This window comes from Oryctolagus cuniculus, chromosome 3 (assembly GCF_051225735.1).
Source record: "Oryctolagus cuniculus isolate XC-2025 breed Fujian yellow rabbit chromosome 3, ASM5122573v1, whole genome shotgun sequence".
NCBI classification, from domain to species: Eukaryota; Metazoa; Chordata; class Mammalia; order Lagomorpha; family Leporidae; genus Oryctolagus; species Oryctolagus cuniculus.
The window spans coordinates 79,377,708-79,521,886 of NC_142869.1; the positions used below are offsets into that span (position 1 = coordinate 79,377,708).

A 144,179-nucleotide genomic window follows, 5' to 3' on the forward strand; every position below is an offset into this window, starting at 1 on the left:
TTTTCCAATTCTGTGGCCTTCTCTTGCACTCATTCTATAATAAACTTTTCCCTCTGCTTGTTTAACTTTTATTCCTTGAATTTCTTGAGTTTATATTCTATGATTCTTATAGTTCTCATATTACGTCCATCTTCAATTTTCTTTCCTGAGACAATTCCTCAAATTGTTTTCAAAAATTTTTGGCAAGCATATTTTCAACATATTAGAATATATTAGGCTGGCGCCACAGCTCACTAGGCTAATCTTCCACCTTGCGGCGCCAGCACACCGGATTCTAGTCCCGCTCGGGGCGCTGGATTCTGCCCCGGTTGCCCCTCTTCCAGGCAAGCTCTCTGCTGTGGCCAGGGAAGTGCAGTGGAGGATGGCCCAAGTCCTTGGGCCCTGCACCCCATGGGAGACCAGGAGAAGCACCTGGCTCCTGCCATAGGATCAGCGCGGTGCGCCGGCCGCAGCACGCCGGCCGCGCCGGCCATTGGAGGGTGAGCCAATGGCAAAGGAAGACCTTTCTCTCTGTCTCTCTCTCTCACTGTCCACTCTGCCTGTCAAAAATAAAAATAAAAATAAAAGAAAAAAAAAAGAATATATTAGTCAGGGTTCTCCAAAGAAATAAGAGCAACAGGATAAATCATAGATAAACGGGAACTTTATTGGTTGATGTTCTGAAAACCAGGATCCTAAGGCAGGAGAAGATAGCTATCCCAGTTCAAGAAGAAGGAAACAATTCAGCCTTCTCTATCTTTTTATTCTTTTCAGCCCTCAACAGATTGGGTTATGCCCACCTAGACTGGTAAGGACTAATTTTTGTTGCTTAATTTACTGATTCAAGTACTGATTCAAGTACTTAATTTACTGATTCAAGTGTTCCAGAAACACCCTCACAGATAGAACCAGAAATAATGTTTTCTTGGCTATCTGGGCATCCCTTAATCCAAGCAAGTTGTAACATAAAATTACCAATTATGAAGAGGTTGTTTGGAAAGTACTTTTTTACAACTTGGTGTCTACATTATGGTAATATCCCATTGAACCTCACTGAAGAAATTCAACAAGCTCCTGAAAAAGTCAAGCTTTTAAAAATATCTTTTGTTCCCAGAATTATTCCCATGGCCATTTTTTTAATTTTTGATTCGTTTCATTGAGTGATTTGTTGCCCTATTCATTCATCTAAGTTTAAATTTTTTTCTTTCATGTTTTAGAGTTTTGATCTTTCTTTTCTAAAAAAAAATTATTCTTGCCTACTGATTATTGTTCTTAGTAGCAAATGTAACAATGAAGCCAGAATGTGGAAACCTTGACTTAAAGCTGGTGGGTTTTAGGATAAAAAAGGAAGAAACCATTAAAATGCAGGATTAGATTTGACTCTGGTGCATTGATGCCTGTACTTGTTCCTTTAGTTCTCTTCAGTAACAGTTAATGTCTTCTAAATTCAATATCCTGTTTTGGAGGGAGTAGAAGGAGGGTGGTGTCTGGAATGATGGCCCAGCTGCAGATTGCTTTGCACCCAGAGGCTGGGTGACCAACAACTTCTCTGTGCCTCTGTGTTCAATCCTCTCTCTCCCACTTTGAGTGGCAAATGCCAATTCATTTCTGGAACCATCCCATATTTCTTGCAGGAAAATTGGTTTCTTTCTAGGGATGGCCCAGGGAATTGTTATCTCTATTCTGCTTTATCCACTAGTATTATCCTTGCTGTTCTCTACATTGTTTTATGTCTGTATCCTTTTTTTTTCTTTTACAATCAGTTTAATGGAGTTTCAAAAGGCAAAGAGATGAGTGTACGTGTCCAGCTTGCATCTTGACCTGAAACTGTTTCCAACTCTTTTTTATAAAGTCTATAGAATATGATTCAGGGTATTTCATCCTCGTCTTCTAATATTGTCATAATTTGTGCTGATTTAACTTTTCACACAAACATCTCAAGTGGCAGCTTGGACTCATTGTTGTGCCAACTCTTCTCCAGGGATCTCTACGTCTTTCCTCTATCTCAGCCACCCACTTCTGTAACCATACCGTAGGCTTTGTCAGGACTCAAATCTGAAATCTTAAAGTTGAACCTGCTCTTACCTGGTAAAAACTTTGTGTACTTCTCACTCTATTACTCTTTTACTACAAAGACCTATACTTTTGGACTCATCATGATGTCCAGGTTTTTAGATCATCTAATTTCTTTCTTTTTTTCCACCTCCTCCTGGTTCCAACCTGGATTACACATTCCAATCACTGTACCCACAAATACCACCCAGTCAGAACTGTAAATGTGGATCAGATTGTGTTAAAGTAAGACTAGCTAGGTTTACATTTTATGTCTACCACATATAAGCTGTGTGACTTCAGAAACTAACTTATGTTTTCTGTACTCCGTGTTCTTAGTATCTTGTAAAATGAGGATAATCATAGTACAGATGTTCAGAGGATGATATGAGATAATGCAGGTAAAGTATAATACATTCAAGGTAAAATGTCAGTTTCTATAAAAGAGTTCAATAAATGTTAACTGCAAGTTGAAATATTCTTTAAACAAAAATTCTAGTGAAATAGCAGTATGCTATAACAAGTTATATTTAAGTATATAAGATGCTTATGCATTCAATTTACACTATTTAATCTTCTTCCTATTCTCTAGCCGTTACTAGGGAAATGTACTATTCACGTTTTAAAGCTACAGAAAATCATTGGTTTATCTTCTGTGTACTAAGCATGCAAAGGAATGGCCTGTTTCTCTGTTTCTTTTCTAGTATAACTTTGATAGTTAACTCTCTTGTCCTCCAAAAAGAACTTGTCTAAATTCGGATAGGGTGATGAACCACTGACATCTAATTAGGACATTTATGAAAGTAGTAGGTACCAATTACAAACTGGGAAGCATGTTGATTCATATTCTTATTATGTAACCAATGTGGTTTTGGAAATTATATCAAATTCAAAGGGTAGTTGAAACTATATTATTTCTCCCTGGTTCTAGGTATGCCATTTCTTCTGTGTCTGCAACTCTATGATATTCTCTTTCAACTCCAGGAACTATACAAAATATTTCTGCGATTATTAGGCCCCAATTCTAACAACATTCTTAACAAATTAGTATTTTACACACAATCTTTATCAAGTTGGTATGTGTCCTTTTGAGATATGTATAACAAGCACTTTGAGGATGTAAGTATCCTGCATATTAAAGATCTAATGGTTTTTTATTACATATTCTAGGAATCTCTTAATAGAAAATCAGTGATATGTCAATCAAAAATTTCCAGGAAGTATCACAAAAAATAATGTAATGTAGTAACACTGGATCCCCTTATGATTTGGGGCAGGTTACTGACTACTCAAGCTCTGTGTCCTAAGCAGTTAACTGATGAGTTAACTGGGATGAGTTAAATGAAATAATCTGTAAAATCAATTTATACAGAACAGAAAAAGAAATGTTTATTGAATCTGAAGGCACAAAATGTGTAAGAGTTTAGTCTTTTGGGGAGCAAATTCTTATTTTAAAGAGTATAAAACTACTGCCAAAGTTGATCCTACTTGTACTGCTATACTTCTTACTGATAATTTGTCCTTAAATAATTTGTCATAGTTTTTGCATCTCTCTTTATCTCCTCACTGCAAAATAAAAATACCCAAGTGTGGTCTTGTGTTCACACTCTGGGCATATGTAGCTTAAAGTATTTTCTGGGAAAATATAAATCAAAACCATTTTGGCTGTCATATCATGGACATATAATGGATTTCTTTGAATTTATGATAAGGCTCACTTACCCAGTGAACTTATCAGAATGTAGTCATATTCCAAATGGTCTCTCTCTGGGAAAAGCTCCATTGATTTGCCTCAACTACTCTGATTCTTGTCCTTAATTTTTGCAGATCAGAGTAATTTTTTTCATTTTTGTAAAATTTGAATACATACAGAATTGCTTTCTGAGAAAATCCCAGTCATGACTGCGGATAGACTTGAATTAAGGATTACATACCTGCCACATGTGTGCCCATCCTGTTCCTCTTCCCAAGTGCATGTGGAAATAACCAATAACCAGGATACTCTCTACTAAGCATAAACACAGCTCAGGATTATTCTCAGCAAGAGCTCCAGGAGGCAAAAAGAAGGAAAGATGTAAGAACGTAACTGCCACATTTATACTAGAATGCAAGATCTTGAAGGTCATGGAATGTATGACTTATTTTTGTTTTCCCAACAAAATTGTTGAGTGAATGTTGACACACTGTATAAAATAAGAACAGGAGTTCATCACCTCAACACTTAAACTTAGCAAAAGCATTTTCAACTCCAAAAGGAGAAAAAAGCAATCAAAATGTTATATTTTTAACCCTAATTTTTGTGAAAGTTCTTGTTTGGGTGAAAATGCAAACACAAATTTATTTTATTTTGAAAGGATGGACATGCATAGGTCTATTATAAACAACATCTCTCGCGGAGGAAATCAGGAACAAAATGTCCCAACATCTTTATTCTGTAGTCAGTCTCAGGTTTCTTAAACTATTAGAACCAATAAGAATTTTCCAGAAGCTACAATTTGAATCACCCAACTTTCCAAGGAAAAAACTAAACTTAAACAAACATGTTTCAGTCTCATAGTTTATCCTGCTTACTAACAGTTTCGACTTCAATGTGGCCCTCTAAAACCAGTCCAGTATTTCCATACAGCTCATTTAACGAGTCTCTTGTAGACACCCACACTCAGCAGCAGAGTCCTAAGTGGTATTCAAGCCAGTCACATGTCAGTGCATTTTTAATTGCTAATGCTAATAATACGCATTTTAATTATACCCTAATCATTTATTATGGGCAGTTTCTTTCCAGAACATACTGTCTTTGAAATTACCCACAGAAAATTACCTGTGGACTTTGGCAGACTAGGACAAAACTTCTGAGAACACACTGTGTGAATGTTCCAAAGAAGGCAATCAATCTGAAAAGACCCACATGGGAGCAGTTTATTTGGGCACTGGTCGGTGATTTTATCTTGGACTTAAATATTTCAGTCACATGGAGATACTGGCAAGTGTCTAGCATGCCTTGGACATTACTCTTCCTGGTCCGGTCAGTTTGTAAGGTGGCCTACCTGATTGCTGATGAGGGGGTCGCATACAGAAGCTGCTGTCTGTGGCTACATCTCTCTGCCAGTAAGTACTTCATGACTCATTTTCCTCAACAGACTCTTCATGAGACTGGAATTCAGGAAAGCATGTCTGGAGAATGTCTGAGAGGAAGTTCACAAACCACTGTTCGGCTTATTGCTAGAGAAAGCATCTTAGGGTATCTAGAACAGTTGACTAAAGCAAACAGCAACAGATTTCCATAACATTTTCTCATGGCCTTTCATGAATAATCCAAGAAAGATCACCAGGAAGTTTGCTTCAATCAGGTTGAGATCATAAACTTCCAAAGAAGAAAACTATTAGAAGAAAAACTAAAGACAGTAGCTCAACAATTGTACTTAGGTAGAACTAGAGAATCTAAGCAAGAGAATTGCATTCAACCAGCCAGAAAACTTCCAGAAAGTGTTGTACGTGTGTGTGTGTATGTGTGTGTGTGAAGTCAGTCAACCGTTTTACTCAAATGCCAAGTTGATCGATCACTTGGGAATTATGTAGTCTTAGCCAAAATAAGATTATACATAAGACTTACTTCTCTTTTCAAGTGTTTTTTTTTTATTTATTTTAAAGTCTTTATAATTACTAAATGTTCTCCTCTTTTAGAAGATATTCTGAGAGGAAAGCAAAATAACACTCTTGCAAAGCCTTTTCCATTCTTCCAAAGGCCTGCTGGTAAATTATTCTCACTGATCTTTCCATCTCTCTAGCCTGTGCGTACACACCTAACCCATACTAAATTTCACCAGATGGCATTTTATTTCTTTAAAGTAAAGCAGCCGTGGGTTTAGACAGTTGAATTTTTAAACTTCTGTATTTACTGAAAGTGCATATGGTGCTATATGGACAAAGAAATTGTGCTGGAAGAAAAACATTTCTGTCTGAAGTACCTCTTAATCCCCCAGAGGAGGAAAAAAGTGCAGTTATAAGGTTGCATTTCTCACAAAATCTTATGTCACTTCAATGTTCTTTCTCTGCTAAAAATTAGATAAATGTCTAAAGCACATACCTGGAAGTTTAATTTGTTAAATTCACCGTTGGGTTGCAAATAGAAAGTTTATAGAAGACTCAGTGATTTGCCAAGGCAACTCATTTCTTAAAGAAAACGAGACCTGAACTTGTAAAAAAAAAAATTAAGAAAACCTCTGTATGTCAACGTAAGCAGATGTTGGTGTAGAGTTTACAAGGATGAGAAGGCTATAAAACCTCCCTTGAGCCACTCATAGTTCATTTCAAGGCCAAGAACGCCCCCAAAAATCTGTTTCTAATTTTACAGAAATCTTTTGAAATTTGGCACGGTATTCAGAAGTCCTTGGAAAGAAAAAAAAAAAAAAAGCTTGTCCTGGCTTCGGCTTCCAACTACGAAGACAGACTTGCTTCTTTTCAACGGTTTTCACAGATCTGGTGACCCACGCTCTGAAGCCAGAATTAGCTAACTTTCACAAACATCTGGAAAAATGAAGGTTAGTATATGCAGTCTCAGGTATTGCTAACGTATAAGAGTTGGCTGGGATGAGGATGATTCGAGTTTTCTATTGTTTAGAAGGTGAGGATTTGTACATAAGTTTTTACTTCCTGGAGTGGGTTGGGATTGGGAAATTGTTCTAAATATACTATAGAAACATTTGTGCTTGCAGAGCTGGAAGAATTCCAGCAATTATCACCAGATCAGTGGAAGACAATCAAAAGCTTTGTGGGGAGGGAGAAATAGGATTTAGATGTAAACAAAATCTTGTCATTTCAACTATTTAGCAGGAACTGTACATATGCCTGATTTTTTTTTTTTAATTTTATGTAGACATGGTTAAAAATTGTATTTGGAGTTGCCACTTCTGCCGTGCTTGCTTTATTGGTGATGTGCATTGTCTTACGTCCTTCAAGAGGTAAGAACTTTTCTCCAATTTGTTCCATCTAGCTAGAATAGCTTGGGAAATTAACTAATGTGTGGCCACAAGTGGTCAAACGCTTCCTAAGTGCTGATTTTCCAAAGTTATTTCTGCTAGTTCTAAGGAGACATAGAAGCTCAAAGATATATGCTGTTGTGCCAAGACCGGAAATACTGAGGAACTTCAGACAAGGGTAGGAAGAGGTTCATGGTTATTTAAGAAACAGAAAAACCTAAAAACTTTTCTGCATCACCCTCACAACCCCGGAGAATATATGCTAAATGCAACCTTCAAGCCTTGAAGCTTTAAAGCCTTGAAATGCAGGATTTTTAAACTAACATAGTTTTTCATTATTATGTTTATCTTGTGGAAAGGAAAAATGATTCAAATGGAAAAGTTAAAACAGAGCCTCTTTCCAAAAATTTAAGAAGGAAGTTGAGTATAGAGATTTCAGAAATAGCTACATAGAAAAAGTGAACTCATTGTTCTAGATGCAGTAGTAACGACAATCAAGCTAGAAAATTAAATACTGTTAAACAAGCATTATGATTAGTGATAAATTAGACTCATTTTGAAAGTGCTTAGTTTAACATTGATCTCACTTCCCTGAAAATTGGAAGAAACTATGGGCTGATATGGAGGCTAATTTAAATTTAGATTGACTTTCTACAGGCAATCCAGTGATATTTGGGGAATCTTTTTCATAAAAGTATTTATGAAAAAAAGATCAGGCTTGTAAAACAGGGGGAAACCCCACAACAATAATAGGTTTGTGGCTAGGAGACTAAGGAAAAGGGGAAACATTTTTCCCAACAATCATTAAACATTTATGATGGTTAAAATGGGAAACATGTTTGTTTAGAAGTTAAGTGACAGCAAAGGAAAACCAATGACACATCTTCAACTAAAGCATGTGGGAATTCAGAACAATCTCTTACTTTAAAACAAAATAAAACATTCAAAAATATTTTGAAAATTTCAGAATATTCATGGGATTTTCATAGAATTACAAAATTAATAAGAGAACTGATAAATTAAGGCAACGTCCTTGTTAATTTTTGGTATCTATTCCTGCTTTCTGTTAGCACATGATGCTTCTTAGAATATTGAGGTGTGTGTATATTTTTCATAAATTTTCAAGTTAAAAATGTTTTCTGATAAATCTCTCATCTCAGTCATCATTGGGGCCACAACTCCCTCATACTAGCACTTGTCAGGTAGTATATTGGGTCTTATTGACCCTTCGCATGCTAATCCATTAAAAATTAGCTCCTGGCTTTTATGAAAAATGTAAATAGTAGTTAAAAGAGACAATCTATTCCCTCAGAAATAAAGGTTCTTAGAACAGAAATATGTATTATCTTGGAAACCTGCCTCCATAGTCACAGGGAATTTCACTTTGGAATATGGGGCCCTAAATTCTAATAACAAGTATTTTTATACATTTATAAATATTATGCAAGGACACACCCATATAGCCATTGCATAATTACATATAACCCCATCCTTGTCCTCTTGGCAAGTTTAATTGTATATGGCAGATACATGAATGTATGCTGTAAACTATGCATGCTACAAAAGTTCTATGTCACTTATAATGTAGCTTTCTATTTTTAGTCAACAGGATAATTACTCGAGTAGGTGAATTCTCTGATAGGGTGAAATACTCAAATTAAACTTGAGGTAAATTTTAATATTCATTCAGGAATACAAAGATTGAGAATTATTGTTTTCTTCTGTAATGTCATTCTCTTTCTATTCTGAATTTGCTAAAGAATTTCATGGAATTTCACTTATATGACTTGTAAGGGCACTAGTCAGCTCCGTATTTTCTTAGCTGGACTAAGGAAAGTAACCTTACCTTCCAAGAGTCAGTGCCGTAGATACCACTGACTTTAGGTGCAGTGGCCTCTGACTTTGGATGTCCTTCCTTTCTCTTTTCTTCTCACACCCCACTAACTCCTCAATCAATCTCCATCTTGAGTACTAGGTGCAATCCTCACACTCACATCTGCCCTCTGCCTGGTGAGAATTTTAGATGGCAAGGCAGGAAAGGGAAAGGGGAAGGGGAAAAAACAGAATTCAAAGCCAAGTAAGCTGCCACTTGGACTTCAACTCACACGTCATCAGAACTTGCATTACTTCAACATTTTCCTTAGATGACCTTGAATTCTTGGCCCAGACTTAGGCAGCAGGGTAAGAACAGGTTTCTCTTGAGAAACTGAGACCTACTTAGGAAACATTCATTTATTTAGTTATGTAGAAACGTAGTAAGTGTCAATAACCATGTGCCGATCATTCTGGTTGTTGGAGATAGAACTGTAAGAAGTAGAGATTTCTGTTGAATGGCAGGGGGAGTAGGAATCCAGTCCTTTGTGCACCCAAAGACGCATGATCAGCAGGAGCAGTACTGGAGAAGGATTTCGATAATTCCTCACCACATCTAAGTGAAAGTTTAAAAAAGGGGGGGGGGACTTTTTAACAGAGGGAAAATGTCAGGACACCAGCCTCAGGATTCAAAGAGCTTTGGAGGAATTTAGCAGGATCTGAGGAACAAATAACAAAAAGTAATCGTGAAACAAAAAAGGTCCATTTAGGTCACCAGCGTAATAATAAATACATAGAACACACTTTTTCAAAACTTCCAAAATTTCTTACTTTTACTTTTTTTCACATTGGTAAGTAAACATGGGTTTTTATCCCTTGGTCCCAGGATTTCCTGCTCGCCTTCATCCCATTCCCCTCACACTGCTCCTGTTCTTTTCTCCTACCTCCATTTGCTTTCTCTTGGGGCTCTTTCCAAGCATCACCCCTCTTCCTGTGTGAAGATGCAACCAGGCCAAGAGCTTTCCCTTACTTTCGTTGACCACAAATATCAACACACGGATCTTCTCGTTTCAAGAGATTTATGAGGGATCTTCAATAAATACATGGAAAATGTATAGCATGAAAACAATACATGTATTTCAAATTTTTTTCACCAAAATAAACATCATTTAGTTCAACTTTTACAAATGTTTAAAAATCCTTTTTTATAAAACTGACAAAAATCAAAGAAACTACAATTGGAAAGTTGCAGAAGTTCCATAAATTCACAAGTAAATTCTATATGACTTTACTTCAAGATTTATAGCTCCTGAATTTCTACACTTTGGTTCTTGGTTTTCTTTTGTATTGTTTTAAAGATTATTTGAAAGGCAACATTACAGAGAGAGAGAGGAGAAGAAGAAGAAAAAGAAGAAGAAGAGAGAGATCTTCCATCCCTTAGCTCATTCCCTAAATGGCCTCAGTAGCCAGGGCTGAGCCAGGTGGAATCCAACAGCCAGGAGCCTCCTCTGGGTTTCCCAAGTGGGCACAGGTGCCCAAACACTTGGGCCGTCTTCCACTGCTTGCTTTCCTAGGCACATTAGCAGGAGCTAGATCAGAAGTGGAGCAGCAAGGACACAAATTGGTGCCCATAGCAATGTCGGCTTTGCAGGCAGTAATGTTACCCACTATGCCACAACACTGGCCCCTCTATATCTGTATGAAAGGATTTATAGGAACTATCCGCCCTCTTTTTTCATTCTATTGCTAATAAATTCACATATGATTTTGAGTAAATATTCAAGTTTTAGCTATTATTTTTCTAAAACTTTTAATATGTAACGGATACATAATGAATGACAATTATCATTTATTGTGTTCTCCACCCTAATATACACATAATAGTACATGTACACTTAAAGATAATCACTAGGCCCTTCAAAATTATGTGTTGCAATTTTTAAAGGTCGGAGTTGTAGTGTAGCTGGTTAAGCCACCTACTGTAGTGCTGGCGTCTGATATGGTTGCCAGTTCAAATTCCAGCTGCTCCACTTCCAATCCAGCTCTCTGTTAATGGCCTGGGAAAGCAGTGGAGGATGGCCCAAGTCCTTGGGCCCCTGTATCCACGTGGAATACCTGAGTGTCACTCCTGGCTCCTGGCTTTGGATCGGTTCAGCTATACCTGTTGTGGGCATTTTGGGAGTGAACCAGTCAATGAAAGACCTTTCTCTCTCTCTCTCTGTAACTGCCTTCCAAATAACTAAATAAATCTTTTTTTTTTTTTTTTTTTTTTTTTTTTTTTTTTTTTGGACAGGCAGAGTTAGACAGTGAGAGAGAGAGAAACAGAGAGAAAGGTCTTCCTTTTCCTTTGGTTCACCCCTCAAATGGCCATCACGGCCGGCATTCTGCAGCCGGTGCGCTCCGCCCATCTGAAGCCAGGAGCCAGGTGCCTCCTCCTGGTCTCCCATGCGGGTGCAGGGCCCAAACACTTGGGCCATCCTCCACTGCCTTCCTGGGCCACAGCAGAGAGCTGGACTGGAAGAGAATCAACCAGAACAGAATCTGGCGCCCCAACTGGGACTAGAACCCGGGGTGCCGGTGCCACAGGCGGAGGATTAGCCACGTGAGCTGCGGAGCTGGCCAATAAATCTTTTTCTAAAATAATGTTCTTCTTCTTTCTGGAAGTAGGGAGTCTATCCTTAAGTGTCATCCCTGTTTCTATCTTCTGCTTTTTTTTTTTAATTTTTTTTTTAACTTTTATTTAATGAATATAAATTTCCAAAGTACAGCTTATGGGTTACAATGGCTTCCCCCCCTCATAACTTCCCTCCCACCCGCAACCCTCCCCTTTCCTGCTCCCTCTCCCCTTCCATTCACATCAAGATTCATTTTCAATTCTCTTTATATACAGAAGATCAGTTTAGCATATATTAAGTAAAGATTTCAACAGTTTGCACCCACATAGAAACACAAAGTGAACAATACTGTTTGAGTACTAGTTATAGTATTAAATCACAATGTACAGCACATTAAGGACAGAGATCCCACATGAGGAGTAAGTGCACAGTGACTCCTGTTGTTGACTTAACAAATTGACACTCTTGTTTATGGCATTAGTAATCACCCTAGGCTCTTGTCATGAGTTGCCAAGGCTATGGAAGCCTTTTGAGTTCACCGACTCTGATCTGACTGTTGATGAGAAACTTAATACTTTATCCCTCCTAGTGTTTTTTTTGTTTGTTCTACTTAATACTATTGGTTGAATTCTGTAATTAAAACACAGTTATTCTTAAGTGTTGAAACTTAACTGAAAAGTGATCCCTGTTAAATATAAGAGTGGGAATAAGGGAAGGAAGAGATGTACAATTTGGGACATGCTCAAGCTGACTTGCCCCAAACGGTAGAGTTAGAAACATGCCAGGGGATTCCAGTTCAACCCCATCAATGTGGCATGTACCAATGCCATCTCACTAGTCCAAGTGATCAATTTCTGTTCACAATTGATCATAATGATAGCACTAAGAGTCAAAGGGATCACATAAACAAGACTAGTGTCTGAAAATACTAACTGATGGAGTAAAAAAGGGAGAGAACGATCCAACATGAGAAGCGGGATACACAGCAGACTCATAGAATGGCAGATGTCCTAAACAGCACTCTGGCCTCAGAATCAGCCCTTAAGGTATTCGGATTCAGCTGAAAAGCCCATGAGAGTATTTCAGGCATGGAAAGCCAAGATACTCTGTCAAAAAAAAAAATGACCTAAATGAAAGATCTCCACGAGTGAGATCCCAGTGGAAAGAACAGGTCATCAAAGAAGGAGGTATCTTTCTCTGAAGGGAGGAGAGAACTTCCACTTTGACTATGACCTTGTCTGAATATCTTCTGCCTCTTTAGGCATACATGGAACATTTGCAGCTCTAGAGCAAGAGCAAAACAGAAAGTTGGAAGGAACAAAGGAAGGAAACAAAAAGAATAGAAGGAAGATAAAGGAAGTTGAATGCAGAGAAGTGGAATACAACTGAGTGGGAGCAAAAAGAGAGAGGTTATTCAGTGTGAAGAATTTGCAGGTTCTCCTGGGTGGGGCCTCTGGGGCCTCTCAGTGAAGACAGTCCTTGCCAGTCCAGTCCCAGACGTCTCTGAAGTCATCCTGTCCACCTTTACATGCTTTCACTTCTCTTATGGCTGTTTTCATTGTTACCTTTGGCTGGCAGTGTTTTGTACAAGTTCATATTATCGCCAATTTTTAAAATCAAAGATTTCACGTAAAATGTTAGATTTTCAGCTTCTCTTTAATGGTTGGGTATTTGTTTTAGTAGCGTCCCATTTGGCAGTAGCACAGTTTGTGTTAGTCTGCTCATATCACCAGAACTAAGTACTCTAGACTGCAAGACTTAAACAAGTGATTTTCCAATAGTTTGAAGCTCAAAAAGCAGGCATTAACAGGTTCGGTTTTTCCAGAGACTTCCCTCCTTGGTTTGTAGACAGGGATGTCGTCCCGAGGCCCTTTCTCTGTGCGTGCACATCCTGGTGTCTCTTCTCATCAGTCCTATCACACTGGGGCTCCAACCTGACACCCTCACGTAACCTTAAGGACTTCCTAAGAGGTCTTGTCTCCAAATACTGTCACATTAGGGCTTGAGGCCCCATTCAATTAATTTGGGCAGGACATAATTCTGCCCATAACAAGGGAAGTCAATGAAGATTTTAACAAAGTGATCTTTGAGCTGAGAGTTTGAGGACAGACATGAGCTTGGAGGTAGAAAAGTACTATGGAAATTCAAAGAACTGAAAGGAAACTGGTAGAGCTGCAAGAAGAGGCCAAAATTACTTAAGCCAATTAACAAGGAAAACAGATATAAACATATTTGTATGTTCATGATCATACTTTCAAACACACATATTTACAGTGTCTGTATAAAATTTTAGTAGCCGGCGCCGCGGCTCACTAGGCTAATCCTCTGACTTGCGGTGCCGGCACACCGGGTTCTAGTCCCGGTTGGGGCGCCGGATTCTGTCCCAGTTGGCCCTCTTCCAGGCCAGCCCTCTGCTGTGGCCCGGGAGTGCAGTGGAGGATGGCCCAGGTGCTTGGGCCCTGCACCCCATGGGAGACCAGGAAAAAGCACCTGGCTCCTGCCATCGGATCAGCGCAGTGCGCCGGCCGCAGCACGCCGGCCGCGGCGGCCATTGGAGGGTGAACCAACGGCAAAGGAAGACCTTTCTCTCTGTCTCTCTCTCTCTCACTGTCCACTCTGCCTGTCAAAAAAAAAAAAAAATTTAGTGACATTATATAGCTAGGCAATAGATAGGTCAATATTTTGTAAGAAGAAAAATCATTTGGAATATCCATATTTTTGGAAAAAATTCCCTGTTGCTATTATTACCATCACTATTACTACTTAATTTCAACAATCACTTTTGAAAAATAAAACACCTCTGAAATGAAATCACCTTCAAAGGAGATGTGTAAGTTTTTAAGGTTTGAAAACTTCCCTCTAGAACTGTGAAACAGACTTCCTCAAATATCTTAAGAGCTTCAAGTTTATATATTCACTGTTCTTTTGGAGGAAGTACAAGCAAGTCTGGAAGTTTGAGGGAAAAGTTCAGAAGGTTCATGAACACAAAAGAGCTTTTGAGTTTAGTATAAATAATTTTTTTTTTCTCTAATTGGCACTGGGACTTTAAAATCACAGACGACAAACTTTGACAAACTTTCTGTGAGTTTTGGCAAATTCCAAATAATTAGAAAAATAATCCAAATCTTTGGATGATTCCTACAACACTGAAAAGTTTACCTGTCTTGTATTTCCAAAGCAATTTAATTGTGTTACAACTTACGTAAGAAAAAAAAAAAAAAAAAAAAAAAAAAAAAAAAAAACATGTTCCAAAGCTCAAATCAGAGATGTGGAACCAGGCTAAAAAATTTTTTAAAACCTGAGACAGTCGAACTGAGCCTTAAGATATAGCAACAATTAAAATGTAAAAAACAAATCAAAATAAGCTTTTCATAGAACAGTTCATAAACTGTCAATCTTTTTTTTTTTTAAAAAAATGTATTTATTTATTTATTTGAAAGGCAGAGTTACAGAAAGGCAGAAGCAGAGAGAAAGAAAGGTCTTCCATCAGTTGGTTCACTCCCCAGATAGCCACAACAGCTGGAGCTGCACCGATCCGAAGCCTGGAGCCAGGAGCTTCTTTCGGATCTCCCATGTGGGTGCAGGGGCCCAAGGACTTGGGCCATCTTCTACTGCTTTCTCAGGCAATAGCTGAGAGCCTGATCAAAAGTGGAGCAGCCTGGACTCAAACCGGCTCTCATATGGGATGCCAGCACTGCAGGCGGTGGCTTTACCTGCTATGCCACACTGTCAGCCCCAATCAATAACTTGCTTTTTCATTTATTGCCAATTACAAGCAGAAAAAAACCGTATTTTTCATTTCTAGTATTCTTGTGAACTTTTGAATATTCTTGTGAACTACACCGTAAAACCAGACTGACTTACCAGGTATATTCACCTCAATTTCTCTTAATAATAAAAATAATGGTATAGTTTACCATTTAAATTAAAATTTTATATAATTATATTTTTACACTTGGTAGAAAAATTGTTAGGACTCATTTGAGGAACAGTTTATTACAACCATATGCCAAAATAACTCATATAACTTAGATGAGATAGACAAATTTCTAGAAAGATACCAACTACCAGAATTTACTCAAAGTAAAATAGAAAACATAAATAGAACTATAAAACCAAAAGAGATTGAATTAGTCATTTATAAACTTCCCACCAGAAAATCTTAGAACCTGATGATCCCACTGATACATTCTATCAAACATTTAAAGTTGAATTATTTCTGATCCTTCACAAATTCTTCGAAAAAAATAGATGAGAACAATCCTCAAGCCATTCTATAAGGCCGGGGTTACCCTGGTATAAAAACCAGACAAAGACATCACAAAAAGAGAAAACTATGACTATCTATATGTCTTATAAATATAGATGAAAAATCCTCAAAAGAATAATAGCAAACCAAATTCAGAAATATAAAAAAAGATTATATAAAAACAAAGGATTTCTACCAAGAATACAAAATTGGTTTAACAACTGAAAATGAACTAATTCAATAAGCATTATGAATAAAAAAGGACAAAAGCAACAAGATTATTACAATATAGGCAGAAAAAGAATTTGACAAAATTAAATGCTTTCCATGATAAAAACATTCAACAGATTACAAGTACTAGGATCTTCTGCAAGCTGATACATGACACTTACAATAAAAAAATCACATTTAATGGTAAAAGATTCAATGCCTTTGCTGATAAGATAAAAAACAGGACAGTATGTCTGCTCTCACCACTTTTATTTAATGTTTTGTGGTGGCTCTAGACAGGCCAAGCAGGCAAGGAAATGAAATAAAAAATGTCCAGATTTGAAAGGAAGAAGTAAAACAACCTGTTATTGCAGAGGATACAATCTTATATAAAATACTAAGGAATTCACTAAAACTAGTAGAAATAACACATAAAAAAGGTTGCAGGATACAAGATGAATGTATAAAATCAGTTCTTTTTCTTTTCACTAGCATCAACAATCCAAATATCCAAATAAATATCCTGTGCAGGGACCAGAAAATGTAATATTTTTAAGACAGCAATACTTCCCAAATTTATCTACAGATTAAATGAAATATCAATCCAAATACTATAAAAATTTCTCTGCAGAAATCAACAAGAAGATCCTACAATTCATGGGAGAATGAAAGGAATCCAGACTAGCTGAGCAATCTGGAAAAAGAAGAACAAATTTAGAGAAATCATACTTCCTTACTTCAAAACTTACTACAAATCTCTGTAACTCAGATAGTGTGGTACCTGCATAAGAATCAATTTACAGAGGACTAGGATAGACTTCAGAGTCCAGTCTAACTCATTGACTTTTGATAAGAGTGCCATGACATTTAATGGCGAAAACCTTTTCCACAAATGGTGCTGAAAAAACTGTATATCCATGTGAAAAGAATGGCATTTGATTCCCCTCCCCTCCTTATATCATATACAGAAATTACCTTAAAATAGATCAAAGACCTGAAAGTAAAAGCCAATACTTTAAAACTCACAGATCTTCATGTACTTGTATTAGGTGATGGTTGACAAAAATCACAAGCAACAGAAGTGCAAATTATGTAAGTTGGATTTTCTCAAATTTTAGCACTTTGGGTTACCTAAGCAGACAACAAAGCAGTGAAAAGACTACACAAAATGGAGCAAATTTTTGCAAATCATACAAAGGGTCTTCAAAAAATTCATGGAAATATATATTATGAAAAAATTATGCATGAATCCCAAAATTTTTGCATGAAAACAAACATTTTTATTCTATTTTTCCAAGAACTTTTAAAGCATTTTTGTATATCTGATAAGAAACCTTCATCCAGAATATGTAAGTAACTCTTATAATTCAACAGGAACTAGACAACCCAACTAAAAAATAAAGGAAAGACAGATATTTCTCCAAAGAAGATATACAAATGACTAAAAAACAGGTGAATGATGCTTTTCACTACTACTTATTAGGAAAATACAATTCAGAGCCACAAAGAAACATCAGAAATGAAACTCTAGGTGGAGTTGTCAAGCATTGAGGTACAACAACTTGACATTTGGGCATGCTATAGAACTGGAGAAAAACAGGAAGAGTTCAGAAGTTTATTAGAGATGTCTGGCCTGGGTCCTGGACAAGACAGTGCAAGAGAATAGTCAAGGCTCTCTCTCAAGTATTTAAGTTGAGATCTATATGGATGGTGGACAGCGCCATTAACATGGAGAAATATGGGGGAGGCGCATGGAAATTTCTTTTTTTTTTAGTGTTGGCCATATTGATTTTAAATATTGGTGATATATGCAAGTGGAGATGTTAAAAATGGAAGTTGGAGTTTAGAGCAGGAATCCAGCAGGAGTCACATGCAGTATTGGTGGTGGCAGGTGAGTCAGTCCAGGGGTATCTAACAGAAAACCCCGGGACTCTCCTTGCACTCCAAGTAACAGCAATAAGAGTCATACCAACATTTAAAGTAAGATTAGAGGCAGACAAACTGCCACAAGGCCTTCAAAAACAGAAAAGGTTTGCTTTCATCTTCAGCGTCATCAAAATGGCATTTGCCATTCAAGTTCTTACATAATATGTTGCCCACATTCTGTAACCTTTAGAAGAATTAGTTATCATGAAAATGAAATTAGCCCTTATTAAACTAATATAACACACAAATAGCCTAATTTCAAAAGCCTGACAATTCCTTTAAAAAAAGATTTATTTGATTTATTTGAAAGGTACAGTTACAGAGAGAGAAAGAAGGAGAGACACAGAGAGAGATCTTCCATCCATTGGTTCAGTTCTCAAGTGGCTGCAATGGACAAGCCATGATGAAGCCAAGAGCTAGGAGATTTCTCTGGGTCTTCCATGTGGGTGCAGAGGACCAGGCACTTGGGCAATGCCTTCTCAGGTGCGTTAGCAGGGTGCTGGATTGGAAGTTCAGCAGCCGTGACGCAAACGCGTGCCCACATGGTATGCTGGCACTGCAAGCAGCAGCTCCGCCCACTATGCTTCAATGCTGGCCCCAGCCGTGACAATTCCTTTGAATAATTTATGTTGTTTCATGTTGTTTGTGGAGAAAATCATGGAAAATTGTCTTCAGAGATAAATGCTACTTCATTCTTTGATTGTAGAGTGAGAGCATTATAGTTACCAACCTCTGTGCTTTGACAAAGTTCAAATTGCCACATTTTCTCTGAATTTAGCTTTCTGGGTATAATTTATTCTATGCCACTGTGTGTTGGTTAGCTCTTGTCCTTATGTTTTGTGTTTGTTCTATTTTGTTGCAGATTTATTACATGTGTGTTTTCATTTTAAATTATAGTATAGTGTTAAAGTGCCCAGCTTGAAAGTCAAATTGAGCTAGAATTCAACTTCAGCTTTACTCTATATTAGGAAAATTAGCTTTCCTCCATAATTTTCCCTTTCCTAACCTGTAAAATGATGTTCATAATAGTACTTATCCCAGAAGCCTTTTGCAAGGATTTAAAAGATTCATGCATGGAAGAACTTGGTAAATTATAATACTTTCCAATTTTTCAGGACTAGACAATTCAATGACAGAAACAGAAATAGACTCCTAATCAAGAAGAAGCACAAAGTTATAAGCAAGTTTTAGGAGAATAGTGAATTGTTACTTGCTTGTGAATCATTGTGAATTGTAATTTCTTGGACTCATAATTGAAATAACTTTCAGCTAAGATTTAATAAGTTGAAAATGCAAATAATTAACACATAGTTAATTAGAATGTTTAAGCAGTTATGAGTAATGATGCTAATGATAGAACAAATCAGACTTAAGAGCATTATGAGGATTTAAGTGTTAATCAAGTGTTAGCTATAGGCTTTCACAATTTATTGGATTTTAAAAATTGTAGACACTAAACTTTAAAGTCATCAGATGATTGTAATAGATCATAGAAAGCATTATTTGGAAAGGGATATAAAGTTCATTTTTCATTAAGTGGTTATTAATAGACTATTTTCCAGATGGCTAGAAGTTATTTAGTATGTTTGGTGCTGCAGAGAGGCATTTTATGCCATTTTACACGTACACACATACATGTACACAGAATACTGAAAATCAATAACCTCAATGATTTTCCCATAATCTTACTTAATGTGGTACAAAATCAGTCCCTTTGCCTTTTCTCCACTTGTTCAGTTATCATACATAAAGAAGGATCTGTCTGGGCCGGCGGTGTGGTGCAGTGAGTTATAGCCCTGGCCTGAAGCGCCGGCATCCCATATGGGTGCCAGTTCTAGTACCGGCTGTTCCTCTTCTGATCCAGCTCTCTGCTATGTCCTGGGAAGCAGTAGAGGCTGGCCCAAGTCCTTGGGCCCCTTGACCCATGTGGGAGACCCAGAAGAAGCTCCTGGCTCCTGACTACAGATCAGCTCAGCTCCGTCCATTGTGGCCATTTGGAGAGTGAACCAGTGGATGGAAGACCTACTTCTCTCTGTCTCTACCTCTCTCTGTAACTCTATCTTTCAAATAAATAAATCTTAAAAAAAAAGAAGGATCTGTCTGGAGGCAATGAGCAAGATCATTGAATAGGAACATAAAGTCCATTAACATTACATAAAATCCATGACTTAGTTAAGCATACGTAGTTAAGTATAATCCATTCTCTGTGATGTCTGGGTCACAATGCAGGCCAACCTCATTCACCTATGGAGAGTTTACTTCAAGGAATAATTCAATTGATAGGCATAGGTGTACAATGAAGATTGGAATCAATGAAATCATTAATTGGGTTTCTGAGCCTTTGCAGAAGAACCATTTGGGACTTGATAAAAAACCAAGTATCGCCCAGCATTCTATTCCCAGATTCTGATTCCATGGGTTTGAGATAAGGGCTAGAAATCTGTTTTTTAACTTCAAGTTACTCCAAGGATCACATTTTAATAACGAGTTCAGTGAAGGCAAATCTAGGGAGAAGAATGTGCAAGTCAGATTTACAAACAAGCCTACAGAGTAGAAGGTAAGCACAGTCACATCTTTGGGGGAGAGCTATCAAAAGCAAGCAACAAAAAATATGTCAAGTTGGTTTATTTTTCATCCCAAAACTGCATTTACTGTGCTCTTTCTATGAGTATATGTCAAGCACTGTATTAACTGGTGCATATACAATGGTGAGAAAAGTCAGACACAGCTAAGACCTGCATGGGTAAAGAGCTATGCTTTATAAAATTATTTGCCACATAAATATGGAAGATAAATATGTTTAACAAATTTAGATAAGTGCTTGTTTAGCAAAAACCTAGCAGGACTTTCATAGCTCCTTATTATTTTTTTTTTAATTTTTTTAAAAAGATTTATTTTATTTATTTGAAAGAATTATAAAGAGAGGTAGAGACAGAGAGAAAGGTCTTCCATCTGCTGGTTCACTCCCCAGATGGCTGCAATGGCCAGAGATGCGCCGATCAGAAACCAGGAACCAGGGGCTTCTTCTGGGTCTCCCATATGGGTCAAGGGGCCCAAGGACTTGGGCCATCTTCTACTCCATCCCAGGCCATAGCAGAGAGCTGGATTGGAAGAGGAGCAGCCAGGACTGGAACTGGCACCCATATGGGATGCCAGAGCTTCAGGCAAGGGTTTTAAGCCACTGCACCACAGCGCTGGCCCCATAGTGCCTTACTGAAGATCATTTCTGCAGATGACTGTTCCGGTGGTCAGCATTGATATTGAATAAAATCTTGTCAGCATTGATGTGGAGCAAAATATATTTGAAATCATTGTATTTATACAAGGATCCTGAACTGAAATTCTAAGTAATTTTTTTGTTTTGTTTTCATTCATATATGCGACCTAATGCAAAATTTAAAGCAGTTATATCATTCTCTTCCATTTATGAGTATGTGGTCATTTTAAGCATGAAGAGAAAAATGCCTAATTTAAAATCCTCCTGTTATACTGGACATGCATTTAACTATGCCCAATCCAGCACCAAAGTATTTACATTTTCCAAGTCCTGGACACATTGCATCTGAGGTAGCTTGCAAAGGTAACATGAGATTAGAAGTAATGATTTTACCTCATTCTGTGCCAGAAATTCTATTCCCATATAAATGTAGTTGGCTCACATAAATACGCTGCTTTATACAAATATTCATTACTTTCTGGGTGATATCAAGAATTACTCTCATTATGGCAATCGGTAGTATGATTAATGCATGTTTAAAATTGCTTTTCCGATATTTTGAGTCACAATGGGACATATGCTAAATTCTCTATATAGATTGTTGGCATTTCTAGATACTATTCACCCATATAAAATAAATGACTAACTAGGAAGTAATATGAAATACACTTTCAAGTATAACCTTCCTGGATAATCTACCATAAATGTGGAAAAAAAAAAAAACAGATAACTAATCCCCAGAATCCTTTTGAGAACTCTGATAAGGACCATAATAAAGATTAATGACATAAGAAGGAAAATCACTGTATATTTACAAATAATCTGAAACTCTTATTTTTCACGTTTTATTTACCTACACACAACAGCAGTATAAATTGTATCTTTGATTGCAATTGCAACAGTTCTGTTATGGAGCTACACAATGACCAAAATGTTTGAAGTATAACCTATGCATTTAATTTAACTAGAACAAAAGTAAATCTTTAATGTATATACTTACAGCTTAATCTGAAACTCTATTTCCCAAACTGGTTTTAGTGGATATTCGCAAAAACAATGAAATAAAAGTTCTAGTGATCAAATTAATTAAGGAAACATTGATATAAAATATTTATGGGAAGAATACTGAGGGGAATATTACTTGAAGAATATTTATGGGTTATGATAATATGAAAAGGAAAAATTAAGAAGTAGTATAAGATATGTACCAAGGGGCCGGCGCTGTGGCGCAGCTGGTTAATACCTTGGCCTGAAGTGTCGGCATTCCATATGGGCGCTGGTTCGAGTCCCAGTTGCTCCACTTCTGATCCAGCTCTCTGCTATGGCCTGGGAAAGCAGTAGAAGATGGCCCAAGTCCTTGGGCCCCTGCACCCATGTGGGAGACCCGGAAGAAGCTCCTGGTTCCTGGCTTTGGATTGGCACAGCTCTGACCGTTGCGGCCAATTGGGGAGTGAACCATTAGAGGGAAGACCTCTCTCTCTCTCTGTCTCTCTCTCTCTCTCTATCTCTCCTCTTTCTGTGAAACTCTTTCAAATAAATAAATATTTTAAAAAATATATGTACCAAGCATAAAAACTAAATGTTTTAATTAAATTATCTCATTAAGTCAACCTTGTATTAAAAGGAAGAATAATTATAGCTACAAATGTGTCAATTAAGCATAACTGTAAGGAAAATTACATAAAAAGATACAATATGTGTCATTAGCCATAACCAAAGCATTATCTATGATGGACTTTTTTTTTAAATTTTTTTTATTTTTTTGACAGGCAGAGTGGACAGTGAGAGAGAGAGACAGAGAGAAAGGTCTTCCTTTGCCGTTGGTTCACCCTCCAATGGCCGCCGCGGCCAGCGCGCTGCGGCCGGTGCACTGCGCTGATCCGATGGCAGGAGCCAGGAGCCAGGTGCTTTTCCTGGTCTCCCATGGGGTGCAGGGTCCAAGCACCTGGGCCATCCTCCACTGCACTCCCTGGCCACAGCAGAGAGCTGGCCTGGAAGAGGGGCAACCGGGACAGAATCCGGCGCCCCGACCGGGACTAGAACCCGGTGTGCCATCGCCGCAAGGTGGAGGATTAGCCTAGTGAGCCGCGGCGCCAGCCTATGATGGATTTTTTTTTAAAAAGATTTACTTATTTATTTGAAAGGCAGAGTTATAGAGAGGCAGAGGCAAAGAGAGAGACACAGAGGTTTTCCATCTGCTGGTTCACTCCCCAGATGGCCACAATGGCCAGGGCTGTGCCGATCCGAAACCAGGAGCCAGGAATTTCTTCCAGGTATCCCATGCATGTGCAGGGGCCCAAGCACTTGGGCCATCTTCTACTGCTTTTCCAGGCCATAGCAGAGAACTGTATCAGAAGTGGAGGAGCCAGGACTCAAACCAGGGCTCATATGGGATGCTGGCACTGCAGGTGGTGGCTTTACTTACTATGCCACAGCGTCGGCCCCTATGATAGACTTTTAAAAAAGATGTCACCAAAGTAATATTAATTTATTGAGCTAATTTCAAAAAAATTAAATTTATATTATTTTGCTAGTCACAGTAAACATATTCACTAAATTTTAATTTTTATGTGGATATTCAGAATTGTAGAGACATAAAGTAAATGTTCCTCAAATGTAAACAACTTTCCACTAAATTCATGTTATCATTTTCCCTTTACTATGTCAGAAATAGGTTAAAATTTGCTCTTAGGAGTGTTAGATGAATCTGAACTATGTGCTTGGTAGTCATTCTAATATTACTGTAGAAAATGGTCATTTATTCATTGGATGGAAACTATAAAACTAGTGATATGAATTCTGCACAAGACCATTCAATCAAATACATTCATTATAATTGTATAGTGTACACAAGCTTACTTAAGATGAAAGATAATGTAAACACTTGATTGGTTTATAAAGAAACTAAGTGGCCAGTGTGTCTATTTACAAAGAAGCTCAACAGTCACTTGTTTTCTTACAGCCACCAGAGTAAGTTTTGGTAAACTAAGAAAACAAACCAGATATTCATGGTTGTAATCAATTTATGGAATATACATGCATCAATGTTAAAATATCTGAAGATACAATTATCTAATTGTATCTTCTAATTGATCATTTTGCTAATGATCTAATTGATCTAATTGATCATTTTGCTCTTATTATGTAACAGTACATTTATGTAACTACAAGATTAAAGGAGCAACTTCAGTTTCAGATTTCAAAATCTAGTATGACATAGCTAGAAGGGATTGTCCGCATCTGTAGTCCAGACCTTTATATTATAGGTAGGCAAACCAGGATGCCAAAGATTAACTCATCAAAGCCACATAGGAAATTCATAGAATGGCACAAATCTCATCAATGCATTGATCAGTCAATCCATACATACATACATCTTTCTTTTCATGCATTAATTCATTCAATAAGTGTTTCTTAAATGCCTGTATGTGCTAGATGACAATAGTAAACAAAATAAGACATGATCTTTGCACTTACAGTAACTATTTTGATTATACTGTAAAAAGTGGATAAACATTGGTAAGAAAATCACTCAAACACATAGATTATTACAAGCCCAGCAAGCACTCTAAAACAAAATATGTTCTATGGGAATGTGTAACAAGGGAGCTTGACCTGAGCCAAGGGATCAGGACAAGCTTCCCAGATAATTTGATAGGATTCCCAGATGGTCCTTAGACTGAGAGCTATTGAGAGGAATTATGAGGCAAAGGAAGAGGGAGAAGGAGGTACAGAAACTCTGTATAAAGAAACATATTTAAGGAATAGTAAGCTTGGCATGTTTGAATTCTAGAAATGAAAGAAAGGCAGGAAGGGCTGGCAGGGTATGCAGTAGCAGACCAGTCAAAACTTGTAGTCCAGGTAATGATTTTTGGTCTTCAAACGGAATTGAAAAATCATGGAAATCTATGAGTTTTTGCAGAAGGATAAAATTACAGCTCTTAACTTTGACAGTTTTGTTTTCACCTGGGAAAATGCCAGACTCCTACATGCTATTCAAGGCATAGGATATTTCTGTAAGTTTTGGTTCTGTTGAGTAGTGGCTGGAGAAGGAGCAAGGTTGGAGGGATGAAGAACGGGAGCAATGGTATGAAGGGGGCTTGGGAGTTACGTTATTATGCTCTTGGTATATATGCTTCAGTGCTCTTTAGTAAGTTCTTTTTTTTTTAAAGAATAGAATCTTGTTTGAAAAGCTATAGATGAAATTTGCTTGTTATTTGTGAGCTACATATGGTTAGCTAGTCTGTGAAAAACCTATACTCTTGATATTTCCAAGATCATTTGTGCAGGTCAAATGCTTTTTTTTTCTATTCTGACCAACTTTATCTTTCTAAAAATCCATAATCAGATATGAAAGTTAACTAAGTTCATTAATAACCATCTTGAGATTTCTGAAGGTAAGGATTCTTGTTGATTTCATCCTAACAACAGGGCTGCTAAAATACAACACTGATAGATCAGTAAAAATACAAATCAAGACTACATGAGGGGCCGGCGCCGCGGCTCACTAGGCTAATCCTCCGCCTAGCGGCGCCGGCACACCGGGTTCTAGTCCCGGTCGGGGCGCCGGATTCTGTCCCGGTTGCCCCTCTTCCAGGCCAGCCCTCTGCTGTGGCCCGGGAGTGCAGTGGAGGATGGCCCAGGTGCTTGGGCCCTGCACCCCATGGGAGACCAGGAAAAGCACCTGGCTCCTGGCTCCTGCCATCGGATCAGCGCGGTGCGCCGGCCACATCGCGCTGGCCGCGGCGGCCATTGGAGGGTGAACCAACGGCAAAGGAAGACCTTTCTCTCTGTCTCTCTCTCTCTCACTGTCCACTCTGCCTGTCAAAAAAAAAATAAAAAAAATAAAAAAAAATAAAAAAAAAAAAAGACTACATGAGGAAGTACAAGTGGCTGGGTGTTATTTGAGAGTCAGAGAGAGACAGGAACTGAGTTCTCATCCACTGGTTCATTCCCCCAAATGCCCACAGCAGCTGGAACTGGGGCCAGGGGGAGCCAAGAACACAAACCAGGTCTCCCACATGAGTGGCAGGAACTTAAATTACTTGAGCTCCCATCTCTGCCTCCCAGGGTCTCCATTAGCAGGAAACTGGAATCAGGAGTCAGAACGAGAATGGGTATCCATTCTCCAATTTGGAATGTAGACATCTTAACCAGTATCTGCTAAGCTAGATACCCATCCATACTGGCTTGAATTTACTCAAATTCATGTTGTTTGTAGTCACTGTTCTGCAAAGCCAAAAGTTATTGAAATTTCATCTCATCTTCTTACTCAAAAATCCCTGAAACTACTGGTTCTAGAATAACACCACAAATACTCTGCATGTTTCTTCTCTCTAAGCTTCATCTTCCTCTACATTTTGCCACCAATTTTTACTTACAGACTAACTACCTCTAAAAACTTTGCTTATTCTGCCTACAAAAAAGGAAATAAAATTTATAGTTAACAAGACAGGCATTAAGCAAGTACTTAGCAAATGCAAGATCTTATCATTATCTGAGAAAGAACAGATGTAGGCCAGGCTTAGAATGTGTTTGAGTTATTAATTCCTTTTTTATAACAATGTGTTTCCTCTCCTCTTCCCAAGTCCATAACTCTGAAGAAAGTACAACAAGAGCACTCACACTGAAAGATATTTTAAATGGAACATTTTCTTATAAAACATTTTTTCCAAACTGGATTTCAGGTAAGTGAATTTTTTCTTTGTCTTTTGGAGACGTTTTAAAATGTATTTTGCTTTTAGTGCCAATACAACTCTTTGGTAGCTGAAACTGTTTCAGCGGAAATGGACAAAAAGAGGAATGAGCTAGATAATTACAGTGCCCATCAAGGCACTTTTGATAAGACAATTCAAACTGGATTTGTCCAAACATAAACAGACTAATAGGAATTTTAACCAAAAAAAGTGAAAGTTGAGAACATATTGTTGAAATTATTTGAATGTCTGATATAGCTTTTGAGAATGCAAGATATGCATCATTTAGGGGGTCATGAGAATTACAATAAAAGAAATTCCATCATTAATCTGAAAATAATGTGGGAAGCTCAAAATCTTACTATGACAACAAACTGCTTAAGAGCCATAAAATTAGTTCTTTAAAATAGGGTGCTATCAATAAGTCTAATCAAATAAATGGTCAGATCAGCTAGTTTGTGACTTTATAGCTCTAAATATAAAATGCCACTAAAAGTTGAATATATTCATTTTTCTCTTTAGAAAATATAATTAATACAAAACAATTTTAAACTAAATCAAGCAGAACCCAAATATAACATATTTTATTGCAAAAAATTCCCACCATTTTATACTAGTTTATAGTCTTTGTAACTCAGAGAAGACAAAATTTTATTCATATGCACACTGCATCAGAATAGAGTTGCTCCTACATTGTCACAAAGTAAAAGAAAATGTCCTTTCCTCCCTTCTACCACCAATTTGTTTTTTTTAAATTTGATAAAATAGTGTCTCCTGGACAGGGAGGAAAGCAAAGTAAGTCTGTAAAATAAGAGTGGTTTCTTGTATATAAATGCATTTCCTGTTAAGAGAAATCATTTCAAATTTTATTTTGTTTTCATTCTTGTTTAAAGGACAAGAATATCTTCATCAATCTGCAGATAATAATATAGTGTTTTATAATATTGAAACAGGAGAATCATATATCATTTTGAGTAATAGCACCATGGTATGTATTCTACATCATCTTCCTATTCAGATGCCTTTACCATCTCTCCACTGACCAAGCCACAGAAGCAAAATTCCTAGCACATGATCTGGGCCAAAACTTCCTTCCTAGATCCATTCCTCCCTATAGCCCCCTAGCGATCTCTTCCAGTGACACTAGGCCACTATTGCCTTCTTCTAAATCGCCCAGCATGTTTTCTCCTCATGGAAATAGTATGGCATGAAATGGCTTAAAAATTCAAATCCTTAGACTCAGGCAAATCAAGATTCAAATACTGTCTATGTTCCTTACTAGTTGTGAAATCTTGGTTAAAGGGATCTACACTATATCACCTTCACTGTGCCTCAGTTTCTTCCTCTGTAAAATGGGAATACCAATTTCTCTTTGGGTTAATATAAGAACTAAGTGAAATAACATTGAAAAACAGGTAGTGCCTAACATAAAATAAATGCTTAGTAAGCGGCAGCTATGCTATATAGGCACGTGCTATTCTGTCCTAGGCTCCCAATCCTCCAACTTTCTTTAACCTGAAAAGCTTACTAACGCTTTAAAGCCAAGCTCATTTAATAGTCTCCTCTGCATAACCAAAGATCCTGTCATTTGGATTCAATCACTTATACCTTAATACTCTTAGGATGCTATATTGCTTTTATAGAACCAATTTGTAATATGTAACTCATTCACAAGGTTAACATTATAAACTTCATGAAATCACGAAGTACATTTTACTTATTGTGACTTCCTCCTATAGTGTGTAGTAAAAACATTTCTCTGTAAATGTAAACAGTAGGTACTATGTAAAATATTTTTAATTGCACTGAAAGTATATATATGTTGGAGCCTATCAATGACATTATGTTCTTTTAGAACTACAAGTTGAAATGGTTCTTTTTTTCTCTATTCTAACCAACTTTTTCAAAATTTCAGAAAAGTGTGAATGCTTCAAATTATGGCTTGTCCCCGGATCGGCAATTTGCATACCTAGAAAGTGATTATTCAAAGGTATGAACTATCTAACTTGGGTATATATGATTATATCTCCTAATAAGCTACAGATTGGTTTATATAATTAATAGAAAATAAAAGTCTGTCTTCATCTCTAAATATGCAAGAACTTACGTAGATTCTAGATGAGCTCAAAAAACATAAGTGAAGTATACACTGATAATTTATGACTTGGCATACTTACCTGGTTATCATTAGTGGTAGAAGCTCCTTTCCTCTAGGGGGAGAAAATTTCATGAGGGGGCACTGACCTCCATCAGAAATGGGAGAACATCCTTGTATTTTAAGTTTATATTTATATCAGAAATCATTAGTATATTCTTACTTATTTTAATCTAATAAAAGTTTGTGATTACTAAAATGGAAAAATCAAGGTGTAGTATATTTAGGTCACATAATCAGACACAATAAATTATGATCAATGGTATCCAGGCTATAAATCTATGTCTTGGAAGGTCTAGCTTGTGTATGTTCTCACCAAACCAGACAATTTAATGTGACTTTTACTCCCCTTTCTGAATGAGGTTGTAGAAGGAAAGTAATTGTTCTCTATTTTTTTTTCTTTCTGGCAATAGCACAAAATTTACTACAAAATCAAACTTCTGTTACTTTTACATCAAGAACCTTTTGCTTTGACTTTATTTTTTATATCCCTCTTGATATTACACAGAATGTAAGGTCAGCTTAGTCAGCTGATTATTTCCTGGGGGCCCAGATACTGGTAACCAACAATCTTCAGAAGGACCTATGTCAGCCAAGAGTTTGAAAGTCCCTTAAGAAACAGAATCCAAAATAATGTTTGCGTTATTCATACAGCACCAACACACAACATACAGCACATACACACACTTACACAGACACTTAACATACAGCACAAAGACACCTAACAAGAAAAAGAACAGTTTTATTCAAGAGAAAATAATAACTTAAAAGTCTCCTATTGTTTCAATTGCTATTATTAAAAAAAAACAAACTGTGCTCAATTAAAGGAAGACAAGAACTTTACAACAAAATCATATTTTCAGTACAATGTTCTTCACCAATTTTAAAGGGACTTATACTGAATTATTCAGATACAGGGTAATCTATGAGCTGTGGAAATCATGGCGGTTTTATTTCAATCTGGGTAAAGCATGAGTGGAAAATTCCTAGGATAAAGTATGTCAAAGATAAGTTTTTTTTATATTAGGAAATATCTTTGGATATTCTTTTTATGGAGTGAGAGTTGAATCACCGCTGAGATTAGTTCTGGAACTTAGACAAACAAAAGTCCACAGCAGAGCTCTTTAAATGAAGATCTATTTGGAATTGAAGCACATCCTTCCCAGTACCTTGTGAAAACAGTTCTTTTACAATTCTGAAACTCAAATTGGGTGATTTATTATTATATATTATCTTAGAAATTCCTTAACTTAAAAATGTTAACAGGTACATTAAAGTTGTACATATTTATGAGACACCACGTGATGCTTCAATGCATGTGTCCATTGTGTAATATCCTGATATAAGCCTTTTAAAATTTTAATTTATCTTTGCCTTCTTCTTTCTGACAGCTTTGGAGATACTCTTACACAGCAACATATCACATCTATGACCTTAGGAATGGGTAAACATCACCTTTATTTATTAATACTACTGACATATAATAGCTAGGCTTTCCCATTCCAAATCCTGATTGGAGGTTAAAACTACAGTATCTTGTTACTGATCTTAGGTTGTTACTTTGTACAATATACATGTACTTATCAAACTAAAGGAAAAGTTCTTCAACGAAGTTGGTTTCTTCAATGACCTTTCTATGGGATTTTCAATTATTTTGAAAAATGAAAGGATTTTCTGGCACAGAGCAGCATAAACTTCACCTTTTTTATATGACTAGTATTGTATACTTTATATACAATATAGTTCTGTTTTTCAGTTTTTGATAGGCAAATTATAATAGTAATATTTATGAAAGTAAATGTGAAAATATCAAAATATTTGTGTGAAGAGAAGTTAAAAGATGTTTATTTTGGTGCAAAAATTTTGAAATTCATGCATAGTTTTTCATAACGTGTATTGTCTATGAACCTTTTGAGCTACCATCATGTGAGTTAAAAGATCAAAAACATGCATGAGACTGAGACATTGTTCAGGAAAGCAGCTACTTCATTGTAGGGAGGCACAAGGGAGACCAATGAAGCATTAGTTGTATCTGAACACACATTCCATTAATTTATTTAAAATTAAGTGTTTGAAAAGCCACAATGAGCTAAAAATCAGATATTTATAGAGCACAACATGCTTGAATACTTACATGTTAAATAATCTCTTAAAATTAGATGATAAATAAACTGTCATTATATTATTTTAAAATTTATGTGTATGGTTAATTATATATTTAACAATTGAAAGAAAAAAAGCAATGATTGTGCAGGTAGGTAAAGAAGAAGGGAGAAATTCTGACAGAAGGACATGTAAGGCTCAAAGGGGAAAAAGCAAATGCAGTGGTCAGGACACTCTCAAGAAGTCAGTATGGTTGAACTAGAGTTGGGGCCAGCTTACTCATTAGGGGTGGGACAAGGTTTGGAAGAAGTTGAGACCAGGAAACAAGGGTGAATAATAACAAGGAAACCATTAAAGAGTTTAGATCTCTTTCTAATGACAATAGGGAGTCACTCAAGGGTTTTAAATGGGAAATGACATGATCAGATTTGTGTATTAGAAAAATCACCCTGGCTAAGTATAGCCACAAATTGGTTTAGTTACTCATCATAATGTGATATCCTTTTGTTGTTATATAAAATGGCAAAATAATTACATGGCTTGAAAAGGTATTGAAAAAATCTTCTGATCTATTTTCCCTTTCATCTAACAAGAATATAAAAATGCAAAAAGATTTATCTGTCTGCTGCTTTTAAATGGTCACAAAAGAATAACTCTGATCTCCTTAAACTGTCAAATGAAGAAATAGGAGCTGCTTTTTAAAGTAGACTCCAAGTTCCTGTAATGGGCTCTGAGTCTTTCTTTCTCTATATCCACACAACATCTCAAGTTCACAAAGTGTTTAATGTGAAAAGCATACACAGTAAGTTCTGTGTATTTATGGATTTTGCATCAGCAGATTCAACCATATTTAAAAAATGATTTTAAGTGCTTCTTTAATTAATATAAGCATTTATTTATTATCATAAGCAATATATATTAATGTAATATTTATATTCACTATTATAGTAGCAGTAGTACAATTATTTTCATAGTATTTGTATGCATTGTGTTAGGTATTAACAAGCAATCTAGGAATGATTTAAAGTATGCAGGAGAATGTACCCAGATTAGACGCAAATACTGCACCATTTTATATAAGGGACTTGAGTATCAGGGTTTTGGTATCCACAAGAAGTCCTGGAATTAATCCCTCCTCCACCACAAGGAAATGAAAGAGTAGCTATATAATGAAAATAAAATTGAGCTTGAGATGCCAACTCTACCCTCAAGAAACCTTTAGACTAGAGTGGTGGAAATTGGTCTTTTAGTACAATTTGTCGAATCTTTAATCATGTCCTATTTTTCTTTTAATGAGATTGAAATTCTCCATGTTGAGGTTCACTAAACTGAACAACATTTCAAAAGAAGTTGACAACACTAACACTTTAATCACGGTTTCCATAAACTTCATAGCCTTTAATCAAATTAAATGTTTAGCTTTTCTGCAGTGAATTTAGTCAAACCACTGTTTTTTGTTTCTGAAAGACTATCTAATTTTCCAGATTTTTATCATAATTTGGGAAGTAAGAGATGATGAATTTGTTGAGATTCAAGGAATGACTGAATACCACTAATTCTAAGTCTTCCACATATACCTCTGAGGAACATAAAAAAATCTAGCACAGAAAAAATGAGGATGGTTCTGGTTTCAAGCTAGGTGTGGAACAATGATGAAATGACAGCTACTGTAAAGCATCCTTCTCTTCCTTCTGTCAAATGATTAGTGGTTTGGGAAATGGCGGTGGTGTTGGCTTGCCAGTCATGAAGACACATGCACTATGATTTTCAGGTTGGCACTCTATACACGATTGCATTGATAGTTGCAAAACATATAGAAAACTGAGGCAGTGTTGCCGCATTAAAGGTCACATGAACATTTAGTCTGAGAACTGTAAATCAGGAGAAAACATGCCTTCTGTCTGGATCTTTTCTTTCTCCAAACTCAGTATGTTCCTTTCAACCCAGAGGCCCGGTGCTAGTTTAACTGCCCTCTGGTGGCCAGGATTGCCACTACAAAACCGAAGATCACCTTCCTCTGGAGGCATCACTCTTTCTGTAATCAAAACTGTGCATGTTCCCTCATTGTTTGCTAGATCCTTGGCTTCATGACCCAATGAGTTACATCAAGGCAATATTTGTTAAGGGTCTTCACAGGTGTGCAAGCGTTAAGAAAATGAGAAATGTAGACATGCCAGATATGTGTTAGGTCCAGGTTGCAGAGATTTTGTTGGAAGAGATGGGCAGGGAGTTTTTCTTGAGGCTCCTCAAATTACACTTTGGAGGCAAGTCTTGCTTTGTTTTCCCACAAAGGCAATCTTGATGAAACTATTAATACAATCTTCAAGACGATAAGTCAAAACTTAAGCATGGCATTCTACGATTCTTTAACACATAAAAATCTGAATACGTTTTTGCTGAAGAACCACAAAAGCTCCACAATGCAAGTCACTCAATTGAGTGTTTGCAGAGTGATGCTAAGCTTCAGAGTGAGATTTTTGGCCAATGGAATATTTGAAATTTCCCCATGGGTGGAGGACTTTACAAGCTTAAGGCATACTGCCCAGTATACGATCTGTTTTTCAGTTTAGCTTGAGATCAGATGTTCCTTTCCTTTTCTGATTTCAAGTCAGATCCCTGGGGAGATTGTCAAATGGCATCTTATTTTCAAAAATTTGAAATGCATATGCATTCACAGAGATGGGGGTTGTGAATGAGAATGTGGAAGTGCACATATTAAACTTTAGCACAATTATAGAATTTCAGAGCTGGGAGGCACTTCCGCGACCATCTTACTCTAGTGTCTACAAATTTTACAGTCCCAGGGGTTAAAAGACTTGAGTTTAATTTGAAGTCTATCATAAGTTAGCATTGCAACATTCAAAAGTCACATAATCGCTCTAAGACTCATATTTAACCTTCTGAAAAATAAAGGGAATCTAGTAGGTAATCTCTTTCACAGTCTTTTATCCATTCACCTCATAATAAAGGTCAGAAATCTCAGATCCAGAAAAATTAGGTGACTTTTAAGGAACCAGTGGAAGAAGAGCAATCAGCACCCATGTCTCCTGGTCCTTGTTCCTGTATTCTTTCCATTAAATTTGTAAAAGCAGGGGGCATGAGTCTTAATTTTATTATTTATTTATTTATTGTATTTATTCAATTTTTTTGAACTGAATAGCAAAGTTGGTTGTTTTTCTTTCCTGCATCTTTCTTCCCTCCTAGAGAATTTGTAAGAAGAAATGAGCTTCCTCATCCAATTCAATATATATGCTGGTCACCCGTGGGGAGCAAATTAGTAAGTATTAAAATTATAGGAATATTTAATCATTCAAATAAAAGAGGAGCCATTTGATTTTGGCCTTTGTTAAATTTCCCTGCCTAGAAGAAAAAAAATACATTCATGACTATTTTCATGGTTAAAAATGGGAAGAGTTTTGATAAATTGAAACCCATCTGAGAATTCCGCAAAATCTCAAGCTCATGGATAGACTTCTTTAAATATCTCAGTCAAAAACTTTATCCTTATACTCAGCCAGCATGCGTTGTGCCAGAAAGCTCGGGAAAAATATGGTTTTCACAAGTTTCCCAGACTAGCTTCAGACAACATGAAATTTTGTCCAAGCTCTTATTTAAGGACTCTAAATAAAGATTAGATCTGGCTAGCTATTAATATTCTGAGACTTATTTGACTTTCTGTCAATATATGTGGTTATTTATTTGGATAATAAAATAACTAATATAAATACAGACTTTATTCTTTATTGGATATAGACTTAAAAAATCAGAATAGCTCTTAATGTGGGTTGTTGTTTTTTTTACTCATTAAAGTGATATTTTAGTTGTGATTTTTTTGAATTTGAATTAGCAATCTTTTTAAAGGTATTCAGTGAATTAAAAAACAAGTATAATGCCTTCATTGAATTTGTTGTGGAATTACCCCTAATTGACTACGTATCACCACTTCTAGGCATATGTTTATCAAAACAATATCTATTTGAAACAAAGACCAGGAGATCCACCTTTTCAAGTTACATACAATGGGAAAGAAAATAAAATATTTAATGGAGTCCCAGACTGGGTTTATGAAGGTAAGCTGTATGCCTTTTGTGCTGCTGCTATTTTGAGTTTTAGTTGTTGGAAACATGTCTTACTAAATACAGTAAGATTGAAAAGGTTGATACCTTATTTCAATGGGTAGTCACATTTATGGAACATACTACTGAATTATTAATAGTATATGCATATTCTAAAAGAATAAATTCTCATCATAAGAAGAAAACTGGTTGAACTTATTTTCAAGAACATTATTATAAAGTAATAGTAGTAATGATTTATATTCCAAGAAGTATGTGATCTTTTGACCATATAGACCAAGTATGTGGTCTTTTGGTACTACATGAGTACATTTCCTCATGTGTTTTTTTTTTTTCTTGAGAAAAGAATTTTTGAAAACTGAACAACTGATCTTAATTTTTGATCCTCTCTTGAATTTTCCCCTCATTTTAGGTCTTGTAGGATCCAGTATTAACTGGCCTAGACAAGATCTTCTAGTACTTGTCTGTGCGTGCGTGTGTGTGTGTGTGTGTGTATTTGAAGTCCCTTCATAGCTTTTTCAAAAAATATGTTTTACATGAATATTTTGAGGACACTTCAGATTCATGGGTTTCAAATTTTTTCCTCAAACTAAAAATATTTTTAGTTTCATTTTCCACAAAGTTTTTGAAGTAGCCATGAGTATGTGTATGTGTGTTTGTGAACTAACCCTTTTTCACTGTTATTTTAAAAGCAAAACAGTCCCAGGACAGAAATTCAACTTTCATTATTTATGTCAATTTGTAGTACAATTATATTTATCCCTATTTTGAATACTTCAGGTGGCTGCAAAAACCATAAGCTGCTCTGAAAAGAAAAAAATATATAGCAATTGCTGACATGTTTAACTACATTTCTTTCTATTTATTTACTTATTTTTATTTGAATGACAGAGTTACAAAGAGAGGAAGAGAGACAAAGAGAGAGAGAGATATCTTCCATCTGCTGGCTCACTCCACAAGTAGCCACAATATCCTGGACTGGGCCAGGCCGAGGGAGCCAGGAGCTTCCTCCGGGTCTCCCACATGGGTGCAGGGGCCCAAGGACTTGGGCCATCTTCTACTGCTTTCCCAGGCCACGGCAGAGAGCTGGATCAGAAGTAGAGCATCCAGGACATGAATTAATGCCCATATGAGATGCCAGCACTGCAGTCCAAGGCTTAACCTGCTATGCCACAATGCTGACCCCTTAAATACATATCTGATTAATGTCAATTCCTAACAAGACTAATTGGTCTTTGCTATGAGGGATAAGGCTAAACTAGTCCTGTTAACTCTGAATATTGATTTTTATAGAACCAAAGTATAATATTTGTCACAGCCACATCAAATACAACATTTAAGCCAATAAGCAGCCATTTAGTAGTATTTACAATGATTAAGAGAAAGATATAATCATAATTAATACACTAGTACTTATTTTTCAGAGGAAATGCTTGCTACAAAATATGCTCTCTGGTGGTCTCCTAATGGAAAATTCTTGGCATATGCAGAATTTAATGATACAGATATACCAGTTATTGCCTATTCCTATTATGGTGATGAACAGTACCCTAGAACCATAAATATTCCATATCCAAAGGTATGTTGAATACTTTTAGCAGACCCTTTTATTTTTCTGGCATCAAAATGAGCAACCATTACTATGAATAGAGGTGGGATCAACAACTGTGCAGAGCTTCTTGTCCTTGCTTATTGTAAGAAAACATTGTACTGTGCTCTATTATTTATGTGGACATCTGTTGCCTTGGACATCTGGTTGTGCTGGATGAAATAGCCTTTGCAAAATCCATTGCAGAATCTTTGGAAAACATATGGTCTAGATCATGGGGGAAAAACAAGCTTAATTTAATTTCTTTTTTTTTTTTCATGTTTCATGCTCCAACTCCTTCTTGAATTTGCATGTAAATTCACAATTCACACTAGAGTGGGAAATGCAAATGTTGAACTTGATGCTCCTGTCAGATCCTGGATGGATCTAGTGAGTGATAGGGAAAGACGGATGGGTGTGAATTCTGAATCAAGACAAAGTGTACACAGAGAGAAAGAAATAGAATCACAAATAGTTTAGTATTTATGTTAAAAGTCTCTGAGAAAAGTCAACGGATAAGAGATGGGTGTTTAGGTAACAGACTTCACAAGGACTTTTGTAAAAAATTGGGAATTTAGAGACATTTGGAAGTGAGAAGCCTGATACCTGGACCCAAGATATAAAAGAACAATGATCTTTGGGAAGGTCTATGGGTGTTGAAAGAGATGAGGAAGTAGAAGAAAGAGATGAGGAAACCGAGAATTGAGAAATGACTGACACTCTTTGGGAAGCTGTGGTCCGATTTTCATGTTTCTTTGAAGAGTAGGGTTGCTGAAATATCTGGCATTAGACTGAAGAGGTGGGACAATTCCAAAGGACCAAGGAAGTCCTAGCTTGGAAGAGGAAAGGTTAAACAGTTCCTTTTTGTTTGTTTGCTTTTAATATTTATTTATTTATTTGGAAGGCAGAGTTACAGACAGAGAGACAGAATGGCCAGAGCTGGGTTAGGCCAAAGCCAGGAGCCAGGAGCTTCTTCTGGGTCTCCCACATGAGTGCAGGGCCCCAAGCACTTGGGCCATCTTTTGCTGCCTTTCCCAGGTGCATCAGCAGAGAACTGGGCTGGAGGTAAAGCTGCCAGGACTCAAACCTGAGCCATATGGGATGCTGGCACTGCAAGCCAGGGCTTAACCCACTGAACCACAGTGCTGGCCCCTGAACAGTTCTTTACATGAATTATAAAAGCATTGAGTCATTGAGAACCAGCTATGTAGACTTTGTAGATTTAGACTATTACAGCTGTAAGATTCTCTTTTACTACAGTAAAATTACAGAGGACACCTACGAAGCTTGCCTAGGTATAAGCTAAACTATGATGTAAGTTTTAGAAATACAGTGGCACAGCACCCACAAAACAAGAAAAGTGTAAACCCCACAGGCCTTTTATTTAGAACTGAAATTTCCCCAACCTTTTGGAGATGGTGGCAGTAGTAATGCAAGAAACTAGGAGATTGAGACTTAGTGATTATCTTAGACCAAACTATAGTATCTTTCCTGTATTTTTCTCTTTCTTCTCTCCTCCCTTACCAGTCTCTCTCCAGCACTTTCCTTAGCAGATAATTGATGATTATTATGATCATCTTAACAATATGGGGAGAGCTCTGTCTTGGAACTGGGTCACAGAATCACATTTGCATACCCCAAATATTTTTCCATGTAAGTCACAACTCTCTTCTTAAGCTTTTAAAATATGTTTTCACTCAAATGATACAACCTTTGTAATTGAAATGAAATTCCTGGTTATATGTTATAAATCGAATGTCTTCAACAATAGTAGACTTAATGTTATTAGCTTACAAAATTATGTCTAAATCCTGACGTGTATTTAAAATGTTGCTGATTTTCTGAATTTATTTACCTCCATTTTCTTGGCAGGCTGGGGCTAAGAATCCTATTGTTCGGATATTTATTATTGATACCACTTATCCTGAGCACACAGGTCCTAAAGAAGTGCCAGTTCCAGCAATAATAGCTTCGAGGTAATCAATCTCAGATTCTTCTCATCTTTGTGCCTTTTTAACTGAATGTTAAACTTCGAAATTTCTTTTTTAGTATTTATTTATTTATTTATTCTAGAGGCAGAAATATAGAGAGAAAGGAGGGAGAGAGAGAAAGAGAGAGATCTTCCATCTGCTGGTTCACTCCCCAAATGGCTGCAATTGCCAGGGCTGGACCAGGCCAAAGCCAGGAGCCAGGAGCTTCTTCCAGGTCTCCTACATGGATGCAGGAGCCCAAGTATTTGGACTATCCTCCCCTGCTTTCCCAGATGCATCAGCAGGAGTTGGATCCAAAGTGGGGTGGCAGGGACAGTCCAGTGCCCATATGAAATGCCAGCACTGCTAGTGGAGGCTTAACCTATGCCACAGCGCCAGAACCTTCACTTCCAAATATCTTACTCAGAGTTTATGCTTTTCTAGCGAGCTTGATGTGCACTCTACGAGCAAAATAAAATTAGCACACAAAACTACACACATACAAAGTTAAAAGTCAGAAATAAGATTCTTAAATTGCCTTTTTAAAAGTAGCCCTTTTGGGGCCAGTGCTAGAGTATAGTAGGCTAAGCCTTCTCCTGCAGTGCTGCCATCCCATATAGGCACCAGTTCATGTCCCAGCTGCTCCTCTTCTGATCCAGCTCTCTGCTATGGACCAGGAAAGCAATAGAAAATGGCCCAAGTCCTTGGGCCCCTGCACCCATGTGGGAGACCAGAAGAAGTCCTGGTTTCGAATTGACCCAGCTCCAGCCATTGCTGCCATTTGGGAAGTCAACCAGCAGATGGAAGACCTCTCTCTCTCTCTCTTTCTTTCTCTCTCCCACTCTTGTCTGTAACTCTAACTCTCAAATAAATAAATAAATAAATAAAGTAGCTCTTTTATACAAATAAAGGTGAACACAGTGGTAAATCTAAATTAAATATTCACTTTCCTCTAATGCAGATGCAAACTTTGGACAATTAGATAGGCAATAAAATTTGTATGAGTCCTCACCCCTATATGTTTTTTCAAATCTAGATTACTTTCTCTCAAATGAGGGTTGTGGCTCTCTGTCTATCTTATGTGAATTATCAACAAGAAATAATAATCCAACTCTCTTAAAATACTCATACTTCTTACTAGGAAGCTGTCTGTTTTCAATGGTCTGACTGTAGAATTATCTGATGAGGATCAGATAGGTGTAGAATTATCTGTTTGACACAGAGAGGTGAAGTATTTTCACCTTCCCACCATGAATACCTCCTCTGATTAGCCTGACCACAGCAATCTTCCATCCCCTCACCCCTACTATCAGCCCTCTGTGGTCTTTCTGGTGGAAGTGAATAAGAGGAGGGGCACCCAAGTGCCTCCTGTCAGATCTCCTGTCACTTCTGAAGACTTGCTAGGCCAAGGCTTGGGTCTTGATCTCCTGCCTTATGAAGGAGAACCAGCCTGAGCTGCATGATTGATCATTAGTGGGGAAAAGAAACCCATCAGATGCCTCTGCTGTGTCTTGCCAGAGTGGGTTCACTTTTGAATAATCAAAAATGACAAAATTTTTTGAATCATTTGCTATTCCTCATCCCAATTTAGTTGATGGAAAATTGACTGTATACATTTTCTTAAAGTATAATTTTCCTAAGTTGCAAATGGAATGATAGAAAAAGCACCACATAAGGAGTCAAGATGCCTGTTTGAACATCTTTAAAAATATTAACAATATAATAGTAATAGTCAACATATTTTTCTTTTTTTTTCATGATCTATAATTCTGTTTTTAATTCTCTTAAGTCTTGTGATCACATATTTTAGAGGTTTTGTGCTGATGGTATCTCCTCTACCTTACTCCTTCCATTGAGGAGTTGCAAATGGAATGATAGAAAAAACACCACATAAGGAGTCAAGATGCCTGTTTGAATATCTTTAAAAATATTAACAATATAATAGTAATAGTCAACATATTTTTCACATTCATTCCTTAGCATAGTTCTCTTTTTTGTTTGTTTTTGCTGTTGTTTTTGTTTTCTTAATTGAACCTAGCAAGTGAAGATAGAAGAGCTGTTGCTCTTGATTCTCTACGGGTGGGAATGTAAATGGTGTTACTGCTTTGTTACACAGTGTGGCAAGTCTTCAGAAGGTTAAATACAGAGATACCTGTCAATGGCAATAAAACAAGCTCTTAAAAATATCAGAATAAGATCTACTCTGGGCAGCATGCAAGAAACCCAGCCTCAGGAGACTCAAGCCCAGTGACTTCTCCTGAGTCTTAGGGAGTATTCCAAAATGATCTAATTCTAGTCAGAATTTCCATATGCCATGATAATATGGTTTCATTTCTTTCATTACATAGTGAGCATACATTTACTTGGTCCAAACACAGGCAGGGGCAGATTTCTCCCAGGTTGGAGATCACTTTCTTTAGAAGATGATTGGTTATAAGCACCCTCAGAGACTGGCGATTGTCTCTGAAAAAGAGGCCACTGATTGGTTTTAAGAAGAACACTTCTGGGAATAGATAAGAAATGTACTAATAAACAACAAAGGATTGTTTAAAGTTGCTCCAGATGGCTAAGTGAGACTGATCCTATGAGTACATCACCCACATCAAATTTACCTGATGCATAGGATTTTTTTCAACTTTTATTTAATGAATATACATTTCCAAAGTACAGCTTATGGATTACAATGGCTTTTCCCCCCCATAACTTCCCTCCCATCCGCAACCCTCCCCTCTCCAGCTCCCTCTCCCCCTACATCCACATCAAGATTCATTTTCAATTATCTTTATATACAAAAGATCAATTTAGCATATATTAAGTAAAGCTTTCAACAGTTTGCACCCACATAGAAACACAAAGTGAAAAATACTGTTTGAGTACTAGTTATAGCACTAAATCACAATGTACAGCACATTAAGGACAGAGATCCTACATGAGGAGTAAGTGCACAGTGACTCCTGTTGTTGACTTAACAAATTGACACTCTTGTTTATGGCATCAGTAATCACCCGAGGCTCTTGTCATGAGTTGCCAAGGCTATGGAGGCCTTTTGAGTTCACCAACTCTGATCATATTTAGACAAGGTCATAGTCAAAGTGGAAGTTCTCTCTTCCCTTCAGAGAAAGGTACCTCCTTCGTTGATGGCCTGTTCTTTCCACTGGGATCTCACTCGCAGAGAGCTTTCATTTAGTTTTTAGTTTTTTTTTTTTTTTTTTTGCCACAGTATCTTGGCTTTCCATGCCTAAAATACTCTCATGGGCTTTTCAGCCAAATCCAAATGCCTTAAGGGCTGATTCTGAGGCCAGAGTGCTGTTTAGGACATCTGCCATTCTATGAGTCTGCTGTGTATCCCGCTTCTCATGTTGGATCGTTCTCTCCCTTTTTTACTCCATCAGTTAGTATTTTCAGACACTAGTCTTGTTTATGTGATCCCTTTGACTCTTAGTGCTATCATTATGATCAATTGTGAACAGAAATTGATCACTTGGACTAGTGAGATAGCATTGGTACATGCCACATTGATGGGGTTGAACTGGAATCCCCTGGCATGTTTCTAACTCTACCATTTGGGGCAAGTCCAATTGAGCAGACATAGTTCGTAAGCACTTCAGACACTCTCAGCTCGTCTTTTTTTAAAAGCTTTATTTATTTATTTATTTATTTATTTGAGAGGTAGAGTTACAGAGAGAAGGAGATACAGAGAGAGAGGACTTCCATCTGCTGGTTCACTCCTCAAATGGCTGCAACAGCTGGAGCTGAGGCAATCTGAAATCAGGATCTAGGACCCTTTTCCAGGTCTCCCACGCAGGTGCTGGGACTCAAGCACTTGGGCCATCCTTCAGTGCTTTCCCAGGCCACAGTAGAGAGCTGGATCAGAAGAGGAGCAGCCAGACAGGAACCTGCACCCATATGACATGCTGGCACTGCAGGTGGAGACTTAACCTACTATGCCACAGCACTGGCCCCCTCAGTTCATCTTTGTTGCAAACTTTAAAACTGGTAATATTATTATTTCAGTTTCGTATGGAAACATAGGCAAGGGCGGATGAAGTAAATGGCCTAACGTTTTATAACTAGTAGATGTAAGCTTGGAATCCCTTCTATCCTTGTTATTTGGTGTCCAAAATTCTATGGCTCATTTAATGCTGATGTTTACAATATATCCACAATGTTCAGAGTCAGCAATCACTGCTGCCATTTATTGGCATCTGGTATGTGTCAAATACTATTATAGGATATACATTGTCTCCAGTTATTACATAAAACCAAGTTTTAATGCCTGACCATGGTCACAGCTACAACTTGGCTTCCTACATAAATCTAACTGGAGACAAAATCACTGTGTTTAACTCTCTCACATTTAATTAAAAGGGGAAAATTGAATTTCTCTGTACAAAGCAGCCAGGTTAGTGGTTTCTCCCCTTGCAGATTTACCAATAATGTCAACCTACATCTTAAATTCTTTTCTAAGACTTAAACATTAAGGGAAAAGTTTGTGTGATTTAATCTCATTAGATGAATGAACTCTCAGATAGTTTTAAAAATCAGTGTATATATTTAAACTTTCTCTCCATAGAAAGGAAAGTTTATTTCCTTCATATTTTCAATATTTTAATATTTTGTAATAATAAAATGCATCTGTTAGAAAAATAAATTAAAAAATTATTTGAATTTGATATTTGTTCATGGTTGTGATTGACTGTTTTGATTTATTTGCAGTGATTATTATTTCAGTTGGCTCACGTGGGTTACTGATGAACGAATATGTTTGCAGTGGCTAAAAAGAGTCCAGAATGTTTCAGTCTTATCTATATGTGATTTCAGGGAAGCCTGGCAGATCTGGGATTGTCCAAAGGTAAAATATTTTAAAACTAATGGTATTTCTGTCCACGAAAGCAGAATGGTAGGGTGTCCTTAGTAGTTGACATAATTATGCTATCAAGCTAGAATTACTGCATTCAAATCTTAATTGCTTAGCAGAAAAGCGCTCTGGATTCACCATAATTTTTATTAAATAAATGGGATACTGCTTGTTTTCTTCCATGATTTTATCCTTGAAATTGAATAGAGAAAAAGACTAAATGAGACAATGTGACATTAGCAAAATTAGGCATTTGATGCTCAATTAGGATAATAGTCCATCTTTTAGATATTACAAAACCAGCAGTCAAGAAAAAAGACAAAATAATGAAGATGAAACACAACATGGGTCTACTAGGTTTTCTTAAAAACCCAGCACAGGTTTTCTTAAAAACAAGCAGAGAACTGTGGCTGGCGCTGCGGCTCACTAGGCTAATCCTCTAACTTGCGGTGCCGGCACACCGGGTTCTAGTCCCGGTCGGGGCGCCGGATTCTGTCCCGGTTGCCCCTCTTCCAGGCCAGCTCTCTGCTGTGGCCAGGGAGTGCAGTGGAGGATGGCCCAAGTGCTTGGGCCCTGCACCCCATGGGAGACCAGGAGAAGCACCTGGCTCCTGCCTTCGGATCAGCGCGGTGCGCCGACCGCAGCACGCCAGCCGTGGCGGCCATTGGAGGGTGAACCAATGGCAAAGGAAGACATTTCTCTCTGTCTCTCTCTCTCACTGTCCACTCTGCCTGTCAAAAAAAAAATTTTAAAAAAACAAGCGAGAACTGCAACTAAGACAAGTTCTAATACATGTCAAAATTTAAAAAGATAAATTCCCAAAGAAATGAATATTATTAAAAGAAAGCCAAGTATTCCGATTTTTAAATCTAAAGCTGATGACTGAGAACATGACACAAAATACTGGATCCTGTTATCTTCTTAGTCCGGTACTCTTAGTAGAGTACTCCCTGCAGCACTCATTTGGGGAGGAAAAAAAAAACCTTGAAAATTAAGCACAGATTTATTGTTGAGTTGTAATTGTTTCTGCTACTCAAATCCAAACATAATCTGTTGAATTCATGAGTCAGAAAACGACTTCACCAAACTAAAAGCTTTAAATATGTCTGTTTGTAAGTATTCATTTTAGAATCTAAGAAATACACAATGTTTTCTTTAAATAGGAAATTTGATGGGTACATTTCATGAGACTTCTAATTATGAAGAAATGTTTCATTAAATAAAATGTAAAATGAATCTACATTATAAAATAAAAGCACAGAGCAATCAAAGTAAACCACTGAATTCCATCTAGAAATTAGGACACTGAGAAGGAAACAGTCATGTGAGTCTGGAAATATATCAGGACTATAATAGTCAACATTACTCAGGCTAAAAATATTTTTAATTACTTCCATGTCTGTAAAAAGTCTGAATAATTTTGATAGAATATGTTGGAAGCTTTTTTATTTTTATATTTTTATGTACAAAGCAGAAATATTTTGGCTTTAATGCAGTATCAAAGGCAAAAGAGAATAGACTAACCTTGCATATGCTTGAGTATGCTAGTTAATTCAAAACCATGGGTCTGACTGTAAACTTTGGGTGAGTAGATCTTCAATGTTTTCACTGAGTCCAGGCATTAGGGATTATTGCTTTAATTTTATTAGTTTTAAAACTGTGAGATTTATCATTTAGATACAGTTTTAACCTCTTAAAACTAGGCATTTAAGAACTGTGATTATTTTAGAATCTGAAGTTCTAACTTACCAACATCTGAGACAACTTTAATCTAAATGACAGGCAGAGTTAGTGAGAGACAGACAGAGAGAAAGATCTTCCTTCCATTGGTTCACCCCCCAAATGGTTGCTACGGCTGGCCCGCTGCACCAGGTGCTTCCTCCTGGTCTCCTATGCAGGTGCAGGGCCCAAGCACTTGGGCCATCCTCCACTGCCTTCCCGGGCCACAGCAGAGAGCTGGACAGGAAGAGGAGCAACCAGGACTAGAACCCAGAGTGCCGGGCCTGCAGGCGGAGGATTAGCCTAGTGAGCCACAGTGCTAGCCAACTGACAGAGCTTTTAAGGTGCTTATTCAATGAAGTGTAGAAGTGCCTAGAATATAAACTTTAGTTTATAGCCAAAAATAATGATTAATTTTAGAATACCATGTTTCGATAACCTTAGGATTTCTAAACAACCTGTTTTAAAATAGGCTGATATAAACATGGGATACATTTTCTGATTTAAGAAAAACAATGTTTAATTTTCCAGCTATACTTGACTGACACATGTGTGCATCTGTAAACACACAGTATTGAAGATAAAGTGAACTAGTTACATTTTATCCATATTGGGAGTCAGGGATAAACAGGAAAAGCAATAGTTACTTGTAATGTAACTATGTTAGTGATCTTTGTTAGGAAATTTGTACTTTGAGGAGGAAACATCTTTTGCATTGTTCTTCTTCCCCTGAAAAATTAAAACTAGATTTGCCTTTATGGCTAGAAATAACTAATCAAAAAGATTTTACTAGTTCTTCGAGTTTCATCTTATTTCCCCTGAGGCACTAGTCCTTCCTCATTTGAGAAAATCCAGACTTTGCTCTTAAATTTATCACTCTCCTTGCCTTTTTGGACAACACCATCTCTCATGGTGTTCCTTCTGCTTCATTGACTGTTCTTGTTCTTTCTAGCTTTCCTTCTGACTTCTCTAGAACTTTTGTTATTCTCCAAGTTAGATAGGCTAACTACTATAACAACTGCCTCCAATAATTCAGTAGGGTAACAAAGCATGAATTTATTGCACATTCACATAGCCACTCAATAGTGAGTTCACATAAATGGTGAGGGGCAGGGGATGAGATGCTCTGTTCCATATAGTCATTCAGGAACCCAAGTTGTGGTATTTCTGCCATCTTCATCCACTGACTTCCAACACAATTCCAAATTTTTATTCAAAATTTAGCATTAATACCTAAATGTGGAATGAAGAAAATGGAGGACCATGCATAAGAATTCTGTATGGGTTTGACCTAGAGGAAGCATGAGTCATTTCTACTGCCACACCTTTGATAGAATTTATCACATAACTACATCAGCTGGAAAGGAGGCTGGGAAAATGTGTCTTAGCTCCCATGTTAGTAAAAGAGGAAAAGTTCTGTCAATTATCCTACTGTCTCAATCATACCTCTCCATTTGTGTGATATTAATCTACAATCTTTGTGTGATATTAACCTACACCCATGGTTTCTGTTCCCTCATGCCAGTAACTCTCAAAGTTACTTCTGAGAATTTGAATTTTAAATATTTCTGACTACATCTTCACTGCTGCGTCCTCACTATCAAGACCATGATTTGTCTTTGTCATTGTCTTCTCAACATAACAATAGCCTTCCAGTGCATCTCTCGGCTTCCTTCCACCTCATGCACTTCTAGTGCATTCTTTGTATCATGATAGTTCACAGTCATGGTCTCCAAATTGGGAACTTGAAGTCATTCAAGGGATTACCTCCAGGAGAAGTATCTCCCAGATCTTGCTGATACCGTTGCAACTTCTCTCATCTTCTAACTCCTCCTGCAGCTGTCCTCCACAAAATCATACTGAAACACTTGTGATTTACTAATCAGGTCCAGTCTCTACACTGTTAATTCTACCTGCAATAGCTTTTCTCTAGATATTTGCTTAGAAAAGCTTATTCATTCTTTTGAAATTACTTATACTTGTCCAGTGTATAGCATTATGTATCAATTGTATTATGTTAAAATACAAGCCAGAATAAGATTTCATAAAGATTGTTGATTTCTCGCTACTTCGTAACACTAAGAAAACCAAGAATTTAAACTAAACTCTACTGGGAAGTTCCTTTTATCCAGCACATACCAGGTGTTTCGGCTGTGATAACTCCAAGTCACTGCATCATGGAAGGTTTGACTAGAATCATTCAAGATCTGCAATAAAATTCAGCACTCAGATTACTCATGTGTGTGCATTAGCAATGATAAACTTGTTAATATAGTCCTTTTAAATTCAATATTGATGTTATTGACTAGCAATCATATACCGACTGGCAGCTTAACTGATACCAAATGTTCAGATTATATTTAGGAAAATATGTTCCCCTAATATCATGTTCCATGTGATCTTTTTGTCTTTTAGACTCAGGAGCATGTAGAAGAAAGCAGAACTGGATGGGCTGGTGGAGTATGATTTTGCTATCTTTTCCTTATATTTTAATGAAGCTGGACAGGTGCTTAGCTATCAAAGAACTATTGGCAATGTATTCAAACTGGCACTATTTGTTTTTCATAGAAAAAAATTTTCAAGGTAAAACACACAAGCACATTGATTTTTGTGCCAGAAAATTTCACTGTCAATGTTTATTAGAATTCTGCTGGGAACAAACCACATTGTTCATACACATTGAGTTTTCAACTGGCTCGCTGATCACACCACAAGCAACATTAACACTTCTTAAACTAATACTATAAAGATCACTTTTCAAAAGGAACACAATCCTTGTTTTGCTAAAATTATATTAATTTTTGGTCATTTGAATCAAGGAAAAATAAACATATTGGGTAGCCCTATAATTTAAAGACAACCTGCCCATCAAGAAATTTCATATCAATGGAACTGAATATCATATATATATATATATATTAATTTGAATCTTTAAGTAAAAATTTGGTACCAAATAGGAATGTATTTGTTTTCTTATGATTTATGAAACTTACATCTGGACATTTTGGATAGCTTTATTCAGTGATTTATGAGGGTTTTAGTGTAAAAATTATGCTTTAGGGAAATATCAGATATGTCTTATGTCGTGTATGAAGAATACAAAACAGAACAGAGAATAAGTGCTGTGCAGATGCTGCTACTTATCATAAGTACACACTTAAATTCAATTAGCATTTGGTGGGGCGATTGCAGAGGCCATGTCTCTGCAATTTGGACACATTATGTAAAGAAAAAGGAAAGTGTTAGGACCTGGTTTAAGAAATTAATGCATGATATAAGGGAAACAATTCAGAGTTAATTTTAAGATGATAAGCCATATAAAAATTCAAAATGGCTAAGGAAAAGATAAATGGTAAATTGAAAATCTTCACCTACTAAAAGCACTTCACTGCACGTTTTTCTTGTTACAGTGATTTTTGTCTTATAGGCGATTGTATTTGTACTTTCTTCAATTAAAGATACTTCAGTTTTAAACATTAACTAAGAAATAGTTATTATTTTAGTGTTGTATACAGCAAGTGTAAATTATATTCTGATATGATAAGATACCAACGATAAGTGTGTAATTCAGAAAAAATGGGAAGTACTATTTGAATTCACTTTTTGCCACTGAATAAAATATTTCAGGAACATTAGCAATGTTAGCAGTGAAATAAAAGTATTCTCTATGTTTTGTAGATTCTTAGTAAATCAAAAACTTACTTTATAGAAATATGATTACTAGATCAGTAGTTGAAAATTTAAGAAAAGAGAAATATTAGCTTGCTAAATTACCCCCATTGCAAAAATTTCTAGTAAGGAATGAGGGAAAGGAAGAATGCTTGAAAACATACCTTAGTTGAGTTCTTCATAATTTTAGTAAGTTTACTATAAGTTGATATAAATGATGCAATTTTACAAATAAATTGATCAACAATGATATCAACAACATTCTGAAAGACATTATCCCAGATAATGATACACATCTATTTTTAAGCTTTTTGAGGTCAGTTGCACCTTAATTTTTTAAAATGTGCATTGCACCAACCTTGCATTCTCAGCAAACATGAACAGGGTGAACGAATGAATGAATGACCATGTAAAGCTGTAGAACATTTTTCAATACCTTCTATGAAGGCAAAGAAGTGTTGTTTGGGAGAAGATGAGGTTCCTACATGAAATTAAATGTCATTCTAATCCAAAATTAGGTGATAAATGAGTTCTTTATCTGGGATATTTGTATATATCACTTTAATATCTTTAGTTTCAGAATTTTATTGGGGACAATTTATTTTTCATATGTGCTAATTTCGATTTCTTAAATTGCATCTGTTAGTCAGTAAACCTTTCAAAATTCCAGAAGAGGAACTGTCCAAACTACTTTGTCCTAATAGCTTTTAAAAGGAGTAAGTTCATATACTCCCAACTCATTTGCTTTGAAGGAGGTATCAATTAGATTCTACAAGTTCTGCTGCCTTCCAAAAAAGTCAGGTCACAACTTTATATAGTCATAACTCAGATGCCATAGCATATGCTTCTTTGAACTGTAATCCAACTAATGACAATGAAGATAACTAGAAAATAAAACAAGGAATGTGTATGGATTTCAAACATTTTTTCAAGTAGTATTTATAAGGTCTTTAGATAAAGTATAGGCCAGTAGTATTAGTATAAATTTAACTATGATCTCAGAGAAGTGGTCGCTTTAGAATTTATCAAACAAAATTTAAACTGAAAAAGACTTTTGGAAATCACCTAATTCAATCTCATCTATGAAGTGAGATTAAGTGATTTGGTAAAAGTAACTGACCTGTTAGTTGCAACCACAGAACTAGCAAATAGGTTTCCCCTGAGAACTCTATTTATAATTATTGTTCCTCCAGAACTAACACATTCAGTGTTTTAATTTGGCATAATCATCCTAACTTCTTTGGTATTTGACCAGAAAAATGACAACAAATTTGCTTAAATAAGACAGCTTTTACCCTGCATAGAACAGACCCCACCAAAATTGGATGTAATCAAAAACCTAGTATTTAATCCCTTAAATTAGGAGAACACACACGGAAAGCATAAAGCTTAGACCACAAAGTCACCCTTACATTATTTAAAAATAATTAAGCAATTTATTACAACATTTTAAGCTGTTAGGAAAATCCCTTGTTTCAGAATAATTTTCTACTTAATATTTGAAAGCCTCTGTTTTGACTGAATGTGGACTCAGTTTAGGCAGCAGCCTCAGATATTTAACAACTGTGGCAAGATGTGACATTATGGTAAATAATTTTACCTTCAGAGTAAAATATTTTAAATGGCTTTGCACTTCAAATAGAGATGAGTTGTTTATCAGAAAATCTGAGCATGATAAAGAGACCTGTATAAAGGACTTGTTAAAACGGAGGGCAAACTGCTCATGAGCACTTAACTAGGGTCCAGGTGTGACTTGCTGCAAGAAGCACTTAACTCAGAATGCATTATGGGCCTAGCTCTGGCAAAGTGAATGCGGAAATATTTCACACTCTCTTTACTTCATCCAAGTTACCTGTTGGCCTAAAGCGGCTATCTTCAATGTGTGCAATGAAAGGGGAGAAGATAACAGTCTTTGCTTAGCAGAAATATTCTTCCTGTTTGCCTGATTCTAGTATATTGTAACACCCCGCCCTGTTAACTTCTTGTTTTCAATAAAAATAAAAATTTAAGTTTTAATCTAGAACAAAACCTATGTAAACTTTCCTTAACTATCTGACGACTTGTGTATGAAGAATTTTTTCAATGTGACATCTAAAAACTTTTTTGTGACCCAGTTTCCATGTTAGTAATTAAGACAGTGCAAAAAATAAGTTTGTCTTTCATGATGGGCAGTAAGAGGAAGACATTATAAAGCAGTTACTAGTAAGTATCTCATCATTTGGCTAAGAGGGTAAAATTTTAACCTGAAATGACAGAGTGATTTTTTTTCAAAGACCTATAATGATGAAATTCCATCTACAAATTTGAAAATCAGAATTCCCTACTTTGAGTCCCCTTGGTTCTTAATTTCACTTAGATACCTGGATCTCAGTACATGGAATCCTTCCAAGGTCGGTCTTATTATTAAATAATCTAATTAAGAGATCACATTGGGAGACAGCAGTTTCTCTATTCTATTTTTCATTTTGTTAAAGACTTGCCAAAAGAATAACTTTAGATGCATTCAATTACACTGAGTTTATTTGGGCGAAGAATAATTCATCAATCAGGCAGCCTTAATCCCACAAGTACAGAGAGCAACTTGAGCAGCCAGCTTTTACAGGGCAAACACCAAAGCAACCCCCAGAGATCACCTGACTGACTTCAGCTAGGAGTCTGCCTTTGTGATGAGATATTTGGCTTGCTTGGGCATGTATGATGACTTTGCCTGTGATCCACTGAATCTGTGCTGTTTGTTATGCTCCTAAATTAGTTTTCAGGGTTTTTTACATACTAAATGAGGTTGTGCTTCGTTATATAGGAACTCAAAGTATGGAGGATAATTACCTCCTGATTATTTAATTTAACAGATTTATTCAACCTGTGTCAATGTGATAAGCTTGAGACACTTTATTAGTTTCCTATGACTGCTGTCACAAATTACCACAAATTCAGATGCATAAAAGAATAAATACACATTATTTCACCGTTCTGAAGGCCAGAAGTCTGAAATCCAGGTGTTAGCAGGCTCAGCCTCCCCCTGAAGGCTCCAGGAGGAAAAAAAAAAATAAAACCTTCTTTGCCTCTTCCCTTTTCAGCTAGCTTCCGGCAATCTTTGGCATTCCTTGGTTTGCAGCTACAGCACTCTAATCCCTGCTTCTATCATCACGTGCTTTCATTCTTTTTCCCTGTGTCTCCTTCTCTCCTCTCTTCTGCTTAGGAGGACACCAGTCACTGGGTTTAGGGCTCATCTTTATCCAGTAGGATGGTATCTTCAGTTCTTGCCTTGATTCAATCAGCAGAGCTTCTCTTTCCAAAGAGGGTCACATTCTGAGATTCTGAGTGGAAGTGAATTAGGGGTGGGAGGACACTATCCAGCCCATTACAAATACTACATCAAAGAAATTGCATTTTAATGTCATACAAACGTAATCTTTTTAAGGGAAATAATGATCGATTTAATCAAAAAGGCCACAATGATCGGATCAGATGTGGAGCCATTAAAGAAGTCTGCAGTGACCCCTGCTCGCTTCTTGTTCAAGAATGGGTCTCTCTCTCTGTCTCTGTCTCAGTCTCAGCATAATAATGGGCTCAGTGTAGAGCTGAACATGTTGGTCCACTATCCCATGTAGGAACACCAGCTAGAGAGAACTGGTTTTACTTGATTTGTGCGAATATCATATCTGCATGATGCAAAGAAGCTCTTTCCTTATTTGATTATTTTACAAGTTGCTATAATTTCACCAAACAATACTCAGGAAACAAAATAAGAAGTAGGTAATTTTAAAAGACAAGTCAATTTATTATTTATTTTAAGTGGGAGAAACATGACACTAGTCTCCAAAATTTTGCGTAAAGACATTTGCAGACTTTCAATTATCTGTACCATTGAAATGTTGGATGGGGCTTGTTTAGTTCTAAGGCATGCTATCGAGTGCCCAGTACCTTAGCACTAAGTGGGCCCCAGAAGGCATCCAGCAGCACACCCTGGAGAAAGCCAGAGTGAGATAATGAGGTCAGTGGGCAGAGGGAGCTGAGGGAGTCAAGCTCCTTCATCTCGGGTAACATTTTCCTCTCAAATCCAGAAGCCCTCCATCATTTAAATGTCCGTATTGAATGCTTGCCATGAGGGGCTTGACATCAGACAAATCAAAAATTAAAAGCACTTTCAGCCCTAATGAAAGTCACTCGTTGTCAAATACCTCATTTTAAAATCTGCTTTAGTTAAATATCGACAAGTTGTGATTCCTATAAAAAAAACTTGGCCTTTGAGGGTTCTCTTTTCAAATTGACACATAATTGTCCATATTTATGGGGTACAAAGTGAAGACTTGATATATGCAAGCCTTGTGAAATGATCAGATCAGGGTGATAACCATATGCATCAGCTCAAAAATTTATGGTTTCTTTGTAATGAAACATTCAAAATGTTCTATTCCAGCTATTTTGAAATCTAAGAGTATGCTGCATTGTTAGGAACTTTAATTGTCATCCTAATGTGCAGAACACCAGAACTTTTTTCCCCCAACTTTAACGCTCTGTTTCAAACTGTACAATTGCAGCACATAGAAATTCAGTCAAATTGAACATAATAAATCCAGGGGTATGCAGTCACAAGCACACAGTACTTGGAATGTGAAAGTCCTTCTTAGACTCACTAGAAAAGCTGCCTATAAAAAAGAATGCGGTTTCAGATGTGAGTGACGGAAAACTGGGAAGCCAAGCATTCTGATTCCCATACGCATGACCAGACGTTGCTTTAAAAAGTTATGGTTTTAGTTCAGTTTGTCATTTAACTATAACCCCTGTTAATTTCTTTCAGTTCTTTGTTTCAACACCAGTTTTCAGCTATGATGCCATTTCATACTACAAAATATTTAGCGACAAGGATGGCTACAAACATATTCACTATATCAAAGACACTGTGGTACGTTCCTTCCAAGATTTATCTCCTCAAAGATCATTCACTTGAGGTTGCTCAAATAACGCTCAGCTTCACACAACATAATGTTTGTCTTTTTATAGGAAAATGCTATTCAAATTACAAGTGGCAAGTGGGAGGCCATAAATATATTCAGAGTAACACAGGATTCACTGTAAGTATTACACCACGCGGGATGCACCATTCAGGTTTTAATTAGCTCCAATGGACGTACAAATGATACCGCACTGTTTTAGTTAAAAGTGTTTTTGTAGTTTAGTTCAGGCAGCTATAATTTCAGTAAAAAAGCACATTCTTTAATTATTAACATGATTTCATTCTGTATAGAAAATTCAGTGGTTGGATATTTCCCTTCTGATATTTGATGGATAATATATAGAAGTATAAAATTATTAAACAATAGCTGGTTCTAGAGCGAAACTTTACTTTTCAGCACTTGAAGCAATGAACAAGCTTCAAAACTCCATGGAGAATATTTTATAGTGTTCACTGTTATATAAGATTATTATCTGTGACAGCTATCATTTATTGAGTAGTTACTATGCACCAGATACTGTAAAATATAAATGATTACCTTACGTTTACAGATGAGAAAATTGATATTCAGAAAATTTAATCAATTTGGCTGAAGACCACACAATTAGTGGCAGACTAGGATTCCAATCTAAAACACGTTAAACCTAAGGTTCTTATTAACCTTGACACAGAACTCCTTTCTTCCAGTTCTTTCCTTTCATTCCAACATATACATGTATTGTCTAAATAAACCAGCTTAAAATAATTGCTATGAAGGAAGACCTTTCTTCCTGTCTCTCTCTCTCTCACTATCCACTCTGCCTGTCAAAAAAAAAAAAAAAAGAAAAGAAAAAAGAAAATAATTGCTATGATAAAACTACACTAATCAAGAATACAGATCTCCTTTTTCTTCAAATGCAGGCTGAATCCAGGGATGTCATCTTTGAGCTTGTAATTTGACTGCCATTCACTGGAATTCTAGGAGCAAAAGGGGTAGATCATTCAAAGCTCACTGGACAAAACCTGTCACAAACCTTTTGCCAATCTGTGGAATTCTTTGTATCATGGCCCAGGAACTTGAACATTCTGTGCAGCTGCCATTAAAATTTCTCCAGTTAAGCAATCAGTCTAGAAATTAAGATTCCAGCTAAGATTCCCATGTCCCCCATTGGAGTTCAATTTCATGCTCTGACTCCTGGTTCCAGTTTCTTTCCCAGGTAGCTGGGTTTCTGCCATCCACATGAGAGTCTTGTATTGAGTTCCCATCTCCTGACTTTAGTGCAAACCAGCCCAGCTCTGGCAGTGGTGGCATTTGGGTTTGGGGAGTGAACCAGCTGATGGGAGTGTTCTCCCCCAACCCCAACCCCCACCTACCCACACTCTCTCTTTCTGTCACTCTCTCTCAGATTTTAAGAATCTTCAGAGTAAAGAGAATGAGAAGATGAAAACATGTGGGAGATTGATTTCAGGCCTAGCTTGTTCAGGAGGTAGGGAAGAGTAAGGCAGCAGACCAAACCGTGGTCATAATGGAGGTCCAAGGTGACAGAAACCATCCCTGGAAAAGTGGCAATGAAGTATAAACCAGGGCCAAGATTATGCTTCCTTCTCTTTGGCATGCTTAGCACTTGGCACAGTGCCTGACACAGAATTCAAGAAAAGGGTAGATGGTAAGGCCAGATGGTGCTTGAGCAGGAGTTGAGTTACTGGAAAGAGGGAATGTGGACTCTGCAGCCGTGTCTGAGCTAAAGACATTGGGGAAACTGCCACATGATAAGAGAGCTGGGGGGGGGGGCTGTTTGGAGAAGATACGTGGTTGTTTAGTCACAGGTATTTGCAATGATGTGTGAAAGTGATGATTGCAACCATGTGAAGCTAGTAAAGACATGTAGAAATATACTAGCAGAAAAGATGAATTTGATGCTAAGAATGAGGTGTGTTCTACTGCTTCTTCTTTTTTGCTACAGCCTTACAAAGTTTTTATGACATTAAGGATGTAGATTTACCTGAGCTATGGAAGCAGCCTGAGGCTTAAAGCAAGCACTGTGATCCCAAACTTTTTGACATTCTATTATGCCATTTCTAAGAACAAAAGATAGTTATATTGCTAGATTCAGATGAACTCACAGGGGAGTGAAAATCATATCACTGAACTGATTTAAAAAAGGTTAGAACTGGTACCTGCATAACTAAGTAACAAGTACATTGTCATAATTTGATGTGTATCTGGGTACATCAATACCCCCTTTGTGTGATATCCAGTGTGGGTGAGATTCCCTGATATAGCAAACTTATCTACTATCAGGGTATCAGTAAAATAAATTCAAATTGTGTTCAGAATCAAAAACAAAATTAACAAAGTAAAATGAATACACTAGTAATAATCATGGAAAAAAAGGTGGGATATTAATTAAAACTTTTAGTTTATATTCTGGTTCATTATTAATGAATCAAAGTATACTTAAAATTTTTTAAGCTGCTAAGCATAATTTTAACTTTCTCTATTGTTTAGGAATTCAGAATAAATTACCCAAAATGAAGTTATGAAAGTAGTGATTTATGTACATAAGTTCCAATAAGTGTATTCATTAGATTAATGCTTACCTATATTATTTGCTATACTAACATAAGTTCTAATAATTCTATTATTATTTAAACATCAATACTTAATAATTTCTGAATATCTTCTCAGGTTTTATTCTAGCAACGAATTTGAAGGCTACCCTGGAAGAAGAAATATCTACAGGTAATCTATGACAATTCATTATGGCATTCAGATAGAAAGATGCTTGAATCAAGCATGCCATAATATCTCAGGAGATGTAGAATATTTTCACCAGTGAAAATGTAATAAAAATGATTCATTAATCAAGATAAAGTATTCAGAGAATATTACATACTACCTCAGTGTCAAAAAATGCACACTCCCAAAATGCTGGTCTACACAAAATATTTGTTTTCAAAAGAATAAAACAGAGAATTGCAATGTTGATATAATTACTGAACACTATTTAGATGGTGCTAATTTCTTCAACAAAACTTAGAGATTATTGAGTACATTTGTTTATTTAAGAAACATTAGTTGCTTCTCTAACATTTCAGCATCACACCAAAGTATGAACAGGAATACTACCCACAACAGAGGACATAATCCCTCCATCATACTCCTCTGTTTCCTCCTGGATCATGATCTTACCTATCTGGTAGGGAAAATCTATCTTGGACCCTGCCGTGTCCCTGACTACCTGCTGCCATTCCCAAGGCATAGTCAAAACACCAGCATTCTCAGGCTGAGCCCCCGTGAGCCCAAATTTTCTGCTAAAAAGAATGAGAGGTACAGGAGGAACTTAGAACTGTGGTTTCTATTTCAAGTTTGCTTAGTATTAATTTCCCTTTCAAGATAAGTGATAAGAACAGGGACCCGTTTCCTGATGCTGCTGCTAGATTTTCCTTGCATGTTTTGCTGTCGGATTAAAAAGAGAGAGATGGGAAGATGAGGGACTATGCATTTCCAACCACCTTGTCAAGGAAGAGATTACTGGTTACTGAAATTGACTACTGTGTTCCCACTGGAGGTGTTAGCTATTTCTCCTACCCTAGGAAAACTACAGAGGGCTCCTCCCTTAAGATTTGTGCCTATTCAGGCAAAAATGGATTAAAAATCAACTTACATCAAAATACTGCGATTCCCCTTTACTTTAAATTATATTGGCAACAGAAAAATAGTGTGGGTTTGATGTCAATATGTAAATTAGTCACTTTCCATAGAGTAGTACATTTTGATAAATACAATCTCAAAAATTTCAGCGTAGCTTTATTTTCATTTGCCTCTAGAATTAGCATTGGAAGCTATCCTCCAAGAAAGAAGTGTGTTACTTGCCATCTAAGGAAAGAAAGGTGCCAATATTACACAGCAAGTTTCAGCGACTACGCCAAGTACTATGCACTCATCTGCTACGGTAGGTGATGGACCTAATGCAAGCAGTAACATCTCCACTGCCATGGTCATCGTCCTTGGCACCACTGTCTAGATGATTAATTCCCACCTACAGGTTATTGAGCGCTTCTTATATGTAAGGATCATTTCTTATCTAATAGTTATATAAAAAAGGAAAGGAAGATACTGTCATCCCTGCTTTTTTTGCAGTTGAGAAAACAGAGTAACTTGCCAGAGGTCCACACTGCTGATAAGCATCAGCAGGGATGGAAGCAAATGTCTGTTTCCTCTACATCCTGTGCTCTTAACCACCACGTTCCACAGGACCATGACGTTGCATGCACACGCATTCTACCAGCTATCTACGGCAGCACTCCAGCAACATCGTAAAAAGAAGCCTTTCTCTGCTAAACAATTGCTGGACTTTGGCCTCGTGTGCCCAGAGAAATGTCAAACTCCTACAGCCAGAGGAAAGAACACTGGCCTAGAATCCTGAGATTTCCCTACTTGGAGACCAAACCATTCTTCAAACTATAGTTCCAGTGCAGATAGAAAGTTAATTTTTATCACTGAAGGTGTCTTCTCTATATTAGGAAAACATCATAATTCGTAATATATTTACAAAATCATAGAAAATAAAATATACATTTCCTGGTATTTTAGGCTGTGTGTACAAATCAGGACTATTTCTAGCTGAATAACTTTAAACACAAGATTTCATCTTAAACAAGTGGCAAACAATAAAACAGGTTAAGAGATCACGATAGATTGACAGGCAGCCCAGGGATTTTGGAAACTGACTTTGGGTATCTCTGATTCTCCAACCTTGTATCCTTCTCCCAGCTGGTCATCTGATTGAGGGTGTGGGGTGGAGTTCCTGCAAAATGCACGGCCCCCTCTTGTTTCTGGTAGAGAACAAGTGAAGCCTTTGACTGGTTAGGCCCCTTAGGCCCCTTACTCAGGTGCCTGTTAAGGGAATCAGAACGAAAGTCACCCTGCTGTGCCACTTCCCTCAGTACAGGCACTTGGCCCCAGAACCCACGCCACAGCTCATTTGAGTATGTGAACATGAACAAGCATTTTAACCCAAATGCTCCCTTCAAGATGGCACAAGACATCAGTTTGAAATAACACTTTCATAAAATGTTTGGTCAGTGGAATCTTTGAAATGTCAAGAGATTGTTGTTCATGACCATATGTGCTGATTGTAGTTAAGGCATTTAAAGGTATACATTAAATGTCCCTCTCAAGTTGTGTGCAACATTTTTCAACCCAAGCTAAGTATTTATGCAACATATACTGAAAGCTTACATGCCAGGCACATAGTATCTTTGCACCACCATACTGAGTCATCTGCTTATCTTACTCTGCTTTCTTTTAACCTTTGTATTCAAAGGCAAAGAAGAATGTCTAATACATAATAGACATTCAATGTTTGCAGAGTATACATTGGTGTCAGAAAGTGTCAAAACCATGCTATCTTTGGAAAAGTCTACCAAAAACTTGTCTTAGGCAGATTATTTACTGGTAAAGTCTTCAGTGACACTACACTTACATACATGCATTTATATTTATATGCATTCTGCCTTGGTATAATGCTTTAACATTTTGGGTAAGCATTCAGCCACATTTTACACCACTTTGTCTTCCTAATATTTACTTCAGCCTAAGTGTCCACTGAAGAGATTTGGAATCAAAGACTAAACTCTCATCAAAAGTTGGTGCAAGAGTCCTTTCTGGAACTTGAATCGCCTGACTTTTCCACCACTCACTCTTCCTCGGCAGTATGGTAATTTCCCATTTAGCAAAAAATATACTGTGTGGGAAGCATCACATCGTCTGGTGTTTTTGAAGCTCCAGTAAAATGAGTCACTGCGCCATCATAGGAAAAACCTTGAAATCTTTCCCTTTAGGACTAAGAGTAAAGCCTCATTATGTAACTTCAAACTCTCTAGAGGGATGGTAAGTCCCAGATGACAGGATTAAAATGGGTGAAAGCATATTGATGGTGCTGATGGAACAAAGCAAGGCAAAGCAGAAATACTAGACATTTGATAATTAGGTCATTAAGACCATCCGTGGGTCACTGCATCAAGAGCTGTCAGTCCTTGGTTTGCATTATAGTTTAGGCAGAAAAGATATGCAGGTTTTCGTTAATTGAACTGTGCACCCATGAAAATCTATCAGGTAGATGCTGATTGATTAGCATCTAGAAATTTAGGTCCATGCCTTGTTTCCTTACACTCTGGCCAAAAGATGGAATGTGCGTGCTTGTCCCTTCTGAGAATGTGAAAGAAACATTGACTCAAATGAAAATCTCTGCAACTGTATTCTATAACATTCTGAGATCTCACACAAAACTTCATTTTGGGGAGATTCTGATGTAAAAAAAAAAAAAGGCTCTCTTTTCCCATTCCCAGGTTTTACTGAGGATTCAGGCAGAATGTAGAAAATCACCTTTATTACTTATAGCAGCTGCTTGGAAAATGTGGCCAGGGTGTGTGGTTTCCTAAACTTGTACCCCCAAATTACAATTACTCACACAAGTATGGGTACAAGTGAACAGCGATGGGCTTCTGCTGTGAGGCCCAGAACTCTCATTCTTGCAGCACTGAGGAACAGATCAAAACCATGCTGTCTGCAGGCAGAGCAAGACAGAAGGAGCTACTCATACCCAGGCCTCCTCAGACTCACCCAGAAAGTCATCTCTCTTCTGCTTTGCAAAGGGCTAAGGATGATATTCTTAAGGTGTTCCTTCCACACAGCAGGAAACAAGCAGCGGGGATGGCAAATGAACCTCTAACACTGGTTCTCCACATGCATTGCTCATAATTCATTGACTACTGGAGCAAATTTTTCCTTTAAAATAAATTTCTGGGAGTTACTGATTCTGTAGTTCAAGGAAATGGTAAATAATTAGTGCTTAATTATCTGTAGATCTTGTTTAAAATGGCCAGTTCCTGCACAGGGAAGCTGAATTCTATATTGGGATTCTTAATGGAGAGTATGCCAGACAGACCCACTCATCTTCCAGACAGATTCACTCTTTCCTCCTGCTCCTGAGGGTGTTGGTGGCTGACAGCCCCTCTGGAGATGGCTCTTGTTCCAGGCCACATCTAGTGACTGCTCCCCTAGGGGATAGAAACCTGCTGTGTCACCCTAGTGCCAGCAATTCTGTACACCATGCAATTCTAGAGCTCCCCACGGAGTTGGTTGGGGTCTATAATGATAGTGTTGAAACCCACTCAGTGGCCGGCGCTGCAGCTCAATAGGCTAATCCTCTGCCTAGCGGCGCTGGCACACTGGGTTCTAGTCCTGGTCGGGGCACTGGATTCTGTCCCGGTTGCCCCTCTTCCAGGCCAGCTCTCTGCTGTGGCCCGGGAGTGCAGTGGAGGATGGCCCAGGTGCTTGGGCCCTGCACCCACATGGGAGACCAGGAAAAGCACCTGGCTCCTGGCTCCTGGCTCCTGGCTCCTGCCTTCGGATAGGCGTGGTGTGCTGGCTGCAGGCCGGCCCTGGCGGCCATTGGAGGGTGAACCAACGGCAAAAGGAAGACCTTTCTCTCTCTCTCTCTCTCTCTCTCTCTCTCTCACTGTCCACTCTGCCTGTAAAAAAAAAAAAAAAAGAAAAAAAAGAAAAAGAAAAAGAAAAAGAAACCCTCTCAGTAACACCCACTCCCCATCACCACCACCATAATTTTCAGGTGCACAAATTTCACAAGCCTCTGTCTGAGTCTGTTTCCCCTGGAACATGACTGACTGCCACATATTTGAAAAGAAATCATATTCTATATAAATGTACTTCTTCTACATGTATTAATTACTTGGGAAAAAAAGGAGGAGAAAAAAAAAACGTGGATTTTACCCACCAAAATAAAATGAACAATGAACCAAAAATCCAGATTCAAAATACAGTCTGGGGGAAGGCTGTTTGATAATAAAGACACAACTAAGACTGGCCCAGGACAGCATGAGATTTTCCTGTGCACAGGGCTACTGTCCCTGTAACTTGTGGGGCCCCTTGTTGTACAATTATGTCTTAACCACTCAGGATTCCTCTGGGCAAAGAGTGCATGCAATGCTTCTCGCATCTGTTCTTTTACTCGGCTCTGATTTCATGTGTTGTTTAAATGTAACTTAAAAATGATGTTACTTCTCTATGGGAAAAATAGCTACATGATTAAAAGTGTCTTTGGACTTGACCCTAATCATGAATGCTATCAGCAGTCTGTTAGAACTCCCTGTTACTTTGACACTAACCCAGGTTTTCTTCATTCCTGCCCACAGGTCCAGGTCTCCCCATTTCCACCCTTCATGATGGCCACACCGATCAAGGTACTCACTCCCCTGCTGCTGTCTTGTCTAAAGACATTCTGATGTCATGGAGATGAGCTACTAGAGGAAGCACAACAGTGTCCCCACATCAACAAGGGGGACTGCGGTGAAATCTCTTACCGCACACTTTATTGTTAAACAGATTTGAATGGTATTTGGGTCAACCCTGATCACAGAATTGTAATGATTTTTGCAGTAGTAACCTAGCATTACTCAGATGGATTATATCACAGGGATTAATTCTATCTCCCGCAACTAGCTTTTAAAAGCAAAGAAAATTAGAATCAGAAAGAAATAGCATATTCAATAAAACATCCCTCTTGTAAAAGCATTCTTGTTTGGGGAGAAGGGTTTTGTAGGGGTGCTGTTGTTGTTTTGTTGTTTTGTTTTATAGCATTACAAACTGGAGACAAATTCTAGGAAACTTCTCTAGTTCTGTTCAGAGCAGAAGGTGACTATCACCCTAGCTTTTTTTTTTTTTTTAACAGCTACATCACATTGTTGCCACGTATGAAAGCCCTGAAATTTGGAGGCTCTTTTCATTTTCAACTGCTATCAAGACAGTCCTCCTCTAGCCTGAATTTGTGATATTGGTTCAAAATCATTCACAGCTCAAAGATGACCGTTTTTGCTCTCAACAGAGTTATCCAAGTGTGTAATTGCTCAGATACTCTTCCTGATGGTTCTTCATTATCTTTAGATTTACCATTAAACAACATTATAGGGTTAGAGTTGTTGGAAATCAGGGACAATGAGGGACAAGCGGATGCCACTTCCTTCAGCACTAATAATGCATGTGATTGTCCATGATCACTTTGGTGACAAGTCAGGAGATGGCTTTGGGATTAGTTTGGCTTTCAGCTCAATGGCTCAAATATAGGTGAAAATAAAGTCCTGAAGAAAAACAATCAGTTCAGGAGCCCCAGTCAGAATAGGCATTATAATAATGGGACTGTGAATTTAGTTTCATTTTGAAGTTTTTTTTGAAGTCTGTCTAATAATGAAATAGTTTTAAGAATAGCAAGTTACATTTCTTAATCTGACTCATTTCAACTTTCAGTAGGAAAAGTTTTAGTGCAATACTACTTTCAATCCATAAGTTTTTGTTATAATGGAGGTAAACATGGATGCATAATTCCCATTTTATCATGACTGCAAAATAAAAATCAGCTTCCTTTTCCCATGGTATGAATCTCTAATTTTTTAATATCTTTGTTATATTCCCAACAGCATCAATCTCTTACTGCTTTCAAAGATTCATTACTTCATGTAATACTTACAAAATACGTAATCTTCATATCACTCTCATGTATACCATATGTGTTGACAGATTTTCTTACTTAAGCAATACAATTCAAATGCTTCTAGAACATAGTTCTGCAAACTTGCTTAATTATAAAATTCTTCTGATGTATTTATAATAAATACAGATTCACAGCCTCTCTCCAAATATTCTAATTGTATATAACTAAGATTGTGTTTGGGAATCTGTAGTTTCAGTAAATATCCAGCTGCTATTTTAGAGTAGATACAGTGTCTTCATTTATTTTTAGGATTTTTAAGGCTATTTTACATTGTATTCAGCAGCAAAAATTTTTACTCAACAAATATTTATTGAGCACCTCCCACATTAAGCAAAACATTGTGCTAGATACTAGTTCTAGAAACAATGGATACCAGTTTAGGCATTGTTTTTGGCCTCTAGATTATAGATCATGGAGAGAGCAAATGTCTGAATAGGCAGTTGTGTAGGGTAAATAGGGTGAAGTTCTCAGATGGGGAAGAAACAGAAACCATAAAAACATATTAGAAAGAACACCTCCTCTGGGATTTTAAGTTTGGGAACAGTTCCCTAATGATAGCCACATCAACCCTGAGACTCAAGCATATGAAGAAGGGATTGATGCTGTTTAGATGGTGGATTTGCTCATACAAATTGATATTAATGCTGTTTATTGAAAAAGAGGATTTACTGTGGAAACCAGGTGATGTAGGGGGAGAAATGATGAATTTTGTTTCAAATGTTGAGTTTGAGGTATTGGTAGATTATTCAAGTGGATATGTCCTAGAGGAATGTAGTTTTTTTATGCTGATGTCTGAGGATCAGTTTGTACTGATGATGACAATCAATAGGACATTATTTTTATAGAATGCACAGTGACTAAGGGCTTGGAAATGGGTGAGGTCAGCAAAGTGGGAAAAATTAGGGTGGGTTGAGTTAGAGTGTACCTAGAACAAAAGTGTATGGACCACCAACACTTGAGAAATGGACAAAGAAAAATGTGTGAGCCTGTCAAAGAGATAGATTGAATAGAAGGAGAGGGAACTTGAGATTATGATTTCATAGAATGCAGGGAAGGAGATCTTGAGGAGAATTTTTTAATTCTGTCAAATGCTGTGGAGAATGAAAGAAAACTGCCTCTCAGTTAATGAACTTTGCACGAGGGAGTTTGGCATTACCTTAACCGGAGCAGTTTTGGTAAAGCTGTGGAGATGGAAGACAGATTGAAGTTCTTTCTTCTTTTAGTTATCTTTTTGCAAACTTAAGTAGGTCTGTCTATGGTTAGTGGTAGAGCTTGAAAAGATAGAATGATGATGGTAAGGTACTGACGAAGTTTTAATTTTTGAAAAATGAGAAACACTTGAGTATGGAAGAAATTGGCAGACAAAAGGGATTGAAGACATAGAGGGAAATAAAGAGATCCCTGAGAATTTGGGAGGGTAGAGAGTCCAGAGACAGATGAGAGGATTAAATTATTGCGTTGTTGATCAGAGAGAATGAAGAAATTTTTAGAGGTGGGTAACTGTATGAAAATTTGTAGACATTATGGAAGACAGAGCAATGGCTTTATTTCCCCTGCAAGGAAGGAACGGGTCATTTGCAAATGATGGATGCTTCTTGAATCAGCTACTGTAGAAACCCAAAAGGGTTGGCATTGGGCTTTAAAGCCCCAACTGAGGCTTAGTTTCTTCAGGCATAGCAAGTCCCTATTAAAATTAATAGATTGACTGAGTGAACTCATCTATCAACTTTCCCACATATTTTGCATGCAATTTAATTTATAAGCAAGATAACATTTTAATAGATTTAAACAAAAGTCAAATGTAAAACCTGCCATTCTTACAATTTGATCACATCCTAGCATAGACACAAAAACATATGGAACATGTGCTACATGTCAAATACTAGCTACTGAGTACAGTGGGTACTGAGAATGCAATTATAAGTGAAGAAAAGAGTGCATTCTGAACTGGACCACCCATTGCCATGTTATAAGCATTTAATGCAAAATCCCATCAATAAATCCAGTGGCTACCACTTACTCTCCCCAAAGCCCTGTGAAATTCCATTTGTGCTACAAGACGTGGGAAAATTGTCCCCTTCTCTCCATAAAAATGTAACTCTGGATTGTAGAAGCATTAGTAAGCTTTTGAATTACATTTGGCATTTCATTAAGTCATGCACCAGAAATGTTCAATGGCTAAGAACAGCATGGAGTAGTCCAAAGTTATAAAAACATGTTCACACCTGTAATATTGTCTCCAACTTCCAGTATTTGTGGTAAAATATTAAAAATAATAAGTATAAAAATAACCCATCAATGAAGAAATAATAAAAATAAAAATAATCAATACATCAGGCATTCTGTCTGCTTACTCCACACAGGATTCCCTGTGTGTGACAGCTTCACATCCAGAACACACACAAGGACCACGAAGTGTGACTCTAATTACTTAGAGTCATTGTTTTGGGGGTTTTAACGTTTAAGGATTCACAAGCATTTCTTCCTTGATGGCTTACTGAAAGTTAAAATAAAATTTATTATGTATCTTTTACAAATCATACTGAAAACATCTCAATTTACGCCGAGATTAAATATAATGTGTTGGAGCAAAATGTCACGAGTGTATGAAAACTGAGAGTTACAAGAGAAGTAGTTTGGCAAACTTTCTGTAGTTCCAAGTCTGTAGTTCCCTATCATCTGGGACCACTTTTTCAAAAGGGCATAAAAACAAGAAATCCACGGGAGGTATTTTGTAGCAGTTGCCGGAATCTCACAAGTCATCTAGAACTTTAAAAAACCAAAGCTACAAGCTCCACTTATTACATGAAAGAATAACTTTTCTCTGGAAGATGCTGGTGTTAATCCCTGTTCAAAATAAACTTGTAGAAAGCCCTCTATTGCTGGAAACCTATTTCTATGAATCACCAACTTACAGTATTCAAAAGATCAATAGATTTTTTTCAGTTTCAAAGATTCAAGTTTGAAACATAACTGAGTTAAAGTATAAGCAATAGCTTTAAAAATATTTTACAGGTATAAGACAGAAAGCAACTATAGTTTTTGTTTATATAAGTTTACTAAGATAACTTTGAGAGAAAGTGTTTGGAAAAAATTATATGCTGTAGTTCAATTACAAAAAAAAGGAATATCCTTTATTAACAATTCTAACAAGAAAAGACAAAACAAGAAAAAAATAGAAAAAACACAGAAATAATATTTGGCCTGTATTAAGAATTTTTTAATTTTCTAACCATAATTTGTTAAAATCTAAGGGCTCTGCAATATGTATTTTATTTCTATTACTATTGTTATTAGATGTTAAAAGAAATTTCTGGGGGCCGGCACTGTGGCATAGCAGAAGTGGATAAAGCTGCCACATGCAGTGCCAGCACCCCATATGGGCGCCAGTTCAAGTCCCAGCTACTCCACTTCTGATCTAGCTCTCTGTTGTGGCCTGGGAAAGCAGTAGAGGATGGCCCAAGTCTTTGAGTCCCTGCATCCTCATGGGAGAACTGGAAGAAGCTCCTGGCTCTTGGCTTCGGATGGGCCCAGCTCCAGCCCTTGCGGATTTCTCTCTCTCTTTCTCTCTCTCTCTCTCTTTCTATAACTCTGCCTTTCTAATAAATAAATAAACCTTAAAACAACAAACAAAAAAAGAAATGTCTGCTACTCAGATCAGAGCTTTAAATTGAAAAAAAAAAAAAGCAGCTGAAGATTGGAAAATGTGATTGAATAAGCAATATTGGTCCTGTGACACTCCTCAGAATGTGTTTCTATGCCATAAGGATCAGTTTAGGAGACAGTGATTGAAAGTGATGTCCTTCATACCCCATGTCTGCTATAAGGGCTGGATTAAAAATATATTTGTCAAAATGAATCTACTTAAGTAAGCCTTATATGATTTCAACCATATTAATACCAAAGGAATTTTGAGAAAGAAATTTTAAGGAAAATACTGTTGGTTAAAATTAACATTTTATTTTTTTTGAGAAATTAAAATCCTGGAAGAGAACAAGGAATTGGAAAATGCTTTGAAAAATATCAACCTGCCTAAAGAGGAAATTAAGAAGCTTGAAGTGGATGAAATTAGTAAGATATTTTTCAAACTTCTCATTTATAAATAGGAAATTGAATACTTTCTTGCTTTTAAAAATGTTATAGCACACATATTACAATCCAAACCCTATGATGTATCACAGGGTCTTATTCTATACAATGTCACTGTAATAATATTTAGGTTTTCTAAATATCTTTAATATGTTTGTGAATATGGTTGATCTTATACTTTCCACAGCTCCCTCTCAGCACTGACATTTTTAAAAAAGAGCTTATCCAATTTTAATTTTAGAATGTGTGCTTCTAGAACAGTAATTCAAGATTTCTGATCATTCATAAATTAGACATAAAATTATCAAATAAGATAAATTTAAGATATATTTACAGTTCTTACAGTTGATTAGTTACGGATTGATTTTATGGTATATACTGTTATTAAGGAAAATGAATTATGCCATGAGTGTTGTGGAATGAAAATTATTCTCCTTTTCTTTGTTTTCAAAGCTTTATGGTACAAGATGATCCTTCCTCCTCAATTTGACAGATCAAAGAAGTATCCCTTGCTAATTCAAGTGTATGTAATATTTTCCTTGGTGTAAAAGCTATTTACTGAAAATATGTTGGATGAAATACACATTTATGAAATAGAATGAACCATTCTCCTTGGTAACAGTTCCTATTGATGCTGTTTTTATATATTCCTCAACTAATCAGAGTAAATAAAATATGGTTATTTAAAATAGATTGAGGAAGTTTTGAGATTTTAGATGGACTTGCTTGCATTTGCTGTGCTGAATTTCCTTTGTATGGCAATTTGCCGAATGTGTCAGAATACCTTTGAGATAGAGAAATTGCAGCCAAAAAAATATTGTAAATCATCTTAACGTCTTATGTAATTGAGTTAGAAATGAAATAAAGGAATGGAATACATTTAGTGGAATCACACCCAAAATCAGTGCTGACCTACACACAATTTGCTTAAAACACCATGCATTTTTTTAGTATATCTTATGTCTGCTTTTAGCAAGTGGCAGGTGGCAGAAATGACGAAAAACCCACACATATTCCTTGAAATGCCAACCCTAGATGTATCCGTTTTGGGGAATAGGAGAGGCTGTGTCCCAAAACAACTTCCTTATAGCAAACCTCTGGGAAAAGCCTGGTCTCCTCTTGATTTTGAGCCAGTTCTAATGCCATTGTTACAGAAATTTTATCATGTAATTGTACTGGGAATTACTAGAGACAATTCTAGGCCAGAAAGGGAAGTTGTGTTATATAGAGCAATCAGAGACTCCTCTTTTTATGTGTGCTTGTTTTTCTTTAGGTATGGTGGTCCCTGCAGTCAGAGTGTGAGGTCTGTATTTGCTGTTAATTGGATATCTTATCTCGCAAGCAAGGAAGGGATGGTCATTGCCTTGGTGGATGGCCGAGGCACAGCTTTCCAAGGTGACAAGCTCTTGTACGCAGTATATCGAAAGTTGGGTGTTTATGAAGTTGAGGACCAGATTACAGCTGTCAGGTGAGAATCTTCTCATTCAAACAGATGTCAGCAAGCAAGAAATATCATGCAATCGCCATTGCATTTCTCTGTTCTTAGTGACTTAATTCTTTTTGTATATTTTCTTAACTTGGTCTGGCTATCATTTATCTTAAAGTGATATTTTTGCCAAATGTGAAAATAATTTTTATGAGGAGAGACAATAAATATGTAGAAAATGATTTATAGTACTAATGACCAATGCTATCTCTTGATATGTCAGTCATTCTAACATCCTTTCACTTCTTAACATGGCTCACAATTGATAAAAAAATCTGTATTCCTCTAATAATAATCGTCAGAAAGCCAAATATCTGAATTTGTTCAAGCAGTGTGATTCTACCTCAAAAATTTAAAAATGGTCCAAGATTTCATCAGCATCACATATTTTTAGGTTGGACATTCATTTGCAGTAAAACCAGGGGTCAAGTTTGGTTTTATTAACACGAAGCTGCCTGTTTTGTTTTCGTCTAAGAAAAATGGATTCATTTTACATATTAGAAATCATATTCTGAAAACATTCAGAAGGAAGACAGCTGAATAATCTGATTTCTCCTTTCCATCCATGTTTTCAGCCACAATTTATGGTTCCAACATATTTTCCTGAAACAAAAAGCATATAATCACCAAAATTGTTGTTTCTTTAGAAAAAGTAGCCAAGTTTTTCTAGACTATTTCTCCATATTTGTTGGGTTTCTGTTATTACAGTGTAAGTGAAATTAGAGAATAGTAGTTTAGAAATCTAAATGCTAATAGGCTAATTGCACCCTTATTCATGGATGTATACGCATGCATGACAACTAAAGGTGGAACACTGTTTCAAAGGAAAGAGCAATTTGGAAATACCATGAATGTATTTCTTTTGTTACCTTAATCTCATTAATAGTTATTGATTTCAATGCAATGTAGAGAACATAGATTCTATTTAACAGCTAGGGACTAGGCCCAGACAACACTGCTCTGTATTTTTTATCTCTAATAAAAGCAGAAGAGTTTACATTCACAAGTAATTTTTTTAAAAAATAGAAAAGTAATCAGGGCTGGTCTTGGCTTTGCTTGTCATTAAATAACACTAAAATCTATAGTCATTAGCAACTCCTTCTCCAAAGCTCCATATTTCTTGCTGATCCAGGCTATTAACTTTTTTGGAGAAGTCATTTGTCCAATAGATAGGCAGTCAAAGAAAAACTCTAGCAAGATATCAATTTTGTATACAAAGACTACAATGTGCCTTAAAGAGAATATAAACACAATTGCCAGTATTACAGTCTAAATTTTTTTTGACAATTGGGATCACTTTTTTGTGTGTTTAAACCATACAATAAACACCAAGGACATATAATGCCAAGACTAAATAAAAGCATGTAGATAAAAATAATGTTTCATTTGTAATTCAAGTAGATCTTTTCCAAAGTTTGTAGAGTTAAATAGCTTATTTTGCAACTTCTTAAAACCATCACCATCATTACATCATCATCACAACCCACCAATAACCACAAAAATACATCATCATATTTTGTGCATTTATTTATCACTATGAATGAAGCATTAAAACACAAGAAGAAATAATTTATTGAGGTATTCTTCGGATGGAATTAAATTTTAAACTTGAAGGCCATGTAGAGACCTTAATAGAAATTCTTACTTCTAATTCTTACACAAAACCAGAAGTTTTACTACACAGATTGTCACAATAACATCCATTTGTTTTGGCACTTAGAGTTGAAGATAGATCAGAAGTGGTAGCTAGAAATATTTACCTTCTTTGAGCAATTTTTAGGATGGAATCAGTAAACGTCTTCCTCCTGTAAGTCAAGCACATGTTCTTTCATTTACTCAGCCATTCAGCACCTAAACTTATAAAATACTAATATATGCCAGTGTGGCATACTCTGTATAAAATCATGAAATTAAAATCTCTGCTTTCTATGCACTCATAATCTAGTAAAACTGAATATAATATCTACACTGTGAAGGGACAGCATTTCTATTAGGTGGAACTTTCAGTAAACACCCAGTGAACATAGGGCAGCTGAGTGACCCATGGGAAACCTGTATAGAGCAGTGGATATGGCTCCAGGGCTGACCTTGACTTTGCTTGAAATCATGACTATGCAAATTTGAAAAGGAGGCCTTAAAACTCAATGACTTGAAAAAAACAAAAGCTAAAATTGATAGAATCATAATGTTAACCCTGGGAATGATAGAAACCCATGCCCATGGAAGTGTTTTAGGTATTGTATCCACCAAATGCCTGACTTGGTGAATCAGGATTGTAATCCTCCATTAGTAGCCTTCAAATTTCCCCCTAGAGAATTCAATATGCTCTTTCGAATCTCGTATAAAATATAGTCCACCTAAATTTTCTACCTACCCATAGAAAATTTTGAATAGAGAATCTTTAAAATGTTCCTGGAAAATGTACATTGTCTTCTAATTTCATTTTTTGAAGAACTTTTTGAAGTACCCTCATAAATATGTGGAAACAATTGAAGTACTAGTAGAACCAACAAATAAATTTTAAAAAGAAAAATGGGAAAAAATAAGCCATGCAGACCTAATTTTTGTGTTTATTTATGCAAAGGAGAGTTTTTCAAAGAAGATACTGTGAGATCACAAATATAAGTAAAACTGGAATTTGCTTTCTTTAGGGTTCTCAGTATATAGGCTGTATATGAGAACCATAACCTTTTGGTGGTTATAGGCTCAACGCTGCTCATCTGGAGTATATTTGGCATTTTTTACATACTCAAAATTTTTGAAATTTTACATGACTTGGAGTTTAATGGTAGTGAGCAATTGTACAAAAAATATTCTATCATACTGTTATAAATATTATCAAGGAGACCTTTTCAAAATAGGCTAATAACATCACTGGGATTCCAAATTGACCTTGGCCTAGGGTTGTTTTTATGATAGAAAAATTAAAAAGTTCAATCCAGCCTCTGAGATTGTAAAAATATTATTTTCATAAGTTACTACCATTTTGTTGATTTAACTGCATTATCAACAGTATTTCTGATAATCCTCCTGGAAACTCCTCAGACTTTGGAAATGAATTTTATAGAGCCCTGCTGGTCTCAAAGTACTCAAATTATCTAGCTAACCTTTAACCTAGTCCTGCCACATTAAGTGTTAATGTTTCATATCCATGTTAACTATTGCACTATCATTTCCTGTAAATGTCATCCTTTTTAGAATAAACCGAGGAAGGGAGCTGTTAAGCATTTCCTGTTCCCATGCGTCACCTGTTATTTGCTTTTTACCCCAGATGCAAGGCAGAATGATTGCTAGCTTCTGGGAGATCATAAAATCACGACTGATTTTATGGCTCAGAACTGTCTTCAAGTACCAACAGCACGATTATTATTTTTTTTACAAGAAATTGAACCTTCTCTTCTTTCACTTGGGTTTTGACGTTTGTGGAAGGCTGTCTGAAAGGTCAAAATTGGCTGCACATTTTCTCTGCTTCACCCTGAGCAGCATCCACACAGGTAGCAATTTTTCGTTTGCTACTGCATTTCTTCCCTGTACACTCCTCAGTGTCCTTCAGAATCAGTGTCGGGTAAGCTGTGACTAACGGGGCCTCTTCCCATCTGTTTGTCCCGGGCACTTGCCCAACTCCTCTATGCATCAGAAACATGCATGTTGAATCAATGCAATGAGTGAAACGGTTGCCGTGAAATCCCTGTAAGAAACTCCATTACTCAACGAATGAAAATCACTCCGTTCTTATTCCAAAGAAGAAATGACAAGAAAGAGAATTAACTGCAGAGAAAAGAAACCAAACTATTTTTCTAGGTCTGTGTGTCTGACTTTGGCCTCCTCCTCCCCTTCCTGCTACTGTTGCAGACAGTAGCTTGTGCAGAGGCACATCTAGTTCATCTTCTACCACTCTCCTCTATGAGATTTCTTAATGTTTTTTAATCAAACCACCCCCCAAACAGATCACATGTTCTCTGGAACATGAGCCATTAGGAGTGAACTTGGTATAAATTAATCTGAAACACTCTTGTATGGACTTTGAAGGTTTCCAGTGACTTTTAAAAGCTGTTCCTAAGGAAAAGTTTATTTTCAAAATAGTTTTCATATGGATACTCTTCTTTGATGGAGCTAAAACAAATCACTTCCTGATCTTAAAACATACATGCAGTTATCCATACCTTCATGAATTGAGGGTGTCTAAGTATGAAATGAGATAAGAATTGATATTTTTTCAAATATGACTAAAAATTAAATGGAGATTATTACTAGCAACTAAACAAACAAGATCATTTGAAATTCTTAAAAATCAAAGCAGCAACAACAAAACCTTGTTTCCAGAAGCTAGAAGTTTGGATATCTGGTCTACCTAGAGGTGCTACTACTTTCTTGTGTTCTTAGGAGGCAGCCCTGCCCCTTGACCTCTCTGATTCTCACCCACTCGGTCAAAATTCTAGGCCTTCAGCCATGAGAGTACTGCTTAATAAATGCACAATGGAGTCAAAGAGGATCCTTCAGCCTTTGCAGAAAACATGATAATATTATTTTAATTATTTGTAAATGCAACCTTATTATGCATGTCTTTAAACAAAGAAAATGCAGCATTTCTATTAAATTTTTGGATTAAATATGCTTGTGTAATGAAGTAAATGTCATGTGTACACACTTAAAATTCTAAAAATTTGTTTCTTTTACTTTAGAAAATTCATAGAAATGGGTTTCATTGATGAAAAAAGAATAGCCATATGGGGCTGGGTGAGTTGTTTTATATGTTTTATGCCTGTTATTCAGTTCAGCAATCATCATTCTCTAAAGTGTTCGTTTATAAGGTTTCTCATGAAATGTTAATGTTGCAACATAATTTAATCTGTCAATGGAAACAGTCAGTATGGATAATCTGGTCTTCAAATTGGTGGTTTTCAGTATTTATTCCTTTTTTAATCATTTAACTTCTTTACTGTACAGCATATCAACTCACAGTTTACACATTTTTATGTAATTTTTAGTGTTTTTATTAAATTATAGCATACAGAAATGAAGTATATGCATCAGATACTCCATTTCCCTCAATATTTTAGAGTTAAATATTTATTTTTCATCTTATATGTCATTTTTATGAAATGTTGAGTAAAAGTCTGAAATTACAGGAACTTAGAGAATGTGTATAACATCATACCTAGCCTACCACTCTCATATCTTGGCTGTTTGACATTATTTTCCTTTTTCCCTTCTTTTTCTGTCTTTCTTAAGTTTTTTTTTTTTTTCAATCAAAATCTTTTATTAGACCTAATTTTAATTTGTGCTAACTGGAAAGATGTATTAGCCTCCTTATTATAAGTTACAGAGACAGTTTCTGATGTTTGAGGAGCTATTTTGAGAATATACATTAAACAGAAGTAGCAAAATTTATCAGTCATGGGCAACATGGGCAAGGAAGTCACTGGAAAGTTAGCAAAATATTGGAAAGAGTTTAGATTTGCCCATTATAAATTATGATAATTAGCCTTCAAAAAAGATTTCCTGTTTCACTTTTTGGTCTGAATTTGTACATTTGCAAGTCAATTTGCAGCCGGTTGTGCTTGGGTTGTTTTTCTTGGCTGTTTTCTCTGAGAGCGGCCTGCACAAGATGGAGGGAATGAAACCCAATATTGAAGCGAATCTGCAGGATTCAGCGCAACTCTCAGCTCAGTGACCAGATGAAGGGCTGTTAGGAATTTCGAGAAAGTTGTTATTTCAAACCATTTGGTCCTTAAAACTATCAAATGTTAAATATCTAAACAGAATGGAATTCAACATGGGTGAAAATAAATGAAATATTTTTATAGTGAAATATTGCAGATAAGAACTTTCCTACATTCCATTTTCATGAAATTTCCCAAATCCTTGAAAAATTCTAATTTTAAGCTGAACACTGAACATATAATCATTAACATTTCTCCTAGAGTTATGCTTTGCTTTTAAAGTACAAGCTTTGAAATAACCATAAAGTAGAACTTTTTGTTTCATTTATAGGACATACTAGGTATTAGTCTGGTAGAGAACCAGCTATGTTGGATAACCTAAAGAAACTACTCATCATCCAAAAATATACTTCTATCAGCCTGAAATTATTCAATAAGAGATTCTCACCACATCTAATTGTGCAAATGCTACAGAAATAAATAGTATATTAGACCTTCTTTATTGCTTATTCTCCAATAAGTCTGATTGTGAAGGGACCTCTGAGAGCATGTTTGAGGAAAGAAAGTAACAAGGGGACTGCCAGTGAGTACAACTTCTGAGCTGACCCCAATCAGCAGACGGAATCAGAAGGCAGAAAAATACCTTAATACTATTCTGTTTTAATCAAGTCTTTTGGTTAAGACCAGTCAATGTTTATGAAGCCATCTATCTGACCACCAACATTCATTCTTTCATTCAGGTAGTAAATTTTCTTTGGTTCTCAATGAATTCTTGTACTAGGCTTTATGGGGAAAAAATATGGCCCTCTTGTGGGAGAAAACAGACAACAGACCAGCAATGGCTCAGCTATGTTCCAAGTATTAAGAGAATTGTAACTTGCTGTGGAGAACAGAGAGAAGAGTGGCTAATTATTGCTGTGAGCCTAAAGGAAACTCCTTCTAGGTAGAGAGAAGACCATGTTACCCAGGTTCTTGGGTGCCCACAAGCCTGAGAAATTTGTGCATGAGAAATTTGGGTTGGCTGGGGATGCCTAGAACTTTAAAAGATTAAAGTATTGGGAGGAAGGTGAAGGAAATGTGCCTCCATAGCTTGGTAGCCAGATTAAAAACAGCCCTTTGGGTCACCTACAGGAGAGTTGGTTTTGGATCTGGATCTGGCTCTTTTCATTTTTTTTTTTCTTTTCACCCCTGTCTCTTTTCATGCTGTTGTGTCTCTAAGATCAGTACACCCTGTTAGTTCTGTACATATTGGTGTATTTCTACATATAGATTTTACCTTCACCACCCCTTGAATCTTTGGGAAAATCCCTTGTGGCTTCAAGGATGATGATGCCATTTCCCTGCCACTAACACCCACTTGTATTCAGAGCTCCATCCTTCAAATGCCTACTGGTCACACCTTCTGAACATCTTTCATGAGCCTCAGTTTAATGTACCCTCAAGATAAGCTTGTTATAATCCACTTTAAATCTTTTTTAAAATTTTTTTAACTTTTATTTAGTAAATATAAATTTCCAAAGTACAGTTTATGGATTACAATGGCTTCCCCCCTCCCCATAACTTCCCTCCCACTCGCAACCCACCCATCTCCCACTCCCTCTCCCATTCCATTCACATCAAGATTCATTTTCAATTATCTTTATATACAGAAGATCGATTTAGTATATATTAAGTAAAGATTTCATCTAAAGGTCTCACTCCACCTAGTGACCCAAATAAGAAAGCTCAGAGCTGTTTTCAACCTCCCCCTCTCCCTGACTAGAGAAGTTTTTGGTTCATAAATTCTGTGAATTCTACCTTCAAATTTGAAAGTATTTTCTCACCATCCCACTTGTGTTGCCTTAGTATGAGTTTCTTCATGTGTTATTTAGGCCACAGCTTTTCGAACTTTAGCTTTCCTAAGCATCACCTGAAAAGTTTGTGAAGTACAGCTCCAGAACAGGGCCCTAAAGTTTCCATTTCTGAAATGATCCCAGGTGATTCTAGAGCTTTTGGCCCATGAAACACAGGTTGAGTTGCACCAGTTAAACAATTCCAAGGGCTTCTTAACCATCCTTTCTGCTTTGGCCTCACAAGCTTCAGTGTTGCCAATGAAGTTATCATTAACAAATACATTTTTAGCACACTGATTTGTGGCTTTGCTGCTTATATATTTTCTAGGTTCCATATTGCCTGCAACCTAAAGCCTGAATACACTTCCTTGTATGGGAGGCTCTCATCTAAGTTTGATTTTCCTGTCTCATTTCTCTCTTCCTCCACACTTTAGTGGTGACTTCCTTGCCCCCATGATTTATACATGTTGTTCCCTGTACCTACAACATCCATACACTTCTATCCACTTCCTCCACTCCCCACCTTTCCCACCCCTAACATGGAAAACTTCTTCATGGTTCTTTGTGACTTTCTCTGTGCTCCAGCAGCTCTTTACATCTCTCTAATGGGAATTACCACATTTTAGCTTATCTGACTATTGGTTTCTCCCATAAGATGGTAAACTCATCAAGGGAATAGATTTGTTTTTCTTTGGCCTTGTTTCTCAAATATTTAGCATAATACTTAGCCATATAGAGAGTCTTAAATGTTCATTAAAAAATATTTAACCCTAAAAGTCGATGTTCCCCCAAGGTGTGTCCCAGTAGTACCAGGAGACTTTCAGTTCTAATAATTTGGTAAATCATGAATTCTATACAGTAATGTATATAAGCTCAATGAATGGTAAATGAAGGAAGCTGTTACATTTTTCTTATCACAATATTAACAAAAGTATTTGATTTCACAATTTCGTATTTCTCTTCCAACCTAAAACACGTATTAGTAATTTTTTCCAGACTTTTTTTGAAAGGATTTATTTGTTTGAAAGGCAGAACAAAAGAGATATGGACACACACACACACACACAGAGAGAGAGAAAGAGAAAGAGGGAGAGAGAGAGAGAGAGAGAGATCTTTCAACTGCTGGTTCGCTACCCTAATGGCCACAATGGCCAGGTCTGGGCCAGGCTGAAGCCAGGAGCCAGAAGCTCCATTCTGGTCTCCCACCCAGTTGGTAGGGGCCCATGCAGTTGCGGCATTTTCTACTGCCTTTCCAGCATATAGCAGAAATGCTGGATAGGACTCAAACAGGCATTCTGATACAGGATTCCACTGGCACATGTGGTGGCTCAACCTGCAGAGCCACAACACCAGTCCCCTGCATGGGAACCTCTTTGAGAACTGCTACTGATGTCATTAGGGATCACTGTTAATGTCAGAAATAGTATTGACTACAGAGTGGAAGATGCCTGGGGTGGAAAGTACAGAGGGCCCAGGGGTTAGGATATCAGTAATACTAGAGGCAAACACCAAAGGCCTGAAGGTAGCTGGTGAAGTAGTTGGGAAGAGGCCATAGCTCTGATCGCTCTTTTACAGTAAAATAGCAGAGATATAGGAAAGTAGAGGTTGAAAGGGGGAAGACATTGGAAATGACCATGTGTAGCACCTATCAGGTAAGAAGGTGTCTGTTTCCATGAAGTATTTGTAAACTTAGCAGTCGGAGAAATACACCATACTCAATCAGACAAGGTTTTATGCAGTCAGCTGGTAAGCAAGCTGCTACAACTCTTAGATATTTCCCTCCATTATCTATATTAGGCAGGAGACAGGAAGTATTGTGTCTTCCTCTTTTATTTTACTGGTTCACACAAACCAAAGCCCACTAGCCCTGATTGTAGCCATTTTTTCAGTATCCACCAAGCATCCACAATGGTGTCTAAGGGGTATGTGTTTATGACAATGGTTCTTTTCTTTTAAAGAATTATTTTATTTGATTTGAAAGACAAAGATACAGAGAGAGGTAGAGCCAGAGAGAGAGAGGTCTTCCATTCCACTGGTTCACTCCCTAAATGACCGCAATGGCCAGAGCTGAGCTGATCCAAAGCCGAGAGCCAGGAGCTTCTTTCAGGTCTCCCATGTGGGCACAGGGACCCAAGGACTTGGGCCATCTGCTACTGCTTTACCAGGCCATAGCAGAGAGCTGTATCAGAAGAGGAGCACCCAGGACTCGAACTGGAGCCCATATGGGATGCTGGCACTGCAGTGGGGCTTTAACCCACTGTGCCACAGCGCCAGCCTCATATGACAGTGGTTCTTAAGCTTGGAGATTTTGCCCCTCAGGGGACATTTGGCAATGTCTGGAGACACCGTTAGCTATCACATTTGAGGGAAAGTTATTGGCATCAAGTGGATAGGGCACAAATGCTGTTAAATATCCCAAAATGCCCAGGAAGGCCCCCTGCAACAAAGAAGTATACAATCCAAAGTTTCAATAGTATCAAGGTTACAAAGCCCTGATATGCAATAAAAAATTGAAGTAATTATGCTGACAATTGAGAAGCAGTGAATGGTTTTTTTTGAATTATTAGAATAACAGCAACATTTATGGGCTTTGCTTTGTTGTTATAGGCCTAGCCAGGTGGTGTTGAATAGGCATTAGTTTATGATTTAATCTCAGTTCCAGTCTCTCCCAGTGACTAATTATAAGCTATTTGAATTGCATTGTTGTGTAATCAACAATGGAAACATGGGACAAATGCACCTCCAATGAGACTTGTTAGACTCTGAACTTATATTTCCCCAAAGAGGCTGCCATAGTGTAGGGATAAAGACTCAATGACATCAGTTAAAAAGCCAAGTGTCCTGCAACTTATTGTCTCTAGAGTCATTGTCAGTTCATGTCAGGTCTCTGTTTCTTCATTATGAAATACAGCAATAATTTCCTCATTGAGTCACTGATGAGTTAATAGCAAAGTGACATATTTAATAAATATCTATCCATTCCTTCTCCGTGATAGGCCACATTCTCAGTGCTGGTGACAGAAGCATTGACAAGACAGACAACAGCTTCTATCCTAATTGAGCTGGGAATACTTGGGGAGAAAGACAATAAGCAAAATAAAAAGGGGAATACAAAGTGCTAATCAATAAGAACTATGGGGAAAGACAAATCAAAATAACAAGGGGGGGGGCACATATAGGGTACATTTAAAATTAGAAGGACCAGGAAGTCTCCTTCAGGTGACATTTAAGATTTGAAGAAGGGAAAAATGTGTCAAGCCAATACTGAGGAAAGAACATTGGAGGGGAAAGGTCACAGAATTTGCAAAGGTCCTTAAAATAGATGGGGTTCAAAGAACATCAGGAGAGTCAATGAGCAGGATGGCTAATGGGGAGAAAGAGGCAGAGGTGTGAGATGGGAGATCAAAGACAACATTTGGTCCTACAAAGACCATGGCAATAACCTTGGCCATCCATTATCTAGCTATAACTATTGTCTGCAGGTAGAATGCCCCAATGTGCATTACAGTGCAAGTGAAAGTATTCCATAAACCCTCCTTCAAAATTCTGTGCCCTTCTAAGAATGTTTTTAAAAATATTCTTCACTTCAACAAAATGGCAAGGCATCTAAGTGCAAAGGACAAAATTCTAGAATTCTCATGGCCAATCTGCTCTGTAGGTTCTTTCCTTGCGGCAGCCACCCACTCTGCCTGGAGCCCCACTCATGGGGGAGCAGAAAAAAGTCAACTCGGGCTTCCCCTCCCTCTTCATTTCTACAATAGAAACAGCTTTTCCCAAGCTGCCTGAGCATTTAAAGTATACCTTCTTTTGTTGTGCTGCAGATACAGTAGCTTTTGCTCCTACCATTCCTAGAGGAAATTTGTGTTCATTCTGATCACAGGAGAATTTTAATTCAGTCCAGCACTAACACCTAATCACTGAGGAGGTACAGACTCTGAAAATCCCCATGATTTTAAGCAGAAATATTCAAAACCCTTTTTACTCTATGCAAAAGTGTTCTATTTCAAACCTCACTCCATGCTGTTTCCTGCTCTGGGGCATGGGACAGGAGAGACAGGACCCAGTATTTATATTCGTAGGGAACACACTTTTCTAATAAAACTGGAAACAATAACAATTTTCTAAAGGTTTCAGGCATATTCTGCTCTCATTTGAACTTCAAGTCAAGAAAGAAGGAAATATCTTCCATTCCAGAAATAGTTGTTGCTAACCTTCTAATCAAAACAAATTATTTTTATAAGTAAAAATTTAAACCAGATAGAGAATTTTCACTTACCAAAATGATTTTCAAGCCCAAATGTTCCTGCTGTTTTTAAAATATATTTCCCTCTATTAAAACATGGCTTAGTTCTTCTCCAAATATAATAAAAAGAGGCCATGGTATAATTGGAGCCGCCTCTTTTATTCTGTGTTTTGCAGCCAACGGTCCTCAATAAAATTCCCCAGAGCTGGAAACATAAAACTGCAAACTAGTTAGAGAGTGCTTCATTTAACTGTGGAAGTCTGCAAGATTGTTGATCTTACTCTCCCATTGCCTGTGTTTTGTGGGTTAAGAATAAGCCCTTGCCACTGGCCTACTACCGTCAGCCTGTCTGTCTGTCTCCCTCTCATTCTTAACTCATCTCACTTACCTTCTCTCTCTAAAGACTGACATATCGTTGATAAAGGGTAACATGATCTATTCTGACCTGAAGGAAGCAGTTCCCAGTCCTGCAAACAAGACATGGCTCAAGCTAGAGATCACACTACCCCCATATGATTTGCATAGGCACCCTTGTAATCAGGGCAAGAATTAACCCGGAGAGTCATTTCCTAATCTAGGGCACATATTTCTTGGTTTGTGTCCCAGATCCCTGCTTAGTCCACATTCCCAGGAGACACACTTCTCTCTGAGCATGTTAGTGCAGGCCAATTTGTTTTCCCAGATATGGAGCCTTGTGATGCTCTGTTCATTTCTTCACATTTAGGAAAAGGTTCAAATTTCCAAGTGAAATGGGAAGAGATCTCTTTCTGCTATCAGAGTCATATTTGTGAATCACTTGTGAAATAAAAATCAGTGAGAGCCAAATATACTCCTGACTCTTCAATTGCATCCCCTTTATTTTTTTTATTTTTTTGCTTTTCTACTAAATTTGTGGGAAAATACAAGATTTTTAAAGGTATAGATGACTTTTCTTCCTTTGCACTTCTATATCAAGAAATCCTCAAAACAGAAAATATAACTACTTTAATACAAAAATTATGGCCTTGTCTTAAACTCTCCAAATGGTTCTTACATCCTTCTTTTGGTGTTCTCCTATGAAAATAAATAACTTAGTACATAGATACAAGTTTCGCCTCTCAGGACTTTTACAAATTATGGAGTATCTTACATGCACATTTTGGGAAGAATTTCCTTTTTCTGTGAATCTCTTTCAACTAAATTTCTTTTTTTATTCAAGTAAAGTCCTAATTGGAAAGATACAGAGGGAAAAAGATTGTTTGCCAAAAACTGCAATTCGAACTATCTCTTAAATGGATCCTATGATATGTTTAAGAGGATATATTATGATTAGTACACAATTATTTATAGTTTATTTGGGATAACAATCATGTCTAGTAGAAATTGTTACCAAGGGTGAAAGCTATACATTTAACCTGCCCTTATTCATATTCCTCAGCTCCCTTCAGTCCTAATTGTGAGTAGAGTTATTGTAAAATTATGAGGGAGAGCTTATGAAAGTGAATCTAAAACTGAATCCTGACAATGTCTCTGCAGTCATACGGAGGTTATGTTTCATCACTGGCCCTTGCATCCGGAACTGGTCTTTTCAAATGTGGGATAGCAGTGGCTCCAGTCTCCAGCTGGGAGTACTACGGTATGGAAACATTTCATAAATGTTGCCGTGAAAACATTTAACACATAATTACGCTATATTTGGGGTTGCTAGGAAAACAAATTAGGCAGTAAAATTCACCCCAGCATCACCGGGAAAAATATAATCTGTAAGTGAGGTTGTTCATACGATTCATTCTAATCACATTGTAACGATCAAGTAAATTTTAAACTGAAGATTTTTTCGTGCTCCATTATATCTTATTTTCCCCCAGAAACCTTAAGTTTCTGCTAAGCCAAATCTGTAAAAATCAGAGCTTACTCTATATTTTTACAGGCATTCAGTTGAAGACAACTGACTTTTAAGCACATCTTATAGAAAGTCGGGCCAGAGCCCTGTAATTCGCCACCATGTCACAGTCTGCAACTGCCAGCTCCAGTGCTCTGGCAATCAGGGAAATAAGAAATTTCTTTGAGAAGTAACCCTCCTATTTTGTGATTAACGTCAATGCAGGATGATGATATGGAAATAACTCAAATAATTGTCCAAAACACAGCTTTCGTCAGATCCTCTTCCCTGTGTTGGGGTAGAAATAAGACAGTTGTGATTTGTAGGGAATGTATATTCATGAAAAGAAAAGTGTATGCGTGTGTGTGTGTGTATGTGTGTGTGTGCGTGTGATGGGAGAATAGATCCAGAGGATATTACAGATGAAATAAGGCACTGGTAAAAGTACTAGAGGTGGCTGCTCTTGTGATTTCTTTCAAAATGTAATTAGGTCATTCTACAGCATCAATCCTATCTCAGTATTCCCCCCTGCAAAAGAGTAGAAGTGAAAAAGCTTAGGATGAGTGACAGGAAGAGTTTAGATGCTCTTGTACCCATGATCTCTTGCTACTGCCTCCTCTAGCCCAAGTGAGGCAAATTGCTCTGATGACACACATACTTTGAGCCCAATGATTGTATGAAGTAAAGCAAGAATTTATCCCAAGAACTTCCCAGGGGAGAAATAAGGAGCAGTGATCAAACCCAGAGGTCTTGGTTAACTAGATGGAGTGCATCACACACAAACAACATATCCTCATATATTTTACAGCATCTATCTACACAGAGCGATTCATGGGTCTCCCGACAAAGGAAGATAATCTTGAGCACTATAAAGTAAGCACTTTCATTTTATTTAGGTAACTAATTTATTTCAAGTGTGCTAAATAATTTTAAAACAGTAATTTAGAGTTTGCAGTTTTAATTTTGGGTCCCCAAGCAAATATGATGATCTTTTGTTAACTGCAAAACCTATCACTAAGAAGAATTTTACTCCTTTTGGATCCTACTCCTCCCTTCCTTAACCTCCCTCTTCTTGAACCACCTCCCCACCCCACCCCCAACCCCTACACAGCTTGAGCGGGCATCATTTATGCCTAAGGTCTCACTCATATGTAACATATGACACATAAACTTTCAGTTTTTCAAACTAAGAATCAGATGGAAGTAATGCAAATGATGATGAAAATGTGTTGCTCTGGCTCTTAAATATTTATCAACCAAAGCAATACATAATTTCAGTATTGGTGCTAAGTCCATTGCACAATGATTTAGCTAGTTTTCTATTAGAACTTGCAGCAACTAAAATGTTAATTTTTCCTCTTTTCCAGAATTCAACTGTGATGGCAAGAGCAGAATATTTCAGAAATGTAGACTATCTTCTCATCCACGGAACAGCAGATGGTGAGGTTTAAGCAAGACTCTTACACATAAAAATACTGAGCCAGCATCACTTTGTTTAAGAAACATTAAGCATCCTCCTATGCCTTTGCTCAGGGTCAGTACCTAAGAGTCAGGGACATTTCCATATCTGAGTGTGATTACTCACTGCTGACAATGTCAAATGCATGACTAGATAATTGTTGGTGCTCATTTCCAGGCAGTACATTGTCACTCTATGCTTTCTGGTATTTTGCAGCACTTTAACGCTCTCTCTCTCTCTCTTTGTTACAGATAATGTGCACTTTCAAAACTCAGCACAGATTGCTAAAGCTCTGGTTAATGCACAAGTGGATTTCCAGGCAATGGTACATAATTTTATTTTACTCATGCTCATGGCCTTAGACCCCCCAAGCTAAAAGAAGGGGATCTTATTTTTTAGTAAAACCTGACAACCAGGCTGCCTGGTGGAGTAAGTAGAACATTAGCAAATGGATCTTGGATGTTTCATTAACTCCCTAATGGATCTTTGGTAAGCCAGACCATCTCTGGGACTCCCAGTTGAGTCCTATACAATAAAGCAGCTCATAAAGTCAAATGATCTTCCATCTCAGATATCCAGTAGTTCTGCAATCCTGTGTACATATGTGTAGCTCTATGTTTAGAGTATCTGCAAAACCTAGGCATCCCAAAGCATCCAGAAGATTCTGTTTATGCATTAAGAAGCCATCACAGAACATTATCAGAAGCCTCCAAGGTCCCCTGAAGTTATGCAGCTCCACTAAGTTTTAGGGAATTTTTTCATGGATGTGTTCTCAGCCCGACACATGCCTGGCTCATCACAGAAGCTCACATTTTTACTGAGTGAATGAATGAATGAACTAAATGTAAAATACAGGTAGCATGAGGAGTGGGAAACAGAAACAGAGATGGAAGTAAGGTGAAAGTCAAAGGTAGGGTTGCAGTTCTTGAAAGCTACTGTCTCCCCCTTCATGGGCACAAATTCTGCTTCAATGCATAGATTGAACAAGAACCTGGAAAAGGAGATTCCTTTTAAAAACTTGTGTTTTGAAATAACCCCAAAAATGGTGAAGTAAGCCTTTTCCTGATCCTTTTCATTGTGACCCCTAAAATTAATTTGACTCAAAATATATAAATAGGTAGCCTTAAATCATTACCACTGCCACCTTTATTCAGTGCAAACAATAATCTTACTGGTATCTCTTCAACAATGAAGTTTAAAGTCATAGTACTATCTCTCTCCTCCTTTTATTTTTTACAATGCTATTTTTAATTCTTGTAAAGAGTACTTACAGCTGAAGGTGGATACATTATATTGTGGGATTTTGTAACAGAAAACAATTAGAGTCACAGGCTAAAAGCTTCATGGGATTTTGAGCTACAGGAGTCTTAGGGAAAATCAAATCCAATCCTTTGGATTTTCAAACGATGACACCAAGCACTAGAGAAGCAAAGTAACAGAACCAACTCCCAAGTCCTAGAACCCCTGCCTCCTGATCCCCCAAGATCCTGACTCCTGTGGAAACTCAACTACCAAGATCTAAAATAAAAGTTTAAAAAATATGAAACAGTAGTGGTTAATTAATGAAAGCTCTTTAAATACTCTTACTCTAAATGTGTACGTGAAAACTATGTCACTTATTCAAGTGTTTGTGAGCAGAATTTTCCCATGATATGGGGGGAATTGTAAGGTACTAGAAGCTCACACAAAGAAGTCACAATGAGATACATTTTTTGGCTTCAGGAATAAGAAAGGTTTCTCTCCTTTGTGTTTCAGTGGTACTCGGACCAGAACCATGGTATGTCGGGGCTGTCCACGAACCACTTATACACCCACATGACCCACTTTCTAAAGCAATGTTTTTCTTTGTCAGACTAAAAATGATGCAGATTGAAGCCAGTATCACAATCTGAAAGTTTGTCATTTTACTTTTTCTGTTGTAAAATGCTGGTATAAATAAACACATTAATGGTTTAATGGCAGGTAAAAAAATGATGAGGACTTGGGAGTTGGGCTAAATATGTTTACACTTTCATGTACTCTGTGAACAGAGAAAAGAGAGCCATGCATTTTGCTTTGGGCACAGTGTTTTATCACGTGTTCATTTGAGAGAAAAATAAAGTTAGAAGTTCAAGTGCTATTGTGTTGGTGTTTATTGATTTCAACTTGCAGAGTCTATCATAGAAAGAAGTGCTTGTCCAAGAAAAGGGCATGAACAATAGAGCGAAATGGAGTTCTTGTCCAAGGCACTGCAACGGTGACCACAGAAAAGTGCAATCTGGACAGTTCTGGACTTTTGTAATGAGAACTTCACATGCTAAAACAAACAACTCAGGGTAGGCAAAAGCAGTGTTCAGAAAACACAGTGATGAGAGATGTTCCTACTCCATGGTGCCCCCGCCCAAGAAATTTCTATTAAATTTCTTCCAGATTCCTTCAACATTGCCAAATAGAATTTGATAGAAATCAGATCAGACTTTTGAATTCAGGCTCCTTTTAAGAAACACTTCAGATTTGGAAATGTTCCTGTTTTATTTCCCTTTTTAGCATCAACAATAATAACTGCCTTTGGATTGCTAAACTAACCAAATTAAAACAAAAGTAAATAAATAAAATGGACATCAATAGCTACAGAGGAAATTTTTCTTTGAGATTTGGGAGGATGGGTGTAATGTTACATATAAAGTTCATTTTGGAAAACAAAAGCCAACATGCCCACAATCCCAAAAGTAATGCTTTGCTAGTAACTGTCATCATCCATTAGAAACAATGGGCAGCTTGCCATGTCTGTGATTGCAGTAGAATTCAAAAGATCCACACAGGTCACCAGAAGACACTTCTGGAATGAATGTTGGAAGTATCCATCAAGGACTTTTCATTGGTATGCTCTCCAGCATGGGTCTGCCCTGGATCATTCCTCCTCATTCCTAGCTGGATTCTTCCCAACTGCCGCCAGAATACCCTCATGCATTCGCTCATGTTCTACAGCCAGAAGAACCAATCCAGGCCTGGGACATCATAGCAGCAAAGGGCCTTACAGATCATCACCCATAGTCTCCTCTAAAGCTTTCAGACATATCTCTAGGCCCAGCATTCCTCCACTACTGCTCTCTGGAGCCATGCCACCCACTCAGGTCAGGGAGCCTGGACCACACTTTCACGGATTCAGAAGCAGTCCCAGCCCCTCATCTTTACCTGCTTGCAAGGGCTGATGCCCTGAGAACTGGAGGACGCCACTGCTTTCTCTCTCTGTTCTGCACAGAGTAGCCTCTTAAGCAAGCCCAAGGACAGCCTCACAGTTATGTCATTGTTCACTCTTCAACTTTGGAGAGGAGAATAAACAACAGTTATTTCTTAATATTACATCTAGGGAGACAACAGGGTAATCACAAATGGGAAGAAGGTCAAAAGTCTTCGCACCCCAGCATGTTTTCTACCTTCATGAAATTTACAAAGCTGTATTCTAGTATCAGTGTGCAGTGAGCAGTATCCAGCCTCCATCCATTGCTCCCAGAGCCACAGAGACAGCTTCTAAGAGACAACTGTCAATGCTCCATTTTCCCACTTGGAAACCTCCAGAGACCCTCCATTGTCTAAAAAATAATATTCCAGCTCAAGTGCACGACACATAGAACCCTTGACTCTCTGTCCCCATGCAAATTTTATAAACCATTTTCTTTACACCAGCCTCCTTAAGCCAAGAATTTCCTTAAATATGCCATGTTTTTCCACATGCATACATATTGTGAAATGTTAGCAGTGCTGCCCAGTGTGGCAGCCGTGAATCACACCTAAAGATAAATCCAATTGGCCGGCGCCGCGGCTCACTTGGCTAATCCTGCCTGTGGCATCGGTAACCTGGGTTCTAGTCCCGGTTGGGGCACCGGATTCTGTCCCAGTTGCTCCTCTTCCAGTCCAGCTCTCTGCTGTGGCCCGGAAAGGCAGTGGAGGATGGCCCAAGTGCTTGGGCCCTGCACCAGCATGGGAGACCAGGAGGAAGCACCTGGCTCCTGGCTTCGGATCGGCACAGCGCGCCGGCCACAGTGCCCCAGCCATAGTGGCCATTTGGAGGGGTGAACCAACGGAAAGGAAGACCTTTCTCTCTCTCTCTCTCTCTCTCTCTCTCTCTAACTCTGCCTGTCCAAAAAAAAAAAAAAAAAGATAAAGCCAATGAATTCCAATTGAATGAAAGAGGTAATGATAATAATAGTATAAAAAAGTCCTGGAAGCAAAATAAAAATGAAATGAAACCATTAAAATTAGATAAAATCAAAATCCAGCTCCTCAGTCACCCTAGGAACATACCATTACTCAGTAGTCAGATGTGGCTAGTGGCTTCTATATTGTTGAGTGCAGAGGTAGAACATTCCCATCATCATGGAGAGTGCTTTAGGACAACACCACCCAAACTGCCTATGTCTTAGAACACAGCATATCATAACAGCTCATGAATGGATGAATGCCTCTGTGGTCATAGAAGATTCAGGTTTTCTAACTTATTTATGATGAACCCTTCTCTAACCCTCTCAGGAAGAATCTTTTAGGTCTTCCTCAGCATTCTAAGCATGTTTTCATGTATTTGTTCATTCATTCATCCAACAAACATGTGTTGAATATGACTACATAGCAGACCTTGGACAAGACTTTGAGGATGGAAGGGGGACCAAGGCAACAACTTGAGGAGCACATTTTTATTACTCATTTTGCACAACTTTATTACATTCTTCCTTGGGGTTGAAATTTAAGGCATATAAAGCACAAAAGGGAGAGATTTTTAAGTAGAAAACACCAAATTCAAGAAGATAATTAGAAAACATCCTGGCTTTTCTGTTTGTTAGAAGTTGATGGTAGCAATAATTATCCTTACCACATTTTATTCTTGGATACAAGATTTAAGGAGGGGAGTATTCCAACAATTAATATTGCATAGCATAACCATCTTGTACCTACTACAAACTTGAAATTTTCATTCATTCATTTAACACATGCAATTGCAAACCACTATTTCAGGTATAAAAGGTGATGAAGACAAATTTTAGTATGTGTATCAGGAAAACCAAAAAATAATCAATTTGTAAGAATAATCTCAAATATTATCTCACAATACTTGCATTAGAGTTATTTGAAATTCTAAATGACCATCTAATATTTCTTAGAGTAAAAAGAGAGAAGCTGTAAGCATATGGGAATTTGACTAAATGAGGGAACTTTCATTGGGATGTTAATAAAAAATCTTAAGTCAACCTCAAAGTATAAAATGCATGATTTATTTTCTTCAATGAACATTTATTGAAAACTGTGCTAACATGACAGTCTGGGTACTGCAGGGGTTACAACGATGAATACATGTGACAATTTCTCCATTTCTAGACTGTTTCAGTAAAGGCGACTTAACGAATCTGATTTTCCCAACATTTGAGCATTTTTCAGAAACTGACAGATCTTTATGCAAATGTTGTTGCCAAGCTGTTTGTAATGGTGAAATTATACTTTGACAGTAACTCTTTAAAATATATTAAACCCAGCTAAGGTTTTTTTGGAAATGTTGCCAATTAAATGACTTTAATGAGCTTCTTGATGGTAATGTAATTAAAATTCAGATGTTCTAATTGTAAAAAAAAAATTAGTTCTGGGAAAGTTAACAGTAAAATAAGCAAATGTAAAATGAATTAGGGCTAATTTAAATGGTGATTATGTGGTCTTCTGAGAAGATTCTACCAAAACAATGCTTTCAATTATGCTGTTTATAAAGATGAAAGAAGGCACCTAACAGAGATTTTGAATTTATCCAATAAAATCGATATTTGAGTTTATCCAGTAAAACAGATTGAAAAATTCTGAATGCAGTAAATCATTCTCATCCTGTGAAAGGAGAACTGCTAAAACACTTCCTTGGCATTAAGGACAGGTACCTTGGCAATTGGAAATGGAATAATTTTTAATTCAGGGAAAAATAAATGCCTGGACCATACTAAGCTTTTAGTGGGGAAAACTATCTGGCTTCTAACAAAAATCTCTAATGACCACCTGCTCTGATTATTGGCATATAACACTAACATGCTGGTCATGAACACTTCTTTTTGACACACAGGTAATGTCTTTGGCAAGCTAGAGCAGTATGATTTCATTCTATTGGCTTCTAATTAATACTCAGTTACTTACTCCACTTACTTAAAAATTGCTTTGACAGTTTAGTTCTTAACAAATACTCATTGGCACAGCATTCTTTCCTTTGCTCTGCACTTATAGGAAACCTGTGAATAAGAGAAAGCTACAATCAGTCAAGGTCATGACACAATGGCTTGACAACTTGTTTTCCTTCTTTCATAATTACTGTTCATTGATATGCAAAGATAGGATCATCTTTGCTAGCCATCAATTGTTAGGAGCAGGAATTTTTCTCACTGCTACACAAGGTGAAATTTTGGAAGAACTGTCTTAATGAAAAATGTAATAGAATACAAAAAAATGATTTGTATGTTAAAAAAAACTATTCATTCCCACATGATTTGGTAGGTTGTTACTGAAACATCCTTTCAGAAATTCTTGGACATAATAGAAAATTTGGGATATGTTATAAATTTGTTTGTATCACACTGGCACTAAGCTAAATTTCCAACTTTGTGAAGTCATTGGTGTGAGTGTTTGGTACAGTGGCTTAAGTTGTTGCTTAGGACACCCAACATTCCATTTTGGAGAGTCTAAAAGTCCAAGTTAATTCTCTTTTGATCTGGTTTCCTACTAATGTGCACCATGGGAGGCAGCGTATGATGGCTAAAGTACTTGAGTCCCTGCCACCCACATGGAAGACTTGGATGGAGTTTCAGGCTTCTGGTTTTAGCCTGGCCCACTCTTTCGGGAAGTGCACCAGTACATTGAGGATCTGTAACTACTGTCTCCTCTGTCTGCCTCTCTGCCTTTCAAATAAAATGAAAATAAACAAATTTCTAAAAATGATGATTAATGAGGAATATGTACTCATCTGAGTGCTTTTTGTACCTACAGGAAACAGTACTCCTCCCTCATTCCCTTCAGAAAATTAATAAAATACTTTGCAAGATTGCAAATTCCTTTGAAGTAGAATACAACATATCTTATTCTACGCTTTAGTTGTAACATGTTTCTTATAGTACATTTTAGAGGAAGTATACCATAGTAGGTAAGGCCATGGATGCCAAAATCAGACTACAGGTTTTGAATCCCAATTCAGCAATATAGTAGCTGTGTAACTTTGGTCAATTTTCATAAATTCTCTTAGCTCCTATTTATATGTGAAATGGGGACAATAATAGTTGTCACCTCACGGATTTCATTGAAAGACTAAAGTAATTATTATTTGTGAAGCTAACAGAGTCAGGCAGATAGCATTCATAGATGCTTGTGATACACATAAGATATACCTCTTTTTAACTGCCATCTTCAATAAATCATTTATCAAGGAACTAACAGTCTGAGTCAGAAGCCAATAGTTTCTTCCCCATATGAAGGAATTTTGTATAAGTGTCAGACTCCTCAAGTACGTGGCACTTATAAATGAGACTCTATTTCTAAAACAATGTGGTCTTTTAGGGATAACAAGTATTGATATCATGAGTATCCAAGGAAGCTTATCTTCCTTGATACTTATCTTGAATGAGTTGTTCATCACTGTATCTCTGCACCTGTTTGAGGACTAAGGGCAATGTGTAGCTGAAGGACATGGACAACACATTTTCTCTCCCAGCTTCATGAGCAAATTACAAAGTACTACAGAGGCCTTCATCACTGACTTTGCCCCCTCTTCTCTTTCATTGCCTACCAAACTCCAACCACTCTAGACTCCCTTGGAGTTTTGAGGTAAGCAAAGCTCATGTTTCCACATCTTTTCTTTCTTTCTTTCTTTCTTTCTTTCTTTCTTTCTTTCTTTCTTTCTTTCTTTCTTTCTTTCTTTCTTTCTTTCTCTTTCTTTCTCTTTCTTTCTTTCTTTCTTTCTTTCTAGATTTATTTATTTATTTATTTGAGAGGCAGAGTTACAGAGAGAGAGAGACAGACAGACAGACAGAGACAGAGATCTTCCATCTTCCAGTTCACTCCCCAAATGGCCGCAATGACCTGAGCTTGGCCAACCCAAAGCCAGGAGCCAGGAGCCTCCTCCAAGTCTCCCAAGGGAATGCAGGGGCCCAACCACCTGGGCCATATTCCACTGCTTTTCCAGGCCATGAGCAGGGGCCTGGCTCAGAAGTGGAGCAGCTAGGACTCAAACCAGCACCCATAAGGGATGCTGGCACCACAGAGGGAGGCTTAGCCTATTTACACCACAGTGCCAGATCCCCCACATCTTTTCTTAACTTTTCGCTTGGCTGTATTCTCAGCTCAGGTGTTCCCATCTTACAGAGAATTTCCTTGATCACTGGATTCAATTTATCTTCGACTATAGTCATAAACTTCCTATCACATTATCTGATGTTATATTGTTGATAACACTTAGGAGCTTCAGAATAAATCTCCGTGTTCTGTGGGTAGTAGGCTCCATAAAACTTGCATTGTTAAATGCTGCGTGATATCACAGCAGACTCATAGAATGGCAGCACTCCTGCCTCAGAATCAACCCTTGGGACATTCAGATCTGGCTAAAAGGTCCATGAGAGTCTCACAGGCATGGAAAGCCATGACACGGTGGCAAAAAAAAAACAATCTAAATGAAAGATCCTGGTGAACAAGACCCCAGCAGAAGGAACAGGCCATCAAGGAGAGAGGAGCCTTTCTCTGAAGGGAAGAAGGAACCTCCACTGTGATACGGCCTTGACTAAACAAGTTCAGAGTCGGTGAACTCAAGGGGCTTCCATAGCCTAGACAGCTCATAGCAAGAGTCTCGGGTGATTGCTGACGTCATAAATCAGAGTGCCAATTGTTAAATCAACAACGGGAGTCACTGGGTACATGCTCCCCACACAGGATCTCTGTCCTTAATGTGTTCTACTATGAAACTTAAAAACAACACCACTAGTCGAACAATACCCTATATCTTGTGCGGTTGTGTGAGTACAGCCTGTTGAAATCTTTGCTTAGTATGTACTAAGTTGATCTTCAGTATATGAAGGTAATTGAAAATGAAACTCGATGAAGGGCAGGATGGGAGAGGGAGTGGGAGAGGGGAGGGCCACGGGAGGGAGGGAGGTTGGGGGAGGGGGGAGCCACAACAATACAAAAGCTGCACTTTGTAAATTCACATTTATTAAATAAAAAAAAACTATATAACAAACAAACAAAAAGAAACAGAAAAAAAAAAGAACTTAATACTTTACCCTTTTAGTATTTTTTATGTTCTACTTAAAACTATTGGTTGAACTCTGTAATTAATACACAATTACTCTTAGGTGTTTAATTAATGCTATAACTAGTACTCAAATAGTATTTTACACTTTGTGTTTCTGTGTGGGTGCAAACTGTTGAAATCTTTACTTAATATATGCTAAATTGATCTTCTGTATATAAAGATAATTGAAAATTAATCTTGATGTGAATGGAAGGGGAGAGGGAGTGGGAGAGGGGAGTGTTGTGGGTGGGAGGGAAGTTATGCGGGGGAGGAAGCTATTGTAATCCATAAGCTGTACTTCGGGAATTTATGTTCATTAAATAAAATAAAATATAAATATAAAAAAATAAATAAATGCTGCATGATCTTACAGTAGTGTAGCCTTCAAAGTAAAAAGGAAGAAAAAGACATGAGCAGCAAGTGACCCAGTCAGAAGAGAGTGGTGTTAGAGAGGACGTGAATCTTAGCCAGAGATCAAAAAGAGGTTGGCTTTGAAACAAAAATAGATTGGATTAGGAAATGAAAACACAGCCTACTGTATTGTCCTAAGTTAGATACTCACTGCTCCTAGATGAATCACAGGGACTCCACAGTCTGAGGAAGTTTGGCACAAAATGTTCAGACTGAAAAAAGTCAAATAAATATCTGGAATGCTACTAAGTACTCTAGAAGCCTTTACTTAGAAAAAAAAAAAACCACTAGTTTTCAAAAGATAACATTTTATTTAATAAAATGTATTTAAGCACAAATGGTTTCTTTAATATTGTAGAACAAGGACCTTCATGCCTTCCACTCCTTGTATCTACTGATCAGGTCATACGTTCAAATCCTGAATGTTTGATGAGTTGGTTTTTAAAATTCAGATAATAATCATAGAACAATGAAAAATAAGTCAGTGAAATACATCTTCTTAAAGTTGTGCATTGTAGATCATATTTTTATAGTTCATGATTCAACATAAGTGAATTGAACCTTCCGGGATTCAACTAATGCAAGTTAGTGGAAGAAACACTTACAAGTGTTTCTTCTTGATGTCTTTGAGCATTGAAAAATTGCCAAACCGAATCCAGAGAACTGATTTCTACACCATGTGATTTGAACAAGTTCCTTCACTTCCTGAGATCTGATTATTTCCTCTGTGTGTGACAGGAACTGGTTTAAATACATGGCTCTGAAAGTATACTGTGATAGCTGTAAGAATTCGGTATCCTATTAGAGGATAGTGCATGGAATTCCTATGCCTTGAATGCCCTTACAAAATCTGAGGCCCATAGATTAGATAATAGAAATCAATCCCACATTTTAATTCACTCTTCTATCTCCTGGGTCTCAGCATTATCTAGAATCACAGGGGTTATGCTATTTCCTCTCAATATGGATCTTTTGTAGCTCTGTTGTGGAACTATTTTAGAGGGATAAGTGGACCATGTTTGGTTGGATAACAATCATAGATCCTCTGGAAACACTGAAACTTCAGTGTTCTCCTTGCTTAGTAAAAATGGGGCCAGGAACCCACTGTGGTCCTTGCTTAATGCTGATCTAGTGGCATTTTCAAAGAGATTACCATCCCATAACCAACTATTATCCTCCCTTGAGAAATCTGATTTTATATGAGCTAGTCTGATCATTGAAAATCTTGTGTTGGATAAATACAACAGAGGCATTGGAATAGAGCTCCCAACCTCAAGTAATCACTGAGGTCAGGCAGGCTACCAGAACAAATGAAAAGCACCAACTTGGAAGGTCAGTGAGATTTCTGGTAAACTAAGGGGGAAGGACTCTGGTGAGTGGATGGGTGCATCAAAAGGGATAATAACTGCTTGTGGAAATTTGCCATGTGGAAATAGGGATCTTTAGATTTTTGTTAATAGAAATAAGAAAACTAAATCTTTAAATGTAAACTCTCTCTCAATGTCGAACTCTCGACAACTAACTTATGAGTAAAGGAAACTGATCTGTGTGTCACATGGCATGTGGGTTACCAATTTCTATTTTAAATAATTAGTTGGTTGCCTTTTTTGTGGATGTCAATTATAAACCAGGTCCTCCATACATATTGCTCCATTTAATTTTTGAAACTCTGTGTGTGTGTTTCTGATTAGAAAAAATGAGCAGAAGCTTTAGAACTTGCCTAAGACTCCATAGGGCCAGATCTACTGAACCCTGGTCTTCCTATCACCACCATGCCTCCCTCCCCATAATTCTGACAGTCCTTCTTGTCAGATATTCCTGAAGGAAATGTGGGATGCCTCTCAGATGACTTTGTTATCTATTACTACCACTGTTGTCAATTAAATGTTCAAAATAAACAAATAAACATAACCATAGTATGTCCTTATCAATCATTATTGAAATGTAAGTACAGATAATGAAGTAGTCATTAAATGACTACTAAAAAAAATTGTAGGCTGGTTTCAAAAATAGAATTCTGTCCTCTGTAATTTAGTGACTTCTACAGGGTTTACCTCTTGTTTCTGGCCCAATCTGTGTATACGTACAGGCAAGTCATCCAATATGTAAATACAATTCGTGACTGGACTCAAAATGATGTTAGCTTTCCAATCTTCCTATCACCTCTCCTCCACTCGTCAGTGTTTCTTCTTGATGTCTTTTCGCTCATGCTACCCCTCTACTGTGCCTTCCCACACTCACTTGCCTGCCAGCTCCCACACCCTGGCCATGGAACTACAAATGGGGGCAGGGTGAGGGGGAAGCTTTCATGATATAACACAAGAATGGTCCCCAAGTTGTCATCAGGTGCATCATGCCAAGAGCACTCAGGCTGCCAAAGCAGAGGCTCCAGAAATAAAGAACAATGAGCTTGTAAATTTGAAGTTTTGTTCTTCCAGATAGGTTTTCAGAAAAACAAAAAGTAAAATTTAGAAAATTCTATGTAAAATAAGTATTTTATGTTTCTCCCCCACTTTTAGTTAGTGGTTATCAATTTATGCTTTTTAAAAAGTCACATGTATACTTTCATGTTGCCAAAGAAATTTCAGTATATCCAGAACATGCTTATTGATCTTTCTCAGTTACAGTATCAGGAACCATAAAGTATTATTTATATAATCTTCAGTGAAAATACCATTCCCAGTGAAACCTACTATGGGAAATCTTAGTATCAGATTTTCAATGTATTTAGAATCTTTTGCATGATATTTCCTCTTAACAAAAATTCAAAATGTATTTCTATTAGAGATACAACTTGTTGTAAACATTAAACACAGTAACTCAGTAGTCATATTATCCTTTTGTCATATTTCCAAGGAAGTAAGTAAAGTCATGGAAACTATTAATGTAATTAAGATGTATAAAAGATCTAAAAAAGATGTTTAAAAAACTATTAATGTAATAAGATGTATTAAAGTGTGTAATTTTTATCATAAAACTATTACTCATGTTTGGAAAAGAACTTCATGTAAGTCATGCCCATATATTGCTAACAAAAAGGATACTGTATATTTCATTTATATTAAATGTCCAGAACATCTAAATCCACAGACAAGATTGGGCATTTCAGGGTGCCATAGCTGTAGATAGGTGAATCCATAGACAAAGAATGTAGTTTCTTGGTTGCCAGAGGATGAATGGTAAGGGAAATGAGAATGCACTGAATAGATAATAGGTTTTTGCTTTGTAGTGAGGGAACTATTTGGTACCTGATAGAAGCTGTTTGTACAACATTGTGATTATACTGGATATCAATGAATTGTTCACTTTAAAGGGTTGATTTGCTATATGGATTTTACCTCAATAAAGGTTTTCTAATCTTGCTTTAATAAAATTTCATTGGAAATCAGTTTCAGTATAAGTAATCTATAATAATTATTGCATTATTTTTAGAATCAGTAGAATTCAAGCTGCTGGTAGAAGAAAACAGTATATTCCAAGATAAATTGAGATCTCTTGTGCCTTAGAAATATCTATTTTGATTCATTCTCACTGCCAATAAGAGGAATATTTTCATTCTCAAAAAAAATTAAAATTTGTTATATTTATTTTAATCAGCTGCCACTTGTGCCCACTACATCTCCATACAAAACAGAAAAGAAACCTATAGGATTCACACTTCTCATTCATTCCAGATCCATATCTTATACTCCATTAAGACCTAAAATACTTAAACCTTCCAAATATCAGAAACTCTCTTTTCTGACTCCTACATTCTGTTCTTCCAACTCCTTGCTCAACGCACTTAGCAAAGCAGCTCTTCCAAAAAGACTTCTCAAGCATCCAGCCTTAGCCTGCCTCCTCCTTATTGACATTCCAGTTCTGTCCTGAGAAATGGAATCCTACCGTCACTCTGGAAAGCAATCAGTAAGCAGTTCCTCAAAAAAGTTAAACAGAGTTATTATATAACCCCAATAGTTCATTTTTAGGTATTTACCCAAAATAACCAAGAACAATCTAGACATAGATTTGTACATGAGTGTTCCTAGCAGCATTATTCATAGTAGTTAAAAAATGAAAACAACCAAAATGTCTATCAGTTGATGAGCAGGTAAACAAAACATGGTACACACATGTAATGGAATATCATTCAGCCATGAAAAAGAATGAAGTCCTAATAACTGCTACAATGTGGATGGACCTTGAAGATATTTTCTTAAGTGAAAGACACTGGATATAAAGTGTAACATAGGGCTGGAGCTGTGGCATAGTCGGTGAAGCCACTGCCCGCAGTGCCAAAGCATCCCATATGGGTTCCACTTCATGTCCTGGCTCCTCCACTTCCTATCCAGCTCTCTGCTATGGCCTGAGAAAGCAGTGGAAGATGATCCAAGACTTTGGGCCCCTGAACCCCTGTGGGAGACCTGGAGGAAGCTCCTGGCTCCTGGCTTTGGATCTGCAAAGCTCTGGCCATTGTGGCCACCTGGGAGTGAACCAGAGGATGGAAGACTTCTCTCTCTCTGCCTCTCTGTGACTCTGCCTTTCAAGTAAATAAATAAATCTTTTTTAAAAAAGTTATATATTGAGTGATTCTACTTGCATAAAATATACAGAATAGGTAAATGTGTGTGTGCGTGTGTGTGTGTGTGTGTGTGTGTAGAGAGAGAGAAAGAGAGAGATTAGTGGTTATCATGAGCTGGGAAAGGGAACAGAGGGAACAAGAGGAATCACTGCTGATGGATGCAGTGTCTCTTCTTTGGGGTGGTAAAAAAGTACTGGAACTAGTGACAATGTTTGCACAATATTCTAAACACACTAAAAAATCACTGAATAATAACACTTCACTAACTAACTAAAACTAACAATATCTCAGTTACCATTTTCTTAGTATCAAGATGGCTTCTTATCTTAGCTAGCTTGAGCTGTGAATGCATTTATACAATGGTCAAGGCAGATCCCGAGCAGCTTAGATTTTGCTTGAACCCCCAAGACTACTTTGCCAAGCCTTGTTCTAGAAAGGGAATGTGATCTTATATTCAGTTCCAGATGTTATTTTTAAGTAATTGGGCTGCCTATTCTATGCCTTTGATTTGTTATTTACAAAATGGAAGCAACAATATTTAACAGACTGGGTATTGTGAGGATTAGAAAATGAACTCCTTGGAGAGCTTTATCTTTCACAAAAAGTCAGTAAATGGTAGATATGGATATTCTAGGGGGGCTTGATCCTCGTCCCTGAATTGCAAGACAATCTGGCATCAACCACAGGATATTTTATAATCCATTCAAATTATCATTACTTTAAGTCTGCTTTCTAATTAAGTGTCTGTGAATTCCAGGTGACAATTTTATAAAGTAATCAACTCACCAGCAATATGTGCCAATCTCCGGAAGGAATGGTTTTTACACATTTTACTTAGGTATTTAGTCAAAGGTAGTTTTGCATTTATACTTTCTATTTAATTCTTTGCACCAGTGTCAATTGCCCTAACTGACACATCCCCTTAGACAAGAGTGTATAAACACATTAGATGCAAATTGATATTTAATAAGTCAAACCAAATAATAAGCTATTCATTGGATCATCTTTTCTTTTGCTATATATTATGCCTAGCAATTATGGGGAAAGGTTTGCAAAAGAAAAAGATGTAAAAGCCATGGTCTTTGATTTCTAGAGTTTGCTTGCTCAGTGTTTATGGAGAATACCAGTGAGCATAATCCAAATATATCAGAAAGAATGAAAAAGAGACTATATTTCTTCAGCCTTACAAAGGGCTTTCTGTTAATATTCTACTGTGCTCTATAGAGAAAAAAGGGATGTTTTATTAAAATGGAAGTGAAAAGTCTGTCTTTAAAGCCTCTGATAATACGGCAACAAAGAAATGATTCATTTCTCAGATGCGAGAGTCAGCACTGGTATACAGTACAGACAAATTCTGCCTATAGAAATGTTCCTGACTGCAGAAAAGAATTTTGATAATTTATTACAAAATAAAAATGTTAACACCCATTTTTTTAGGTTTTAAGAAGAAAATTGCCAAACAATGGATTGTAGTGAATTAAGAAAAGCTCTGCTTTAAGCAAAACAAAGAAATAGTCTATAGGGCTTTATAAATTACCCACCATTCCATCTTTATATCATTTTAACATCACCAGAAACCTGGGCATATCTTTGTACTACATCTGATAAAGTATGAATTGACAACACCGAACAAGTTTCAGGCAGGGGCCAAAAATGTAAAGCAGAGTTATGGGCACGTATGGCAAAAGTGCTCATGACTCTGCTTTAAATTTGCTTCAATTTTTTGAACATAAATTTTTCAAATTTTAAATTTGCTAATGGCTGAAGTTACTTCCTTTTACAGAAGACTTTGAAAAATTGCAGTGCTTTAATTGGTTCACATTAAAGACTCTTAGAAGCTTGAGGAAAAAAACGTCTTTCCAGATGAGCAAGAGGTTGGATAAATGTAATGACATATGGTTTGTTTTTTATAGCTACAATATGCGAAAAATAGTAGCATAACACATGTATTCAATGATATATATGTATTTATACATATAAATATATATTCTGCTTATAAAGTATGAGATAAGATTCTTTTGTACAAATGTGATTTTGTTTTCGTTCTTTCTTGTTCCCTTAAGGAATAAAAATAACAACTGAAACTTAGAACAATTTTAAACATCTCATTATACCAGAGATCTTGCAAAAGATAAAATCAACGAATGCACAGCCATGATGCCACACGGTCTCCTGCACAGACTTGTGAGTCTACAGGGTCTCAAAGCCTCAGGGCAGGAAGACTGTCCATTGATCTTACTGCTGAATCCTCCCCAACCCCCGCCGCACTCCAGCAGGCTTCCTCAGAATCATTCCAGATGGACGGTCATGAACTGATTCTTAAATATCTCTCAGGAATAGTATTTCTCACATCCTCTGGCAAACTCAGAACTTCCGCTGGAAGCTCTTCCTCTAATTGTCCCCTGGATCTTTGAGCCCATCAAGTCACTCATGGGGATGGGAAGGGCATCTGGTCATTACATGGTATGCACTCAATTTTTCATTTTTCAAAGCCTGTTGTTAAGTGACCGTCTGCTCCTTTACTCTTCAAAGTTAAAAAACTCAGTTAATGTAAACTTTTCCGTCAGTCGTACATATTTTTTGTAGTATTTAAAATAATCTTTTGAAGGCTCACCTCTATTTTAAGATGACCCTCCTCATGAAGCAGAGTGTTCTAAACTAGGAAGAGCAATGCATATAGAGATGACTTTTGAAAACCAGAAAAGGACCTCATCTTCATCAGCAAAACTTGACTAGTCACAGCTGAAGTCTGATCTTTATCACAGCTGAGGCATGTCCCAGGGATAGGGCTTGAACAGTATTGAGAACAAGGGAACTGCAACCTCCATTGCCTCTGAATGGTGGCTTACTCTCCTCCTGCCTTCAACTCGATTATCTTTCCTACCATCTAGACCCTGGCCTCTGCTACCATTTGCCTCTGGGCTCTGCTAACTGAACTTCACTCCCTTTACCTGGCTTCTACTTAGCAGCTGAAGTGTCAAGCACTTTAGATAAAAACAGATTAATTGGTGCCAATATCCTGTCCCATAATCACCTTCTTATGGTTTCATTTTAATTTTCTGGCATGGAAATTTTCAAGCATACATAAAGTAATTAGTATTGCATAATGAACCCTGTTTACCCAACAGTCCACATCAACAATTATCAGAATTCTGCCGTGTTTGTATCACTTATATTTCCATTTTTTCTTTTTTCTATTTTTTTTTTTACTTTTAGGTAAAACTTACATGTACTGAAATCATAAGTCTTAGCTGTACTATTTTGGCAATTGGATAAATCTGGTAACACAAATCCATGTGAAAATGCAGAATATTTCCATCACCCCAGAAAGTTTCTTCCTAGGAATCCTCTCCCAGCTTCCTCCAAGAAGCAACCACAATTCTGAATCTTTTTAATATTAGTTTTTCCTGTTCTTGAACATCTATGAATATATATACACACAATTTTTGTGTTCATCTTATTTTATAATTATTTATTTATATTCATTTTATTTAAAAGGTAGAAAGACAAAGAGAGATGGCAGAGAGATCTTCCATCTGCTACTTTGCTCCCTAAATGCCCCCAACAGCTAGGGCTGGACCAAGTAGAAGCCAGGAGCCCAGAATGCCATCTGGGTCTCCCGAATGGGTTTTAGGGACGCAAGTACTTGAGCAATCACATACTTTCTCCCAGGATGAGCATCAGCAGCAGCAACTGGACGAGCCACAACTCAAAACCCATAAAAGTATTAGATGCAGGAGTCCAAAATGGCACATAACCATTGCACCAAATGCCCGCCCCTGTGTCCACCTTCATTAAGTAGCATAATGGCTATGAAATTCATCAACATTGCTGCCACTGATTCTCTTTCATGGTTGTTGAGTTGTATCCCATGGTGCAACTTCTATATTGCAATTTATTTATACTTTTTCTTGTTGATGAATAATTTGGTTGTTTGAATTTTAAACTATTGTTAATAATGCATCTTTCAGCATTTTTGTAGAAGCCTTTGTGTGGACAAAGGCTTTGAATTTATCTTGGATAAAATACTAGGATTTAAATTGTTAGGTCAAAGGATAGTTTCAGACATTGTTTTAAAGTTTATCCTGTTCCTAACGTGGTTCTTCTGTCACTCCTTTTTAAATTGCGTCTCTGAGGAGCCCATGCTGTGGTGTGGTAAGCTACCTGCAGCACTGGCATCGCATTAGGGTACCTGCTCATATCCCAGCCACTCCTCTTCTGATTCAGCTCTCTGCTATGGCCTGGGGAAGCAGTGGAAGATGGCTCAAGTCCTTGGGCTCCTGCACCTGAGTGGGAGACCCGGAAGAAGCTCCTGACTTCTGGCTTGGGATCAGCTCAGCTCTGGCCATTGCTGCCATCTAGGGAGTAAACTAGTGGAGAGAAAACCTTTCTCTGTGTCTCTCCCTCTTTCTGTCTGTAACTCTAACATCTCAAATAATAAAATTTAAAAAAAAAATGCATTTCTGGTGGAGGGGGGGCATTGAGTAGGCAATTCAATCAAACGGTCAAGAAATTAAAGACCCTAACCTAACAGGTGTAAACTGAAAAATACACAGTCTTTTTTTCTCTTTGTTTCTGTATATTGCACTGCTCCACATTGCCTCCTGTAGATAAGCACTTTCATCAGTATCTTGTGTGTTCTTTCAATTTTTAATGCAATTATGAATAAATATATTTTTGTGAACCTCCCCCTTCTAACACAAAAAGTAGTCATACATGCTTCCATCTGTATTTCTTTTTTCAACCTACAACATATCTTGGACTCTACTATATTAAGAGAGTTTCCTCATTATTTTTCTTTTAAATGTTAATGTTTATTACTTTTTTCATTTATTTGAAAGTCAAAGCAAGAGAGAGAGAGAGAGAGATCTGCTTATTCACACCTCAAATGCCTACAACAGCCAGGGATAGGCCAGCACCAAGCCAGAATCCCATCTGGATTTCCTATGTGGGTGACAGGGACCCAAGTAATTGGCCTGTCATTTGTTACCTCCAAGGATGCATTAGCAGGAAGCCAGATTAGTAGAAGAGCAAGTAGGACTTGAACCTACACTCTGATATGGGATGTGTGTGTCACAAGCTACACTTTAACCCTCTGCACCACAACACCCACACCTCCTCATTCTTTTTATAAAGAGTGCTCTGTTGATGGCCACTGGATTAATCCCAACTTATACTGCAACAAAACACCTTGTACCTACAAGATTAGTGCCTGTGGAGATATATGTGAAACAAATATTCAGAATAGTGCTTTTGGTCTTACTGGGTCAAGAGCTATAGGTATTTGTAACTTTGATAAATATAACTAAACTGCCTCCAACAAGTGTTATAAATATAATACTCCCATAAGCATTGAATGAGAGTTCTTCTTGGGGCGGGTATTGTGGCATGGCAAGTTAAGCTACTGCCTGCAAGGCTGTCATCCCTTATGAGCACTGGTTAGAGTGCTCGCTGCTTCACTTCAGAACCAGCTGTCTGCTAATGTGCCTGGGAAGGCAGCAGAGGATAACTCAAGTACTTGGGCCCCTGCCACACACATGGGAGGCCCAGATGGAGCTCTTGATTCCTGGCTATGGCCTGGCCAGCCCTGGCCATTGTGGCTGTTTGGGGAGTGAACCAGTGGATGGAAGACTCTCTGAATCTCTCTCTATCTCTTCATAACCACTTTCAAATAAAGAAATCTTGAAAAATAAGAGAGTCCTCCTTGCTCAAAGATTTGCCACTGGAGTGAAACTCAGTGTTGCCATTCTCAAGCATTTCAGCCTAAGTATTTAGAACAGGTTCACAAAGTAAACACTCAACCACTCCACACCCCATGGTTTTGTAAGGTGAGGTCATAAACAGGACAAGCTACATAATTTTTTTGGGACAACTGAAAGAAATGTGGGACTTTGTTCAAAAATTATTAAGTATTTGAATGTGTTAAAAGGTAAGCACTAAAGCAAGCTCAGTGTCCTTCTACACCTGCAGCCCCATGCAGCCTCACAGGTCACACCCATCAAAGTTGTCCCTGGTCCTGAGCTTTATAAAAAGGCAAGAAACCCTTGATCAAATAGCTTATTTGCTTCAAAAAAAATTAATGGAAAATTTTCCATCCTACTTCATGTAGTAAATGTCTTCTATTTCTTATGTCAAGACACAATGACCTTGCAGGAGGTATGTCATAACCACTGTGGGGTCAGACCCATTGACAACTACCAGTCATTGCTACCTGATGGGGGAACTCTAATCAACACTCCCAGAATTTCCCTGCCTCCATACAACCTTTTAAACATTGGTCGTACAAATACAGGGCTACCACTTTCTCTGCCTCACATCTCTGCCTCAACTAACTAATGGCAGTGAGAGGAATTGAAGGCCAAGCAGAAATTGGTGTTGGGGAAGCATTGTGCAAAGACCTGGAGGAACAAATTGTACTTGACTTTTGTCTTATTTTCTGACAATACAGTGCCTGATTATGAACAAGCCTGACTTGCCCTTCTGAGGCGGGGGAGCAGTGTGAGAAGGATTTGTGTTACAAATGCATACTCAAAGTGCTTAGCATTGTGAGGATGTGAGTCCCCGGTAACCTGATTGATTGGCTAGAGGAAGTGAGAGGAAATTTATGGAAAAACTTGAGATGTTCACTTCTAAATAATAGAAAACAAGTAGGGTGAAGGGGGAAGAAGGAGGTTTTGGAGTGAAATATTGGGATGGCGTATTCACTGAGATGGCAACACTGTGTTCAGGGTTTTGTATGTGTCATCCACAGAGCTCACTTCTTAGGACTGCTCCACAAACAGGTTGTGTCCTAAGAGGGAGAGAAAGAAATGGAGACAAACAGAAACATGTCAAACAGACAAAAGGAAAAAAATTGGAACTGAATCTACCAAAACGGTGAGCAAAAATACACACAGATAATATGTTTATGAATATTGTAGCCAGAGGAGAGAACAATTTAATCGTACATTAACCAACACTCACTTTCAAGCCATGATTGTTATTTATACCTTATTGACTGCAAGAGGACCTAAGGCTTGACACTTTTCTCTGCTCTCTCACCCCCTCTGCTGGCAGTGCCAAGAAGCAATCCTCAGATCAAGACCCCAGCAAACAGGTAAGTGAGGTGATTGCTTCCTACAGATGAACTTCACAAACTTTAATATCTATATGAATTGCCTGGGGATCTCATTAACATGCAGACTATGATTCAATACTTCTGGGCTGCATTTCTAGAAAAGTCCCAGATGCTGGTCCTTGGACCACACTTTAGACAGCAAGTCTTTCATATCATCAATAGACAAAAAAGACCCTCAGTAAGGTCTCCCAAATTGACACCAAACTGATCTCCATGGCCTTTAAGTAGCCATATATCTAACAGTTGGTCTGATCCACAAATCGAACCCTTAAGTGAATTTGGAATGTTTCTCCAGTTGCCTCTGTCATTTACTTTCACAAAAGTCACCAGGGATACCATGCAAAGGAATCTGGTTAGAAAATGTTGCGATGCTTTTACTTTTAGCTTGGAAGGGACCATTAACCATGCCCTTTAGCCTACAAATAAGGAGGCAAGGACACAGAGAAAGTATGTGACTCGACCAGGGTCACACAGTTTGCTGATAGTGGCAAGACTAAAATTTAATTATGCTGACATTAGTTCTCATGCTAGCTGTCCAGATTAGTTCACATTTTTCTATTTCTCCAAAGTGACGAAAATTGTATCCTACAAATCCTCTAGACCTGGGTCGGCGCCGTGGCTCACTAGGCTAATCCTCCGCCTTGCGGCGCCGGCACACTGGGTTCTAGTCCCAGTCGGGGCACCGGATTCTGTCCCGGTTGCCCCTCTTCCAGGCCAGCTCTCTGCTGTGGCCAGGGATTGCAGTGGAGGATGGCCCAAGTGCTTGGGCCTTGCACCCCATGGGAGACCAGGAGAAGCACCTGGCTCCTGCTATCCGATCAGCGCGGTGCGCCGGCGATGGTGGCCATTGGAGGGTGAACCAACAGCAAAGGAAGACCTTTCTCTCTGTCTCTCTCTCTCACTGTCCACTCTGCCTGTCAAAAAAAAAAAAAAAATCCTCTAGACCTGTATGGAAGGTCACAAAACTCAGGAAATATGACAGTATGCATCTCATCTTGACAATTTTCTCCACATCTCATTCTTTTGTAATTTAGTGCCTCATTCTCTTTATCAGGCAAGTCAGAATTCAAATACCCATAGGACTATTAACATTGCCTATCTTGGATGTTTAATACTCTTCTTGCTATATTCTTTCTAAGTTTGATTTATTACAACGGGCCACATTACATTTTAACTGACGTTCTTTAAAATTCCCCACAAAAACAATACAAATTAATTCCATACAATGGAGAGGATAGGATTTTTAATAAGTATGTGTAGAATTAATGATTTGCTATTTTAATAAATGGGTGAATTAATAAATTATTAAACTCAATAAATCCATCATATCTAAGTATTAAAACTGAAAGACTCTCAAATGAGGCCATGCTAAAAATGGGGCTAGCTACAGACTACATAATATCAAGTTCTTTTTTCCTCAACATCAAAATTTACGTCAGATAATAAGTGAATTTCATGCCTGAATGAATTTCCAAACTGTCCTTTCCATTCCCAACAAAAACAAAAGGAAAAGGCACAAGAGTCAATAAAAAGTTTCCGGGTCTCTGATGTCCCACCCAATACGGGCAGAGAATGCAGATGAGCAAACTGAGTGGGCGAGTGAAATCATTTGTAACAAAGACCCATTATTTACAGTTGAGAAATTTATATTGTCAGCATAATATCTGTGGGCTAGGAGAGCTGGAGAGTATATAAAGCAGTGTGGTCTGCTGCAGAAGTGCAGAGTCCAGGGCACAGAGCACATTCAGTGTCCACAGAGGGCTTGCTCTCTCTCCACCTGCTCTGTTCCACACGCCAGTACTCAGAAGGTAAGACTGACATTGGATGATCGCAAAACTGTGAATCCTGTTTTGGAGACAGTTTAGTATGTTAAGGGAGCAAATACTATGAATTAAAGTGTTCTTTCATTGTGTACTTTATTATTAATAATAGATAGAACAGAATTGAGATGAAAAAGTATCAAATGTGTTTACATCTACTTGAACATACTGAAGCTGCAAATTGAGTTGGAGAAACAATTCAGCGCAATGATACAAAATAGAAAACAAAGATTGAAATGAAGGCACTTGTTATAAGGTTTAATTGTTATGAAAACTGAATTTGAAAATAAGTTGTAACATTTTGACAAATAAATATTTTTCCTTAGATTTGATAAATGTGTATAGTACTTTGAACAGAAGGCGCCTTCTAAATTCAGCAGAAATGCGTCCATTAGAAAGGCTGTAACAGAAATTGCTCTTTACCAATTAAAATATCTGGTTTTCCAAGAGTGGATTCAATATCTGTCTTTCAAAAATTCGAATTTCTGAGAGGTCTATCAAAAAAATCAAAGTCCATGAAATAAGCTCTTTATAAATAAGACGTAGCGTATTTGGTGTGGAAAAAAGTACCATCTAGTTTTTGGGATTTCTTTGGATGGATCTGAGTAAAGCCATGTATTAATAATCATTTGATATATAGTGAGGACCAGTAATAATAAATAAAACCTAAAATCACTATAAACTGGAAAAAATTTTGGTACTTTTTTTAGAAAAAAAATTAGATGTTCTAAAGTATCTATGAGGATACTGCACAAAGTTCATGGAAAATGGAATTTACAGATAAATTTGTTTTGGTGCAAGAATAGTTTTGACATTTGTGAATACTTTGATAATACACATTTTCCATAAATGTTTTGAAGTACCCACATATTTAAGCTCTTAAAGAGCAAATTTGCAAAGATCCTCAATGGAGTAAGTGATTAAATGGTGTATTTTTCCACACATACTGAGGACCTGTTATGAAAAGAGTTGGCCAGTTTTAAAAGGAATTATGTGTTCTACAATGCCAATATACATAGGGATGTAATATAAATTTCTTTCCTAGGTCTGGGGTTAATCTTTATAAAAGATGCTCCTCGCAGAGATTACTACTGCTACTCTAGTTGCCTTTGAAAAATTTGAATAGAAATGGGGGGGAGTACACAATTTCAGACTCTCTCCTTAGGCTACAAAAGAAGAGTAAAAGTAACTGGAAAGTATTTTCTTATTGAATAATATTTTGATACTAAAATAACATAAATATTTTGCTTTCTTAGCAATAGAATTCAAGCAATGGGTTAACTCTATTTTTTTCACAATTCTATAGACTCAAAAACAAATACATGAGATGTTTAAGCCAGTTCATTCTTTCCATAGAACTCATTTGATTGGTTTTAAAGGACTTCAAGCATTCCCTTATCTATGGTTATTTATTAATGATCTATTTATTCCCTTATTTACTTATGATTGTTTCATATTCCATCAGCACCCACAATGGTAGAGTAAAATCTGCTCTAAATATGCCTCTGTAGGGCATGATTGAAGATATTGCAAAATCTTTAGAGATTTTGAATGGAAGGAATTATTTAGGACTAAACTGACAGCTTTTAGTCTTTTACGAGAAACTTTCTAACAGTGGTACAATCCTAAAAAGAAGCATTTGCTTTAATTTGCAAATAGTTCTGGAAACACAGATATTATAATTGAGATTTAGAATCAGAAAAACTTCCTAATACACTGGTAAAGTTTCCCAAATTTCCCAGCTGGTAAAACAAGCATAGCAAAACACCAAATTGGTCATTTAATGTTAATGAAGGAAGAAGGGTGAATATATAATTCTTACTGTTTTTCTTTGTCTAATTGGCCACTTAATCTGCAGAGATTTAACATTTATTTTTTTTAAATGTTTTAAGATTTTATTTATTTATTTGAGAGAAGGATTTACAGACAGGGAGAGAGGGAGAAACAGAGAGAAGGGTCTTCCATCTGCTGGTTCACTCCCAAAGTGGTCACAGTGGCCAATGGAAGCTGGGCCAATCCGAAGCCAGGAGCCAAGAGCTTCCACGGAGTGCAGAGGCCCAAGCACTTGGCCTATCTTCAACTATTTTCTCAGACCATAGCAGAGAGCTGGATCCAAAGAGGAGCAGCTGCAACAGGAACTGGCACCCTTTTGCACTGGCTCCACAAAGGAGGCTTAGCCTACTACACCACAAAGCCGGCCCCCAAGATTTAATATTTCAAAGAATAAAGTTACTGCAGCAGGTATTACAGTCTCTGTTTTAGTGCCAGAGATGGATGGTAAATATGGCTAGGATGTTAAAGAAAAGATTGATAGTTTAAAATGATAATATTTGTAAAATGCTTATTCCAAACCAAATGTCTTTTGCTAAAAATACTCATTCAAATTATTTATGGATAAGCACAAACTTAAATTGAAATACCCACTTCTCAAAAGAAACATGGTTAGATTTCAAAGTAGCAGAGAAGTCCATACAAATCCAGGGCTTGAGGTATCCATTCAGAAAATAAAGGAGCTTGCTCTGTGGGGACATTCTACCTCATGCTCATGGTGGTTTCTGCCCCCCATTCATGCTGTATCATCACATATTGGCATCCTATGGCTTATGGGACATCTGGCTGTGGTAAGAGGGTAAGCAATCAGGTGTATCTTATGAGAAGCCCATGGTCTCACCAGCAGAGGATGACATGCCCTGGACTAAGGCCAACTCCAGAACAACGTGGGCAGTTCCAACACTTCAGAAGCAAGCACTCATTTTTTTATGATAGTCATCTCTTAGTTTCTTAGCTGTGATTGTTCAAGTTGCCAGAAACATTAGTTCTTGTTGCAAATTGCTTGTCTTTAAAATGATTTTTTCCCTTTAATTTAGAACAGGTCAAAGCACCCTAAAATACCTCAAATCTGTTGGCCGCTTTATAATTACAAAGTCTAGACCAAGTTACACTATTTAAAATATAAATGAATAATACATCTGAACCGACAGCTGGTATGCCAAGTTGTAGCCTGAGGCTGCTTTAAGATGGTTGAAATGCAGTATAATGTAAATGCTTGGAAGTGAACGACTATTAATTGAGAGCCAGACTGATAGTGAAAGGGGTGGCATTATGGATAAGGTGCTGTTCAGGCTAACCATATGTAGCGTATCATTCCACAGTGGATATTTTAAATGTTTATCATGAACATTTTTAATTTCAGTTCTGGAAACAAGCCTTCTAATCATTAACAGAAGTGTCCTACATTAATCAAAAAGCTTAATAGTGGAATACATATTTTCAATCCTTTTTTGCCTCCAAAGACTCTGGTGAAATAAAGCAGGAATCATAATAAAATCAATAAGACTAGTTTTGTATTTCTGTTTGTAATAGGTGCATAGTTAAAGTCAGCCTCAGTAAGCCTGGCTTTTTCAGCATGGTAGCCTGACCTCCAAATCCATTCTGTGTTCTGACAGGCAGCAAAAATGAAGAGCATTTACTTTGTGGCCGGATTGTTTGTAATGCTGGTACAAGGCAGCTGGCAACGCTCTCTTCAAGACACAGAGGAGAAATCCAGGTATTGCATCCTTAGACTTGCACCAAGCGGGAGAGCTATAGTTGGCATAAACCCCATGAAAACTATGTTTAAGGATGGGACTTAAGAATTTGGAGTAAATATTCTTCCACAATTTTCAATTTCACAAATTCAAAGTGTGCTTGTGATAAAGGTACACTTTCCTCAAGTGTACATCAGAGTAGGTGTTATTTCAGAACCAAAGATGTGGAAAATGTTGAACAACTACAGTACGTGAAAATTAGAGTTCTAAAGATGACTTGATCCATTCATTCATTATTCACACATGCATAGATTTTAATTATTCACAACAATTATTTTCTCTTACTTTTTTTTACAAATAATGTTATTTCTAATTATGAAAATTATACATGATCATTGGTGTCAAACTTGAAAAACATGTAACAATTTTAAATATTCAAAACTTCACTATCCAAAGAACACTATCCCATATTTTAAAAATGAGGTATTATTTTCCTATATTTTCTGTAACTGTATATAAATATATCTCAATTCATTATATGGCTTTTCGTCAGGTTTTTTCTCCTTACAGAATATTGTTAGTTTTTTCTTATATCATTAAAATATTTATTAAATGTATTATACCTTTTTTTAAAGATTTTTATTTATTTATTTGACAGGTAGAGTCACATACAGTGAGAGAGAGAGGTCTTCCTTCCGTTGTTTCACTCCCTAAACAGGCACAAGGGCCGGGGCTACATCTAGCCGAAGCCGGGAACCAGGTGCTTCTTCCTGGTCTCCCATGTGGGTGCAGGGGCCCAAGCACTTGGGCCTTGCTCTGCTGCCTTCCCAGGCCACAGCAGAGAGCTGGACTGGAAGAGGAGCAACTGGGACTAGAACTTGGTGCCACAGGCGGAGGATTAACCTAGTGCACCACAGCGCTGGCCCCTAAATGTATTATACCTAACAGTTGTTTACTGCTTCATCTCACAAATGTACAATATTTATTTAACTGTTCCCCTTCTATTGGACAATAAGAAGGTTCAAAGTTTCCCACAAAGAATACTGCAAATAATATTTATATATACATTTTCTCTACAATTCTTACTATCTCCTGAGGGTAGATTTCTAGTAGTAGAACTACTGTGTCTAGGGTTTCCATGAGCTTAATCCTTTTTGATAAGCATGTCAACCTGCTTTGCTGAAAATTAATACATAGGCACACTCCAACCAACAGTGCATACTCACTCCTCAGAATATCCTCTCCAATATTTAATCTTTCTAGTTTGACAGGTAAAAGCAGCATCTCATTTCTGTGTATTAAACACAGGGAATATTTTCCCACCCATTTACCACATGAACCAACTGTTGATTACTAGTACATGGATTATCCATCATACAGCTTTGAACTTCTGATAATCTTTCTTTCACCATTGGCTACCATGTAACTAGGAAGTTGAATTCTGCTTTTATGTTAGTATTCATATATGAATGTGTATTTGCAAAATAGATGTTCTGCCCAGGCAAATCATCTGTTATCCTTCACCCTTAAAATATTCAAGTCACTGCTCTCCTCTGTCATTATAAGTATAATCATGAGCAGATTTATTAGTTGGTAAAAAGATTTTTTCAGTTCCATTCCAGACAAAAAAAGAAGTCATTTGACAAATCTCTTGCCAGAATTCAGAGAATAAGATTAAGGTCACTATATTAAACAATGAAATTCTCATGACAAACTGAGGCCTCTCTGATCTACATGCTCTGTCATCTCAAATGCTCTAACCCTGCCTTCCTCCTTCTGTGGCCCCACATTTTGTAGTGAGCATGCACCCCAGTGCGTGCACTCCTGAGGAGCCAGGCATGTTCTGTCACTCACTCTCCTTCTCAGATCCTTCCCAGCTTCCCAGACAGACCTGCTTGGTGACGCCGACCAGATGACCGAAGACAAGCGCCATTCACAGGGCACATTCACCAGTGACTACAGCAAGTACCTGGACTCCAGACGTGCCCAGGATTTTGTGCAGTGGTTGATGAACACCAAGAGGAACAGGCAAGAGTCTAAACCTGATCCAAAAATTGCACACCAAAGCATTCAATATGTCCAAAAATTCTCCTGATTTATTGTTACCTTGATCATCAGATAGCTCTTTCAGTTTTGATGGTTTTCAAGGTCAACTAACATTTTAGCTGGCCTCAAAATGCCTCTCCCATGGAAACTCCTTACCCAAGCTCCAGTGTGACATAAACCTTAAATAATTTTCCCAACTATGGCTTCAGTAATGTTTGCTCTCACTCATCTTTCCTTAAAATTTAAAACTGACTTTTGTGGACCTGTGAGGTTAGTAATATAATTTCAGACTAAAGAATAGAGCAAATTCAACAATCCCTCATGGGGTTCAAACCCATGACTGTGCTCACATTAAAATTATCCCCTAGCCAAGTTGATCACGGTAAGGAATGAAAACAGATGCATTCCTTTTCTTGTAGAATAAAATCCAAGATATGTATGCATTTAAAATTAAGTCCTAGCTGCACAGCATCAAGAGAGAAGGCAGCAAAGAAGAACACACGCCTATCGTAAGGCATACATTTTAATGTTGGATTTTCTGTGCGAGTGTTGGGCTTTTGCTGCATTTAAGCTATTGGAGGAAATTATCCACACGGGTTTCACAGCGATGGTGGAATTTCACAATTTCTTTGGAGAGTGGCCCACAAGGAGAAAGGAGTTATACATACAAAGTAGTTGGAGGAATCTAAGCCTCAGGATGTAGGACTTTGATTTGCCTAGATGTAGGGGAGTCTGGAGAGAGGGGAGAATGAGAGCAGGGGTGAAAGCTGGAGCAAGCGGGAGGAATAGAACAGTTGTTAACCAAAGTTAACTGTTTAGGGGAGGGGTGCCACTGGAGAAAAGAAGGCTGTCATGGTAGGAGCAGACATTCAGGGAGGTCCTTGTCAAGACCTATAGGTGGCATCAGTGAAATGTGAGACATCACAAATTGACAAAAAATGAAAACTGTTCTCATTTTCTAGAATGGGAGTGCCACAACTTGGTAAGTTCATGTAAAGCATTCCACGCTCTCAGGCAGTTTCTGCTGTGTGTTTAAGATGAGACCTTCCAGGGATAATGTAGGCAGCTGGTGGCCCATCTCCTCTGAGCTATCTGCACACGCTTGAGGCTGCTGGGGGCTCCTCTTCTTAGCGTTCCTCCTTTGCTAGCATATCACACATTTTCTTTAATCCATTATCATGTGGTCTTTTTGAGAACATTTCAAGATGGTCCGTTGCTTTCCCTTGAATCGCTTATCTAACTCTGACCCTATACTAACTGTATCAAACAGCTGCCTCGTCTGTGAGCCACATAAGACAGTGGATAGCCCATATCTATTGAGACTAAAGTAAAAAATAGTGCAATTTTAACAGCCAGTGGCACAAATAAGCAGGAGAGGTAGAAGGGTAGAAGCGCATATTCTGGGAAAGGGGGGGGGGGATTTATCCCCTTCTTAACTGCTGTCAGCCCTCTTCTACCAACCTATAACCTTGATAATTAATATAGTTTCAATACAAATTCCCAGCCATCCTCCTCTCCCAAACTCTCCAAACCCCTTCTCATAGAATCCTGAGCCCCTAGTTGCCATAGCTGAGAACCATATTGCCACAGAGACATAGCTTCAATTTAACTTTCACATTTCTTTCAGGAATAACATTGCCAAACGCCACGATGAATTTGAGAGACATGCTGAAGGGACCTTTACCAGTGATGTAAGCTCTTATCTGGAAGGCCAAGCTGCCAAGGAATTCATTGCTTGGCTGGTGAAAGGCCGAGGAAGGCGAGAGTAAGTCTGTACAGTCTTAGTTGACATTTCTCTCCTTAATGCAGAAAATTTAAGACTGCAGTTATCACTATCTGAATCTGGACTGCAGAAGTAACTTGTACAGTCTCATACAGGAAGGAAATAACTCGATTGGTGAAAAACAGTACACAAAGTTCAGTCCATTTTATCTTTGGTAGCAGGTATCAATAATAGAGTCTAACAGGTTATATTTTTATTTCCCATTATAGTAGTGTTATAATTAGTTGTTAATTTGTTGTCTAAGCCAGGATACCTTTGAGAGTATATAGGATGCTTTTGATAACTACATTTAGACAACAAATTTAAACTACAACCATCCCAGGAAAGCTGAAAATAAAGAACTAATAGTACCAAAAACTTTAAATATTTCTATATTTAGATAAAACTTTAAATATATAAAATTGACTTTAATTACATATGTGATCAACATATATTTATCTAAGAAATAATCAGGCTGGCGCCGCGGCTCACTAGGCTAATCCTCCGCCTAGAGGCGCCGGCACACCGGGTTCTAGTCCCGGTTGGGGCGCCGGATTCTGTCCCGGTTGCCCCTCTTCCAGGCCAACTCTCTGCTGTGGCCAGGGAGTGCAGTGGAGGATGGCCCAGGTGCTTGGGCCCTGCACCCCATGGGAGACCAGGAAAAGCACCTGGCTCCTGGCTCCTGCCATCGGATCAGCGCGGTGCGCCGGCCACAGCGCGCCGGCCGCGCCGGCCATTGGAGGGTGAACCAATGGCAAAGGAAGACCTTTCTCTCTGTCTTTCTCTCTCACTGTCCACTCTGCCTGTCAAAAAAAAGAAAAAAAAGAAAAAAGAAATAATCAGATAAAATGTGATAGAGACAGAACGGGACCACACATGATGGGTTAATCAAATGATAATCATAGTGTGTGTGTGTGTGTGTGTGTGTGTGTGTGCGTGTTTAACCATCCATACAATTAACCATATATTCAGTATTTATCATATATTCAGTATATATGAATATATATAAATATATTTACCATATATTCAGTATTCATCATATCTATTAAAGAATCAAAGTTGAAAGTGAGACTAAGACACCTTGTTACTTGTTTGGATCTTAACACAATCAAGCAAATCCCTGAGCCATGTCATTTTCTTGTGACCAGTTTGATTGACATTTGAAATATGAGAGGCAGGAAATTTATGTGACACTCTGATTTTTAAAATCAAATTTAAAACAAGCATATTGAAACTTAAAGATGTCTCAAGGGGAAAAGAAATACATTTTGGTTGATTTTTACAATATTTACAAAATTTACAATATTTACAATCAAACTTTAAATTTATTTTTATTTCTTTATTTGAGAGAGACAGGCAGACAGAAAGAGCACCCATCTATTGGTTTACTCCCCAGATGCTTGCATAGCCAGAACTGGGCCAGGCTGAAGTTGGGAGCCAGCAACCCATTCCATGTCTGCTATGTGATTTTGCAGGAATCCAAGTAGTTAAATCATCCCCTGATGCCTCCCCAAGGATGCATTAGCAAGAATCTGGAATCTGGAGCAGAGCCAGGACTCAAACCCAAGCACTCTGATATGGAATGTGGGCATCTCATCTGATGTCTTAACTGCTGCTCTAAACACCCTTCTCCACAATCAAATTTCTAAAACCAGTGGTAAAATAGTCACTTACACTTGAGAATATTTTATAGTGTTTAAAGAAGATACCCAAAATTATGCTACAGTAAACCATTGATAAAGAAAATCTAGTATAGACTAAGCTTTAATTCCTTAATACTGCCTTTTGCAAGATGTTCCAAAAATCACTGGTCTGAAAAAGTATAATTATTAAATTATAAGCAAAATAATCATCTCTCCAATAGCTTCCATATCGCCAATGTATTAAAATCTTTGAAGCAACCTGGAACATTGAAAGTACAGGCTTGGTTTCTCAGCTCAGCTCTGCATTCTACCTTTCAACAGTTGCCGTTTCACATGGAATTTTTTGAAGTGCTCATAGTAGACCCTCTGTAAATAAAAGTCTTTACTGTTTTCTAACCTTGTATATGTTACCATTGGTAGGCAATCCATATGAATGTGCATGAATCATCTAATCAATGCGAATTTCAACCCACATTTTCTTAGTTTCCCAGAAGAAGTGACCATTGTTGAAGAGCTACGCCGTAGACATGCTGATGGCTCCTTCTCAGATGAGATGAACACAGTTCTCGATAGTCTGGCCACGAGGGACTTTATAAACTGGTTGCTCCAGACCAAAATCTCTGACAGGTGACTGGTTTCTAGTTCATTCTGAAAACCATCAAAACTTTCATAAATGTTAGTTGTCATACAGCTACAAGTCATCCCTCATGTGAAGGGGAGAGTCTTTACTCTCTTGTTATATAATAAAATTTTGTGTGTTCAAATCATCTCAGAGTTACATAATTATAGCTATTTTTTAAAATTGAAGTTTTATCCAATTATTTGCCCATTCCAAAAATATTTCCTGAGTATCCATGAGAGATAAGATTCCAGGAGCACAGATATGAATGAAACATGGAGAAACATTGCCATTAACATTACTGGCACATTAAAATTGCCAAATATGCTGAAATTTTAGCACAAAGGTTAAATGTTAGTATACATGGTATTATATCCTTAATAACTACAGTAGTAAAAATTGAATGTCAAAAAGTAACCACCTATTATTGATAGATTTTGACTGCTTTTAAAATCATTCATGAATCTTCATATTTTTTGGTAGGAAGATTCAAGTGTAAGTCATACTTAAATGAAAATATTTTAAGAGTCCAAAAGACTGAGATATTTATAGATGAAGGGGTTAATAAAGACTTTTTATTAAAATAAATTACTGAAATATTTCCCATATAACTTATTGATATCATCTAGTTGCTGTAACCATGCTGAATCCTTGTCTTTTCTTTCTCATCCCTAGGAAGTAAGTCTGTGACTAGTCAAGATCATCTGTACAACACCTGCCAGCTACTTGGAATGTTTGAAATTTTAAGTTTTATAAATTTAGGAGGTGTATTCTGAAGCCATATTGCATTGCATGCCAATAAATACATTTCATTTAGCACTGTGTAGCCAAAAGATAGGAAATGGAATAAACCATTCTCAGAATATTACTATGACATCAGCTTTTAAATCTGAAACTGCTTTATTCTCCTTTATTTTGTTTTGCATACTCCAACATGTTAACAGTTAGTGATTAAATTATTTTTCTATGACATAATTTGTAGATATAAATTATTCCAATCATAATGTGTCTGCTTTCTAATAGTAGAGAGGAAGAACTGATAGCCACAGTGGAAAAACTGGAAAGAGAACCTCCTTCTTGAAACCTTTGAAATAAAAATGCTCAGCTTTCAATATATCAAAGATAAAATAAAGTTCTCAAGCTTCTTTACCATCATTTGTTTTCTTTCTATATGAGCCCTTTTTCATGCCCCAACTCCTTCCAAACATACCTTCATCCTAAGCTGGTAACCTACAGGTCTAATCTGGTGCACAGACACGATTTCACACTTGAATACCCACACAGTGTTTTAACATTTTTTGTAAAAAATGAAAGTAGGGGCCAGTACCGTGGCTCACTTGGCTGATCCTCTGCCTGCGGCGCCAATACCCCAGGTTCTAGTCCCGGTCCAGGCACCGGATTCTGTCCCGGTTGCTCCTCTTCCAGGCCAGCTCTCTGCGGTGGCCCGGGAAGGTAGTGGAGGATGGTCCAGGTGCTTGGGCCCTGCACCCACATGGGAGATCAGGAGGAAGCACCTGGCTCCTGGCTTTGGATCGGTGCAGCATGCCGGTCATAGAGGCCATTTGGGGGGTGAACCAACTGAAGGAAGACTTTCTCCCTGTCTCTCTCTCTCACTGTCTATAACTCTACCTGTCAAAAAAAAAAAAAAAAAAAAAGTAGGAAAATATTAATTTCTAGCTTCTCTTGAAAAAGTATATAATCAGGTAATATTATACCCAAATGGCAAACTGTTCTTGGAACTAAGTAACAGGTGCTTCTTTCTAAAGGGCCATGTACACCTCAGGAAACTCTAGTGCCATCTACATGTGCTTAATAAACACAGACACACACCCATGATCCACCCCTGTGGCTCATCCTACTTGTATGCTTCACCTTCCTGGCCTCTGCAGGCATTTAAGTTTATCCATCATGCCTTGTACCTTTGTCTTCCTATCCTGAAATGGACAGTATCTTGAGCCAGGCTGATGCTGACTGCCATGCCCAAAGTTTTTCTTGCTGTGTACAGCAGTGCCAACTCTCTTTCTATCTCTATAGTGGTCCTTAAGGGAGACTTACTCAACAGTAACATTCCAAACTTTGTCAATTACTTATATATACTTTGATAAGTAGTAGTGATTTGGAAATAATACCTTTAATAATTACTTATACCCATTCACATAATGATGAACTTATCCTAAACTAGATGTTATCTATCTAAGTATGGCTAATGTAAATTGTTGGATCCTGAACAAGTGTTTTAAGTTCCTCATTTGGAAAAAAACAAAAACAAAAACAAAAAAAAAAAAACAAAAAAACAAAAAACAATGACCTAATCACCATAGTATCATAGCAATGCTTTGCTTATAACCCAATTTGCCTTACAATGAGGTTTCAGTAATGAAAGAGTCCTGAAGCACTTACACTAAAATGGTAGTTAGGGAACTGATTAGTGCAGAAATTACCTTTGTACGTATGAAGATTATGTCTGTCAGCTTCTCCAGAACCAAAACCATCATCTTATTCCCCAAGCATCTCAGTGAGACAGCGTGCAGTCTACACAAGTATATTCTCCTGGTTGGGTTTTTGTTTACTAATTTGGATGTGTTGGTTACCAAGGTATTCAACTGGGAGGATCAAAGAAATGTGTTTTTTTGTTTTTTTTTTGTTTTTTTTTTTTTTTTTTTTGTTTTTTGATAGGCAGAGTGGACAGTGAGAGAGAGAGACAGAGAGAAAGGTCTTCCTTTTGCCATTGGTTCACCCTCCGATGGCTGCCGCAGCCGGCGCACTGCGGCCGGTGCACCGCACTGATCCGATGGCAGGAGCCAGGTACTTCTCCTGGTCTCCCATGGGGTGCAGGGCCCAAGCACTTGGGCCATCCTCCACTGCACTCCCTGGCCACAGCAGAGAGCTGGCCTGGAAGAGGGGCAGCTGGGACAGAATCCGGCACCCCCACTGGGACTAGAACCCGGTGTGCCGGCGCCGCAAGGTGGAGGATTAGCCTAGTGAGCGGTAGCGCCAGCCAGAAATATGTTTTTCCCAGATCTGTTTGAAGGACCCCAGGGTAACTCTGATGCCCACAATTTTTTTGTGTATATAAGTTGTTGCTGTTACCATTTTCACACCAGTGGCCAAACAGGCCTATGTAGGATTACAATTTGGTTTGGAAACGATATGTCCATGTCCGTGTGTGTGTGTGTGTGTGTGTGTGTGTGTGTGTGTTTGTGTGTGTTCTCATGATAGAGCCAAAACACAGAAAGAGGCTGGTATTGTGGTGCAATGGGTTAAGCCACTGCTTGTGACATTGGCATCCCATATTGGAATGTCAGTTCCAGTACCAGCAGCTTCACTTCCAATCCAGCTCCCTGCTAATGCACCTGGGAAAGCAGTAAAAAATGGCACAGTTCTTGGACCTTGCCACTCACATAGGAGACCCAGATAGAGTAAACCGGCAGATGGTTTACTCTCTCTCTTTGTCTTCTCCCCCTTCCCTCTGTCATTCTGCCTCTCAAATAAATACTTACAGAAAAAAAAAAAAGCAGCATATATCTCCACACACACTCCAGTTGGGCTGCAGCCTTCAGAACCATAGGATGCTGTTATGCAAAGGACAAGAGGTAGTCAGCTAAGCAAACTGCCACTCTTCTGGGGTGAATGGAAGATGGGAACATAGAACAGTGAATATGAATCAAGTCCCGAAGTGCCAAAACAGAGATGAATCTGCCCTTAAGGTCAATTGGAAAATTAAGGAATGAGAAAGAGAAAGCAAGCCAGGGAGCTGAGAGAGGTGTTACAGAAGTGTAGAAACAAAGTTAAATGTATCAGATAAATATTATGTTTGACTATATATATAATAGAAACCCAACAACAGAGACAAAACTAAATGAGGGTTACATGTTTTACCAACAGGAAATTCAGAGGCAGGAAATGCAAGAACACACATGTATTTCTTCTGCAGCAGGTTAATGCCCTGGCCTGAAGAGCCGGCATCCCATATGGGCACCAGTTTGAAACCCAGCAGCTTCACTTCCTATCATAATGACCAAGGAGAATTATGTTATGCATATAAAGTGATTCAATATGAAAAATCCCTTCATATAATTCACCATATTTCTTAAAGATTTAATTATATATTTGAAAGGCAGAGTTACAGAGAGTGAAAGGGAGAGAAAGGTCTTATATCCGCTGGTTCACTCCCCAAATGGCCACAACTACTGGAGCTGAGCCAATCTGAAGCCAGGAGCCTGGAGCTTCTTCTGGGTCTCCCACATGGATGCGGAGGCCCCACCACTTGGGCCATCCTCTACTGCTTTCCCAGACCACAGCAGAGAGCTGGATCAGAACTGGAATAGCCGGGACTTGAACCGGAATCCACAGGCAGTGGCTTTACCTGCCAGGCCATTGCAATGGCCCCTATAATTTACCACATTAACAGGCATGAGAAAAACTATACCATTTCCATAGATGTCAAAACACACTTGATAATATTAAGTCCTCATCCATGATGCTATATTAATTGATGAATAACTTTTGATACAATATGACATAAACTTCAATCAGAAAGTTTGCATTTTACTTAAAAGGAGATGTTGGAGAAATTCCTATTAGAGTCAGAAACAAAGAAAATATGTTCCATATCTGGCTACTATTTAACATTGTTTTAGAGTTATTAAGAAATATATATGATAGAAAGTACATAACTTATATCCTACCTAGACCTAAAATTATAGAATATCAACAACAATATAAAAATATTCTTCTGCCCCTCAAAAAAAAAAAAGAAAGTACATAACTAAAAATGGTAAATATATCTATTTAAAATTATATGCTTGTGAGTATGAAAACCTCAAAAGAACCAATGGAAAAATTATGAAAAACAAGAAGATAATTTGGTATCGAAGAATATAAAATAAATATATGACAAAAACCTTCAGAAAGGATAGAAATATAAAGAAACACAAAACAAATACAGCCAATGCTCACTTTAAAGTTCTATAGGATCACCATGAACACTGATTTAATGAACTCTGAACTATTACTCCTATGGGGAATATACAATTAAATTTCTCTGGTAACATTTTTGTCAACTGAAATATCACTTGCCTTATTTACAAGTTTATTTTCCAATGCCCTTCTGAAAAATGCCATTCTCATTGGCATTGAAAACCCGGTCTACCACACAACACTTTTCCTCTGAAATTTTTAAAAACTATTTTTAAAATTCCTCTGCATCTTCTTGATCTGCAGGACTTGCTTTGTTTACCTGCAAGTTGAACATGTTTCAGGCTGTTAAGTGTCTCCTTTTGAAATATGGAAGCTAGTCAACACTAACTAAGAAAGACAACATTTTCTTGACCTTGGGTGATGTGACTGTTTAGTTCTTTAGCTCACAGCAATGCTGTCCATTGTGCTTTTTAAAAAATGTAGTGGTTATTTCATGAATCTATAAATTTAGCCATTTTTGCAATTAGGAACACTAGACAGGGCATCAGCACTACATTTGGGATTCTTTTAAGAGAGAACTCACAGACAAAAAGAAAGTAGAATAGCATGAGAAATGTGAATACGTTTTGAAAGAACACTTGTTGATAATGTGAAAACTGAAAGAGTACGGCGGAGTATCATTTTCAACCTCAGTTCAGGATGTGTGTATTGGATGACTCTAGTTTTTCACCATTCTGCATATCTGTGAATAACTAGGAAAGTGCTCTGGGCACTGAATTTTGAGATTGTAGCTTAATTTCATTAAGTAGATGGGTTAACAAGTATGGAACCTGTGAATAATGAAGATCATAGTTCAAAAGAGAACCAGAGTAAGATGACAGCATAATCCCAAATATATTATTTTCACACTAAAGGTAAATAAATGAAATATTCAAATTGAAGACTAAGGCTATCCAAGTGGATTAAAAAAAAATTCAACCAACTGTTACAAGAGACATATTTTATATATATAAAGACATAAGAAGTTAAGATAAAATGACTCCAAAATTCATAACATGCAAATACTAACACAAGAAAGAGATAAATTAATATGAGGAAGTAGATAAAGAAACTAGTATCACTAGAGATAAAGAAGGGCACCAAAAGTGATAAAGAAATAAATCCATGAGAAATGTACACTTGTTCTAAATCTTTATGCAACAGATAACATAGCTTCAAAAATAGATGAGGTTTACAAAATCAAATTCAAGAAGTAAAAAATAGATGAGGTTTACAAAATCAAATTCAAGAAGAAAAAAATAGTTCAAAAGAGAATAACCACAGTAAATGCCAGTTGGAATTCACACAGGATTTCCATGGGCCTTTCTACAAGAATATTTAGAAACATCACTACAAAACTTGACACCAGTTCTGTGAATTCCTCCTTGAAAGTACACCCATAGAGAAAAACCTAACCCATGCCCTGATGCTGAGGCAGTCCTCTTGCTTGTAAGGAAACAGTTGGCGGTTTGCTTTCTCAGGCAAGCACCAAATAACCTTCAGCATTCACTGAGGATGGTGCAACCCAAGTTGAAGATTGGCGCTTCTGGAATGCAGGGGAATCATGACTTACCACCTGGATGACTTATCACTGTGTACAAGAAGAAAATAGAACAACTGGCTGAAAAGAAACTTCAAAAGGAAGATGGGGTGCAGTAGGGAAAATTTGCAGGAGTTTACTGGACAAACAAATGAAGCTGAACTTGAGGTGTTGGCATTTTATACTCAAAGTCTTGGGGACTCACTATGAAAGTTCCAATAATGGCGGTAGATATTCTGTAGTGGGGAAGTGGTGTTCATCCTGAGATGATAGAAGAATCAAAAACAAAAGAACCTAAACAGCAACAGGCAGTGGATAAATTATCTGAATTTACTTCAGCAGAAAAAGGCTAACTGAGTCACACCAGTTCTTCCTCTACTCCGTTCTCTGGTCCTGCTGCTACTCTTCTGAACAAAATTCCCACTCTCCATTTGTCATCTGTTACTACCATCTCTCACCTCTCACCATGGCCTGGTCATCCTTCTTTATCTCAAATCCCCCTGGCTGTCCCCAGTATGCCTCACTACCTAACTAATTACTGGCAATGCTCTTCCTTCCCACCTCCTAAGATGTAGTACATATCAAGCCCCACTGGCCTGCCACACTGTTAATCAGGCAGTTATTCCACTAGCCTATTTTTCTATTTTCAAAATTTGCCTACACCTATAGTCAGAAACTGCCTGTTCCTCTTCAGCCAAGGCAGCAGCTTCATGTCATCTCAACAACACCATTCAGGAGTAGTCCACACACACAAAGGGTGAGGAGATGCTTCTTTGTATGGGAAATGGTATAGCCAAAATGTGGAAGGTGGGGCCAGTTTTGTGGTACAGTGGGTTAAGCTACCGCTTGTGGGTTAAGCTGCAGTATCCCTTAAGAGTGCTGGATTGAGTCCCAGTCACTTCACTTCCAATCCAGCTCCCTGCTGATGCACCTGGAAAAGCAGTGGAAGATGGCCCTCTGCCACCCACATGGGAGACCTGGATTACATTCTATTCTCCTGGTTCAGCCTTGCCTACCTGTATTGCAGCCATTTGGAGAGTGAACCAATAGATGGAATACATTTTGCTCTTTCTCTCTTTCTCCCTCTCTCTGTATAACCCCACCTTTCAAATAAGTAAAATGCATTCTATTTTTCTGAATAGCATGGTTGTGATTGAATTTCAGCAGCTAACTGAGGAGCAGGCAGCAAAGCAATATTCTTCATTCAGTCATGTCAAATTCCTCACCCAACAGCTAATAGACCTGAATTTGGCAAGTGACATCATAAACAGAAGCAGTGCTTCAACTCCTCCAACCCTCTGACCTGGCATCAGCCCCAGTGGTCCGACATGGTCAATACTGTCAGACTCCCATGCTGCCAGGAACCATCCAGCCCTCCTGGAAGCAGGAGCCTCCCAGCTGGTGCCTTTTCCTGAAAGGGAGAGGTAGAAAGCAGCACCCATAGCAAGGCTACAATACCAGGTAATCACCCACTCAGGTATCACCAGTTTCCAACTCCATTTTGCCCTGCAACAAGTTGAACAAGAATATTTCTGTCTCAGAAGCTTCTGGACCGAAGTGGCACCTTGTACCAGGTGATATTTGGCAGCCACATGCTACCTAACTGCAAGTTATAGACAATGAACAATGGTGCAGGCTGCAGAATTTCAAGTGCCACAGGTAATGTCCAGAAGCCAATCAATTCACCACAAGAAGTGGGGCCACCTCCAAATTTTTCCTCTTCTCTGGTCTGCAAACCCCTTTCCAATCACAAACGAGTACTCAGGAAGGTAACGTCCCAGAAGACTTCCAAAAGATACTGCATAGAAGGGCAACTGAATGCACTCCAGAGCAGCTGAAGCTCTGCAGGCTCTGTGCCCCTCGTAAGCTCCACAGCTTTCAGGAGACACAGTCAGAGTATTTCCCTTTTGTGCATGCAGCCAAGAGCCACCAGTGGAAAGAGCTCTCTCCTGAGCCCTACTTGACCTAAAAATTCTGCTCACACTGACCCACAGACACACAGAGAAAGGACCTATTTACCATCCTGTGTGTAAAACTGAGGGTGAAGCATCTGCTAGCACAAGAAGTCCATAGTAACTTTTTGCTGGCTCAGATCCCTAAAGCCTCGGGCAGAAGTGATAATGGATGCTTGCCCATCAGTCAGTCTAGACATTTACTGGGACAATGAAAACCAGATCCTCCGGGTTTTGAATGAACTTGTCAGTAGGAAGATTGAACTGATGCATTCTCCACCTTGTCAGAGCACGTGTGTCTCTCTATCTTCCCTTTTCCCTCTCCCAACCATTTCTTGCCACTGCATACAGATGATACATAAGAGGATATTTGTCTATTTGAAGAAAAAAAAAGAATTAAAGAATTAAAAGAAATTGACAGATTCACAATAACAGTTGAAGATAAAACTATATATATTCAAAAGATGATAGAAGGGACAAACACTGTGGCATAGTGGGTTCACTACTTAGAATGCACATATCCTATATCAGAGTGAGGGGGACAAATGGGCTTCTGATCCAGCTTCCTACTAATGGCATAGGAGGCAATCCATGGTGACCCAAGTACTTGGGTTCCTACCACCCACGTGGGAGACTAGACAGAGTTCCTGGCTCCTGACTTCTATCTGGCTCAGCCCTGGCTGTTATGGGTTTCTGGGGAGTGAACCAGAAAATGGAAGATCTCTCTCTCTCTCTTTCTCTCTTTCTCTTTCCCTCTCTCTCTCTCTCTCTCTCCCCTTCTCTGTCACTCTGCCTTTCTTTTAAATAAATAACTCTAAAAAGCACAGCTGAAAAAAAATCAGTAAGAGCTAATAAAGACAATCAACAAAATAAACTTAATATTTATAAAAGTGTTCACTTAAAATGAACATCGTTTCCATATGTGAATAGAATATTTACCAAGATTGAATCTATGCTGCCTCAAAAAACTTCAACACATTTCCAAGAGTGAAATCATTCAGAGTATGTTCATTGACTACTGTGAAACTCAATTAGAAATCAATAATAGAAAATATCCTAAAATTCACAATTACTTGAAGTTAATCATTTCTAAATAACTCATGAGTCAAAGAGAAAATCATAAAGGAAATTTTTAAAGGCTTTTGAATTCAATGTTGAGATGTAACTAAAGCAATTTTTAAGAGAAAAAGTAGAGTTTTGAATTCAATGTTAGGAAGGAAGGTGGAAAAATCAGTGGTCTGAAGTTTTACCTCAAAAATTGTGGGTGAAAAGGGCAGTAAATCTCAAAAGAGTGAAAGAAATGAAATAAAGACACAAATAATGAAATGGGGAGGCCAGCGCTGTGGCGTAGTGGGTAAAGCCGCCACCTGCAGGGCCGGCATCCCATATGGAAGCTGATTCAAGTCCCGGTTGCCCCATTTCCAATCCAGCTCTCTGCTGTGGCCTGGGAAAGCAGTAGAAGATGGCCCAAGTCCTTCAGCCCCTGCACCCACATGAGAGACCTGGAAGAAGCTCCTGGCTTTGGATCCGTGCAGCGCCATCCACAGCAGCCAACTGAGGAGTGAACCAGCAGATGGAAGACCTCTCTTTCTGTGCCTCTCCTTCTCTCTGTGTGTAACTCGGTGTAACTCTGACTTTCAAATACATAAATGAATCTTAAAAAAAAAAAAAAAAAGAAAGAAAAGAATGAAATGGGGAAAATTGATACTAAAAATAGATAATAAAAATTCACAAAGCTAAAAATTGGTTCTTTAAATAGATTAATTAAAGAATTCCTTGTAGGACTAGTCATTAAGAAAAGGAAAGAAGCCCTATGATAAAAGTGAGTATCTCTAAAGATCTTACATATGGCAAAAGGATAATAAGTGCGTTCTTTCAAATTATGTTCTCAATAATGTTGACAATTAGATAAATGGACAAATTTCTTTAAAAATGTAAAAAAATGCAAAAAATAAAAAGATCTTAATAGTGCTATTGTGGAAATTAGATCTGTTATTTTTTTAATCTTTACAAAAAGAACTGCAGGCCCAGATGACTTTACAGGTAAATTCTTTGAAACATTTTAGGAAGAAAAAATATTAATATTGTATAATCTCTTTAAGATGAAGGTAAAAGAAGGACTATTTCCCAGATCATTTGATGAAGCCAGAAAAACCATGTTACAAGAATCTGACAAGGATTTTACAAGAAAGGAAAATAATAGACCAATGTAACTCACAAACGTAGAAGAAAAATCCCTTACAAATATCAGCGAATCAAACTCAGCAATATATAAAAGGAATGCAACAGTATAGACAAACAAGGTATATGCTAGGAATTCTAGGGTGCTTTATCACTTGCCTAACAATTCGTATAACTTGCAACAATAACAGAAATAAAAAGGGGGAAATTCAAGTGATTGTCTCAATAAATGTAGCAAGCACATTTGTTGAAATGCAAAATTCACTTGTGATTTTTAGACTCTCAAGAGGAAATAGAAAAGGCAAAAATAGGAAGAATATTTGTAGAAAGCAAAACAAAAAACAATTGAACTAATCAAAAGGGTAATTCTCTGAAAAAAAAAAAAACAACAAAATAGAAATTCACTAGCCAACCTAAGCAAGAAAAAATAATATATAAAAATATATTTTTATTAAGATAGGAGTTGGCGAACTCAAAAGGTTTCCATAGCCTTGGCAACTCATGACAAGAGCCTAGGGAGATTACTGACGCCATAAACAAGAGTGTCAGTTTGTTAAGTCAACAACAGGAGTCACCGTGTACTTACTCCTCATGTAGGATCTCTGTCCTTAGTGTGTTGTTCAATGTGAATTAATGCTATAACTAGTACTCAAACAGTATTTTACACTTTATGTTTCTGTATGGGTGCAAGCTGGTGAAATCTTTACTTAATATATACTAAATTGATCTCCTGTATATAAAGAGAATTGAAAATGAATCTTGATGTGAATGGAATGGGAGAGGGAGCGGGAGATTGGGAGGGTTGCGGGTGAGAAGAAAGTTATGGGGAGGAAAAAGCCATTGTAATCCATAAGCTGTACTTTGGAAATTTATATTTATTAAATAAAAGTTTAAAAATGTGAAAAAAATAATTTTATAATATATAATAAAATATAAACATGAATTGAGAAACAAAGACTGAAACAGATGAAATTATAACAAATTGAGACTATTGAAAATCTCAATAAATGTATTTGAAAATCTAGAATAGATAAAATTTTTAAGAAAATGTAATTTTTAAAAATTGACATCAGTAGAGCTGAAAAGCTTAAATAAACCAATTTACATAGATGAAATGGAGAAAAAATATCAAGGCACTGTCTCATAAAAGGTACCATGTTCAGATGGTTTCCTACAGAACTTCTACCAAATTTTCAGAGAGTGAATAATCATGATGCTATGTTAATTGTTCCAGAAGCTGGAAAAAAAATCCTAAATCTTTTCATAAAATGAATGTAACATTGACACCTAAACTCAGTGTAGAAAAAGTAATGAAACTGTGGAGTAATTTCTCTTATGAATATTGATTTAAAAGCCTAAAACAGAACTCAAAAATACATTTAAAAACAATAAATACCAAGGCCAAATGCAATTTGTCCTAAAATCATCAAGACTGCTTCAATATGAGGAAATCAATTGATATAATATACCAAATTAGGCAATCTAAAGAGAAAGTTATCATGAACACCACATATACTGCATTATTCTTTGATGAAAATCAGTATTATTCCCCATTTAAAAATTCAGTAAAACAGAATTAATGCATTATGTATTTATTTCAAATCTGCAAGAGGCCACATTCAAAATAATGGTAAGAAGGGGAACAAGTGATTCACTTACATATTCCTGGTGGGGGCATAAAATGAGAAAGCCACTTAAGAAACTTGTTTTGCAATTTCTTCTAAAGCTAATATAATATATAGACTATATATACATAAAGAAAGATAGAAATAGATAAAATACCACCCATGGAATACTGTTTGAACAAATCAAGTTACATAACAAAATGAACTACATCATCATTAAATTAGGACATTCTTAGTAGTTTTCAAAATGGCCAAAATAAGTGAACACAACTCAAATGTCCATCAACAGTAGAATGGATACAAAAAACACCTTGGCATATTTAATAAGAATATTACTCAGCAATAAAACAATGCAACAATGTGGATAAATTTCACAAACAACATGTTGCAGTAAAGAAGCCAGAAATAAAATAGAACATATTGCATGATTCTATTTATATAAAATTTAAGAACAGTACAAACTAAGCAATGGTTGTAGAATGTCTTAATGGTTGCCTCTGAGTAAAGGAGTTGGGAAATTCAAGTAGAGAGGGAATAAGAGTTTTCTGGAGTAATGGAAAGTTTAAAATTAGGGTCCAGCTTACATGGATATATACATTTAGCAAATATCACTGAAATGAAGATCTGTGCATTTTACTGTATATAAACTAGGTCTTAATAATTTAAAAATGCAAAACATAGGAATAAACCAAACAACACCAAGATATTGTTTCTAATTTGAAAGCTGACAGTACCTTCTGTTGACAAAGATGTGGGTATACAGCATCTTCTAAACATAGCAGCTGAGCATGAACAACTTAATATGCTTATTTTAGGCAATCTCACAGCACCCACCAAACTACTCAGCCGCTGCACTTCTAGTGGTTTATCTTAGAGATACAACCCTCAAATCAAAAACCGCATATGCACAAAGATATTCATTCTGGATATTGATCATTCATTTTGAATAAGCAGAAACAACTTAAATGGTCCATCTGTAGGGTGCGGTCACTTCAACTCTTACATTTTAGCCCACGTCTTTGATCTTATTTCAATTTGTCCTAGTATTTCTAAAGATTTATCTATTCATCAACATTCATTCATTCATTTGAAAGGCAGAGTGACAGAAAGATTGAGAGCCAGATAGAGAGTGAGAAATCTTCCATCCCTGGTTCGCTCCCCAAATTCCTGCAAAAGACAGGAATGGGCCAACCTGGAGCCGAGAGGCAGGAGCTCCATTAGACTCTCCCAAGTGGGTAGCTGGGACTCAAGTACTTAGACCATCATCTATTACTTTCCTAGGCACATTAGCAGGAAACTGTACAGGAAGTGGGACAGTTGGGACTTAAACTGGCAAGCTAGCATGGGATGGGGGCATTGCCGGTGGCAGCCTAGCACAATGTACCACAACACCAGTCTCCCTTAACTTTTTTTTTCATTTGTTTTAAAACCAAATGGATGCAACTGGAAACCATTATACTTAGTGAATTAAGTCAGACCCAAAAGGACAGATATCATATGTTTTCCCTAATCTGTGGTAATTAACAGAGTACCAAAAATGTAAAGTATTGGAGTCAAAAGGATATTTTGCACTTCGATAATTGCCTGTACTGTTGAGAAACAGTGTTTTTTAATTCTTACTACTTGTTGAATGCTTTAGTTAGTGTAGGGATAATCTTATGAGTATAAAGTAAACTGAAAGTAGATCACTGTAAAAATTAAGAGAGAATAGGAGAGGAAGGGTGGGAGTGTGGGCTGGAAGGTGGGTAGGGTGGGGAGTGTCCCTATGTTCCTAAATCTGTATACATGAATTACATGAAGTTTGTATCCCTTCAGTAAAATTTAAAAAAAAATAAACAAAATACAATATGCAATAATTTATGTAACAAAGGATTTTATGTCTTGAAAGGGTTCTACATGACAGGTATTGCACCATGAGGTTGGAATGACTACCACACTTTTAAAAGTCTCCTGACAAAACAATAAGGAAGATATTATTGTTCCCATTTTCCTGGGACTCAGGGTGGTGAAGCAGCCCACCAGAGTGCTGACATTCAAGCCCCAGCCTGCTGGGGTTAAAATCTCATCTCCTCCCTCCAGTACCCACGCTGCCCTGCCCCAGGACTATGCTCTGTCTCCCTAGCTGGGGTACAGAGTTGTGAGGAGCCACAAGTGTCATGAAATTTCAAGGAAGATGTGTTACTCTAAATGTAACTTTCTTGGGAAAAAAAAATGCTGGTTTCCTAGAAATGCCATGTATTTGTTCCAGATGTCAGATGGAAATGATTTCAAACATCACAAACAAAATTCTAATTGTGGGGAAAGTGAGAGAGATCACTCAGAAACTTTGTGAGGAAGCAGAAAGTTCTCTCTGCCTTGGCAGGAATCTATCATTTCCATGAAGAAATATCATTTCTACCAAACAAAGTCCCTGCATTCATTTTCAGCAGAAAATTATTTAAGCTCTTGTCCTACCCTACAAACTTTTCTGACGTGTGTTGTTCTTTGATAGTTTTGTTGCCCACGTAATTTGACAAGTGAGGCAAGGAGAGACACTGTTTTGCTTCTGTGTGCCACTTCCTCCTCTTGGTTCTTTTCAGTAGAGAAGAGAGGGTAATTTTCTTTTAATACCAACCTTTGCCAGTTAGTGTTTTCCACATGAACTGCCAAGGCTTGGAGAACATACACATGTGTTCTCAAATTGCATTAAGAATGTGATGCCCTCCACATATTCAAGTCCCAGCTGCTCGACTTCCAATCCAGCTCCCTGCTAATGTGCCTGGGAAAGCAGTGGAAATGGCCCAATTGCTTCAGTCTCTCTCTCTCTCTCTCTCTCTCTCTCTCTCTCTCTGTCAGTCTGCCATTCAAATAAAATAAATCCATCTTAAGTGGAAGTTCAGGTTATCACTAATATAATACCTTCTAGTTTTGCCAGCACTTTGGATGATATAGACACAATTCTAAGGAACTTTTACAAATCCAAAAATGATCTGTCACATAAAACCATGCAGCTCAAGACAAGCACATCATTTTCATTAATAAACAGTATCTGCTTCTTGTCTGCAAATCACTACTTACTTAGTCATTTAAAACAAATCTGTTAGCTTACAGCTCTGCAGGTCAGAAGCTGGAGGCAGAATTCAATGGATGAACTCAAGGTGGCAGCAGGGTCAAGCTCTCTGCGGGGATTCCAGGGGAGATTCCTCTTCCCAGGGGCTGCCTGGCTCCTGCCCCCTTTCTCTGTGCTCAGAGCCATCGACCTGTGCTCCCACCCTTCCTCTCTGACTCTGATCCTCTGGCCTCCGCTTTGGATCACACAGGGCCCACCTGAGTGATCCTAGAATCCCTCCCGTCCCAAGGTGCTTAATCACATCTCCAAAACCCTTTCTGCCAGACAAGTAAAATATTTACAGTTCGTGGGACCAGGAACATCTTGGAATGCGGGGTATGGATAGGGAGCATTATTCAATCTTCACAAAACTCCAAAACAAATAGAAAGTGGCAGTTTGACAGTAAACGGCTTCCGATTTACTATGGAGCGTACTCTGCACGCGAAGCAAAAGGTAATGCTGTGATTCAAACAGCAGATACTGGAATAAGCTAAGAAGCCAGCTTTGCTGTTTATTTTCAGCTGGTCAGTATTTGAGCAGAAATGCCATGACCAGTTTTATATAGTGAGGTATGAGATACGCTCACAAGAAAAAAATTACAAAAATAATTAAAGGAGGGAAAATAAATCTCCTGAAAAATAAAGAAACTGACTACACGGCTTGGGAGGGGAAATGGCATACATCTTAATAATTAGTGGCAAGGGGATGGGGCGTGGGCCAGAGATAATTAGCAGGAAAGGTTGATCATGTGTTCTCTGTGCTCACGGAGAACTGAGAGAGAGGAAATGAGCCAAATTGCAGTGAGGAGCTGGGCTTTTTAAAAAGGGAAGTTCTTGACCATGAAGATCAGACTACCAAGGGAAGCTGTGTAATCTCCATCCTTAAAGAGCTTTAAAAATAGTATAAACAGCCATCTGCACACGATGATTTATGCATTGACCTTCAGGAGGCGAGCCCAGATCAGCTCATGAAGTCCCTTCCAAGTGTGGGATTCTATGATTTCATCAGTATGTGATTTTTCTCAGCTCTACATTTTGTGAGATAACCAGCAGATGGAATCCACAAATTCCCCAACATCATACCAAAATCATGGTTCCTCACACTGGTAGGGCCCAGTCAAGCTTGCCAAATTGGCATCCATTGTAAAAATCATTGAAAGACCCACCTCAAACATTTATTTATCTCCTTGTGGGTGTCTGGATCGCCTGTGTCCACAAAATATAGATAATCCCTAAATTGATTCATGTGAATTTAGCATGAGAGAAAGTTGCTTTCATTAAAAACATTTATCTCATTTTGACAGCACATCTTAAAAATGTGATTAGAGATTTACAGGCCCTAGGCTAAGCAGAAATGAGGCTGACTGGACACTTGGCTGAGAAAGGATTTAGCGCTCACGTGGGCCTTTCTGCCTCTCACTTAGCAGACATGGTTCTGTGGATGTGTTCATTTGTGCCTTGAGCACATATTCGAGTGCTGATGGTATTGCAGGTTAGGTACAAAGCACCAGGGATGCAACAGGAGGCAAATGCGGTCCTGCCCTCACAGAGCTCAGAGTCTGCTACTAACATGCAGGCCATTTCCACTAACTGGTGGCAGAAGCTGTAGGCACACGGTGCTCCAGGAGAAGCAAGTGACCTAGTTGTAGGGGTTGTAGGGGATGGATGGTTTACAGTGAAACGATGCCTGAGCTGGGGTCTGAGAGCTGAATCGGAGCTGCCAGGGGAGGAGTGGCAGGAAGTATTTTGTGGAGAGGGGACAGCCGTGGTGTGGGGAATTACAGTCATCCAACACTGCCATGTGGGCAGCAGAAGGAAGGAGAGAGCAAGGGAGAGATGGAGACGAGGCTTTGGCAGTCACAAGAGGTCTCCGGAACCACACCTGCAGCTGTGAAGACAGCGAGCAGTGATACCCATCAGGTCAGTCTTTTGTAAAGATCTGTGAGTACACTTTTGAATTCAAAGGAGAGAAAACATTGTGTGTGCTTCAGCAAAAGGAAGGCCTAACAGAAGGACGCTGGGCATCCAGGGACTCCAAGGAGTAAATGAACATCCCATCACCACCACCACCACCTCCTCCCCCAGCCAAGCCAGAGAGCGCAGCACCATGGTGCTCCTTCACCCACCGCCCCAAGGCTGCCCTTGCAGGCGCATTCCTTCCACTAACTCTTTTTTTTTTAAATTTAGTTTAATTTTATTATTATTTTTGACAGGCAGAGTGGACAGTGAGAGAGAGAGAGACAGAGAGAGAAAGGTCTTACTTTTGCTGTTGGTTCACCCTCCAATGGCGCTGTGGCCAGCGCGCTGTAGGCGGCGCACCGCGCTGATCCGAAGCCAGGAGCCAGGTACTTATCCTGGTTTCCCATGGGATGCAGGGCCCAAGGACTTGGGCCATCCTCCACTGCCCTCCCGGGCCACAGCAGAGAGCTGGCCTGGAAGAGGGGCAACCGGGACAGAATCCGGCGCTATTTCCCTAGGTTCCGTTAATGGCCGCCCGAAGCCCTGAATAGTAAGCAGCCTTGACAGCCCGGAGATGGACTGGCTCAATTCTCTTGTCCCCACATCCAAAATTCTGACGAAGGGAACTTATGTTCTGCTGCAGTGAGGGGCCTTAATCCAGGAGCTCTTCTTCAGACCAGGGAGCCCGGGCCGGGGAGCAGGCACTACAGCAGGACAGCTGCTGCAGCTGCCACCGGGAAGAGGAAGGGCTTGTTCCCAGGCATGAGGGCAGCTTTGCAACCTACATGGGTTGATGGAAAGACGGGAAGCAGAGAGCCGGCATGGAGATGGCTGTGTGTGCAGGCTCGTACCTGGGATCAAGGAGGAGAGCTGTCGTCTCCAATGAGCCCAGAAGTACACAGCCACCCTCGCCACAAGCGCAGGGCCAGCACTGCCACTCCAGCAGGCTCCACAATCCAAAGCACAGGTTTCTCTGATTGTGTTCTTTATTCAAAACTAACTGCTGGCAGGGCCTCCTCTCATATATGAATTTCTAATCAGCATGCTTGTACTCAAAATTTTCTTTTGTTTCACTGTGTTACTAAAAAAAGTATGACAGGTTGGCATGCTTGTTTATGTGAATGTCTGGAACTGTAATTTCTTACATGTTAACTTAGGATCACTATAAAGGCTACCATCTATAATTTTTTCTGAAACAGTAAAGTCACACTATCCGTACAAACAGGCTTCCTTAAATTAGTGCTGAGGTGTGAGGGATAACCCTTTTTATTAAATAATAATTTACCTTCCTTAAGTCTCAACCAGTTTTAATTTGTGCCGATAGACGCTACTTTGAGCAATATGCATGCAGTTATACTTGAAACCACTAGATGGCACCATGTATCTTTTCTTCTAATTTTGTCTCACTAAACTAGCTTTTTAGAAACAGAATTTGTTTTTTTGTTTTTCTGATTCAGTGTTTTCCAAAGAATTGATGGTATCCTTATACTGATTTTTGAGTATTCATTAGTGTCACTATTTGTGGTTTTTTAATCATACACCACATTTTTTATATGCTAAACTATATCCCCGCAAGAATTTTATTCCTTTGTGTATCAATTCTGGTTATAATACCATGCTGTTTTAATTATACTTGTTTTACAACACATTTTAATATCTATTGTCATTAACATTTCACTTAATTCTGTCTTTATACTCAAAATATTCCTTACCCATTAATTTACCCTCACTGGCACTTATATAGGAATTGCCAATAAGTTTGACAATAGCAATAAACATAAACTTGTAAGTTAATCTGGGAGGAAGTTACATCTTTTTTTAAAGATATTTATTTACTTATTTGAGAGGTAGAGTTACAGACAGTGAGAAGGAGACACAGAGAAAAAGGTCTTCCGTCTGCTGGTTCACTCCCCAAATGGCCACAGTGGCCAGAGCTGCCATCTTCTACTGCTTTCCCAGGCCATAGCAGAGAGCTGGATTGGAAGAGGAGCAGCTGGGACCAGAACCAGTGCCCACGTGGGATGCTGGTTCCGCAGGTAGAGTTAGATTAACTTAGTGCGCCACAGCACCAGCCCTGTTACATCGTTATGTTATTTGCTCTAGTAAAAATGTTTTGAAACACTGACATAGATAAATATATATGTAGAATTTTTGGCATTTATGTCTATGTGTTCACATATAATTAATCTATAGAAAGGAACATATTCAAAAATCTCATCATAGGAGAGTGAAAATGAGGAGAAAAAAGCTCTTCATATCTAAATATAGCAGATTGACTAATATTACATGATCCAAATGAAATATTTTATTTTATTAAATATAATGATCTCAAATGAAAATATACTCCTTATAAAGGTTAAGTAAATATCGAGGTAAAATTAAATATATGGTATAACAATGTTCTTTTAAAAAATAGACTCAGAAGAGAATAGATAATGCATTAGCTCATTCTCTCTGGGAGGTAGAATTCTAACAAATCCATATTTTCTTAATTAAAAATTTCTACATTTTCTTCAGTGACATGTGTTATTTTAAAAGTCAGAAAAGAAAAACTTCTAAATTTTTAAAAACAATTGGACTTCCTGCAGACTGCAAAGACATACCATGCTCTTATATAGATTGATTTTTTGCTCAGATTTTCCATAACAACTACTAAATAAATACTCTTAGTGACATTCAAAATAAGGACCCTTCTCCTGTACTTTCTACACAAGGTGCCTGCTGTGGCCTCAGAGGGGTGATGGGACTTCTGTTGCTGATCCCAGGTGTCATGTGAATCTCTACCTGCACTTCCATCATCATGTCTAATTGTCCAGGGATTCCCAGCAAACAGGTCTTCACATTCCAAGAACTGTCAAAAATAGAGGTTCTTAAAGGTTCTGATTCCAGGGTCCCTTTACCTTCCTAAAAATTGATTATTCTGGGGCCAGCACTGTGACATAGTAGACTAAGCCTCCACCTGCAGCACCAGCATCCCAAATGGGTGCCAGCTCCTCTTCTGATCCAGCTCTCTGCTTATTGCCTGGGAAAGCAGTGGAAGATGGCTCAGGTGCTTGGACCCCTACACCCATGTGGGAGACCTGGAAGAAACTCCTGGCTCCTGGCTTCTGATCAGCCCAGCTCCAGCCATTGTGGCCATTTGGAGAGTGACCCAGTAGGTGGAAGAACTCTGTCTCTCCCACTATCTGACTGCAACTGTGCCTCTCAAATAGATAAATAAAATCTTTTATAAAAATTGAGTATTCCAAAGGAGATTTTTGTGTAAATTGTATCTATTAATATGCAAGATATTCAAAAATTTCTAAATTTTCTTAATTCATTTAATTTGAACATTAATGTAAATAATAAATTTTTATGTGAAAGACTATATTTTCCCAAACAGAAAAAAAAAAATCTCATGATTTTACACTTTTTTGAAATCTCATTTTTGGATGACAGAAGATGGCTGAATTCTCAGATCTGCTTCTGCCCTCAATCCTGTGTTATCATATGCTTTGTAGCCTCTGGAAAACTTCACTGTTCAGTCACAAGACAAGAATGCAAAGCCAGCAAATGATATCTTAATATTATTTTGAAAATAGTTATGGGGCCAGCATTGTGCAATAGCAGGGAAAGCCTGTACGTGTGTTGGCTGCTACACTTCCAACCCATCTCCCTGTGAATGACCTGGGAAAAGGCAGCAGAAGATAGCCCAAGTGTCTGGGCCCCTGACACTGCAGGGGAGACCTGGAAGAAGCTCCTGGATCCTGGATGCTACCTGGCCCAGCACTGGCTGTTGTGGCCATCTAGGGTGCTAAGCAGCGGATGGAAGTTTCTCTCTCTCTCTCTCTCTCTCTCTCTCTCCCCCTTCCTCCTTCTCTCTCTGTAACTCTGACTTTCAAATAAATAAATAATCTCAGGGAAAAAAAAAAGAAAATAGTTATGACCCATAAAACGTTTGGGTTTGGGTTTGGGTTTGGGTTAACACCAAGGATTCACAGACCACACGCCGAGATCAATTACTTGGCTGAATTAAACTAACAGAATAATCAGCATTCCAAATATTCTTACTTCTCTCTTTTCTAACACTTTTACTCACCTGAAACTGAAAATATAATGATGGTAAGAATAAGAACACTAACATAAAACAATGGTCTCTCATTATCTTTTTACCTACAAGGGATAGCTAGAACTTTTAAAGCAGATTTGAGCACCATGCTGGAGGTGACTGGTTTGTTGAAGTCATTTAAACCACCACCCACCACTGCTTCCATCACCACTACTTAGTGCTTGTGGTTCTTGGATCCACTCCTTTGAGTCTACTCCTTCCTCCTTCCTGGAGAGTTCAGTACCACTGTAGATGAAGCTTTTCAATGACTGCTCTCCTAAATCCTTACAAGAGGGATTCTCTCCATGCTTGTACCCTCCCATTTCCCTTCACCCCCCTCACTCAATCTCCTGGAGATGTTCCTCCACTTCACCATAACTGCAAACCCCCCATAATCTCAATTTTAAACAGGGGACTTTTCTGACCAATAACTACTATTTGTTCCAACTTACTTTCTATACTCCAGTTCCAACAGTCCTGCCACCACACACATACCTTCCACCTATTGATTCTGCAAATGTTCACAACTCCTCCTTGTAGCCTCATTCACTTTCCCTGTTACCCAGCTTTAATTCTGGGGTTATTTATTATAATCTTTGCTTTACATTTGCCCCAGCTTCTTTGCCTTGCTCATATTTCAGCCAACTCCCTTGGATAAAGCTCAACTCTGATTAAATTCAACATTTTGCCTACTCTGTCACCCATATGGATGAGTTTTTACCTAGAGCAAAATCCACGGATGATATCAACTTGAATTCAAGGTCAATAATGTCATGAGAATGATTAACAATAATCAGTAATAATACTGTATTTCCCCCAATCATTTGCTGTTCTACTCCCCTATGTGCCTATTTCTTACCTCCTCCCTCCCAAGTTTCAACACTCCTCCATCTTCAATATCACCTACATTCTTAGGAATGTAGACACTCCACATGTACCCACTCATCAGCATGTGTGCACGTGGTCCAATCATCCACATCCCTTAAGGTCAAACTCCAAATGTGCTATAGAGTCCATCTGCTCTAACCTCCTCCACTCATTACTCCAGAAATTCTCATCTCTCCTGACAAAAATCTCTCCCCATTCTATTCCTCTCTTCCACTTTTGCTCATTCTCCTTCCCTTAAGAAGTAAATAAAACAAAATCCCCTGAAAGATCTCTCTCTACCCAACTGTCTAATTTAGCTCTTCCTATTCTCTGTTGGGTCTACTCTAATCACATTTGCTCCATTTTATTCTCTTAAGTCAGCTGTTACCAACCTCACAAATTACTTCCATATTGCAAAATCTAATGATCAATTAGTGAGCCTCATCTTCCTTGAACAAGTAGCAGCATTTGGCAGAGTTGCTTACTCTGTCCTTCTTGGAACCCTCCTTCCACCTGGCTTCCAGAACACTTTGCTGCTCTGGTTTCCTGTATGTGATAGCTGTGAGGGAAGAAAGGGGATGAGAGTTGGTTGAAGAGGAATTTCACAGGTCTCTACAGTTCTTAGGACATTAGGACAGAGAACAGTGGTCATACAGAGAAGGCTCAGAAGACTACCTGGGATTGAAAGAGAGAGCAGGCCTCAGTTCCTGGGCAGATGCATCCCATTGTGTGTAGTCAAGTGTAGGTTGACTGACCACTCCAATCTGTCCAGGAATCTCCCCATTTTAGTTTTGGAAGTCCCACATCCTGGGAAATCTTTCTTTTCTCTGCAAGCCAGAATGGCTGGTTACCCTAATCAAAGGTTACTTGTGAATCCTCCTTTAGTTCTCAATTTTCTATAATCAATCCCACTTCTATCTTCTGGTCCTTCACCCATTTAGGGCCCTGGTGGAAAAACCCTTGAAAATCCCACTGACTCACTCACCCAAGTGTCTCACATTTCTGATCCACAAACATACTCCTTTGCTGTTTGAAATCCAGATGTGTAAGCTAGCCAGCCTGCCTGGATTCAGCATTTACAGCAGTCATCTCCACTGCATGGAAGAGCAGCTCCTTGGTCTCCTTTCCTCCTTTAAAGAGAAAAATCAGAATTCTTTCATTAGAGCAGACTCATTCTCATTGCCTCTGAGAAGGTTCAGCAATGGCCACATGGCATTGAGGAGCTGCCCAGTTTGTGTGTCTCAGGAAAATGTGTGTTCCTCATGGGTAAGGTCAAGTCCCATATGATCCTTTGTTGTATCTGGTGAGCCCACAGATTACCCTAGCCATGGAGTAACCTACCTTGGTCTGTTCTACATTGTGTGATAATAAATACCTTATTATAATTTTAAGAAAAACTGTCAATTAAAGTAATATATACCAAGTTTTAATAAAATGGAATATTTAAATTTTCATTTTGCAGAGACACAGAAATGGAGACAGAGACGAAAGGACAGAGATTTTCCATCCACTGGTTCACTTCCCTAATGCCTACAGCAGCCAGGGCTGGGCCAGGCTGAAGCCAGAAGCACAGAACCCCATCCATGCCCCAACCTGTGTTGTAATAATCCAAGCACTGGAGTGATCTATCACCTGCTGCCTTTCAGAGTGCACATAAGCCGGAAAACAGATCAGAAAGGGAGCAGCCAGAATTCAAATCAAGCACTCCAATACGGGATTATGGGCTTCCCAAGAGATGACTTAACTGCTACACCAAAAGCTAACCCAAAAATAAGATTTTTAGTGAAAAGCAAGAATAGCACTTTATTATTTTACCATTACTTTCTTGCACTTTCTGGCTGTAGTTTGGGCCGTAGTCCTCCGAGAATCTTAATTGCAAAGAACATGGCTAAAAGCACTCCAAATGAACTCATGGAGGTCTCCCCTGACTAAACTTGGAATAGACAAGAATCGAGTAATTGCCCTTTCCAATTAAACTATTTCAAAATTCTCTTCCCCATCCACTCTTTCCATTCTGAAAGTAGTTGAAGAGATTCATCGTGAAATTTAAATTTTGCAGACTGTAGCTGGCTATGGAATATCACATCAAATCTATCTCACTGTCTCAGTCACTAACTTTAATTTTAACACTCTATCACACAAGAAACAAAATAAAAACTAACCCAGTAGGTGGCACCTGCAGAAATATATGCAGAGCATGTGTGACAGATTGTATTTTCCAAAAATGGCCGTAGCAATATTTATGTTCCCACATACTCTCCCAGAACCTTGACATCCTTCCATCAAGCAGTGGAAGCTATTCTCTTCCCTTTGAATATGGGACACCTCAGTGACTCACTTTTAACAAATACAATGTAGTGAAAGTTACACTGCCTGACTTCCTAGATGGATTTTTCTTTTTTAAAAAAGGCAATATAGCTTCTGGTTAGGTCATTCTCTTCCTTACCACACTCCTCCAAACCCCAAGACCAGATGTAATTTGTGGAACCCACTACCAAATTAAAATGAAAATTTTTCAAAAATTAAGAGTTTCAGAACAGCAACAAGCCCAGAGCCCCTCTAAATATGGGCCTTGTGTATTTGCACAGATCACAACCCATGAAGCCAGCTCTGCTAAATATGGTTGCTCATAGCAGCTCCTTTGTTGACAAGAAACCCAGACCAAATGGAGAAGACACCTTTAGCCCTTGTAGTTCATAGTTGTCTTAGCTTAGGCTTCCATTACAAAAAGGGTGGCTCAAACAACATGTATTTCTTACAGTTTCTGGAGGTTGAAGGCCCAAGACAAGGGTGCCCAGTAGGATCAGACTCTGCTGAGGGCCCTTCTCCTCCTGGTTTACAGCCAGCCATCCTCTTGCTGTGTTCTCACATGGTGGAGAGCGGGTGAACTAGCTCACAGATCTTTCCTTATAAGGACATTAATCCTATTCATGAAGGTTCTATTCACATGCCCTAATTATCCCTCAAAGGCCCAACCTCTAACACCATCACACTGGAGACCAGATTTCAACCTATGAATTTGCGGGGGATGCATTCATTCCAGAGCAACAGCCCTACTAATGCCCTCAGCCAGCGGCTAATATCACTAACAGACATGTGGGTTTGCAAGCACTCAGATGACTTCAGCCTCCAGGCTTTGAGTCTTCTGGATGAGGCCCCAGATTTCTTGGAAACAAACTGCCCTCACTGGGCCTTGTCCAGAGTATCCATGACCATAACAAAAAGTTGTTTTGTGCTACTGTGTTTTGGGGTTATTTGTTACATAGCTATAGCAGCCAGAAGGGTGTGACTTACAGATTCAACTTCTGTGAGATATGCGACCCAGTCACACCTGCCCTGCTTCTTTTATGCCCACAATCGTGCCACCCAGTGACACCTGAGTCTGCCCTCAGTCTTGCTGAGAATGCTCCAACCCTCTGGGCTACACCCACCACAACACCCGGGCCACAGTACTGTGAGCTCTCCTGCTGCTCGCAGCAGCTTTGACATCTTTACCAACCTTTGCAAGGCTTCAGCCTCAGGACAAAAGGACATGAAGACCATGGAGACTGCCCAGGCAACCCAGAAAATAGGTCCTCCAATTCGATTTGGTTTACCATTTCAGCAATCACGGCTGTCTGTTAACATGGCCTGATAGAGTAAATTCAGAATTTATGCATCATTTGCGTCAGAGTTCCTATGAAAATGAGTCTGAAATCCAAACCTCAAAGTTCTGAAAACCAACCTTTTCACTAGTTAAGAACTATAATCCCATCTGTGAGCACACACAATTCACTTGACTTAAATAGCTGTTGGAGGTCAATGGCTGTCCTTTCTGCCTACTTATTTGCGTGCCTTTGGGAACAGTATCTCTTGGAATTTAAAACATTCAACTCAAAAGCAATTTAATATGCCACAGTATTCTAGAAAAGCAGTATAAAAATAACAACTCTAACTAGAAGGTTAGGCATTTTTTTAGGTCTTACAAATTATGAAACCATGACCACTGAGAGAAACTCATCCATTATACAAAACGATGTTATGAGTTATTTTGAAAAATATAGGAATGTTCTCAAAGTAAATGGTGTTTTTACCCTCATAAATGTATTCCATGCACTAACTTACTGAATTATCTTCTCTAGTCTTGTTGGTTCCCAAATTCAGCTGTTCCTAAGGGAAAATACATTTTCCTCCTGACTTTTCCTTTTTGCAATAGATTAGTTCATGGACCATTTCAAATCCATACATTCAGCTTACACAATATGCAATTTTTAAAAGATCATTTTTTTCAAATACATTATTACATCAAATACATTTTTCTTTGGTATCCAGTTGCCAAACAAACTTAAATTCAGGCTTCAATCTATTGTTTTCCATACCAAAACCACACTCTGATTATTTGGCACACATTATTTGGCAGAATAAAATTTAAAATAAAACATAAAATATAATGGCATTGTATCCCAAGGGATTATGTTCAGTTGTTAAAAAGCATATCTGCAAAGGGTTTTTTTTTCCTGTTTTTTCTTTTTCCTGAACCATGTCCAAATTAAGCCAAATATGATCATAAGGAAAGGTTATCAAAATACTTACAGTTCAGGTTCCCTAATGGGCTACTCACTTCACTATATAGTACTACAACTTGGTGAATATCAGTAAGTTATGAGGAAGTGTGAATTCCTAACTGGAAAATCCAAAACCAGGATGTTAGATAACAGTGGAAAGCTTTCCTGCCTAGTGGTGGATAGACAGTTTCAGAAGTTGGCCAACCAACTTCTGTTACGAAATAAATGGAAATATTTTTAAAGCACTTTGGAGTGTTTTTTCAGTATTTGGCTCCAAGTAGACACTCAATTACATGTTTGTTTAATAAAATAGTATTGTTTATCTCTTGTTTTCTCCTTAACAAACTTGCAAGACAGGTAATACAAGGAATATTCAAAACTTCATGGAAAATGCTTATTATGAAAAAATGATGTGCTTTTTATTATTGTTGTTGTTATGCTTATTATTCAAAAAATCTTTTGCACCAAAATGAATGTATCTTTTTTCATCCCACTTTTCCACATACTTGTTGTATGTCTCCTCCTGCTATCACTTAGGAGGAGTCTTGGAATTATACAGTTGCCATTGTGTCCAATGCTCTTCCAG

General features: G+C 37.8%; 2 protein-coding genes and 1 long non-coding RNA gene across 6 annotated transcripts; 2 read left to right on the forward strand and 1 right to left on the reverse strand.

The window, feature by feature from the left end:
* The first annotated feature begins 4,953 nt into the window (after positions 1-4,953).
* FAP (fibroblast activation protein alpha) lies at positions 4,954-86,130 on the forward strand. Of its 3 annotated transcripts, XM_070071537.2 has the most exons (27): positions 4,954-5,136; positions 6,383-6,569; positions 6,905-6,989; positions 26,625-26,723; positions 27,626-27,720; positions 28,648-28,722; positions 30,279-30,331; positions 34,195-34,267; positions 34,940-35,060; positions 36,491-36,645; positions 38,527-38,630; positions 43,341-43,476; positions 47,617-47,661; positions 53,672-53,776; positions 53,875-53,945; positions 56,496-56,549; positions 57,638-57,762; positions 62,027-62,074; positions 67,351-67,449; positions 67,921-67,990; positions 68,741-68,935; positions 73,636-73,690; positions 82,207-82,306; positions 83,361-83,425; positions 83,920-83,992; positions 84,263-84,336; positions 85,767-86,130. In XM_070071537.2, exons 2-27 carry the CDS (start codon positions 6,564-6,566, stop codon positions 85,866-85,868), a joined length of 2,283 nt encoding a protein of 760 aa, XP_069927638.1. In that variant the 5' UTR covers positions 4,954-5,136; positions 6,383-6,563; the 3' UTR covers positions 85,869-86,130. The 3 variants fall into 3 exon arrangements, with proteins under 3 accessions (XP_069927638.1, XP_089185242.1, XP_008256892.2); XM_089329116.1 differs by lacking the exon at positions 27,626-27,720 and having other exon boundaries at positions 4,965-5,136; XM_008258670.5 differs by lacking the exon at positions 4,954-5,136 and having other exon boundaries at positions 6,242-6,569.
* LOC138849168 (uncharacterized) lies at positions 69,372-80,844 on the reverse strand. Its single transcript, XR_011387587.2, has 3 exons — positions 80,725-80,844; positions 70,714-70,758; positions 69,372-69,556 (listed from the first exon to the last, which is right to left on the reverse strand). It is a non-coding gene; the product is annotated as an uncharacterized LOC138849168 (long non-coding RNA).
* A 20,963-nt stretch (positions 86,131-107,093) lies between the features above and the next one.
* GCG (glucagon) lies at positions 107,094-117,940 on the forward strand. 2 transcript variants are annotated; one of them, XM_008258669.5, is made up of 6 exons: positions 107,094-107,182; positions 110,641-110,741; positions 112,588-112,749; positions 114,395-114,532; positions 116,656-116,799; positions 117,467-117,940. In XM_008258669.5, the coding sequence occupies exons 2-6, from the start codon at positions 110,650-110,652 to the stop codon at positions 117,471-117,473; spliced, it is 543 nt and encodes a 180-aa protein (XP_008256891.1). In that variant the 5' UTR covers positions 107,094-107,182; positions 110,641-110,649; the 3' UTR covers positions 117,474-117,940. The 2 variants fall into 2 exon arrangements, with proteins under 2 accessions (XP_008256891.1, XP_002712262.1); XM_002712216.6 differs by lacking the exon at positions 117,467-117,940 and having other exon boundaries at positions 116,656-116,803.
* The last annotated feature ends 26,239 nt before the right edge of the window (positions 117,941-144,179 follow it).

Bases quoted from the DNA above. Each gene is read 5' to 3' on its own strand.
- FAP (XM_070071537.2), top strand. The intron at 6,990-26,624 runs GTAAGAACTTTT...CCTCTTCCCAAG, and splicing joins TGTCTTACGTCCTTCAAGAG to TCCATAACTCTGAAGAAAGT. The intron at 56,550-57,637 runs GTAATCTATGAC...ATTTGCCTCTAG, and splicing joins GGAAGAAGAAATATCTACAG to AATTAGCATTGGAAGCTATC.
- GCG (XM_008258669.5), top strand. From the start codon at position 110,650: ATGAAGAGCATTTACTTTGTGGCCGGATTGTTTGTAATGCTGGTACAA. The intron at 110,742-112,587 runs GTATTGCATCCT...TCTCCTTCTCAG, and splicing joins GACACAGAGGAGAAATCCAG to ATCCTTCCCAGCTTCCCAGA. The intron at 112,750-114,394 runs GCAAGAGTCTAA...CATTTCTTTCAG, and splicing joins ATGAACACCAAGAGGAACAG to GAATAACATTGCCAAACGCC.